Raw genomic sequence first — 144179 nt, 5'->3', positions numbered from 1 at the left:
AGTGCATCATTGTGGACGTTCTGCCTCTTTTCCTATGCTTTCAATGTAATTCCAGTCTACCTCTTGAAATCGGTTTACTGCATTTCTGCCCCACTTTCAAGTCCTCTTGGCAGCCTTACTTCAGTATATTTTTGGACGATAGCTGTCATTTATAACTCTGCAGGTTTGTGAATTACAGTGCCCCTGAGCTCCTTTCTTCAACTCGCTTTCTTTTGAGCTGGCCGCAACACCGCAGGATGGCTTCAGGCCATAATCTGGTTCCGGCACAGCACACTGAGCCTTTGGTTAATTCCTCTTCCTGGTGGGAAATGAGAGTTAAATTTGCCCGTCCAGCCACCTCCAGCTCGTCTCTCATTGGTTCTCCCTATTCCTGTTCATCTTCCGCAGAAATTGCAAACTGGGCCAAACAGGAGGTTAAAGGCGCTGACTCTCCAAGTCGGGAGAGTGTTAGTAAAGCGTCTGGAATGTTGCACCCGAGTACCAGGGTACGAAAACTGAGACATATTTGAACACGTCTCCCGATCACATGGTTGATCATACTCTAGGTTCCACATGCATGTTTTAGCTGAAGGAAGAATACCTTAAACCTGGGTACTTGAAACCCATGGAATGGGTACCATGCAATATGACTTCAAAGGGTCTTCATTTGCTCACCAAACCTCTCCAATCCTATCACTGCTGCGTTTATGCCCCTGTACACATGCTTGATTCTCTTTTGGAGACATAGCAATCCATAGGTTTTAAGATACTTACTAGTCAGGTACATTCTTAGGCGTTTAATATGCGGTGTTGAGTCCATTTCGTTGAGCAAGGAGTAGCTCTTTTCTATTCCATATTTGGCTTAAGAAACTTTATCTGTGCTCATTTCAATGTCTGGTTTTATGCAGCACCCCAACTCACCTTTCCCCTTAAGCAAGCATAAGTTGCTTTTCTAAATTTGAGACCCTGTTCTGTTCTGTAATTCAGTTCCTGTGTAGCCAAGTTTACATTCCGTGTATTACTGATATCTTATGATGTTTCTTTTTCTGTGTGACTTATTTCAGTTAGAATCATCATAACCTGAATCCACTCATTGTGCTGCTAAGGGCCTGATGACATAGATTTCATTGCTGAGGGATATTGCTTTGTAAGTAAATACCACAACTTCTTTATCCATTTTTCACTTTCTGCGATGTTGAACTTTTACTGTAAATGAGGTTCTTGTAAACAGAGGTGTCCCAAACTTTGGGGTGGCTGTGTCTTTTTGATTTTAATTTCCCTAATCTATAGGACCATAAGTGGAAGTGCCCTAGGTTCTGTTGCTTTGTTTTTTAGATGTTTCAGGAAACACCATACACTTCTCCCGAGTGTCTGTTGGCAATTTACATCCCGCCCATCAGCATAACAAGGCTCCCAGTTCTCCATGGCCTGTCCTGCCTTTCTGGATTTTACACTTTTTTCAGATGGTCCTTTTGACCGGGGGGAAGTGAGTCTTCATTGTAGTGCAGATTTCCTTTGCAAGCTTGCTTGGTTGGCCAAAAAGGGCGTATGCGTTTTTTCCTGAATATATTCAGGAAAAAACGCATACGCCCTTTTTGGCCAAGTGCATCATTGTGGACGTTCTGCCTCTTTTCCTATGCTTTCAATGCAATTCCAGTCTACCTCTTGAAATCGTTTTCCTGCAATTCTGCCCCACTTTCAAGTCCTCTTGGCAGCCTTACTTCAGTATATTTTTGGACGATAGCTGTCATTTATAACTCTGCAGGTTTGTGAATTACAGTGCCCCTGAGCTCCTTTCTTCAACTCGCTTTCTTTTGAGCTGGCCGCAACACCGCAGGATGGCTTCAGGCCATAATCTGGTTCCGGCACGACACACTGAGCCTTTGGTTATTTCCTCTTCCTGGTGGGAAATGAGAGTTAAATTTGCCCGTCCAGACACCTCCAGCTAGTCTCTCATTGGTTCTCGCTATTCCTGTTCATCTTCCGCAGAAATTGCAAACTGGGCCAAACAGGAGGTTAAAGGGACTGACTCTCCAAGTGGGGAGAGTGTTAGTAAAGCATCTGGAATGTTGCACCCGAGTACCAGGGTACGAAAACTGAGACATATTTGAACACGTCTCCCGTTCACACGGTTGATCATACTCTGGGTTCCACATGCATGTTTTAGCTGAAGGAAGAATTCCTTAAACCTGGAGAGTTGAGACCCGTGTAATGGGTACCATGCAATATGACTTCAAAGGGTCTTCATTTGCTCACCGAACCTCTCCAATCCTATCACTGCTGCGTTTATGCCCCTGTACACACGCTTGATTCTCTTTTGGAGACATAGCAATCCATAGGTTTTAAGATACTTACTAGTCAGGTACATTCTTAGGCGTTTAATATGGGGTGTTGAGTCCATTTCGTTGAGCAAGGAGTAGCTCTTGTCTATTCCATATTTGGCTTAAGGAACTTTATCTGTGCTCATTTCAATGTCTGGTTTTATGCAGCACCCCAAATCACCTTTCCCCTTAAGCAAGCATAAGTTGGTTTTCTAAATTTGAGACCCTGTTCTGTTTTGGAATTGAGTTCCTGTGTAGCCAAGTTTACATTCCGTGTATTACTGATATCTGATGATGTTTCTTTTTCGGTGTGACTTATTTCAGTTAGAATCATCGTACCTGAATCCACTCATTATGCTGCTACGGGCCTGATGACATACATTTCATTGTTGAGTGATACTGCATTGTACGTAAGTACCACAAGTTCTTTATCCATTTTTCACTTTCTGTGATATTGAACTTGTACGGTAAACGAGGTTCTTGTAAACAGAGGCGTCCCAAACTTTGGGGTGGCTGTGTCTTTTTGATTTTAATTTCCCTAAGCTATAGGACCATAAGTGGAAGTGCCCTAGGCTCTGTTGCTTTGTTTTTTAGATGTTTCAGGAAACACCATACACTTCTCCTGAGTGTCTGTTGGCAATTTACATCCCGCCCATCAGCATAACAAGGCTCCAAGTTCTCCATGGCCTGTCCTGCCTTTCTGGATTTTACACTTTTTACAGATGGCCCATTTGACCAGGGGGAAGTGAGTCTTCATTGTAGTGCAGATTTCCTTTGCAAGCTTGCTTGGTTGGCCAAAAAGGGCGTATGCGTTTTTTCCTGAATATATTCAGGAAAAAACGCATACGCCCTTTTTGGCCAAGTGCATCATTGTGGACGTTCTGCCTCTTTTCCTATGCTTTCAATGCAATTCCAGTCTACCTCCTGAAATCGGTTTCCTGCAATTCTGCCCCGCTTTCAAGTCCTCTTGGCAGCCTTACTTCAGTATATTTTTGGACGATAGCTGTCATTTATAACTCTGCAGGTTTGTGAATTACAGTGCCCCTGAGCTCCTTTCTTCAACTCGCTTTCTTGTGAGCTGGCCGCAACACCACAGGATGTCTTCAGGCCCTAATCTTGGTCCGGCATGGCACGCTGAACCTTTGGTTAATTCCTCTTCCTGGTGGGAAATGAGAGTTAAATTTGCCCGTCCAGACACCTTCCAGCTCGTCTCTCATTGGTTCTCCCTATTCCTGTTCATCTTCCGCAGAAATTGCAAACTGGGCCAAACAGCAGGTTAAAGGCGCTGACTCTCCAAGTCGGGAGAGTTTTAGTAAAGCGTCTGGAATGTTGAACCCGAGTACCAGGGTACGAAAACTGAGACATATTTGAACACGTCTCCTGATCACATGGTTGATCATACTCTAGGTTCCACATGCATGTTTTAGCTGAAGGAAGAATACCTTAAACCTGGGTACTTGAGACCCATGGAATGGGTACCATGCAATATGACTTCAAAGGGTCTTCATTTGCTCACCGAACCTCTCCAATCCTATCACTGCTGCGTTTATGCCCCTGTACACACGCTTGATTCTCTTTTGGAGACATAGCAATCCATAGGTTTTAAGATACTTACTAGTCAGGTGCATTCTTAGGTGTTTAATATGGGGTGTTGAGTCCATTTCGTTGAGCAAGGAGTAGCTCTTGTCTATTACATATTTGGCTTAAGGAATTTTATCTGTGCTCATTTCAATGTCTGGTTTTATGCAGCACCCCAAATCACCTTTCCCCTTAAGCAAGCATAAGTTGGTTTTCTAAATTTGAGACCCTCTTCTGTTTTGGAATTGAGTTCCTGTGTAGCCAAGTTTACATTCCGTGTATTAGTGATATCTTATGATGTTTCTTTTTCTGTGTGACTTATTTCAGTTAGAATCATCGTACCTGAATCCACTCATTATGCTGCTACGGGCCTGATGACATAGATTTCATTGCTGAGTGATACTGCATTGTACGTAAGTACCACAAGTTCTGTATCCATTTTTCACTTTCTGTGATATTGAACTTGTACGGTAAACGAGGTTCTTGTAAACAGAGGCGTCCCAAACTTTGGGGTGGCTGTGTCTTTTTTATTTTAATTTCCCTAAGCTATAGGACCATAAGTGGAAGTGCCCTAGGCTCTGTTGCTTTGTTTTTTAGGTGTTTCAGGAAACACCATACACTTCTCCCGAGTGTCTGTTGGCAATTTACATCCCGCCCATCAGCATAACAAGGCTCCCAGTTCTCCATGGCCTGTCCTGCCTTTCTGGATTTTACACTTTTTTCAGATGGCCCTTTTGACCGGGGGGAAGTGAGACTTCATTGTAGTGCAGATTTCCTTTGCAAGCTTGCTTGGTTGGCCAAAAAGGGCGTATGCGTTTTTTCCTGAATATATTCAGGAAAAAACGCATACGCCCTTTTTGGCCAAGTGCATCATTGTGGACGTTCTGCCTCTTTTCCTATGCTTTCAATGCAATTCCAGTCTACCTCTTGAAATCGGTTTACTGCATTTCTGCCCCACTTTCAAGTCCTCTTGGCAGCCTTACTTCAGTATATTTTTGGACGATAGCTGTCATTTATAAGTCTGCAGGTTTGTGAATTACAGTGCCCCTGAGCTCCTTTCTTCAACTTGCTTTCTTTTGAGCTGGCCGCAACACCGCAGGATGGCTTCAGGCCATAATCTGGTTCCGGCACAGCACACTGAGCCTTTGGTTAATTCCTCTTCCTGGTGGGAAATGAGAGTTAAATTTGCCCGTCCAGACACCTCCAGCTCGTCTCTCATTGGTTCTCCCTATTCCTGTTCATCTTCCGCAGAAATTGCAAACTGGGCCAAACAGGAGGTTAAAGGCGCTGACTCTCCAAGTCGGGAGAGTTTTAGTAAAGTGTCTGGAATGTTGCACCCGAGTATCAGGGTACGAAAACTGAGACATATTTGAACACGTCTCCCGATCACATGGTTGATCATAATCTAGGTTCCACATGCATGTTTTAGCTGAAGGAAGAATACCTTAAACCTGGGTACTTGAAACCCATGGAATGGGTACCATGCAATATGACTTCAAAGGGTCTTCATTTGCTCACCGAACCTCTCCAATCCTATCACTGCTGCGTTTATGCCCCTGTACACATGCTTGATTCTCTTTCAGAGACATAGCAATCCATAGGTTTTAAGATACTTACTAGTCAGGTACATTCTTAGGCATTTAATACGCGGTGTTGAGTCCATTTCGTTGAGCAAGGAGTAGCTCTTTTCTATTCCATATTTGGCTTAAGGAACTTTATCTGTGCTCATTTCAATGTCTGGTTTTATGCAGCACCCCAACTCACCTTTCCCCTTAAGCAAGCATAAGTTGCTTTTCTAAATTTGAGACCCTGTTCTGTTCTGTAATTCAGTTCCTGTGTAGCCAAGTTTACATTCCGTGTATTACTGATATCTTATGATGTTTCTTTTTCTGTGTGACTTATTTCAGTTAGAATCATCATACCTGAATCCACTCATTGTGCTGCTAAGGGCCTGATGACATAGATTTCATTGCTGTGGGATATTGCTTTGTAAGTAAATACCACATCTTCTTTATCCATTTTTCACTTTCTGCGATGTTGAACTTGTACTGTAAACGAGGTTCTTGTAAACAGAGGCGTTCCAAACTTTGGGGTGGCTGTGTCTTTTTGATTTTAATTTCCCTAATCTATAGGACCATAAGTGGAAGTGCCCTAGGCTCTGTTGCTTTGTTTTTTAGATGTTTCAGGAAACACCATACACTTCTCCCGAGTGTCTGTTGGCAATTTACACCCCGCCCATCAGCATAACAAGGCTCCCAGTTCTCCATGGCCTGTCCTGCCTTTCTGGATTTTACACTTTTTTCAGATGGCCCTTTTGACCGGGGGGAAGTGAGACTTCATTGTAGTGCAGATTTCCTTTGCAAGCTTGCTTGGTTGGCCAAAAAGGGCGTATGCGTTTTTTCCTGAATATATTCAGGAAAAAACGCATACGCCCTTTTTGGCCAAGTGCATCATTGTGGACGTTCTGCCTCTTTTCCTATGCTTTCAATGCAATTCCAGTCTACCTCTTGAAATCGGTTTCCTGCAATTCTGCCCCACTTTCAAGTCCTCTTGGCAGCCTTACTTCAGTATATTTTTGGACAATAGCTGTCATTTATAACTCTGCAGGTTTGTGAATTACAGTGCCCCTGAGCTCCTTTCTTCAACTCGCTTTCTTTTGAGCTGGCCGCAACACCGCAGGATGGCTTCAGGCCCTAATCTGGTTCCGGCACGACACACTGAGCCTTTGGTTATTTCCTCTTCCTGGTGGGAAATGAGAGTTAAATTTGCCCGTCCAGACACCTCCAGCTAGTCTCTCATTGGTTCTCGCTATTCCTGTTCATCTTCCGCAGAAATTGCAAACTGGGCCAAACAGGAGGTTAAAGGGACTGACTCTCCAAGTGGGGAGAGTGTTAGTAAAGCATCTGGAATGTTGCACCCGAGTACCAGGGTACGAAAACTGAGACATATTTGAACACGTCTCCCGTTCACATGGTTGATCATACTCTGGGTTCCACATGCATGTTTTAGCTGAAGGAAGAATTCCTTAAACCTGGAGAGTTGAGACCCGTGTAATGGGTACCATGCAATATGACTTCAAAGGGTCTTCATTTGCTCACCGAACCTCTCCAATCCTATCACTGCTGCGTTTATGCCCCTGTACACACGCTTGATTCTCTTTTGGAGACATAGCAATCCATAGGTTTTAAGATACTTACTAGTCAGGTGCATTCTTAGGTGTTTAATATGGGGTGTTGAGTCCATTTCGTTGAGCAAGGAGTAGCTCTTGTCTATTCCATATTTGGCTTAAGGAATTTTATCTGTGCTCATTTCAATGTCTGGTTTTATGCAGCACCCCAAATCACCTTTCCCCTTAAGCAAGCATAAGTTGGTTTTCTAAATTTGAGACCCTGTTCTGTTTTGGAATTGAGTTCCTGTGTAGCCAAGTTTACATTCCGTGTATTAGTGATATCTTATGATGTTTCTTTTTCTGTGTGACTTATTTCAGTTAGAATCATCGTACCTGAATCCACTCATTATGCTGCTACGGGCCTGATGACATAGATTTCATTGCTGAGTGATACTGCATTGTACGTAATTACCACAAGTTCTGTATCCATTTTTCACTTTCTGTGATATTGAACTTGTACGGTAAACGAGGTTCTTGTAAACAGAGGCGTCCCAAACTTTGGGGTGGCTGTGTCTTTTTGATTTTAATTTCCCTAAGCTATAGGACCATAAGTGGAAGTGCCCTAGGCTCTGTTGCTTTGTTTTTTAGGTGTTTCAGGAAACACCATACACTTCTCCCGAGTGTCTGTTGGCAATTTACATCCCGCCCATCAGCATAACAAGGCTCCCAGTTCTCCATGGCCTGTCCTGCCTTTCTGGATTTTACACTTTTTTCAGATGGCCCTTTTGACCGGGGGGAAGTGAGTCTTCATTGTAGTGCAGATTTCCTTTGCAAGCTTGCTTGGTTGGCCAAAAAGGGCGTATGCGTTTTTTCCTGAATATATTCAGGAAGAAACACATACGCCCTTTTTGGCCAAGTGCATCATTGTGGACGTTCTGCCTCTTTTCCTATGCTTTCAATGCAATTCCAGTCTACCTCTTGAAATCGGTTTACTGCATTTCTGCCCCACTTTCAAGTCCTCTTGGCAGCCTTACTTCAGTATATTTTTGGACGATAGCTGTCATTTATAACTCTGCAGGTTTGTGAATTACAGTGCCCCTGAGCTCCTTTCTTCAACTCGCTTTCTTTTGAGCTGGCCGCAACACCGCAGGATGGCTTCAGGCCATAATCTGGTTCCGGCACAGCACACTGAGCCTTTGGTTAATTCCTCTTCCTGGTGGGAAATGAGAGTTAAATTTGCCCGTCCAGCCACCTCCAGCTCGTCTCTCATTGGTTCTCCCTATTCCTGTTCATCTTCCGCAGAAATTGCAAACTGGGCCAAACAGGAGGTTAAAGGCGCTGACTCTCCAAGTCGGGAGAGTGTTAGTAAAGCGTCTGGAATGTTGCACCCGAGTACCAGGGTACGAAAACTGAGACATATTTGAACACGTCTCCCGATCACATGGTTGATCATACTCTAGGTTCCACATGCATGTTTTAGCTGAAGGAAGAATACCTTAAACCTGGGTACTTGAAACCCATGGAATGGGTACCATGCAATATGACTTCAAAGGGTCTTCATTTGCTCACCAAACCTCTCCAATCCTATCACTGCTGCGTTTATGCCCCTGTACACATGCTTGATTCTCTTTCGGAGACATAGCAATCCATAGGTTTTAAGATACTTACTAGTCAGGTACATTCTTAGGCGTTTAATATGCGGTGTTGAGTCCATTTCGTTGAGCAAGGAGTAGCTCTTTTCTATTCCATATTTGGCTTAAGAAACTTTATCTGTGCTCATTTCAATGTCTGGTTTTATGCAGCACCCCAACTCACCTTTCCCCTTAAGCAAGCATAAGTTGCTTTTCTAAATTTGAGACCCTGTTCTGTTCTGTAATTCAGTTCCTGTGTAGCCAAGTTTACATTCCGTGTATTACTGATATCTTATGATGTTTCTTTTTCTGTGTGACTTATTTCAGTTAGAATCATCATAACCTGAATCCAGTCATTGTGCTGCTAAGGGCCTGATGACATAGATTTCATTGCTGAGGGATATTGCTTTGTAAGTAAATACCACAACTTCTTTATCCATTTTTCACTTTCTGCGATGTTGAACTTTTACTGTAAATGAGGTTCTTGTAAACAGTGGCGTCCCAAACTTTGGGGTGGCTGTGTCTTTTTGATTTTAATTTCCCTAATCTATAGGACCATAAGTGGAAGTGCCCTAGGTTCTGTTGCTTTGTTTTTTAGATGTTTCAGGAAACACCATACACTTCTCCCGAGTGTCTGTTGGCAATTTACATCCCGCCCATCAGCATAACAAGGCTCCCAGTTCTCCATGGCCTGTCCTGCCTTTCTGGATTTTACACTTTTTTCAGATGGTCCTTTTGACCGGGGGCAAGTGAGTCTTCATTGTAGTGCAGATTTCCTTTGCAAGCTTGCTTGGTTGGCCAAAAAGGGCGTATGCGTTTTTTCCTGAATATATTCAGGAAAAAACGCATACGCCCTTTTTGGCCAAGTGCATCATTGTGGACGTTCTGCCTCTTTTCCTATGCTTTCAATGCAATTCCAGTCTACCTCTTGAAATCGGTTTCCTGCAATTCTGCCCCACTTTCAAGTCCTCTTGGCAGCCTTACTTCAGTATATTTTTGGACGATAGCTGTCATTTATAACTCTGCAGGTTTGTGAATTACAGTGCCCCTGAGCTCCTTTCTTCAACTCGCTTTCTTTTGAGCTGGCCGCAACACCGCAGGATGGCTTCAGGCCATAATCTGGTTCCGGCACGACACACTGAGCCTTTGGTTATTTCCTCTTCCTGGTGGGAAATGAGAGTTAAATTTGCCCGTCCAGACACCTCCAGCTAGTCTCTCATTGGTTCTCGCTATTCCTGTTCATCTTCCGCAGAAATTGCAAACTGGGCCAAACAGGAGGTTAAAGGGACTGACTCTCCAAGTGGGGAGAGTGTTAGTAAAGCATCTGGAATGTTGCACCCGAGTACCAGGGTACAAAAACTGAGACATATTTGAACACGTCTCCCGTTCACACGGTTGATCATACTCTGGGTTCCACATGCATGTTTTAGCTGAAGGAAGAATTCCTTAAACCTGGAGAGTTGAGACCCGTGTAATGGGTACCATGCAATATGACTTCAAAGGGTCTTCATTTGCTCACCGAACCTCTCCAATCCTATCACTGCTGCGTTTATGCCCCTGTACACACGCTTGATTCTCTTTTGGAGACATAGCAATCCATAGGTTTTAAGATACTTACTAGTCAGGTACATTCTTAGGCGTTTAATATGGGGTGTTGAGTCCATTTCGTTGAGCAAGGAGTAGCTCTTGTCTATTCCATATTTGGCTTAAGGAACTTTATCTGTGCTCATTTCAATGTCTGGTTTTATGCAGCACCCCAAATCACCTTTCCCCTTAAGCAAGCATAAGTTGGTTTTCTAAATTTGAGACCCTGTTCTGTTTTGGAATTGAGTTCCTGTGTAGCCAAGTTTACATTCCGTGTATTACTGATATCTGATGATGTTTCTTTTTCGGTGTGACTTATTTCAGTTAGAATCATCGTACCTGAATCCACTCATTATGCTGCTACGGGCCTGATGACATAGATTTCATTGTTGAGTGATACTGCATTGTACGTAAGTACCACAAGTTCTTTATCCATTTTTCACTTTCTGTGATATTGAACTTGTACGGTAAACGAGGTTCTTGTAAACAGAGGCGTCCCAAACTTTGGGGTGGCTGTGTCTTTTTGATTTTAATTTCCCTAAGCTATAGGACCATAAGTGGAAGTGCCCTAGGCTCTGTTGCTTTGTTTTTTAGATGTTTCAGGAAACACCATACACTTCTCCTGAGTGTCTGTTGGCAATTTACATCCCGCCCATCAGCATAACAAGGCTCCAAGTTCTCCATGGCCTGTCCTGCCTTTCTGGATTTTACACTTTTTACAGATGGCCCATTTGACCAGGGGGAAGTGAGTCTTCATTGTAGTGCAGATTTCCTTTGCAAGCTTGCTTGGTTGGCCAAAAAGGGCGTATGCGTTTTTTCCTGAATATATTCAGGAAAAAACGCATACGCCCTTTTTGGCCAAGTGCATCATTGTGGACGTTCTGCCTCTTTTCCTATGCTTTCAATGCAATTCCAGTCTACCTCCTGAAATCGGTTTCCTGCAATTCTGCCCCGCTTTCAAGTCCTCTTGGCAGCCTTACTTCAGTATATTTTTGGACGATAGCTGTCATTTATAACTCTGCAGGTTTGTGAATTACAGTGCCCCTGAGCTCCTTTCTTCAACTCGCTTTCTTGTGAGCTGGCCGCAACACCACAGGATGTCTTCAGGCCCTAATCTTGGTCCGGCACGGCACGCTGAACCTTTGGTTAATTCCTCTTCCTGGTGGGAAATGAGAGTTAAATTTGCCCGTCCAGACACCTTCCAGCTCGTCTCTCATTGGTTCTCCCTATTCCTGTTCATCTTCCGCAGAAATTGCAAACTGGGCCAAACAGCAGGTTAAAGGCGCTGACTCTCCAAGTCGGGAGAGTTTTAGTAAAGCGTCTGGAATGTTGAACCCGAGTACCAGGGTACGAAAACTGAGACATATTTGAACACGTCTCCTGATCACATGGTTGATCATACTCTATGTTCCACATGCATGTTTTAGCTGAAGGAAGAATACCTTAAACCTGGGTACTTGAGACCCATGGAATGGGTACCATGCAATATGACTTCAAAGGGTCTTCATTTGCTCACCGAACCTCTCCAATCCTATCACTGCTGCGTTTATGCCCCTGTACACACGCTTGATTCTCTTTTGGAGACATAGCAATCCATAGGTTTTAAGATACTTACTAGTCAGGTGCATTCTTAGGTGTTTAATATGGGGTGTTGAGTCCATTTCGTTGAGCAAGGAGTAGCTCTTGTCTATTACATATTTGGCTTAAGGAATTTTATCTGTGCTCATTTCAATGTCTGGTTTTATGCAGCACCCCAAATCACCTTTCCCCTTAAGCAAGCATAAGTTGGTTTTCTAAATTTGAGACCCTGTTCTGTTTTGGAATTGAGTTCCTGTGTAGCCAAGTTTACATTCCGTGTATTAGTGATATCTTATGATGTTTCTTTTTCTGTGTGACTTATTTCAGTTAGAATCATCGTACCTGAATCCACTCATTATGCTGCTACGGGCCTGATGACATAGATTTCATTGCTGAGTGATACTGCATTGTACGTAAGTACCACAAGTTCTGTATCCATTTTTCACTTTCTGTGATATTGAACTTGTACGGTAAACGAGGTTCTTGTAAACAGAGGCGTCCCAAACTTTGGGGTGGCTGTGTCTTTTTGATTTTAATTTCCCTAAGCTATAGGACCATAAGTGGAAGTGCCCTAGGCTCTGTTGCTTTGTTTTTTAGGTGTTTCAGGAAACACCATACACTTCTCCCGAGTGTCTGTTGGCAATTTACATCCCGCCCATCAGCATAACAAGGCTCCCAGTTCTCCATGGCCTGTCCTGCCTTTCTGGATTTTACACTTTTTTCAGATGGCCCTTTTGACCGGGGGGAAGTGAGACTTCATTGTAGTGCAGATTTCCTTTGCAAGCTTGCTTGGTTGGCCAAAAAGGGCGTATGCGTTTTTTCCTGAATATATTCAGGAAAAAACACATACGCCCTTTTTGGCCAAGTGCATCATTGTGGACGTTCTGCCTCTTTTCCTATGCTTTCAATGCAATTCCAGTCTACCTCTTGAAATCGGTTTACTGCATTTCTGCCCCACTTTCAAGTCCTCTTGGCAGCCTTACTTCAGTATATTTTTGGACGATAGCTGTCATTTATAAGTCTGCAGGTTTGTGAATTACAGTGCCCCTGAGCTCCTTTCTTCAACTTGCTTTCTTTTGAGCTGGCCGCAACACCGCAGGATGGCTTCAGGCCATAATCTGGTTCCGGCACAGCACACTGAGCCTTTGGTTAATTCCTCTTCCTGGTGGGAAATGAGAGTTAAATTTGCCCGTCCAGACACCTCCAGCTCGTCTCTCATTGGTTCTCCCTATTCCTGTTCATCTTCCGCAGAAATTGCAAACTGGGCCAAACAGGAGGTTAAAGGCGCTGACTCTCCAAGTCGGGAGAGTTTTAGTAAAGTGTCTGGAATGTTGCACCCGAGTACCAGGGTACGAAAACTGAGACATATTTGAACACGTCTCCCGATCACATGGTTGATCATACTCTAGGTTCCACATGCATGTTTTAGCTGAAGGAAGAATACCTTAAACCTGGGTACTTGAAACCCATGGAATGGGTACCATGCAATATGACTTCAAAGGGTCTTCATTTGCTCACCGAACCTCTCCAATCCTATCACTGCTGCGTTTATGCCCCTGTACACATGCTTGATTCTCTTTCAGAGACATAGCAATCCATAGGTTTTAAGATACTTACTAGTCAGGTACATTCTTAGGCATTTAATACGCGGTGTTGAGTCCATTTCGTTGAGCAAGGAGTAGCTCTTTTCTATTCCACATTTGGCTTAAGGAACTTTATCTGTGCTCATTTCAATGTCTGGTTTTATGCAGCACCCCAACTCACCTTTCCCCTTAAGCAAGCATAAGTTGCTTTTCTAAATTTGAGACCCTGTTCTGTTCTGTAATTCAGTTCCTGTGTAGCCAAGTTTACATTCCGTGTATTACTGATATCTTATGATGTTTCTTTTTCTGTGTGACTTATTTCAGTTAGAATCATCATACCTGAATCCACTCATTGTGCTGCTAAGGGCCTGATGACATAGATTTCATTGCTGTGGGATATTGCTTTGTAAGTAAATACCACATCTTCTTTATCCATTTTTCACTTTCTGCGATGTTGAACTTTTACTGTAAATGAGGTTCTTGTAAACAGAGGCGTCCCAAACTTTGGGGTGGCTGTGTCTTTTTGATTTTAATTTCCCTAATCTATAGGACCATAAGTGGAAGTGCCCTAGGCTCTGTTGCTTTGTTTTTTAGATGTTTCAGGAAACACCATACACTTCTCCCGAGTGTCTGTTGGCAATTTACATCCCGCCCATCAGCATAACAAGGCTCCCAGTTCTCCATGGCCTGTCCTGCCTTTCTGGATTTTACACTTTTTTCAGATGGCCCTTTTGACCGGGGGGAAGTGAGACTTCATTGTAGTGCAGATTTCCTTTGCAAGCTTGCTTGGTTGGCCAAAAAGGGCGTATGCGTTTTTTCCTGAATATATTCAGGAAAAAACGCATACGCCCTTTTTGGCCAAGTGCATCATTGTGGACGTTCTGCCTCTTTTCCTATGCTTTCAATGCAATTCCAGTCTACCTCTTGAAATCGGTTTCCTGCAATTCTGCCCCACTTTCAAGTCCTCTTGGCAGCCTTACTTCAGTATATTTTTGGACGATAGCTGTCATTTATAACTCTGCAGGTTTGTGAATTACAGTGCCCCTGAGCTCCTTTCTTCAACTCGCTTTCTTTTGAGCTGGCCGCAACACCGCAGGATGGCTTCAGGCCCTAATCTGGTTCCGGCACGACACACTGAGCCTTTGGTTATTTCCTCTTCCTGGTGGGAAATGAGAGTTAAATTTGCCCGTCCAGACACCTCCAGCTAGTCTCTCATTGGTTCTCGCTATTCCTGTTCATCTTCCACAGAAATTGCAAACTGGGCCAAACAGGAGGTTAAATTGACTGACTCTCCAAGTGGGGAGAGTGTTAGTAAAGCATCTGGAATGTTGCACCCGAGTACCAGGGTACGAAAACTGAGACATATTTGAACACGTCTCCCATTCACATGGTTGATAATACTCTGGGTTCCACATGCATGTTTTAGCTGAAGGAAGAATTCCTTAAACCTGGAGAGTTGAGACCCGTGTAATGGGTACCATGCAATATGACTTCAAAGGGTCTTCATTTGCTCACCGAACCTCTCCAATCCTATCACTGCTGCGTTTATGCCCCTGTACACACGCTTGATTCTCTTTTGGAGACATAGCAATCCATAGGTTTTAAGATACTTACTAGTCAGGTGCATTCTTAGGTGTTTAATATGGGGTGTTGAGTCCATTTCGTTGAGCAAGGAGTAGCTCTTGTCTATTCCGTATTTGGCTTAAGGAATTTTATCTGTGCTCATTTCAATGTCTGGTTTTATGCAGCACCCCAAATCACCTTTCCCCTTAAGCAAGCATAAGTTGGTTTTCTAAATTTGAGACCCTGTTCTGTTTTGGAATTGAGTTCCTGTGTAGCCAAGTTTACATTCCGTGTATTAGTGATATCTTATGATGTTTCTTTTTCTGTGTGACTTATTTCAGTTAGAATCATCGTACCTGAATCCACTCATTATGCTGCTACGGGCCTGATGACATAGATTTCATTGCTGAGTGATACTGCATTGTACGTAATTACCACAAGTTCTGTATCCATTTTTCACTTTCTGTGATATTGAACTTGTACGGTAAACGAGGTTCTTGTAAACAGAGGCGTCCCAAACTTTGGGGTGGCTGTGTCTTTTTGATTTTAATTTCCCTAAGCTATAGGACCATAAGTGGAAGTGCCCTAGGCTCTGTTGCTTTGTTTTTTAGGTGTTTCAGGAAACACCATACACTTCTCCCGAGTGTCTGTTGGCAATTTACATCCCGCCCATCAGCATAACAAGGCTCCCAGTTCTCCATGGCCTGTCCTGCCTTTCTGGATTTTACACTTTTTTCAGATGGCCCTTTTGACCGGGGGGAAGTGAGTCTTCATTGTAGTGCAGATTTCCTTTGCAAGCTTGCTTGGTTGGCCAAAAAGGGCGTATGCGTTTTTTCCTGAATATATTCAGGAAAAAACACATACGCCCTTTTTGGCCAAGTGCATCATTGTGGACGTTCTGCCTCTTTTCCTATGCTTTCAATGCAATTCCAGTCTACCTCTTGAAATCGGTTTACTGCATTTCTGTCCCACTTTCAAGTCCTCTTGGCAGCCTTACTTCAGTATATTTTTGGACGATAGCTGTCATTTATAACTCTGCAGGTTTGTGAATTACAGTGCCCCTGAGCTCCTTTCTTCAACTCGCTTTCTTTTGAGCTGGCCGCAACACCGCAGGATGGCTTCAGGCCATAATCTGGTTCCGGCACAGCACACTGAGCCTTTGGTTAATTCCTCTTCCTGGTGGGAAATGAGAGTTAAATTTGCCCGTCCAGACACCTCCAGCTCGTCTCTCATTGGTTCTCGCTATTCCTGTTCATCTTCCGCAGAAATTGCAAACTGGGCCAAACAGCAGGTTAAAGGCGCTGACTCTCCAAGTCGGGAGAGTGTTAGTAAAGCGTCTGGAATGTTGCACCCGAGTACCAGGGTACGAAAACTGAGACATATTTGAACACGTCTCCCGATCACATGGTTGATCATACTCTAGGTTCCACATGCATGTTTTAGCTGAAGGAAGAATACCTTAAACCTGGGTACTTGAAACCCATGGAATGGGTACAATGCAATATGATTTCAAAGGGTCTTCATTTGCTCACCGAACCTCTCCAATCCTATCACTGCTGCGTTTATGCCCCTGTACACATGCTTGATTCTCTTTCGGAGACATAGCAATCCATAGGTTTTAAGATACTTACTAGTCAGGTACATTCTTAGGCGTTTAATATGCGGTGTTGAGTCCATTTCGTTGAGCAAGGAGTAGCTCTTTTCTATTCCATATTTGGCTTAAGAAACTTTATCTGTGCTCATTTCAATGTCTGGTTTTATGCAGCACCCCAACTCACCTTTCCCCTTAAGCAAGCATAAGTTGCTTTTCTAAATTTGAGACCCTGTTCTGTTCTGTAATTCAGTTCCTGTGTAGCCAAGTTTACATTCCGTGTATTACTGATATCTTATGATGTTTCTTTTTCTGTGTGACTTATTTCAGTTAGAATCATCATAACCTGAATCCACTCATTGTGCTGCTAAGGGCCTGATGACATAGATTTCATTGCTGAGGGATATTGCTTTGTAAGTAAATACCACAACTTCTTTATCAATTTTTCACTTTCTGCGATGTTGAACTTTTACTGTAAATGAGGTTCTTGTAAACAGTGGCGTCCCAAACATTGGGGTGGCTGTGTCTTTTTGATTTTAATTTCCCTAAGCTATAGGACCATAAGTGGAAGTGCCCTAGGCTCTGTTGCTTTGTTTTTTAGATGTTTCAGGAAACACCATACACTTCTCCCGAGTGTCTGTTGGCAATTTACATCCCGCCCATCAGCATAACAAGGCTCCCAGTTCTCCATGGCCTGTCCTGCCTTTCTGGATTTTACACTTTTTTCAGATGGCCCTTTTGACCGGGGGGAAGTGAGACTTCATTGTAGTGCAGATTTCCTTTGCAAGCTTGCTTGGTTGGCCAAAAAGGGCGTATGCGTTTTTTCCTGAATATATTCAGGAAAAAACGCATACGCCCTTTTTGGCCAAGTGCATCATTGTGGACGTTCTGCCTCTTTTCCTATGCTTTCAATGCAATTCCAGTCTACCTCCTGAAATCGGTTTCCTGCAATTCTGCCCCGCTTTCAAGTCCTCTTGGCAGCCTTACTTCAGTATATTTTTGGACGATAGCTGTCATTTATAACTCTGCAGGTTTGTGAATTACAGTGCCCCTGAGCTCCTTTCTTCAACTCGCTTTCTTTTGAGCTGGCCGCAACACCGCAGGATGGCTTCAGGCCCTAATCTGGTTCCGGCACGGCATGCTGAGCCTTTGGTTATTTCCTCTTCCTGGTGGGAAATGAGAGTTAAATTTGCCCGTCCAGACACCTCCAGCTCATCTCTCATTGGTTCTCCCTATTTCTGTTCATCTTCCGCAGAAATTGCAAACTGGGCCAAACAGGAGGTTAAAGGCGTTGACTCTCCAAGTGGGGAGAGTGTTAGTAAAGCTTCTGGAATGTTGCACCCGAGTACCAGGGGAGGAAAACTGAGACATATTTGAACACGTCTCCCGTTCACACGGATGATCATACTCTGGGTTCCACATGCATGTTTTAGCTGAAGGAAGAATACCTTAAACCTGGAGAGTTGAGACCCGTGTAATGGGTACCATGCAATATGACTTCAAAGGGTCTTCATTTGCTCACCGAACCTCTCCAATCCTATCACTGCTACGTTTATGCCCCTGTACACACGCTTCATTCTCTTTTGGAGACATAGCAATCGATAGGTTTTAAGATACTTACTAGTCAGGTACATTCTTAGGCGTTTAATATGCGGTGTTGAGTCCATTTCGTTGAGCAAGGAGTAGCTCTTGTCTATTCCATATTTGGCTTAAGGAACTTTATCTGTGCTCATTTCAATCTCTGGTTTTATGCAGCACCCCAACTCACCTTTACCCTTAAGCAAGCATAAGTTGGTTTTCTAAATTTGAGACCCTGTTCTGTTCTGTAATTCAGTTCCTGTGTAGCCAAGTTTACATTCCGTGTATTACTGATATCTTATGATGTTTCTTTTTCTCTGTGACTTATTTCAGTTAGAATCATCATACCTGAATCCACTCATTGTGCTGCTAAGGGCCTGATGACATAGATTTCATTGCTGAGTGATATTGCTTTGTAAGTAAATACCACAACTTCTTTATCCATTTTTCACTTTCTGCGATGTTGAACTTGTACTGTAAACGAGGTTCTTGTAAACAGAGGCGTCCCAAACTTTGGGGTGGCTGTGTCTTTTTGATTTTAATTTCCCTAAGCTATAGGACCATAAGTGGAAGTGCCCTAGGCTCTGTTGCTTTGTTTTTTAGATGTTTCAGGAAACACCATACACTTCTCCCGAGTGTCTGTTGGCAATTTACATCCCGCCCATCAGCATAACAAGGCTCCCAGTTCTCCATGGCCTGTCCTGCCTTTCTGGATTTTACACGTTTTTCAGATGGCCCTTTTGACCGGGGGGAAGTGAGACTTCATTGTAGTGCAGATTTCATTTGCAAGTTTGCTTGGTTGGCCAAAAAGGGCGTATGCGTTTTTTCCTGAATGTATTCAGGAAAAAACGCATACGCCCTTTTTGGCGAAGTGCATCATTGTGGACGTTCTGCCTCTTTTCCTATGCTTTCAATGCAATTCCAGTCTACCTCCTGAAATCAGTTTCCTGCAATTCTGCCCCGCTTTCAAGTCCTCTTGGCAGCCTTACTTCAGTATATTTTTGGACGATAGCTGTCATTTATAACTCTGCAGGTTTGTGAATTACAGTGCCGCTGAGCTCCTTTCTTCAACTCGCTTTCTTGTGACCTGGCCGCAACAACGCAGGATGGCTTCAGGCCCTAATCTAGTTCCGGCACGGCACACTGAGCCTTTGGTTAATTCCTCTCCCTGGTGGGAAATGAGAGTTAAATTTGCCCGTCCAGACACCTCCAGCTAGTCTCTCATTGGTTCTCGCTATTCCTGTTCATCTTCCGCAGAAATTGCAAACTGGGCCAAACAGGAGTTTAAAGGCGCTGACTCTCCAAGTCGGGAGGGTGTTAGTAAAGCGTCTGGAATGTTGCACCCGAGTACCAGGGTACGAAAACTGAGACATATTTGAACACGTCTCCCGATCACATGGTTGATCATACTCTAGGTTCCACATGCATGTTTTAGCTGAAGGAAGAATACCTTAAACCTGGGTAGTTGAAACCCGTGGAATGGGTACCATGCAATATGACTTCAAAGGGTCTTCATTTGCTCACCGAACCTCTCCAATACTATCACTGCTGCGTTTATGCCCCTGTACATATGCTTGATTCTCTTTCGGAGACATAGCAATCCATAGGTTTTAAGATACTTACTAGTCAGGTACATTCTTAGGCATTTAATATGGGGTGTTGAGTCCATTTCGTTGAGCAAGGAGTAGCTCTTGTCTATTCCATATTTGGCTTAAGGAACTTTATCTGTGCTCATTTCAATCTCTGGTTTTATGCAGCACCCCAACTCACCTTTACCCTTAAGCAAGCATAAGTTGGTTTTCTAAATTTGAGACCCTGTTCTGTTCTGTAATTCAGTTCCTGTGTAGCCAAGTTTACATTCCGTGTATTACTGATATCTTATGATGTTTCTTTTTCTGTGTGACTTATTTCAGTTAGAATCATCATACCTGAATCCACTCATTGTGCTGCTAAGTGCTGATGACATAGATTTCATTGCTGAGTGATATTGCTTTGTAAGTAAATACCACAACTTCTTTATCCATTTTTCACTTTCTGCGATGTTGAACTTGTACTGTAAACGAGGTTCTTGTAAACAGAGGCGTCCCAAACTTTGGGGTGGCTGTGTCTTTTTGATTTTAATTTCCCTAAGCTATAGGACCATAAGTGGAAGTGCCCTAGGCTCTGTTGCTTTGTTTTTTAGATGTTTCAGGAAACACCATACACTTCTCCCGAGTGTCTGTTGGCAATTTACATCCCGCCCATCAGCATAACAAGGCTCCCAGTTCTCCATGGCCTGTCCTGCCTTTCTGGATTTTACACTTTTTTCAGATGGCCCTTTTGACCGGGGGGAAGTGAGACTTCATTGTAGTGCAGATTTCCTTTGCAAGCTTGCTTGGTTGGCCAAAAAGGGCGTATGCGTTTTTTCCTGAATATATTCAGGAAAAAACGCATACGCACTTTTTGGCCAAGTGCATCATTGTGGACGTTCTGCCTCTTTTCCTATGCTTTCAATGCAATTCCAGTCTGCCTCCTGAAATCGGTTTCCTGCAATTCGGCCCTGCTTTCAAGTCCTCTTGGCAGCCTTACTTCAGTATATTTTTGGACGATAGCTGTCATTTATAACTCTGCAGGTTTGTGAATTACAGTGCCCCTGAGCTCCTTTCTTCAACTCGCTTTCTTTTGAGCTGGCCGCAACACCGCAGGATGGCTTCAGGCCCTAATCTGGTTCCGGCACGGCACGCTGAGCCTTTGGTTAATTCCTCTTCCTGGTGGGAAATGAGAGTTAAATTTGCCCGTCCAGACACCTCCAGCTAGTCTCTCATTGGTTCTCGCTATTCCTGTTCATCTTCTGCAGAAATTGCAAACTGAGCCTTTGGTTAATTCCTCTTCCTGGTGGGAAATGAGAGTTAAATTTGCCCGTCCAGACACCTCCAGCTAGTCTCTCATTGGTTCTCGCTATTCCTGTTCATCTTCTGCAGAAATTGCAAACTGGGCCAAACAGGAGGTTAAAGGGACTGACTCTCCAAGTCGGGGGGTGTTAGTAAAGCGTCTGGAATGTTGCACCCGAGTACCAGGGTACGAAAACTGAGACATATTTGAACACGTCTCCCGATCACATGGTTGATCATACTCTAGGTTCCACATGCATGTTTTAGCTGAAGGAAGAATACCTTAAACCTGGGTAGTTGAAACCCGTGGAATGGGTACCATGCAATATGACTTCAAAGGGTCTTCATTTGCTCACTGAACCTCTCCAATCCTATCACTGCTGCGTTTATGCCCCTGTACACATGCTTGATTCTCTTTCGGAGACATAGCAATCCATAGGTTTTAAGATACTTACTAGTCAGGTACATTCTTAGGCATTTAATATGCGGTGTTGAGTCCATTTCGTTGAGCAAGGAGTAGCTCTTGTCTATTCCATATTTGGCTTAAGGAACTTTATCTGTGCTCATTTCAATCTCTGGTTTTATGCAGCACCCCAACTCACCTTTCCCCTTAAGCAAGCATAAGTTGGTTTTCTAAATTTGAGACCCTGTTCTGTTCTGTAATTCAGTTCCTGTGTAGCCAAGTTTACATTCCGTGTATTACTGATATCTTATGATGTTTCTTTTTCTGTGTGACTTATTTCAGTTAGAATCATCATACCTGAATCCACTCATTGTGCTGCTAAGGGCCTGATGACATAGATTTCATTGCTGAGTGATATTGCTTTGTAAGTAAATACCACAACTTCTTTATCCATTTTTCACTTTCTGCGATGTTGAACTTGTACTGTAAACGAGGTTCTTGTAAACAGAGGCGTCCCAAACTTTGGGGTGGCTGTGTCTTTTTGATTTTAATTTCCCTAAGCTATAGGACCATAAGTGGAAGTGCCCTAGGCTCTGTTGCTTTGTTTTTTAGATGTTTCAGGAAACACCATACACTTCTCCCGAGTGTCTGTTGGCAATTTACATCCCGCCCATCAGCATAACAAGGCTCCCAGTTCTCCATGGCCTGTCCTGCCTTTCTGGATTTTACACTTTTTTCAGATGGCCCTTTTGACCGGGGGGAAGTGAGACTTCATTGTAGTGCAGATTTCCTTTGCAAGCTTGCTTGGTTGGCCAAAAAGGGCGTATGCGTTTTTTCCTGAATATATTCAGGAAAAAACGCATACGCCCTTTTTGGCCAAGTGCATCATTGTGGACGTTCTGCCTCTTTTCCTATGCTTTCACTGCAATTCCAGTCTACCTCCTGAAATCGGTTTCCTGCAATTCTGCCCCGCTTTCAAGTCCTCTTGGCAGCCTTACTTCAGTATATTTTTGGACGATAGCTGTCATTTATAACTCTGCAGGTTTGTGAATTACAGTGCCCCTGAGCTCCTTTCTTCAACTCGCTTTCTTTTGAGCTGGCCGCAACACCGCAGGATGGCTTCAGGCCCTAATCTGGTTCCGGCACGGCACGCTGAGCCTTTGGTTAATTCCTCTTCCTGGTGGGAAATGAGAGTTAAATTTGCCCGTCCAGACACCTCCAGCTAGTCTCTCATTGGTTCTCGCTATTCCTGTTCATCTTCCGCAGAAATTGCAAACTGGGCCAAACAGGAGGTTAAAGGGACTGACTCTCCAAGTCGGGAGGGTGTTAGTAAAGCGTCTGGAATGTTGCACCCGAGTACCAGGGTACGAAAACTGAGACATATTTGAACACGTCTCCCGATCACATGGTTGATCATACTCTAGGTTCCACATGCATGTTTTAGCTGAAGGAAGAATACCTTAAACCTGGGTAGTTGAAACCCGTGGAATGGGTACCATGCAATATGACTTCAAAGGGTCTTCATTTGCTCACCGAACCTCTCCAATCCTATCACTGCTGCGTTTATGCCCCTGTACACATGCTTGATTCTCTTTCGGAGACATAGCAATCCATAGGTTTTAAGATACTTACTAGTCAGGTACATTCTTAGGCATTTAATATGCGGTGTTGAGTCCATTTCGTTGAGCAAGGAGTAGCTCTTGTCTATTCCATATTTGGCTTAAGGAACTTTATCTGTGCTCATTTCAATCTCTGGTTTTATGCAGCACCCAAACTCACCTTTCCCCTTAAGCAAGCATAAGTTGGTTTTCTAAATTTGAGACCCTGTTCTGTTCTGTAATTCAGTTCCTGTGTAGCCAAGTTTACATTCCGTGTATTACTGATATCTTATGATGTTTCTTTTTCTGTGTGTCTTATTTCAGTTAGAATCATCGTACCTGTATCCACTCATTATGCTGCTGCGGGCCTGATGACATAGATTTCATTGCTGAGTGATACTGCATTGTACGTAAGTACCACAAGTTCTTTATCCATTTTTCACTTTCTGTGATATTGAAGTTGTACGGTTAACGAGGTTCTTGTAAACAGAGGCGTCCCAAATTTTGGGGTGGCTGTGTCTTTTTGATTTTAATTTCCCTAAGCTATAGGACCATAAGTGGAAGTGCCCTAGGCTCTGTTGCTTTGTTTTTTAGATGTTTCAGGAAACACCATACACATCCCGCCCATCAGCATAACAAGGCTCCCAGTTCTCCATGGCCTGTCCTGCCTTTCTGGATTTTACACTTTTTTCAGATGGCCCTTTTGACCGGGGAGAAGTGAGACTTCATTGTAGTGCAGATTTCCTTTGCAAGCTTGCTTGGTTGGCCAAAAAGGGCGTATGCCTTTTTTCCTGAATAAATTCAGGAAAAAAGGCATACGCCCTTTTTGGCCAAGTGCATCATTGTGGACGTTCTGCCTCTTTTCCTATGCTTTAAATGCAATTCCAGTCTACCTCCTGAAATCGTTTTCCTGCAATTCTGCCTTGCTTTCAGTGCCTCTTCATAGCCTTACCTCAATATATTTTTTGAAAATAGTTGGCCTTTATAACTCTGCAGGTTTTTGAATTGCAGTGGCCCTTAGCTCCATTTTTCAGCTCTTATTTTTGTGATCTTGCCTCATAACCACAGGATTCCTTCAGGCCCTATTCTTCTTCTGGGGCACCTTGCTGTGCCTTTGGTTTATTCTTCTTACTGATGTGAATTTAGAGTGACATGTGCCCATTGAAACCGCTACAGCTAGTTTCTCACTGGTTCCCCCTATTCCCATTCATCCTCCGCACTAACTGCAGACTGTGCGATACCAGAACTTAAAGGCATTGACTCTCCATGTGGGGATATTTTTGGTAAAGCGGCTGGAATGTCGATCCGGAGCCCCAGGAGAGGAAAAATGAGGTGCGTTTTAGAAACCTTTCCCGATCATATGGTATACCAGTCGCTGGGTTTCCCAAGCATGGTTTAGCTGTAGGAAGATTCCCTTCAACCTGGAGTGTTGGGACCCTTGGAATGAGTAGCATGAAGTATTGCATTAAACTTTTGGCAGTTGCTCACCAAAGCTCATCAATCCTCTCAGCCCCAAGTGTCCAGCCTTATGTCTTATCCAGCTGTGGGTTTATATGTGGTCAATCCAGGTTGCATCACAGCCCCTGAGCGAATTTTGTAAGATTTTTTCTCTCTTTCATTGTTTCTGCGTTTTGTTTTTAAAATTTATTTCTATAATGGGGTTTAGCTCATTTTCACTGCTGTGTTTGTGCCACTCTGCACACACTTGATTCCCTTATGGAGATATATCAATACATGGGTTTTAAGATTCTTATTACTCAGATATATTTCTCTGCGGTGTATAGGGTGTGTTGAGGCCAGTTCATTGAGCAAGGTGTAGATCTTGTCTAATATCTATTTGGTTTATTGAACGGTATCTGTGCTAATTTCAAACTCTGGTTTTATGCATCACCCCACCTCTCCTTTCCCCTTAAGCTGAAATAAGTGTGTTTTCTAAATGTGAGACACTGTTCTGTTCTGTAATTCATTTCTTGTGCAGCCATATTTACCCTCCCTCTATAAGTGATATCTTATGATATGTTTCTTTTTCTGTTTGACTTATTTCAAGTAGTATTATCGGACCTAAATCCACTCTTTATCCTTCTACTAGCCTTATTACATTGATTTCATGGTGAAGAGATATTCCATTGTACATAAGTACCACATCTTCTTTATCCATTGTTCTCTTTCCTGGGATATTTAAGGTATACTGAAGTTGAGGTTCTTGTAAACAGAGTAGCCCTAAACTGTGGTGTGCTTGTGTCTTGTTAATTTTTAGATTTCCCTAGATATACTCCCATGATTGGAAGTGTCCTATGCTCTGTAGCTCTGTTTTTTAGATGATTTAGGAACCACCATACACTTCTCCAGAGTGGCTCTCGGCAGTTCACACACTGCCCATCAGCGTATAAAGGCTCCCTGTTCTCCATGGCCTGTCCTGCATTTCTGGTTTTTACAATTTTTTAGGATGGCCCTTTTGACCAGTGGGAAATGAGACTTCTTTGTTGTGCACATTTGCATTGCTTGCTTGCTTCGTTGCCCATAAAGTGCGTATGCGTTTTTTCCTGGATATAATCAGGAAAAAACGCATACGCCCTTTTGGGCCAACTGCATCATTGTCGAAATTCTGCCGCTTTTCATGTGCTTTAAAGACGAGTCCAATCTATCTCTTGAAATCTGTTTCTTGCAATTCTGTCTTGCATTCAGATCCTCTTCTTTGCCTTACCTCAACATATTTTTGGACGTTAGTTTTCATTTATAACTCTGCAGGTTTGTGAATTGCAGTGACCCTGAGCTCCATTTTTTAAGTTGCTCTTTTGTGAGCTGGCCTCAAACCCGCAGGATTGCTTCAGGCCCTATTTTGGCTCGGGCGAGGCGGGCTGAGCCTTTTTTCAATTCTTATTCTTAATGGGAAATTAGAGTGATATGTGCCCGTCCAAACCCCTACAACTATTCTCTCATTGGTTCCCCGTTCATCCTCCTCACAATTTGCAAAATGTGTGAAACAGAAGTTGAAATGTGCTGATTCTCCAAGTGGGGAGATTCTAAGTAACGTGGCTGGAATGGTGAACAGGAGCACCAGGAGAGGATAAATGAGCTGCATTTTAGACACATCTCCTGATCACATGGTGTACAGTCCTCTGGGTTTTCCATGCATGTTTTAGCTGTAGGAAGATCCCTTGAACCTGCATATTTGGGACCCATTGAATGGGTACCAGGTAGTATTACTTTAAAGGGTGTGCATTTCCTCACCCAACCTCACATTTCTCTTAGCGCAAACAGTTTCCAGCCTTATGTCTCATCCTGCTGTGGGTCTAGATGTGTTCAATCCATGTTGCATCACCGGCCCTGAGGAAAAGTTGTAAGAGGTTTTCTCTGTCTCTCTGTCGTTTATTTTTTTCAATTTATTACTATATTGGTTACAGCTGATTTTCAAAGCTCTGTTTCTTGCTGCTGTACATCCACTTGATTCACGTACAGAGAGACATCAGTAAATTCTTTTTCAGATTCTTACCAGTCGTATATATTCTTTTCCGGTGACTTGAGTGTGCTGAGTGCAGTTCTTTTAGCTACCGTGTAGGCCTTGTTGATTATCAGTTTGGTATTTGGAATGGTATCTTTGCTAATTTCAACCTCCTGGGTGATGCCTCACCCCTCCCCACCTTTCCCGTTTAGCAGCCTTATGCGTGTTTTCTACATATTTGACTATGTTTTTGTTTTGTAATTTATTTCATGTGTAGCCATTTTAGATTCCACCTTTAAGTGATATCTTATGATATGTGTCTTTTTCTTTTTGAATTCTGTCACTTAGAAAGATCATACATAACTCCTCCGGAGTTGTTACAACTGGCCATATTTCATTGATTTCCAGGCTGAATAATATTCCACTCTACCTAAGTACCACATCTCTACCCATTTTTTCCCTCCAGAGACATTTAAGTTATATCCTAGTTGAGGATCTTTTAAACAGAGAGGGGGTAAACATTGGGGTGCCTGTGTCCTCTCGATTTTTGTTTTTCTCAAGATATACGCCCATGAGTGCAAGTGCCCTATGCTCTGTAGCTCATTTTTTAGATGCTTTAGTAAACACAATACACTTCTCCAGAATGGCCGTTGGCAATATACATTTCCACTATAAGTCTCACAGGGCTCCCTCTTCTCCTTGCCCTGTCCTGCATTTCTGTTGTTTACGCTTTATGAGGATGGCTCTTCTGACTGATGCGAAGTGATACCTTTTGTAGTATTGACTTCCAGTGCCCACCTGTTTGGTTGGCTAAAAAAGTGTATGCCCTTTTCTTGAATATATACAGAAAAAAACGCATACACCCTTTTTGGCCAACTGCAATGTTGGCAATGTTCAGCTCCTTTTCTTGTGCTTAATGGCGAGTCCTTTCTACCTCCTCAAATCCCTTTCCTGCCATTCTCCCTTGCTTACAAGTCCTTTTCTCTGACTTTCCTCAAGACATTTTTCAGTGATGGATATTTTCAACTCTGCAGTTTTGTGAATTTTACTGCCCCTGAGTTCCATTGTTCAACTTGTGTTTATGGGAACTGGCCACAAAGCAGCGGGATTTCCTCAAGCCCTATACTGTTTCCATGGGCAACCCTAGCCTTTGGTCAATTCGTCTTCCTGATTGGAAATTAGAGTGACATGTGCCTGTCTGAACACCTAGGACTTGTCTCTCATTGTTCCTCATCCTTCCGCTTCATCCTCTGGACAAATTCCAAACTGTACGCAACAGGATGTTGACAGTGCTGACATCTCCAAGTGGGGAGACTGTTAGTAAAGACGCTGGAGGGGTGAACCCGAGCACCAGGAGATGAGGAGATGAGATGCCTTTTCCAAACTCTTCCCGATCAGACGGTATACCATCCTCTGGGTGTGACAGACATGCTTTAGCAGTAGGAAGAGTCCCATTCATGTAAGGAGAACACCAGGGCTTTTTCAAAATCAGTGTCTCCCCGAAACCCAAACTGGGGAATTTTTTAAGCTACGGCTACACATATGTTCATTAAGGGCCTTGGGAAGTAGGCAGAGTCCAAACTTTAGATGATTGAAGTCTTCAGGGTCAGAAGCACTCACCACCAGCTTCCCTTAGGTTACACTTTAACTGTCATTGATAGATGATGTCAATAAAAATATCTATTCTTTTTCAGATTATTTCCCCTTATAGGTTATTGCAAAATGTTGAGTGTAGTTCCCTGTGCTATACAGTAGTTCCTTGTTGATGATCTATTTTATACATAGCAGTGTGTATGTGTTAATCCCAAACTGTTAATTTATCCCTCCTCCCACCTTTCCCCTTTGGTAATAATAAATTATAAGATTTTATACTTCTCAGAAATGGGGGAGCTGAAAGAGAGGTATCATTTTCAATGGAAAAGCATTTAAAACAAGATTGAAGCTTTAACCAAGATTATTAGATGTACATCCTTGGAAAGAAATCACTTCGTTTCTCTAATATTGACCTGACAAATAAGACAAACCTTTTCACTGAACTTGCTTATAATAAAGTGATGGAAATATCAAATGGAAGTGTTAGAAACATCTTATTTTACCCGAGCCTTATACACTGTTCTATGTTAACTACAGTTTGGCTCACACATCTGTTCATTGAGGTTACAATAGTCTCAATTTCTGTTACTGATCCTCCAGAGTGGACCCCAACAAGTGTCCCCCTGCCCAGTGTCATTGGGGCCAACAGATCGAGACTGAGTTTGGTTCACAAGCAAAGGAAACTTTATATTTTGATCAGAGAATGGAGAGGTGAGAGCATGCACTACCCCGTGGGCTGTGGGCTGGGCTGCTGTGTAGAGATCCTGTCAGAGTCAGTGGGAGGGAGGGGGCGGAGCTCTCGAGGGCCAGGTTGGCTGCAGCTCAGGCTCTATATCGCGGAGTCTGCACTGGGCCCCAGGAGCTGAGGTGTCGACCCAGCCATTCTGCACTAGGAAATCTGGTCTGAAGTGCCGGGTGTGGAACCTCTGCATGCGGGACCCTAGGAGCACGTGAAATTAGACAAAGCACAAAGGATAAAAAAGGTTAGACTTGACTTTATTGCCCAGATTCTATTTTTATCTCCCAGGGATTTTTAATGGGCTTTGCTGGGGACAAACCCCTCCTCTGCCTTTTGTCCCGTTCCTCATTCTTGGAGTGCTGAGGGTGCAGACACTTCTTCTGTAACTGCTGAGTGCTGAGTTGGGAGCCCTAATACCCGGGGGCGAGGGTCAGAGCTTCTCCCCAGCAGCCTCCAGGTGACGTTGATTGTCCCCAGGCCCCCTGCCTCCCTGCTCGTCCACCTGAGCACCAGCATTGGAAGTGTTATAGATTCTAATGACCTTTAAGGGTCCAGGAAAGAGATGTGCAGAGACGCTGTGGGGGCCGGTTTCACCCCGCCCCACATTTGTTCGGCCACCTTAGGCTGACCGTTTCTGCCAGCCTAGATGCTCTGACCAGTAGTCTGCGCTTTCTTCAATTAGGCCCCTGAATTAACGTACAAACAGCACCAGGTGTCAGAGCCCTGCCCGCTCAACTCCCAGACAGTCCAGGGTCAGTGGTGATCAAGGACCATGATGACCACTGAGTCAACAGCCTTTTGAAGTAAACAGGAGTCCAGCCGGTCTTATTGGCCACCATCATCACGGTGTCTGTAGGCTTTTCTATGGTGACAGTGTGATATACGGTTCCCCCGCCAAGATTATTAGCTCCCCTCTGGGTGCAGTAAGTCCTGCAAGCAGTAGTCTACTCTTTTGGGACACACTCTTATTGTTTTATGAGAGAAACTCCAGGTCAAGTGATGTTCACACGAGTCGTCATGGTGCCCTGTTGCCCCCGGTTATCTCTCTGGATGTTGGAGTTGGAGGGCCTCCTCACTCGAGGTCGGTGTGCCCACGGAGCGAACCCTGCAACTTCAGGGCATCGTTGGTGGTTAGGATCACCACGTGGGGTCCTTTTCCCTTAGGAAGGAGGTGGCCTTTTGGGCTGCTGATTTCCAGGTTTTTAGATACCGCCAGTATCTTGGCCAGATGCGGCAGTGGGCCAAGCCCCTTGGTGACCGTAGTTTATCCTACCTGGATGGCATTCTTGCATTGTTCCATTTCAAGTGGTCCCAGTTTTTGCACTAATTCTCCAATGGCGATTCACCTTTCACCGGGAATGTAAAGGTCAAAGGGTTTAGCTAAATTAGGGAGTTCCAGGGCAAGGGTCTGAATTGACTGCTCTTTCCATTCTTGAAAGGCCACTTCTGGATTCTATTCAAAAGGATCATCATCTTTTCCTTTCAGTGTTTCATATAGAGGCCCAGCTAGTAGACTGTAGTTAGGGATCCAGAAGCAGCAAACCCTGGCCTCCCCAGGAACCCCTAAGCTGTCTTCTAGTTTTAGAAAGGGGTAAGGCTGCAAATGGTTTCTTCCCTTTCCTGGGATGGGCTTCTCCGACCTTCTGTGAGAATGAAGCCCAGGCAGGTCACCGCAGTCTGTGATATTTGAGCTTTTTCTTGGACAACTTCTATCCTTTATTGGCTTGGTAGTTCAGAGGCCTCCTTAGTAGGGCTGGCGATCAGAATGTCGTCTGCGTACTGAAGGAGGGTTTCCTTTTCCAGAGGTAGAACTTTTAGGTCTTTAGCTAAGCTTTCCCCAAAGATGGTGTGGGAATTTTTGCACCCTTGGGGCAAGACGGCCCGGAAGTATTGTTTTAGTTGTATGTTGAGTCCTGCCACTCACAAGCCAAAATTTCTTGTGACTCTGGGACTAATGGAATACAAAAGAAGGCATCATTGAAGACTAATACAGAATACCATGTCCTGGTGGTTGGTAGAATGACCAGCAGGGTGTAGGAATTAGGAGCAACTGGAGGTATATCCTCGGTGGCTTCACTGACTGTCCTGACATCCTTTACCAGGTCCCCAGCAGCCCATGGGGCTCTCGTGGTCAGACCAATCCCAGAATATGGAGCTCACCTGGGCAGGTACCCCACCCCCACCCCAGCCCACGGGGCTCTCGTGGTCAGGCCCTTCCCAGGATACAGAGCTACCCTTGCAGGTACCATGGCAGGGCTGGGCACACAGGAACCGTGCACATAGCCCTCATTGCAGAGCACCCCCAGCTCACCTGTCGCTCAGAGCTGGCACAGAGCACCTCAGAGCAGGACTTGAACTAACAAACAGCAGCTGCGACAGGTCTGTGACCCTGGGCATCACTCTGTGCGGCCTCCCTCCACCTGGTCTTCCAGAGACTTCCACTGCACCCGGGGCACCAGGCCTCTGTCTCCAACCACCACCCACCCCTCCTCTCCCTGACTCCTGGGTTCCTCTCATAAGGAGAGGGTTTTCTTGAAGTTGTCTCCCACTCATGGGCCAGATAAAATGATTAGAAAACAAGCCAAAGCTGCAGCCCCTTGTCTATCCTGACTCTCAGGAGCCCACACCTGTTCCTTGGACCTGGCCGGTTCAGCAAGTTCCATTTTCTGCAACTGTGAGCCCCTGAGGGGTGATGATTGGCTGACCTGGGCAGCCTTACCGTGCGGGCCAGCCCTCCCCAGGTGTGCCTGGGTTGAGATCAATATAAATACCACTCCAGGCAGCAAGAGCCCCTGCAGCCGTGCCTGACGCCATTTTCTCTGCCCTGTCAGCAGTCTCGGGGCTGGGCTGGTGGGAGGGAGTGAGAGGCCACGGCTTTGTGGGTGGCCCAGTGTGAGTGGGGCTCTGCTGGACTTTCTGCAGCAGTTGCCAGGCTGCCACCTGCTAAAGAAGAGGATGTGTCACCCATACCTGCTGCTGGAATTTCTCCCTGGGCAGAGGTGAGGAAGGAAAAAAGCAGTGGGGGCAGGGACAGGACGGGTATCTCAGTCAGGGAAATGGAAATCTTCCAGAAGAGCACCCAGGGCCAGGACCATCCTGGCTGGCCTGCAGGCACCAAGTCGGCCGGCATGCTGTCACTCGTGTGGCTCTATGGCCCTTCCTCTAGGCTTTCAAGTCCTTGTATATATTCAGGTGTTTTACCTGGGACGGGTGGGAATAGTTCAGCAGCAACTGGCCTGGGGCTCAGCTCACGTTTACTCACAGATGCCTCGGCACGGTGCCCCAGCTTTGCAATGAGGACGCTTGTTGCGTGGGGGCTGCTGGCTGAATGGGAGACGATTCCCCATCACTGGCCAACTTCAGAATTGTTTACAACTGGAGCAAGTGCCCTGATACGGTTTTCCTCTGTGGAACTGGTGGGTTCTGTGTTTTTTTTCTCTTTTTCGTTTTTGGTTCAAGGTAGATTTTATTCCTCTTTTTTGTATTTACAGATATAAGCATGGAAATAATTTATTCATATAAATACATGTATGTGAAGGGAATAATTGTTTTTTCTGTTTTATTTTTTAAATTTTATTTCTTTTTAATTTTGAATTTTATTTTATATTTTTATACAGCAGGTTCTTATTGGTTATCTATTTTATACATATAAATGTATACATGCCAATCCCAGTCTCTCAACTCCTCCCACCACCACCCCCCCAACAGCTTTCCCCCCTTGTTGTCCATACATTTGTTGTCTACATCTGTTGCTCTATTTATGCCTTGCAAAATGGTTAATCTGTACAGTTTTTCTAGGTTCCACATATATGCATGAATATACAAGATTTGTTTTTCTCTTTCTGACTTACTTCACTCTGTATGACAGTCTCTAGATCCATCGACGTCTCTACAAATGACCCAATTTCATTCCTTTTCATGGCTTAGTAATATTCCATTTTATATATGTACCACAGCTTTATGCATTCGTCTGTCTGTGGGCATTTAGGTTGCTTCCATTACCTCGATATTGTAAATAGTGATGCAATGAACATTGCGGTGAATGTCTCGTTTTGATTTATGGTTTTGTCTGGGTATATGTCCAGTACTGGGATTGCTGTATCATATGGTAATTCTATTGTTAGTTTCTTAAGAAACTCCATATTGTTCTCCGTAGTGACTGTATCAATTTATATTCCCAACAATAGTGGAAGAGGGTTCCTTTACTCCACACCCTTTCCAGCATTTTTGTTGGTAGATTTTCTCATGATGCCCATTCTATCAGGTGTGAGGTGATACCTCATTGTTGAGTCCATTTTGTTGAGCAAGGGGTAGGTCTTGTCTATTACATATTTGGCTTATTGAATGGTATCTGTGCTAATTTCAAACTCTGGTTTTATGCAGCACCCCAACTCACTTTCCCCCTTAAGGAAGCATAAGTTGGTTTTCTAAACTTGAGACCCTGTTCTGTTTTGTAATTCAGTTCATGTGTAGCCAAGTTCACATTCCGTGTATTAGTGATATCTTATGATGTTTCTTTTTCTGTGTGACATATTTCAGTTAGAATCATCATACCTGAATCCACTCATTATGCTGCTACGGGCCTGATGACATAGATTTCATGGCTCAGTGATTTTGCATTGTACATAAGTACCACAACTTCTTTATCCATTTTTCACTTTCTGCGATATTAAACTTATACCGTAAATGAGGTTCTTGTAAACAGAGCTGTCCCAAACTGTGGGGTGGCTGTGTCTTTTTGATTTTAATTTCCCTAAGCTATAGGACCATAAGTGGAAGTGCCCTAGGCTCTGTTGCTTTGTTTTTTAGATGTTTCAGGAAACACCATAAACTTCTCCCGAGTGGCTGTTGGCAATTTACATCCCGCCCATCAGCATAACAAGGCTCCAAGTTCTCCATGGCCTGTCCTGCCTTTCTGGATTTTACACTTTTCTCAGATGGCCCTTTTGACCGGGGGGAAGTGAGACTTCATTGTAGTGCAAATTTCCTTTGCAAGCTTGCTTGGTTGGCCAAAAAGGGCGTATGTCAGGAAAAAACGCATACGCCCTTTTTGGTGAAGTGCATCATTGTGGACGTTCTCCCTGTTTTCCTATGCTTTCAATGCAATTCCAGTCTACCTCCTGAAATCGGTTTCCTGCAATTCTTCCCCGCTTTCAAGTCCTCTTGGCAGCCTTACTTCAGTATATTTTTGGACGATAGCTGTCATTTATAACTCTGCAGGTTTGTGAATTACAGTGCCCCTGAGCTCCTTTCTTCAACTCGCTTTCTTGTGAGCTGGCCACAACACCGCAGGATGGCTTCAGGCCCTAATCTGGTCCCGGCACGACATGCTGAGCCTTTGGTTAATTCCTCTTCCTGGTGGGAAATGAGAGTTAAATTTGCCCGTCCAGACACCTCCAGCTAGTCTCTCATTGGTTCTCCCTATTCCTGTTCATCTTCCGCAGAAATTGCAAACTGGGCCAAACAGGAGGTTAAAGGCACTGACTCTCCAAGTCGGGAGAGTGTTAGTAAAGCGTCTGGAATGTTGCACCCGAGTACCAGGGGACGAGAACTGAGACATTTTGGAACAAGTCTCCCGATCACATGGTTGATCATACTCTGGGTTCCACATGCATGTTTTAGCTGAAGGAAGAATCCCTGAAACCTGGAGAGTTGAGACCCGTGGAATGGGTACCATGCAATATGACTTCAAAGTGTCTTCATTTGCTTACCGAACCTCTCCAATCCTATCACTGCTGCGTTTATGCCCCTGTACACAGGCTTGATTCCCTTTCGGAGACATAGCAATCCATAGGTTTTAAGATACTTACTAGTCAGGTACATTCTTAGGCATTTAATATGGGGTGTTGAGTCCATTTCGTTGAGCAAGGAGTAGCTCTTGTCTATTCCATATTTGACTTAAGGAACTTTATCTGTGCTCATTTCAATCTCTGGTTTTATGCAGCACACCAACTCACCTTTCCCCTTAAGCAAGCATAAGTTGGTTTTCTAAATTTGAGACCCTGTTCTGTTCTGTAATTCAGTTCCTGTGTAGCCAAGTTTACATTCCGTGTATTACTGATATCTTATGATGTTTCTTTTTCTGTGTGACTTATTTCAGTTAGAATCATCATACCTGAATCCACTCATTATGCTGCTACGGGCCTGATGACATACATTTCATTGCTGAGTGATATTGCATTGTACGTAAGTACCACAACTTCTTTATCCATTTTTCACTTTGTGCGATATTGAACTTGTACCGTAAACGAGGTTCTTGTAAACAGATGCGTCCCAAACTTTGGGGTGGCTGTGTCTTTTTGATTTTAATTTCCCTAAGCTATAGGACCATAAGTGGAAGTGCCCTAGGCTCTGTTGCTTTGTTTTTTAGATGTTTCAGGAAACACCATACACTTCTCCCGAGTGTCTGTTGGCAAATTACACCCCGCCCATCAGCATAACAAGGCTCCCAGTTCTCCATGGCCTGTCCTGCCTTTCTGGATTTTACACTTTTTTCAGATGGCCCTTTTGACCGGGTTGAAGTGAGACTTCATTGTAGTGCAGATTTCCTTTGCAAGTTTGCTTGGTTGGCCAAAAAGGGCGTATGCGTTTTTTCCTGAATATATTCAGGAAAAAACGCATACGCCCATTTTGGCCAAGTGCATCATTGTGGACGTTCTGCCTCTTTTCCTATGCTTTCAATGCAATTCCAGTCTACCTCCTGAAATCGGTTTCCTGCAATTCTGCCCCGCTTTCAAGTCCTCTTGGCAGCCTTACTTCAGTATATTTTTGGACGATAGCTGTCATTTATAACTCTGCAGGTTTGTGAATTACAGTGCCCCTGAGCTCCTTTCTTCAACTCGCTTTCTTTTGAGCTGGCCGCAACACCGCAGGATGGCTTCAGGCCCTAATCTGGTTCCGTCATGGCACGCTGAGCCTTTGGTTAATTCCTCTTCCTCGTGGGAAATGAGAGTTAAATTTGCCCGTCCAGACACCTCCAGCTAGTCTCTCATTGGTTCTCGCTATTCCTGTTCATCTTCCGCAGAAATTGCAAACTGGGCCAAACAGGAGGTTAAAGGGACTGACTCTCCAAGTCGGGAGAGTGTTAGTAAAGTGTCTGGAATGTTGCACCCGTGTACCAGGGTATGAAAACTGAGACATATTTGAACACGTCTCCCGATCACATGGTTGATCATACTCTAGGTTCCACATGCATGTTTTAGCAGAAGGAAGAATACCTTAAACCTGGGTAGTTGAAACACGTGGAATGGGTACGATGCAATATGACTTCAAAGGGTCTTCATTTGCTCACCGAACCTCTCCAATCCTATCACTGCTGCGTTTATGCCCTTGTACACACGCTTCATTCTCTTTTGGAGACATAGCAATCCATAGGTTTTAAGATACTTACTAGTCAGGTACATTCTTAGGCGTGTAATATGGGTTGTTGAGTCCATTTCGTTGAGCAAGGAATAGCTCTTGTCTATTACATATTTCGCTTAAGGAATTTTATCTGTGCTCATTTCAATCGCTGGTTTTATGCAGCACCCCAACTCACCTTTCCCCTTAAGCAAGCATAAGTTGGTTTTCTAAATTTGAGACCCTGTTCTGTTTTGTAATTCAGTTCCTGTGTAGCCAAGTTTACATTCCGTGTATTAGTGATATCTTATGATGTTTCTTTTTCTGTGTGACTTATTTCAGTTAGAATCATCATACCTGAATCCACTCATAATGCTGCTACGGGCCTGATGACATAGATTTCATTGCTGAGTGATATTGCATTGTACGTAAGTACCACAACTTCTTTATCCATTTTTCACTTTCTGCGATATTGAACTTGTACCGTAAACGAGGTTTTTGTAAACAGAGGCGTCTCAAACTTTGGGGTGGCTGTGTCTTTTTGATTTTAATTTCCCTAAGCTATAGGACCATAAGTGGAAGTGCCCTAGGCTCTGTTGCTTTGTTTTTTAGATGTTTCAGGAAACACCATACACTTCTCCCGAGTGTCTGTTGGCAATTTACATCCCGCCCATCAGCATAACAAGGCTCCCAGTTCTCCATGGCCTGTCCTGCCTTTCTGGAATTTACACTTTTTTCAGATGGCCCTTTTGACCGGGTTGAAGTGAGACTTCATTGTAGTGCAGATTTCCTTTGCAAGTTTCCTTGGTTGGCCAAAAAGGGCGTATGCGTTTTTTCCTGAATATATTCAGGAAAAAACGCATACGCCCTTTTTGGCCAAGTGCATCATTGTGGACGTTCTGCCTCTTTTCCTATGCTTTCAATGCAATTCCAGTCTACCTCCTGAAATCGGTTTCCTGCAATTCTGCCCCGCTTTCAAGTCCTCTTGGCAGCCTTACTTCAGTATATTTTTGGACGATAGCTGTCATTTATAAGTCTGCAGGTTTGTGAATTACAGTGCCCCTGAGCTCCTTTCTTCAACTCGCTTTCTTTTGAGCTGGCCGCAACACCGCAGGATGGCTTCAGGCCCTAATCTGGTTCCGGCACGGCACGCTGAGCCTTTGGTTAATTCCTCTTCCTGGTGGGAAATGAGAGTTAAATTTGCCCGTCCAGACACCTCCAGCTAGTCTCTCATTGGTTCTCGCTATTCCTGTTCATCTTCCGCAGAAATTGCAAACTGGGCCAAACAGGAGGTTAAAGGGACTGACTCTCCAAGTCGGGAGGGTGTTAGTAAAGCGTCTGGAATGTTGCACCCGAGTACCAGGGTACGAGAACTGAGACATATTTGAACACGTCTCCCGATCACATGGTTGATCATACTCTAGGTTCCACATGCATGTTTTAGCTGAAGGAAGAATACCTTAAACCTGGGTAGTTGAAACCCGTGGAATGGGTACCATGCAATATGACTTCAGAGGGTCTTCATTTGCTCACCGAACCTCTCCAATCCTATCACTGCTGCATTTATGCCCCTGGACACACGCTTGATTCTCTTTTGGAGATATAGCAATCCATAGGTTTTAAGATACTTACTAGTCAGGTACATTCTTAGGCGCTTAATATGGGGTGTTGAGTCCATTTCGTTGAGCAAGGAGTAGCTCTTGTCTATTCCATATTTGGCTTAAGGAACTTTATCTGTGCTCATTTCAATCTCTGGTTTTATGCAGCACCCCAACTCACCTTTACCCTTAAGCAAGCATAAGTTGGTTTTCTAAATTTGAGACCCTGTTCTGTTCTGTAATTCAGTTCCTGTGTAGCCAAGTTTACATTCCGTGTATTACTGATATCTTATGATGTTTCTTTTTCTGTGTGACTTATTTCAGTTAGAATCATCATACCTGAATCCACTCATTGTGCTGCTAAGGGCCTGATGACATAGATTTCATTGCTGAGTGATATTGCATTGTACGTAAGTACCACAACTTCTTTATCCATTTTTCACTTTCTGCGATATTGAACTTGTACCGTAAACGAGGTTTTTGTAAACAGAGGCGTCCCAAACTTTGGGGTGGCTGTGTCTTTTTGATTTTAATTTCCCTAAGCTATAGGACCATAAGTGGAAGTGCCCTAGGCTCTGTTGCTTTGTTTTTTAGATGTTTCAGGAAACACCATACACTTCTCCCGAGTGTCTGTTGGCAATTTACATCCCGCCCATCAGCATAACAAGGCTCCCAGTTCTCCATGGCCTGTCCTGCCTTTCTGGAATTTACACTTTTTTCAGATGGCCCTTTTGACCGGGTTGAAGTGAGACTTCATTGTAGTGCAGATTTCTTTGCAAGTTTCCTTGGTTGGCCAAAAAGGGCGTATGCGTTTTTTCCTGAATATATTCAGGAAAAAACGCATACGCCCTTTTTGGCCAAGTGCATCATTGTGGACGTTCTGCCTCTTTTCCTATGCTTTCAATGCAATTCCAGTCTACCTCCTGAAATCGGTTTCCTGCAATTCTGCCCCGCTTTCAAGTCCTCTTGGCAGCCTTACTTCAGTATATTTTTGGACGATAGCTGTCATTTATAAGTCTGCAGGTTTGTGAATTACAGTGCCCCTGAGCTCCTTTCTTCAACTCGCTTTCTTTTGAGCTGGCCGCAACACCGCAGGATGGCTTCAGGCCCTAATCTGGTTCCGGCACGGCACGCTGAGCCTTTGGTTAATTCCTCTTCCTGGTGGGAAATGAGAGTTAAATTTGCCCGTCCAGACACCTCCAGCTAGTCTCTCATTGGTTCTCGCTATTCCTGTTCATCTTCCGCAGAAATTGCAAACTGGGCCAAACAGGAGGTTAAAGGGACTGACTCTCCAAGTCGGGAGGGTGTTAGTAAAGCGTCTGGAATGTTGCACCCGAGTACCAGGGTACGAGAACTGAGACATATTTGAACACGTCTCCCGATCACATGGTTGATCATACTCTAGGTTCCACATGCATGTTTTAGCTGAAGGAAGAATACCTTAAACCTGGGTAGTTGAAACCCGTGGAATGGGTACCATGCAATATGACTTCAAAGGGTCTTCATTTGCTCACCGAACCTCTCCAATCCTATCACTGCTGCATTTATGCCCCTGGACACACGCTTGATTCTCTTTTGGAGATATAGCAATCCATAGGTTTTAAGATACTTACTAGTCAGGTACATTCTTAGGCGCTTAATATGGGGTGTTGAGTCCATTTCGTTGAGCAAGGAGTAGCTCTTGTCTATTCCATATTTGGCTTAAGGAACTTTATCTGTGCTCATTTCAATCTCTGGTTTTATGCAGCACCCCAACTCACCTTTACCCTTAAGCAAGCATAAGTTGGTTTTCTAAATTTGAGACCGTGTTCTGTTCTGTAATTCAGTTCCTGTGTAGCCAAGTTTACATTCCGTGTATTACTGATATCTTATGATGTTTCTTTTTCTGTGTGACTTATTTCAGTTAGAATCATCATACCTGAATCCACTCATTGTGCTGCTAAGGGCCTGATGACATAGATTTCATTGCTGAGTGATATTGCTTTGTAAGTAAATACCACAACTTCTTTATCCATTTTTCACTTTCTGCGATGTTGAACTTGTACTGTAAACGAGGTTCTTGTAAACAGAGGCGTCCCAATGTTTGGGGTGGCTGTGTCTTTTTGATTTTAATTTCCCTAAGCTATAGGACCATAAGTGGAAGTGCCCTAGGCTCTGTTGCTTTGTTTTTTAGATGTTTCAGGAAACACCATACACTTCTCCCGAGTGTCTGCTGGCAATTTACATCCCGCCCATCAGCATAACAAGGCTCCCAGTTCTCCATGGCCTGTCCTGCCTTTCTGGATTTTACACTTTTTTCAGATGGCCCTTTTGACTGGGGGGATGTGAGACTTCATTGTAGTGCAGATTTCCTTTGCAAGCTTGCTTGGTTGGCCAAAAAGGGCGTATGCGTTTTTTCCTGAATATATTCAGGAAAAAACGCATACGCCCTTTTTGGCCAAGTGCATCATTGTGGACGTTCTGCCTCTTTTCCTATGCTTTCAATGCAATTCCAGTCTACCTCCTGAAATCGGTTTCCTGCAATTCTGCCCCGCTTTCAAGTCCTCTTGGCAGCCTTACTTCAGTATATTTTTGGACGATAGCTGTCATTTATAAGTCTGCAGGTTTGTGAATTACAGTGCCCCTGAGCTCCTTTCTTCAACTCGCTTTCTTTTGAGCTGGCCGCAACACCGCAGGATGGCTTCAGGCCCTAATCTGGTTCCGGCACGGCACGCTGAGCCTTTGGTTAATTCCTCTTCCTGGTGGGAAATGAGAGTTAAATTTGCCCGTCCAGACACCTCCAGCTAGTCTCTCATTGGTTCTCGCTATTCCTGTTCATCTTCCGCAGAAATTGCAAACTGGGCCAAACAGGAGGTTAAAGGGACTGACTCTCCAAGTCGGGAGGGTGTTAGTAAAGCGTCTGGAATGTTGCACCCAAGTACCAGGGTACGAGAACTGAGACATATTTGAACACGTTTCCCGATCACATGGTTGATCATACTCTAGGTTCCACATGCATGTTTTAGCTGAAGGAAGAATCCCTGAAACCTGGAGAGTTGAGACCCGTGGAATGGGTACCATGCAATATGACTTCAAAGGGTCTTTGTTTGCTCACCGAACCTCTCCAATCCTATCAATGCTGCATTTATGCCCCGGGACACACGCTTGATTCTCTTTCGGAGACATAGCAATCCATAGGTTTTAAGATACTTACTAGTCAGGTACATTCTTAGGCGTTTAATATGCGGTGTTGAGTCCATTTCGTTGAGCAAGGAGTAGCTCTTGTCTATTCCATATTTGGCTTAAGGAACTTTATCTGTGCTCATTTCAATCTCTGGTTTTATGCAGCACCCCAACTCACCTTTACCCTTAAGCAAGCATAAGTTGGTTTTCTAAATTTGAGACCCTTTTCTGTTCTGTAATTCAGTTCCTGTGTAGCCAAGTTTACATTCCGTGTATTACTGATATCTTATGATGTTTCTTTTTCTGTGTGACTTATTTCAGTTAGAATCATCATACCTGAATCCACTCATTGTGCTGCTAAGGGCCTGATGACATAGATTTCATTGCTGAGTGATATTGCTTTGTAAGTAAATACCACAACTTCTTTATCCATTTTTCACTTTCTGCGATGTTGAACTTGTACTGTAAACGAGGTTCTTGTAAACAGATGCGTCCCAAACTTTGGGGTGGCTGTGTCTTTTTGATTTTAATTTCCCTAAGCTATAGGACCATAAGTGGAAGTGCCCTAGGCTCTGTTGCTTTGTTTTTTAGATGTTTCAGGAAACACCATACACTTCTCCCGAGTGTCTGTTGGCAATTTACATCCCGCCCATCAGCATAACAAGGCTCCCAGTTCTCCATGGCCTGTCCTGCCTTTCTGGATTTTACACTTTTTTCAGATGGCCCTTTTGACCGGGGGGAAGTGAGACTTCATTGTAGTGCAGATTTCCTTTGCAAGCTTGCTTGGTTGGCCAAAAAGGGCATATGCGTTTTTTCCTGAATATATTCAGGAAAAAACGCATATGCCCTTTTTGGCCAAGTGCATCATTGTGGACGTTCTGCCTCTTTTCCTATGCTTTCAATGCAATTCCAGTCTACCTCCTGAAATCAGTTTCCTGCAATTCTGCCCCGCTTTCAAGTCCTCTTGGCAGCCTTACTTCAGTATATTTTTGGACGATAGCTGTCATTTATAAGTCTGCAGGTTTGTGAATTACAGTGCCCCTGAGCTCCTTTCTTCAACTCGCTTTCTTTTGAGCTGGCCGCAACACCGCAGGATGGCTTCAGGCCCTAATCTGTTTCCGGCACGGCACGCTGAGCCTTTGGTTAATTCCTCTTCCTGGTGGGAAATGAGAGTTAAATTTGCCCGTCCAGACACCTCCAGCTAGTCTCTCATTGGTTCTCGCTATTCCTGTTCATCTTCCGCAGAAATTGCAAACTGGGCCAAACAGGAGGTTAAAGGGACTGACTCTCCAAGTCGGGAGGGTGTTAGTAAAGCGTCTGGAATGTTGCACCCGAGTACCAGGGTACGAGAACTGAGACATATTTGAACACGTCTCCCGATCACATGGTTGATCATACTCTAGGTTCCACATGCATGTTTTAGCTGAAGGAAGAATCCCTGAAACCTGGAGAGTTGAGACCCGTGGAATGGGTACCATGCAATATGACTTCAAAGGGTCTTTGTTTGCTCACCGAACCTCTCCAATCCTATCACTGCTGCATTTATGCCCCTGGACACACGCTTGATTCTCTTTTGGAGATATAGCAATCCATAGGTTTTAAGATACTTACTAGTCAGGTACATTCTTAGGCGCTTAATATGGGGTGTTGAGTCCATTTCGTTGAGCAAGGAGTAGCTCTTGTCTATTCCATATTTGGCTTAAGGAACTTTATCTGTGCTCATTTCAATCTCTGGTTTTATGCAGCACCCCAACTCACCTTTCCCCTTAAGCAAGCATAAGTTGGTTTTCTAAATTTGAGACCCTGTTCTGTTCTGTAATTCAGTTCCTGTGTAGCCAAGTTTACATTCCGTGTATTACTGATATCTTATGATGTTTCTTTTTCTGTGTGACTTATTTCAGTTAGAATCATCATACCTGAATCCACTCATTGTGCTGCTAAGGGCCTGATGACATAGATTTCATTGCTGAGTGATATTGCTTTGTAAGTAAATACCACAACTTCTTTATCCATTTTTCACTTTCTGCGATGTTGAACTTGTACTGTAAACGAGGTTCTTGTAAACAGAGGCGTTCCAAACTTTGGGGTGGCTGTGTCTTTTTGATTTTAATTTCCCTAAGCTATAGGACCATAAGTGGAAGTGCCCTAGGCTCTGTTGCTTTGTTTTTTAGATGTTTCAGGAAACACCATACACTTCTCCCGAGTGTCTGTTGGCTATTTACATCCCGCCCGTCAGCATAACAAGGCTCCCAGTTCTCCATGGCCTGTCCTGCCTTTCTGGATTTTACACTTTTTTCAGATGGCCCTTTTGACCGGGGGGAAGTGAGACTTCATTGTAGTGCAGATTTCCTTTGCAAGCTTGCTTGGTTGGCCAAAAAGGGCGTATGCGTTTTTCCCAGAATATATTCAGGAAAAAACACATACGCCCTTTTTGGTCAAGTGCATCATTGTGGACGTTCTGCCTCTTTTCCTATGCTTTCAATGCAATTCCAGTCTACCTCCTGAAATCGGTTTCCTGCAATTCTGCCCCGCTTTCAAGTCCTCTTGGCAGCCTTACTTCAGTATATTTTTGGACGATAGCTGTCATTTATAACTCTGCAGTTTTGTGAATTACAGTGCCCCTGAGCTCCTTTCTTCAACTCGCTTTCTTGTGACCTGGCCGCAACACCGCAGGATGGCTTCAGGCCCTAATCTGGTTCCGGCAGGGCACGCTGAGCCTTTGGTTAATTCCTCTTCCTGGTGGGAAATGAGAGTTAAATTTGCCCGTCCAGACACCTCCAGCTAGTCTCTCATTGGTTCTCGCTATTCCTGTTCATCTTCCGCAGAAATTGCAAACTGGGCCAAACAGGAGGTTAAAGGGACTGACTCTCCAAGTCGGGAGGGTGTTAGTAAAGCGTCTGGAATGTTGCACCCGAGTACCAGGGTACGAAAACTGAGACATATTTGAACACGTTTCCCGATCACATGGTTGATCATACTCTAGGTTCCACATGCATGTTTTAGCTGAAGGAAGAATACCTTAAACCTGGGTAGTTGAAACCCGTGGAATGGGTACCATGCAATATGACTTCAGAGGGTCTTCATTTGCTCACCGAACCTCTCCAATCCTATCACTGCTGCGTTTATGCCCCTGTACACGTGCTTGATTCTCTTTCGGAGACATAGTAATCCATAGGTTTTAAGATACTTACTAGTCAGGTACATTCTTAGGCATTTAATATGCGGTGTTGAGTCCATTTCGTTGAGCAAGGAGTAGCTCTTGTCTATTCCATATTTGGCTTAAGGAACTTTATCTGTGCTCATTTCAATCTCTGGTTTTATGCAGCACCCCAACTCACCTTTACCCTTAAGCAAGCATAAGTTGGTTTTCTAAATTTGAGACCGTGTTCTGTTCTGTAATTCAGTTCCTGTGTAGCCAAGTTTACATTCCGTGTATTACTGATATCTTATGATGTTTCTTTTTCTGTGTGACTTATTTCAGTTAGAATCATCATACCTGAATCCACTCATTGTGCTGCTAAGGGCCTGATGACATAGATTTCATTGCTGAGTGATATTGCTTTGTAAGTAAATACCACAACTTCTTTATCCATTTTTCACTTTCTGCGATGTTGAACTTGTACTGTAAACGAGGTTCTTGTAAACAGAGGCGTCCCAAACTTTGGGGTGGCTGTGTCTTTTTGATTTTAATTTCCCTAAGCTATAGGACCATAAGTGGAAGTGCCCTAGGCTCTGTTGCTTTGTTTTTTAGATGTTTCAGGAAACACCATACACTTCTCCCAAGTGTCTGTTGGCAATTTACATCCCGCCCATCAGCATAACAAGGCTCCCAGTTCTCCATGGGCTGTCCCGCCTTTCTGGATTTTACACTTTTTTCAGATGGCCCTTTTGACCGGGGGGAAGTGAGACTTCATTGTAGTGCAGATTTCCTTTGCAAGCTTGCTTGGTTGGCCAAAAAGGGCGTATGCGTTTTTTCCTGAATATATTCAGGAAAAAACGCATACGCCCTTTTTGGCCAAGTGCATCATTGTGGACGTTCTGCCTCTTTTCCTATGCTTTCAATGCAATTCCAGTCTACCTCCTGAAATCGGTTTCCTGCAATTCTGCCCCGCTTTCAAGTCCTCTTGGCAGCCTTACTTCAGTATATTTTTGGACGATAGCTGTCATTTATAAGTCTGCAGGTTTGTGAATTACAGTGCCCCTGAGCTCCTTTCTTCAACTCGCTTTCTTGTGACCTGGCCGCAACACCGCAGGATGGCTTCAGGCCCTAATCTAGTTCCGGCACGGCACGCTGAGCCTTTGGTTAATTCCTCTTCCTGGTGGGAAATGAGAGTTAAATTTGCCCGTCCAGACACCTCCAGCTAGTCTCTCATTGGTTCTCGCTATTCCTGTTCATCTTCCGCAGAAATTGCAAACTGGGCCAAACAGGAGGTTAAAGGGACTGACTCTCCAAGTCGGGAGAGTGTTAGTAAAGCGTCTGGAATGTTGCACCCGAGTACCAGGGTACGAAAACTGAGACATATTTGAACACGTCTCCCGATCACATGGTTGATCATACTCTAGGTTCCACATGCATGTTTTAGCTGAAGGAAGAATACCTTAAACCTGGGTAGTTGAAACCCGTGGAATGGGTACCATGCAATGTGACTTCTAAGGGTATTTGTTTGCTCACCGAACCTCTCCAATCCTATCACTGCTGCGTTTATGCCCCTGTACACATGCTTGATTCTCTTTCGGAGACATAGCAATCCATAGGTTTTAAGATACTTACTAGTCAGGTACATTCTTAGGCTTTTAATATGCGGTGTTGAGTCCATTTCGTTGAGCAAGGAGTAGCTCTTGTCTATTCCATATTTGGCTTAAGGAACTTTATCTGTGCTCATTTCAATCTCTGGTTTTATGCAGCACCCCAACTCACCTTTCCCCTTAAGCAAGCATAAGTTGGTTTTCTAAATTTGAGACCCTGTTCTGTTCTGTAATTCAGTTCCTGTGTAGCCAAGTTTACATTCCGTGTATTACTGATATCTTATGATGTTTCTTTTTCTGTGTGACTTATTTCAGTTAGAATCATCATACCTGAATCCACTCATTGTGCTGCTAAGGGCCTGATGACATAGATTTCATTGCTGAGTGATATTGCTTTGTAAGTAAATACCACAACTTCTTTATCCATTTTTCACTTTCTGTGATGTTGAACTTGTACTGTAAACGAGGTTCTTGTAAACAGAGGCGTTCCAAACTTTGGGGTGGCTGTGTCTTTTTGATTTTAATTTCCCTAAGCTATAGGACCATAAGTGGAAGTGCCCTAGGCTCTGTTGTTTTGTTTTTTAGATGTTTCAGGAAACACCATACACTTCTCCCGAGTGTCTGTTGGCAATTTACATCCCGCCCGTCAGCATAACAAGGCTCCCAGTTCTCCATGGCCTGTCCCGCCTTTCTGGATTTTACACTTTTTTCAGATGGCCCTTTTGACCGGGGGGAAGTGAGACTTCATTGTAGTGCAGATTTCCTTTGCAAGCTTGCTTGGTTGGCCAAAAAGGGCGTATGCGTTTTTCCCAGAATATATTCAGGAAAAAACACATACGCCCTTTTTGGCCAAGTGCATCATTGTGGACGTTCTGCCTCTTTTCCTATGCTTTCAATGCAATTCCAGTCTACCTCCTGAAATCGGTTTCCTGCAATTCTGCCCCGCTTTCAAGTCCTCTTGGCAGCCTTACTTCAGTATATTTTTGGACGATAGCTGTCATTTATAACTCTGCAGTTTTGTGAATTACAGTGCCCCTGAGCTCCTTTCTTCAACTCGCTTTCTTTTGAGCTGGCCGCAACACCGCAGGATGGCTTCAGGCCCTAATCTGGTTCCGGCACGGCACGCTGAGCCTTTGGTTAATTCCTCTTCCTGGTGGGAAATGAGAGTTAAATTTGCCCGTCCAGACACCTCCAGCTAGTCTCTCATTGGTTCTCGCTATTCCTGTTCATCTTCCGCAGAAATTGCAAACTGGGCCAAACAGGAGGTTAAAGGGACTGACTCTCCAAGTCGGGAGGGTGTTAGTAAAGCGTCTGGAATGTTGCACCCGAGTACCAGGGTACGAAAACTGAGACATATTTGAACACGTTTCCCGATCACATGGTTGATCATACTCTAGGTTCCACATGCATGTTTTAGCTGAAGGAAGAATACCTTAAACCTGGGTAGTTGAAACCCGTGGAATGGGTACCATGCAATATGACTTCAGAGGGTCTTCATTTGCTCACCGAACCTCTCCAATCCTATCACTGCTGCGTTTATGCCCCTGTACACGTGCTTGATTCTCTTTTGGAGACATAGTAATCCATAGGTTTTAAGATACTTACTAGTCAGGTACATTCTTAGGCGTTTAATATGCGGTGTTGAGTCCATTTCGTTGAGCAAGGAGTAGCTCTTGTCTATTCCATATTTGGCTTAAGGAACTTTATCTGTGCTCATTTCAATCTCTGGTTTTATGCAGCACCCCAACTCACCTTTACCCTTAAGCAAGCATAAGTTGGTTTTCTAAATTTGAGACCGTGTTCTGTTCTGTAATTCAGTTCCTGTGTAGCCAAGTTTACATTCCGTGTATTACTGATATCTTATGATGTTTCTTTTTCTGTGTGACTTATTTCAGTTAGAATCATCATACCTGAATCCACTCATTGTGCTGCTAAGGGCCTGATGACATAGATTTCATTGCTGAGTGATATTGCTTTGTAAGTAAATACCACAACTTCTTTATCCATTTTTCACTTTCTGCGATGTTGAACTTGTACTGTAAACGAGGTTCTTGTAAACAGAGGCGTCCCAAACTTTGGGGTGGCTGTGTCTTTTTGATTTTAATTTCCCTAAGCTATAGGACCATAAGTGGAAGTGCCCTAGGCTCTGTTGCTTTGTTTTTTAGATGTTTCAGGAAACACCATACACTTCTCCCAAGTGTCTGTTGGCAATTTACATCCCGCCCATCAGCATAACAAGGCTCCCAGTTCTCCATGGGCTGTCCCGCCTTTCTGGATTTTACACTTTTTTCAGATGGCCCTTTTGACCGGGGGGAAGTGAGACTTCATTGTAGTGCAGATTTCCTTTGCAAGCTTGCTTGGTTGGCCAAAAAGGGCGTATGCGTTTTTTCCTGAATATATTCAGGAAAAAACGCATACGCCCTTTTTGGCCAAGTGCATCATTGTGGACGTTCTGCCTCTTTTCCTATGCTTTCAATGCAATTCCAGTCTACCTCCTGAAATCGGTTTCCTGCAATTCTGCCCCGCTTTCAAGTCCTCTTGGCAGCCTTACTTCAGTATATTTTTGGACGATAGCTGTCATTTATAAGTCTGCAGGTTTGTGAATTACAGTGCCCCTGAGCTCCTTTCTTCAACTCGCTTTCTTGTGACCTGGCCGCAACACCGCAGGATGGCTTCAGGCCCTAATCTAGTTCCGGCACGGCACGCTGAGCCTTTGGTTAATTCCTCTTCCTGGTGGGAAATGAGAGTTAAATTTGCCCGTCCAGACACCTCCAGCTAGTCTCTCATTGGTTCTCGCTATTCCTGTTCATCTTCCGCAGAAATTGCAAACTGGGCCAAACAGGAGGTTAAAGGGACTGACTCTCCAAGTCGGGAGAGTGTTAGTAAAGCGTCTGGAATGTTGCACCCGAGTACCAGGGTACGAAAACTGAGACATATTTGAACACGTCTCCCGATCACATGGTTGATCATACTCTAGGTTCCACATGCATGTTTTAGCTGAAGGAAGAATACCTTAAACCTGGGTAGTTGAAACCCGTGGAATGGGTACCATGCAATATGACTTCTAAGGGTATTTGTTTGCTCACCGAACCTCTCCAATCCTATCACTGCTGCGTTTATGCCCCTGTACACATGCTTGATTCTCTTTCGGAGACATAGCAATCCATAGGTTTTAAGATACTTACTAGTCAGGTACATTCTTAGGCTTTTAATATGCGGTGTTGAGTCCATTTCGTTGAGCAAGGAGTAGCTCTTGTCTATTCCATATTTGGCTTAAGGAACTTTATCTGTGCTCATTTCAATCTATGGTTTTATGCAGCACCCCAACTCACCTTTCCCCTTAAGCAAGCATAAGTTGGTTTTCTAAATTTGAGACCCTGTTCTGTTCTGTAATTCAGTTCCTGTGTAGCCAAGTTTACATTCCGTGTATTACTGATATCTTATGATGTTTCTTTTTCTGTGTGACTTATTTCAGTTAGAATCATCATACCTGAATCCACTCATTGTGCTGCTAAGGGCCTGATGACATAGATTTCATTGCTGAGTGATATTGCTTTGTAAGTAAATACCACAACTTCTTTATCCATTTTTCACTTTCTGTGATGTTGAACTTGTACTGTAAACGAGGTTCTTGTAAACAGAGGCGTTCCAAACTTTGGGGTGGCTGTGTCTTTTTGATTTTAATTTCCCTAAGCTATAGGACCATAAGTGGAAGTGCCCTAGGCTCTGTTGTTTTGTTTTTTAGATGTTTCAGGAAACACCATACACTTCTCCCGAGTGTCTGTTGGCAATTTACATCCCGCCCGTCAGCATAACAAGGCTCCCAGTTCTCCATGGCCTGTCCCGCCTTTCTGGATTTTACACTTTTTTCAGATGGCCCTTTTGACCGGGGGCAAGTGAGACTTCATTGTAGTGCAGATTTCCTTTGCAAGCTTGCTTGGTTGGCCAAAAAGGGCGTATGCGTTTTTCCCAGAATATATTCAGGAAAAAACACATACGCCCTTTTTGGCCAAGTGCATCATTGTGGACGTTCTGCCTCTTTTCCTATGCTTTCAATGCAATTCCAGTCTACCTCCTGAAATCGGTTTCCTGCAATTCTGCCCCGCTTTCAAGTCCTCTTGGCAGCCTTACTTCAGTATATTTTTGGACGATAGCTGTCATTTATAACTCTGCAGTTTTGTGAATTACAGTGCCCCTGAGCTCCTTTCTTCAACTCGCTTTCTTGTGACCTGGCCGCAACACCGCAGGATGGCTTCAGGCCCTAATCTGGTTCCGGCAGGGCACGCTGAGCCTTTGGTTAATTCCTCTTCCTGGTGGGAAATGAGAGTTAAATTTGCCCGTCCAGACACCTCCAGCTAGTCTCTCATTGGTTCTCGCTATTCCTGTTCATCTTCCGCAGAAATTGCAAACTGGGCCAAACAGGAGGTTAAAGGGACTGACTCTCCAAGTCGGGAGGGTGTTAGTAAAGCGTCTGGAATGTTGCACCCGAGTACCAGGGTACGAAAACTGAGACATATTTGAACACGTTTCCCGATCACATGGTTGATCATACTCTAGGTTCCACATGCATGTTTTAGCTGAAGGAAGAATCCCTGAAACCTGGAGAGTTGAGACCCGTGGAATGGGTACCATGCAATATGACTTCAAAGGGTCTTTGTTTGCTCATCGAACCTCTCCAATACTATCACTGCTGCATTTATGCCCCTGGACACACGCTTGATTCTCTTTTGGAGATATAGCAATCCATAGGTTTTAAGATACTTACTAGTCAGGTACATTCTTAGGCGCTTAATATGGGGTGTTGAGTCCATTTCGTTGAGCAAGGAGTAGCTCTTGTCTATTCCATATTTGGCTTAAGGAACTTTATCTGTGCTCATTTCAATCTCTGGTTTTATGCAGCACCCCAACTCACCTTTACCCTTAAGCAAGCATAAGTTGGTTTTCTAAATTTGAGACCGTGTTCTGTTCTGTAATTCAGTTCCTGTGTAGCCAAGTTTACATTCCGTGTATTACTGATATCTTATGATGTTTCTTTTTCTGTGTGACTTATTTCAGTTAGAATCATCATACCTGAATCCACTCATTGTGCTGCTAAGGGCCTGATGACATAGATTTCATTGCTGAGTGATATTGCTTTGTAAGTAAATACCACAACTTCTTTATCCATTTTTCACTTTCTGCGATGTTGAACTTGTACTGTAAACGATGTTCTTGTAAACAGAGGCGTCCCAAACTTTGGGGTGGCTGTGTCTTTTTGATTTTAATTTCCCTAAGCTATAGGACCATAAGTGGAAGTGCCCTAGGCTCTGTTGCTTTGTTTTTTAGATGTTTCAGGAAACACCATACACTTCTCCCGAGTGTCTGTTGGCAATTTACATCCCGCCCGTCAGCATAACAAGGCTCCCAGTTCTCCATGGGCTGTCCCGCCTTTCTGGATTTTACACTTTTTTCAGATGGCCCTTTTGACCGGGGGGAAGTGAGACTTCATTGTAGTGCAGATTTCCTTTGCAAGCTTGCTTGGTTGGCCAAAAAGGGCGTATGCGTTTTTTCCTGAATATATTCAGGAAAAAACGCATACGCCCTTTTTGGCCAAGTGCATCATTGTGGACGTTCTGCCTCTTTTCCTATGCTTTCAATGCAATTCCAGTCTACCTCCTGAAATCGGTTTCCTGCAATTCTGCCCCGCTTTCAAGTCCTCTTGGCAGCCTTACTTCAGTATATTTTTGGACGATAGCTGTCATTTATAACTCTGCAGGTTTGTGAATTACAGTGCCCCTGAGCTCCTTTCTTCAACTCGCTTTCTTTTGAGCTGGCCGCAACACCGCAGGATGTCTTCAGGCCCTAATCTGGTTCCGGCAGGGCACGCTGAGCCTTTGGTTAATTCCTCTTCCTGGTGGGAAATGAGAGTTAAATTTGCCCGTCCAGACACCTCCAGCTAGTCTCTCATTGGTTCTCGCTATTCCTGTTCATCTTCCGCAGAAATTGCAAACTGGGCCAAACAGGAGGTTAAAGGGACTGACTCTCCAAGTCGGGAGGGTGTTAGTAAAGCGTCTGGAATGTTGCACCCGAGTACCAGGGTACGAAAACTGAGACATATTTGAACACGTCTCCCGATCACATGGTTGATCATACTCTAGGTTCCACATGCATGTTTTAGCTGAAGGAAGAATACCTTAAACCTGGGTAGTTGAAACCCGTGGAATGGGTACCATGCAATATGACTTCTAAGGGTATTTGTTTGCTCACCGAACCTCTCCAATCCTATCACTGCTGCGTTTATGCCCCTGTACACATGCTTGATTCTCTTTCGGAGACATAGCAATCCATAGGTTTTAAGATACTTACTAGTCAGGTACATTCTTAGGCTTTTAATATGCGGTGTTGAGTCCATTTCGTTGAGCAAGGAGTAGCTCTTGTCTATTCCATATTTGGCTTAAGGAACTTTATCTGTGCTCATTTCAATCTATGGTTTTATGCAGCACCCCAACTCACCTTTCCCCTTAAGCAAGCATAAGTTGGTTTTCTAAATTTGAGACCCTGTTCTGTTCTGTAATTCAGTTCCTGTGTAGCCAAGTTTACATTCCGTGTATTACTGATATCTTATGATGTTTCTTTTTCTGTGTGACTTATTTCAGTTAGAATCATCATACCTGAATCCACTCATTGTGCTGCTAAGGGCCTGATGACATAGATTTCATTGCTGAGTGATATTGCTTTGTAAGTAAATACCACAACTTCTTTATCCATTTTTCACTTTCTGTGATGTTGAACTTGTACTGTAAACGAGGTTCTTGTAAACAGAGGCGTTCCAAACTTTGGGGTGGCTGTGTCTTTTTGATTTTAATTTCCCTAAGCTATAGGACCATAAGTGGAAGTGCCCTAGGCTCTGTTGTTTTGTTTTTTAGATGTTTCAGGAAACACCATACACTTCTCCCGAGTGTCTGTTGGCAATTTACATCCCGCCCGTCAGCATAACAAGGCTCCCAGTTCTCCATGGCCTGTCCCGCCTTTCTGGATTTTACACTTTTTTCAGATGGCCCTTTTGACCGGGGGCAAGTGAGACTTCATTGTAGTGCAGATTTCCTTTGCAAGCTTGCTTGGTTGGCCAAAAAGGGCGTATGCGTTTTTCCCAGAATATATTCAGGAAAAAACACATACGCCCTTTTTGGCCAAGTGCATCATTGTGGACGTTCTGCCTCTTTTCCTATGCTTTCAATGCAATTCCAGTCTACCTCCTGAAATCGGTTTCCTGCAATTCTGCCCCGCTTTCAAGTCCTCTTGGCAGCCTTACTTCAGTATATTTTTGGACGATAGCTGTCATTTATAACTCTGCAGTTTTGTGAATTACAGTGCCCCTGAGCTCCTTTCTTCAACTCGCTTTCTTGTGACCTGGCCGCAACACCGCAGGATGGCTTCAGGCCCTAATCTGGTTCCGGCAGGGCACGCTGAGCCTTTGGTTAATTCCTCTTCCTGGTGGGAAATGAGAGTTAAATTTGCCCGTCCAGACACCTCCAGCTAGTCTCTCATTGGTTCTCGCTATTCCTGTTCATCTTCCGCAGAAATTGCAAACTGGGCCAAACAGGAGGTTAAAGGGACTGACTCTCCAAGTCGGGAGGGTGTTAGTAAAGCGTCTGGAATGTTGCACCCGAGTACCAGGGTACGAAAACTGAGACATATTTGAACACGTTTCCCGATCACATGGTTGATCATACTCTAGGTTCCACATGCATGTTTTAGCTGAAGGAAGAATCCCTGAAACCTGGAGAGTTGAGACCCGTGGAATGGGTACCATGCAATATGACTTCAAAGGGTCTTTGTTTGCTCATCGAACCTCTCCAATACTATCACTGCTGCATTTATGCCCCTGGACACACGCTTGATTCTCTTTTGGAGATATAGCAATCCATAGGTTTTAAGATACTTACTAGTCAGGTACATTCTTAGGCGCTTAATATGGGGTGTTGAGTCCATTTCGTTGAGCAAGGAGTAGCTCTTGTCTATTCCATATTTGGCTTAAGGAACTTTATCTGTGCTCATTTCAATCTCTGGTTTTATGCAGCACCCCAACTCACCTTTACCCTTAAGCAAGCATAAGTTGGTTTTCTAAATTTGAGACCGTGTTCTGTTCTGTAATTCAGTTCCTGTGTAGCCAAGTTTACATTCCGTGTATTACTGATATCTTATGATGTTTCTTTTTCTGTGTGACTTATTTCAGTTAGAATCATCATACCTGAATCCACTCATTGTGCTGCTAAGGGCCTGATGACATAGATTTCATTGCTGAGTGATATTGCTTTGTAAGTAAATACCACAACTTCTTTATCCATTTTTCACTTTCTGCGATGTTGAACTTGTACTGTAAACGATGTTCTTGTAAACAGAGGCGTCCCAAACTTTGGGGTGGCTGTGTCTTTTTGATTTTAATTTCCCTAAGCTATAGGACCATAAGTGGAAGTGCCCTAGGCTCTGTTGCTTTGTTTTTTAGATGTTTCAGGAAACACCATACACTTCTCCCGAGTGTCTGTTGGCAATTTACATCCCGCCCGTCAGCATAACAAGGCTCCCAGTTCTCCATGGGCTGTCCCGCCTTTCTGGATTTTACACTTTTTTCAGATGGCCCTTTTGACCGGGGGGAAGTGAGACTTCATTGTAGTGCAGATTTCCTTTGCAAGCTTGCTTGGTTGGCCAAAAAGGGCGTATGCGTTTTTTCCTGAATATATTCAGGAAAAAACGCATACGCCCTTTTTGGCCAAGTGCATCATTGTGGACGTTCTGCCTCTTTTCCTATGCTTTCAATGCAATTCCAGTCTACCTCCTGAAATCGGTTTCCTGCAATTCTGCCCCGCTTTCAAGTCCTCTTGGCAGCCTTACTTCAGTATATTTTTGGACGATAGCTGTCATTTATAACTCTGCAGGTTTGTGAATTACAGTGCCCCTGAGCTCCTTTCTTCAACTCGCTTTCTTTTGAGCTGGCCGCAACACCGCAGGATGTCTTCAGGCCCTAATCTGGTTCCGGCAGGGCACGCTGAGCCTTTGGTTAATTCCTCTTCCTGGTGGGAAATGAGAGTTAAATTTGCCCGTCCAGACACCTCCAGCTAGTCTCTCATTGGTTCTCGCTATTCCTGTTCATCTTCCGCAGAAATTGCAAACTGGGCCAAACAGGAGGTTAAAGGGACTGACTCTCCAAGTCGGGAGGGTGTTAGTAAAGCGTCTGGAATGTTGCACCCGAGTACCAGGGTACGAAAACTGAGACATATTTGAACACGTTTCCCGATCACATGGTTGATCATACTCTAGGTTCCACATGCATGTTTTAGCTGAAGGAAGAATACCTTAAACCTGGGTAGTTGAAACCCGTGGAATGGGTACCATGCAATATGACTTCAGAGGGTCTTCATTTGCTCACCGAACCTCTCCAATCCTATCACTGCTGCGTTTATGCCCCTGGACACATGCTTGATTCTCTTTTGGAGACATAGTAATCCATAGGTTTTAAGATACTTACTAGTCAGGTACATTCTTAGGCGCTTAATATGGGGTGTTGAGTCCATTTCGTTGAGCAAGGAGTAGCTCTTGTCTATTCCATATTTGGCTTAAGGAACTTTATCTGTGCTCATTTCAATCTCTGGTTTTATGCAGCACCCCAACTCACCTTTCCCCTTAAGCAAGCATAAGTTGGTTTTCTAAATTTGAGACCCTGTTCTGTTCTGTAATTCAGTTCCTGTGTAGCCAAGTTTACATTCCGTGTATTACTGATATCTTATGATGTTTCTTTTTCTGTGTGACTTATTTCAGTTAGAATCATCATACCTGAATCCACTCATTGTGCTGCTAAGGGCCTGATGACATAGATTTCATTGCTGAGTGATATTGCTTTGTAAGTAAATACCACAACTTCTTTATCCATTTTTCACTTTCTGCGATGTTGAACTTGTACTGTAAACGAGGTTCTTGTAAACAGAGGCGTCCCAATGTTTGGGGTGGCTGTGTCTTTTTGATTTTAATTTCCCTAAGCTATAGGACCATAAGTGGAAGTGCCCTAGGCTCTGTTGCTTTGTTTTTTAGATGTTTCAGGAAACACCATACACTTCTCCCGAGTGTCTGCTGGCAATTTTCATCCCGCCCATCAGCATAACAAGGCTCCCAGTTCTCCATGGCCTGTCCTGCCTTTCTGGATTTTACACTTTTTTCAGATGGCCCTTTTGACCGGGGGGAAGTGAGTCTTCATTGTAGTGCAGATTTCCTTTGCAAGCTTGCTTGGTTGGCCAAAAAGGGCGTATGCGTTTTTTCCTGAATATATTCAGGAAAAAACGCATACGCCCTTTTTGGCCAAGTGCATCATTGTGGACGTTCTGCCTCTTTTCCTATGCTTTCAATGCAATTCCAGTCTACCTCCTGAAATCGGTTTCCTGCAATTCTGCCCCGCTTTCAAGTCCTCTTGGCAGCCTTACTTCAGTATATTTTTGGACGATAGCTGTCATTTATAAGTCTGCAGGTTTGTGAATTACAGTGCCCCTGAGCTCCTTTCTTCAACTTGCTTTCTTGTGACCTGGCCGCAACAACGCAGGATGGCTTCAGGCCCTAATCTGGTTCCGGCACGGCACGCTGAGCCTTTGGTTAATTCCTCTTCCTGGTGGGAAATGAGAGTTAAATTTGCCCGTCCAGACACCTCCAGCTAGTCTCTCATTGGTTCTCCCTATTCCTGTTCATCTTCCGCAGAAATTGCAAACTGGGCCAAACAGGAGGTTAAAGGGACTGACTCTCCAAGTCGGGAGGTTGTTAGTAAAGCGTCTGGAATGTTGCACCCGAGTACCAGGTTACGAGAACTGAGACATATTTGAACACGTTTCCCGATCACATGGTTGATCATACTCTAGGTTCCACATGCATGTTTTAGCTGAAGGAAGAATACCTTAAACCTGGGTAGTTGAGACCCGTGGAATGGGTACCATGCAATATGACTTCAAAGGGTCTTTGTTTGCTCACCGAACCTCTCCAATCCTATCACCGCTGCATTTATGCCCCTGGACACACGCTTGATTCTCTTTTGGAGATATAGCAATCCGTAGGTTTTAAGATACTTACTAGTCAGGTACATTCTTAGGCGCTTAATATGGGGTGTTGAGTCCATTTCGTTGAGCAAGGAGTAGCTCTTGTCTATTCCATATTTGGCTTAAGGAACTTTATCTGTGCTCATTTCAATCTCTGGTTTTATGCAGCACCCCAACTCACCTTTCCCCTTAAGCAAGCATAAGTTGGTTTTCTAAATTTGAGACCCTGTTCTGTTCTGTAATTCAGTTCCTGTGTAGCCAAGTTTACATTCCGTGTATTACTGATATCTTATGATGTTTCTTTTTCTGTGTGACTTATTTCAGTTAGAATCATCATACCTGAATCCACTCATTGTGCTGCTAAGGGCCTGATGACATAGATTTCATTGCTGAGTGATATTGCTTTGTAAGTAAATACCACAACTTCTTTATCCATTTTTCACTTTCTGCGATGTTGAACTTGTACTGTAAACGAGGTTCTTGTAAACAGAGGCGTTCCAAACTTTGGGGTGGCTGTGTCTTTTTGATTTTAATTTCCCTAAGCTATAGGACCATAAGTGGAAGTGCCCTAGGCTCTGTTGCTTTGTTTTTTAGATGTTTCAGGAAACACCATACACTTCTCCCGAGTGTCTGTTGGCAATTTACATCCCGCCCGTCAGCATAACAAGGCTCCCAGTTCTCCATGGCCTATCCCGCCTTTCTGGATTTTACACTTTTTTCAGATGGCCCTTTTGACCGGGGGGAAGTGAGACTTCATTGTAGTGCAGATTTCCTTTGCAAGCTTGCTTGGTTGGCCAAAAAGGGCGTATGCGTTTTTCCCAGAATATATTCAGGAAATAACACATACGCCCTTTTTGGCCAAGTGCATCATTGTGGACGTTCTGCCTCTTTTCCTATGCTTTCAATGCAATTCCAGTCTACCTCCTGAAATCGGTTTCCTGCAATTCTGCCCCGCTTTCAAGTCCTCTTGGCAGCCTTACTTCAGTATATTTTTGGACGATAGCTGTCATTTATAACTCTGCAGTTTTGTGAATTACAGTGCCCCTGAGCTCCTTTCTTCAACTCGCTTTCTTGTGACCTGGCCGCAACACCGCAGGATGGCTTCAGGCCCTAATCTGGTTCCGGCAGGGCACGCTGAGCCTTTGGTTAATTCCTCTTCCTGGTGGGAAATGAGAGTTAAATTTGCCCGTCCAGACACCTCCAGCTAGTCTCTCATTGGTTCTCGCTATTCCTGTTCATCTTCCGCAGAAATTGCAAACTGGGCCAAACAGGAGGTTAAAGGGACTGACTCTCCAAGTCGGGAGGGTGTTAGTAAAGCGTCTGGAATGTTGCACCCGAGTACCAGGGTACGAAAACTGAGACATATTTGAACACGTTTCCCGATCACATGGTTGATCATACTCTAGGTTCCACATGCATGTTTTAGCTGAAGGAAGAATCCCTGAAACCTGGAGAGTTGAGACCCGTGGAATGGGTATCATGCAATATGACTTCAAAGGGTCTTTGTTTGCTCACCGAACCTCTCCAATCCTATCACTGCTGCATTTATGCCCCTGGACACACGCTTGATTCTCTTTTGGAGATATAGCAATCCATAGGTTTTAAGATACTTACTAGTCAGGTACATTCTTAGGCGCTTAATATGGGGTGTTGAGTCCATTTCGTTGAGCAAGGAGTAGCTCTTGTCTATTCCATATTTGGCTTAAGGAACTTTATCTGTGCTCATTTCAATCTCTGGTTTTATGCAGCACCCCAACTCACCTTTACCCTTAAGCAAGCATAAGTTGGTTTTCTAAATTTGAGACCGTGTTCTGTTCTGTAATTCAGTTCCTGTGTAGCCAAGTTTACATTCCGTGTATTACTGATATCTTATGATGTTTCTTTTTCTGTGTGACTTATTTCAGTTAGAATCATCATACCTGAATCCACTCATTGTGCTGCTAAGGGCCTGATGACATAGATTTCATTGCTGAGTGATATTGCTTTGTAAGTAAATACCACAACTTCTTTATCCATTTTTCACTTTCTGCGATGTTGAACTTGTACTGTAAACGAGGTTCTTGTAAACAGAGGCGTTCCAAACTTTGGGGTGGCTGTGTCTTTTTGATTTTAATTTCCCTAAGCTATAGGACCATAAGTGGAAGTGCCCTAGGCTCTGTTGCTTTGTTTTTTAGATGTTTCAGGAAACACCATACACTTCTCCCGAGTGTCTGTTGGCAATTTACATCCCGCCCATCAGCATAACAAGGCTCCCAGTTCTCCATGGGCTGTCCCGCCTTTCTGGATTTTACACTTTTTTCAGATGGCCCTTTTGACCGGGGGGAAGTGAGACTTCATTGTAGTGCAGATTTCCTTTGCAAGCTTGCTTGGTTGGCCAAAAAGGGCGTATGCGTTTTTTCCTGAATATATTCAGGAAAAAACGCATACGCCCTTTTTGGCCAAGTGCATCATTGTGGACGTTCTGCCTCTTTTCCTATGCTTTCAATGCAATTCCAGTCTACCTCCTGAAATCGGTTTCCTGCAATTCTGCCCCGCTTTCAAGTCCTCTTGGCAGCCTTACTTCAGTATATTTTTGGACGATAGCTGTCATTTATAACTCTGCAGGTTTGTGAATTACAGTGCCCCTGAGCTCCTTTCTTCAACTCGCTTTCTTGTGACCTGGCCGCAACACCGCAGGATGGCTTCAGGCCCTAATCTGGTTCCGGCACGGCACGCTGAGCCTTTGGTTAATTCCTCTTCCTGGTGGGAAATGAGAGTTAAATTTGCCCGTCCAGACACCTCCAGCTAGTCTCTCATTTGTTCTCGCTATTCCTGTTCATCTTCCGCAGAAATTGCAAACTGGGCCAAACAGGAGGTTAAAGGGACTGACTCTCCAAGTCGGGAGAGTGTTAGTAAAGCGTCTGGAATGTTGCACCCGAGTACCAGGGTACGAAAACTGAGACATATTTGAACACGTCTCCCGATCACATGGTTGATCATACTCTAGGTTCCACATGCATGTTTTAGCTGAAGGAAGAATACCTTAAACCTGGGTAGTTGAAACCCGTGGAATGGGTACCATGCAATATGACTTCTAAGGGTATTTGTTTGCTCACCGAACCTCTCCAATGCTATCACTGCTGCGTTTATGCCCCTGTACACATGCTTGATTCTCTTTCGGAGACATAACAATCCATAGGTTTTAAGATACTTACTAGTCAGGTACATTCTTAGGCTTTTAATATGCGGTGTTGAGTCCATTTCGTTGAGCAAGGAGTAGCTCTTGTCTATTCCATATTTGGCTTAAGGAACTTTATCTGTGCTCATTTCAATCTATGGTTTTATGCAGCACCCCAACTCACCTTTCCCCTTAAGCAAGCATAAGTTGGTTTTCTAAATTTGAGACCCTGTTCTGTTCTGTAATTCAGTTCCTGTGTAGCCAAGTTTACATTCCGTGTATTACTGATATCTTATGATGTTTCTTTTTCTGTGTGACTTATTTCAGTTAGAATCATCATACCTCAATCCACTCATTGTGCTGCTAAGGGCCTGATGACATAGATTTCATTGCTGAGTGTTATTGCTTTGTAAGTAAATACCACAACTTCTTTATCCATTTTTCACTTTCTGTGATATTGAACTTGTACGGTAAACGAGGTTCTTGTAAACAGAGGCATCCCAAACTTTGGGGTGGCTGTGTCTTTTTGATTTTAATTTCCCTAAGCTATAGGACCATAAGTGGAAGTGCCCTAGGCTCTGTTGCTTTGTTTTTTAGATGTTTCAGGAAACACCATACACTTCTCCCGAGTGTCTGTTGGCAATTTACATCCCGCCCATCAGCATAACAAGGCTCCCAGTTCTCCATGGCCTGTCCTGCCTTTCTGGATTTTACACTTTTTTCAGATGGCCCTTTTGACCGGGGGGAAGTGAGACTTCATTGTAGTGCAGATTTCCTTTGCAAGCTTGCTTGGTTGGCCAAAAGGGGCGTATGCGTTTTTTCCTGAATATATTCAGGAAAAAACGCATACGCCCTTTTTGGCCAAGTGCATCATTGTGGACGTTCTGCCTCTTTTCCTATGCTTTCAATGCAATTCCAGTCTACCTCCTGAAATCGGTTTCCTGCAATTCTGCCCCGCTTTCAAGTCCTCTTGGCAGCCTTACTTCAGTATATTTTTGGACGATAGCTGTCATTTATAACTCTGCAGGTTTGTGAATTACAGTGCCCCTGAGCTCCTTTCTTCAACTCGCTTTCTTGTGACCTGGCCGCAACACCGCAAGATGGCTTCAGGCCCTAATCTGGTTCCGGCACGGCACGCTGAGCCTTTGGTTAATTCCTCTTCCTGGTGGGAAATGAGAGTTAAATTTGCCCGTCCAGACACCTCCAGCTAGTCTCTCATTGGTTCTCGCTATTCCTGTTCATCTTCCGCAGAAATTGCAAACTGGGCCAAACAGGAGGTTAAAGGGACTGACTCTCCAAGTCGGGAGGGTGTTAGTAAAGCGTCTGGAATGTTGCACCCGAGTACCAGGGTACGAAAACTGAGACATATTTGAACACGTTTCCCGATCACATGGTTGATCATACTCTAGGTTCCACATGCATGTTTTAGCTGAAGGAAGAATCCCTGAAACCTGGAGAGTTGAGACCCGTGGAATGGGTACCATGCAATATGACTTCAAAGGGTCTTTGTTTGCTCACCAAACCTCTCCAATCCTATCACTGCTGCATTTATGCCCCTGGACACACGCTTGATTCTCTTTTGGAGATATAGCAATCCATAGGTTTTAAGATACTTACTAGTCAGGTACATTCTTAGGCGCTTAATATGGGGTGTTGAGTCCATTTCGTTGAGCAAGGAGTAGCTCTTGTCTATTCCATATTTGCCTTAAGGAACTTTATCTGTGCTCATTTCAATCTCTGGTTTTATGCAGCACCCCAACTCACCTTTACCCTTAAGCAAGCATAAGTTGGTTTTCTAAATATGAGACCCTGTTCTGTTCTGTAATTCAGTTCCTGTGTAGCCAAGTTTACATTCCGTGTATTACTGATATCTTATGATGTTTCTTTTTCTGTGTGACTTATTTCAGTTAGAATCGTCATACCTGAATCCACTCATTGTGCTGCTAAGGGCCTGATGACATAGATTTCATTGCTGAGTGATATTGCTTTGTAACTAAATACCACAAATTCTTTATCCATTTTTCACTTTCTGCGATGTTGAACTTGTACTGTAAACGAGGTTCTTGTAAACAGAGGCGTTCCAAACTTTGGGGTGGCTGTGTCTTTTTGATTTTAATTTCCCTAAGCTATAGGACCATAAGTGGAAGTGCCCTAGGCTCTGTTGCTTTGTTTTTTAGATGTTTCAGGAAACACCATACACTTCTCCCGAGTGTCTGTTGGCTATTTACATCCCGCCCATCAGCATAACAAGGCTCCCAGTTCTCCATGGCCTGTCCTGCCTTTCTGGATTTTACACTTTTTTCAGATGGCCCTTTTGACCGGGGGGAAGTGAGACTTCATTGTAGTGCAGATTTCCTTTGCAAGCTTGCTTGGTTGGCCAAAAAGGGCGTATGCGTTTTACCCAGAATATATTCAGGAAAAAACACATACGCCCTTTTTGGCCAAGTGCATCATTGTGGACGTTCTGCCTCTTTTCCTATGCTTTCAATGCAATTCCAGTCTACCTCCTGAAATCGGTTTCCTGCAATTCTGCCCCGCTTTCAAGTCCTCTTGGCAGCCTTACTTCAGTATATTTTTGGACGATAGCTGTCATTTATAACTCTGCAGTTTTGTGAATTACAGTGCCCCTGAGCTCCTTTCTTCAACTCGCTTTCTTTTGAGCTGGCCGCAACACCGCAGGATGTCTTCAGGCCCTAATCTGGTTCCGGCAGGGCATGCTGAGCCTTTGGTTAATTCCTCTTCCTGGTGGGAAATGAGAGTTAAATTTGCCCGTCCAGACACCTCCAGCTAGTCTCTCATTGGTTCTCGCTATTCCTGTTCATCTTCCGCAGAAATTGCAAACTGGGCCAAACAGGAGGTTAAAGGGACTGACTCTCCAAGTCGGGAGGGTGTTAGTAAAGCGTCTGGAATGTTGCACCCGAGTACCAGGGTAGGAAAACTGAGACATATTTGAACACGTTTCCCGATCACATGGTTGATCATACTCTAGGTTCCACATGCATGTTTTAGCTGAAGGAAGAATACCTTAAACCTGGGTAGTTGAAACCCGTGGAATGGGTACCATGCAATATGACTTCAGAGGGTCTTCATTTGCTCACCGAACCTCTCCAATCCTATCACTGCTGCGTTTATGCCCCTGTACACATGCTTGATTCTCTTTCGGAGACATAGTAATCCATAGGTTTTAAGATACTTACTAGTCAGGTACATTCTTAGGCGTTTAATATGGGGTGTTGAGTCCATTTCGTTGAGCAAGGAGTAGCTCTTGTCTATTCCATATTTGGCTTAAGGAACTTTATCTGTGCTCATTTCAATCTCTGGTTTTATGCAGCACCCCAACTCACCTTTCCCCTTAAGCAAGCATAAGTTGGTTTTCTAAATTTGAGACCCTGTTCTGTTCTGTAATTCAGTTCCTGTGTAGCCAAGTTTACATTCCGTGTATTACTGATATCTTATGATGTTTCTTTTTCTGTGTGACTTATTTCAGTTAGAATCATCATACCTGAATCCACTCATTGTGCTGCTAAGGGCCTGATGACATAGATTTCATTGCTGAGTGATATTGCTTTGTAAGTAAATACCACAACTTCTTTATCCATTTTTCACTTTCTGCAATGTTGAACTTGTACTGTAAACGAGGTTCTTGTAAACAGAGGCGTCCCAATGTTTGGGGTGGCTGTGTCTTTTTGATTTTAATTTCCCTAAGCTATAGGACCATAAGTGGAAGTGCCCTAGGCTCTGTTGCTTTGTTTTTTAGATGTTTCAGGAAACACCATACACTTCTCCCGAGTGTCTGCTGGCAATTTTCATCCCGCCCATCAGCATAACAAGGCTCCCAGTTCTCCATGGCCTGTCCTGCCTTTCTGGATTTTACACTTTTTTCAGATGGCCCTTTTGACCGGGGGGAAGTGAGACTTCATTGTAGTGCAGATTTCCTTTGCAAGCTTGCTTGGTTGGCCAAAAAGGGCGTATGCGTTTTTTCCTGAATATATTCAGGAAAAAACGCATACGCACTTTTTGGCCAAGTGCATCATTGTGGACGTTCTGCCTCTTTTCCTATGCTTTCAATGCAATTCCAGTCTACCTCCTGAAATCGGTTTCCTGCAATTCTGCCCCGCTTTCAAGTCCTCTTGGCAGCCTTACTTCAGTATATTTTTGGACGATAGCTGTCATTTATAAGTCTGCAGGTTTGTGAATTACAGTGCCCCTGAGCTCCTTTCTTCAACTTGCTTTCTTGTGACCTGGCCGCAACAACGCAGGATGGCTTCAGGCCCTAATCTGGTTCCGGCACGGCACGCTGAGCCTTTGGTTAATTCCTCTTCCTGGTGGGAAATGAGAGTTAAATTTGCCCGTCCAGACACCTCCAGCTAGTCTCTCATTGGTTCTCGCTATTCCTGTTCATCTTCCGCAGAAATTGCAAACTGGGCCAAACAGGAGGTTAAAGGGACTGACTCTCCAAGTCGGGAGGGTGTTAGTAAAGCGTCTGGAATGTTGCACCCGAGTACCAGGGTACGAAAACTGAGACATATTTGAACACGTTTCCCGATCACATGGTTGATCATACTCTAGGTTCCACATGCATGTTTTAGCTGAAGGAAGAATCCCTGAAACCTGGAGAGTTGAGACCCGTGGAATGGGTACCATGCAATATGACTTCAAAGGGTCTTTGTTTGCTCACCGAACCTCTCCAATCCTATCACTGCTGCATTTATGCCCCTGGACACACGCTTGATTCTCTTTTGGAGATATAGCAATCCATAGGTTTTAAGATACTTACTAGTCAGGTACATTCTTAGGCGCTTAATATGGGGTGTTGAGTCCATTTCGTTGAGCAAGGAGTAGCTCTTGTCTATTCCATATTTGGCTTAAGGAACTTTATCTGTGCTCATTTCAATCTCTGGTTTTATGCAGCACCCCAACTCACCTTTACCCTTAAGCAAGCATAAGTTGGTTTTCTAAATATGAGACCCTGTTCTGTTCTGTAATTCAGTTCCTGTGTAGCCAAGTTTACATTCCGTGTATTACTGATATCTTATGATGTTTCTTTTTCTGTGTGACTTATTTCAGTTAGAATCGTCATACCTGAATCCACTCATTGTGCTGCTAAGGGCCTGATGACATAGATTTCATTGCTGAGTGATATTGCTTTGTAACTAAATACCACAAATTCTTTATCCATTTTTCACTTTCTGCGATGTTGAACTTGTACTGTAAACGAGGTTCTTGTAAACAGAGGCGTTCCAAACTTTGGGGTGGCTGTGTCTTTTTGATTTTAATTTCCCTAAGCTATAGGACCATAAGTGGAAGTGCCCTAGGCTCTGTTGCTTTGTTTTTTAGATGTTTCAGGAAACACCATACACTTCTCCCGAGTGTCTGTTGGCTATTTACATCCCGCCCGTCAGCATAACAAGGCTCCCAGTTCTCCATGGCCTGTCCTGCCTTTCTGGATTTTACACTTTTTTCAGATGGCCCTTTTGACCGGGGGGAAGTGAGACTTCATTGTAGTGCAGATTTCCTTTGCAAGCTTGCTTGGTTGGCCAAAAAGGGCGTATGCGTTTTACCCAGAATATATTCAGGAAAAAACACATACGCCCTTTTTGGCCAAGTGCATCATTGTGGACGTTCTGCCTCTTTTCCTATGCTTTCAATGCAATTCCAGTCTACCTCCTGAAATCGGTTTCCTGCAATTCTGCCCCGCTTTCAAGTCCTCTTGGCAGCCTTACTTCAGTATATTTTTGGACGATAGCTGTCATTTATAACTCTGCAGTTTTGTGAATTACAGTGCCCCTGAGCTCCTTTCTTCAACTCGCTTTCTTTTGAGCTGGCCGCAACACCGCAGGATGGCTTCAGGCCCTAATCTGGTTCCGGCAGGGCACGCTGAGCCTTTGGTTAATTCCTCTTCCTGGTGGGAAATGAGAGTTAAATTTGCCCGTCCAGACACCTCCAGCTAGTCTCTCATTGGTTCTCACTATTCCTGTTCATCTTCCGCAGAAATTGCAAACTGGGCCAAACAGGAGGTTAAAGGGACTGACTCTCCAAGTCGGGAGGGTGTTAGTAAAGCGTCTGGAATGTTGCACCCGAGTACCAGGGTATGAAAACTGAGACATATTTGAACACGTTTCCCGATCACATGGTTGATCATACTCTAGGTTCCACATGCATGTTTTAGCTGAAGGAAGAATACCTTAAACCTGGGTAGTTGAAACCCGTGGAATGGGTACCATGCAATATGACTTCTAAGGGTATTTGTTTGCTCACCGAACCTCTCCAATCCTATCACTGCTGCGTTTATGCCCCTGTACACATGCTTGATTCTCTTTCGGAGACATAGCAATCCATAGGTTTTAAGATACTTACTAGTCAGGTACATTCTTAGGCTTTTAATATGCGGTGTTGAGTCCATTTCGTTGAGCAAGGAGTAGCTCTTGTCTATTCCATATTTGGCTTAAGGAACTTTATCTGTGCTCATTTCAATCTATGGTTTTATGCAGCACCCCAACTCACCTTTCCCCTTAAGCAAGCATAAGTTGGTTTTCTAAATTTGAGACCCTGTTCTGTTCTGTAATTCAGTTCCTGTGTAGCCAAGTTTACATTCCGTGTATTACTGATATCTTATGATGTTTCTTTTTCTGTGTGACTTATTTCAGTTAGAATCATCATACCTGAATCCACTCATTGTGCTGCTAAGGGCCTGATGACATAGATTTCATTGCTGAGTGATATTGCTTTGTAAGTAAATACCACAACTTCTTTATCCATTTTTCACTTTCTGCGATGTTGAACTTGTACTGTAAACGAGGTTCTTGTAAACAGAGGCGTCCCAAACTTTGGGGTGGCTGTGTCTTTTTGATTTTAATTTCCCTAAGCTATAGGACCATAAGTGGAAGTGCCCTAGGCTCTGTTGCTTTGTTTTTTAGATGTTTCAGGAAACACCATACACTTCTCCCGAGTGTCTGTTGGCAATTTACATCCCGCCCGTCAGCATAACAAGGCTCCCAGTTCTCCATGGGCTGTCCCGCCTTTCTGGATTTTACACTTTTTTCAGATGGCCCTTTTGACCGGGGGGAAGTGAGACTTCATTGTAGTGCAGATTTCCTTTGCAAGCTTGCTTGGTTGGCCAAAAAGGGCGTATGCGTTTTTTCCTGAATATATTCAGGAAAAAACGCATACGCCCTTTTTGGCCAAGTGCATCATTGTGGACGTTCTGCCTCTTTTCCTATGCTTTCAATGCAATTCCAGTCTACCTCCTGAAATCGGTTTCCTGCAATTCTGCCCCGCTTTCAAGTCCTCTTGGCAGCCTTACTTCAGTATATTTTTGGACGATAGCTGTCATTTATAACTCTGCAGGTTTGTGAATTACAGTGCCCCTGAGCTCCTTTCTTCAACTCGCTTTCTTTTGAGCTGGCCGCAACACCGCAGGATGTCTTCAGGCCCTAATCTGGTTCCGGCAGGGCACGCTGAGCCTTTGGTTAATTCCTCTTCCTGGTGGGAAATGAGAGTTAAATTTGCCCGTCCAGACACCTCCAGCTAGTCTCTCATTGGTTCTCGCTATTCCTGTTCATCTTCCGCAGAAATTGCAAACTGGGCCAAACAGGAGGTTAAAGGGACTGACTCTCCAAGTCGGGAGGGTGTTAGTAAAGCGTCTGGAATGTTGCACCCGAGTACCAGGGTACGAAAACTGAGACATATTTGAACACGTTTCCCGATCACATGGTTGATCATACTCTAGGTTCCACATGCATGTTTTAGCTGAAGGAAGAATACCTTAAACCTGGGTAGTTGAAACCCGTGGAATGGGTACCATGCAATATGACTTCAGAGGGTCTTCATTTGCTCACCGAACCTCTCCAATCCTATCACTGCTGCGTTTATGCCCCTGGACACATGCTTGATTCTCTTTTGGAGACATAGTAATCCATAGGTTTTAAGATACTTACTAGTCAGGTACATTCTTAGGCGCTTAATATGGGGTGTTGAGTCCATTTCGTTGAGCAAGGAGTAGCTCTTGTCTATTCCATATTTGGCTTAAGGAACTTTATCTGTGCTCATTTCAATCTCTGGTTTTATGCAGCACCCCAACTCACCTTTCCCCTTAAGCAAGCATAAGTTGGTTTTCTAAATTTGAGACCCTGTTCTGTTCTGTAATTCAGTTCCTGTGTAGCCAAGTTTACATTCCGTGTATTACTGATATCTTATGATGTTTCTTTTTCTGTGTGACTTATTTCAGTTAGAATCATCATACCTGAATCCACTCATTGTGCTGCTAAGGGCCTGATGACATAGATTTCATTGCTGAGTGATATTGCTTTGTAAGTAAATACCACAACTTCTTTATCCATTTTTCACTTTCTGCGATGTTGAACTTGTACTGTAAACGAGGTTCTTGTAAACAGAGGCGTCCCAATGTTTGGGGTGGCTGTGTCTTTTTGATTTTAATTTCCCTAAGCTATAGGACCATAAGTGGAAGTGCCCTAGGCTCTGTTGCTTTGTTTTTTAGATGTTTCAGGAAACACCATACACTTCTCCCGAGTGTCTGCTGGCAATTTTCATCCCGCCCATCAGCATAACAAGGCTCCCAGTTCTCCATGGCCTGTCCTGCCTTTCTGGATTTTACACTTTTTTCAGATGGCCCTTTTGACCGGGGGGAAGTGAGACTTCATTGTAGTGCAGATTTCCTTTGCAAGCTTGCTTGGTTGGCCAAAAAGGGCGTATGCGTTTTTTCCTGAATATATTCAGGAAAAAACGCATACGCCCTTTTTGGCCAAGTGCATCATTGTGGACGTTCTGCCTCTTTTCCTATGCTTTCAATGCAATTCCAGTCTACCTCCTGAAATCGGTTTCCTGCAATTCTGCCCCGCTTTCAAGTCCTCTTGGCAGCCTTACTTCAGTATATTTTTGGACGATAGCTGTCATTTATAAGTCTGCAGGTTTGTGAATTACAGTGCCCCTGAGCTCCTTTCTTCAACTTGCTTTCTTGTGACCTGGCCGCAACAACGCAGGATGGCTTCAGGCCCTAATCTGGTTCCGGCACGGCACGCTGAGCCTTTGGTTAATTCCTCTTCCTGGTGGGAAATGAGAGTTAAATTTGCCCGTCCAGACACCTCCAGCTAGTCTCTCATTGGTTCTCCCTATTCCTGTTCATCTTCCGCAGAAATTGCAAACTGGGCCAAACAGGAGGTTAAAGGGACTGACTCTCCAAGTCGGGAGGGTGTTAGTAAAGCGTCTGGAATGTTGCACCCGAGTACCAGGTTACGAGAACTGAGACATATTTGAACACGTTTCCCGATCACATGGTTGATCATACTCTAGGTTCCACATGCATGTTTTAGCTGAAGGAAGAATACCTTAAACCTGGGTAGTTGAGACCCGTGGAATGGGTACCATGCAATATGACTTCAAAGGGTCTTTGTTTGCTCACCGAACCTCTCCAATCCTATCACCGCTGCATTTATGCCCCTGGACACACGCTTGATTCTCTTTTGGAGATATAGCAATCCGTAGGTTTTAAGATACTTACTAGTCAGGTACATTCTTAGGCGCTTAATATGGGGTGTTGAGTCCATTTCGTTGAGCAAGGAGTAGCTCTTGTCTATTCCATATTTGGCTTAAGGAACTTTATCTGTGCTCATTTCAATCTCTGGTTTTATGCAGCACCCCAACTCACCTTTCCCCTTAAGCAAGCATAAGTTGGTTTTCTAAATTTGAGACCCTGTTCTGTTCTGTAATTCAGTTCCTGTGTAGCCAAGTTTACATTCCGTGTATTACTGATATCTTATGATGTTTCTTTTTCTGTGTGACTTATTTCAGTTAGAATCATCATACCTGAATCCACTCATTGTGCTGCTAAGGGCCTGATGACATAGATTTCATTGCTGAGTGATATTGCTTTGTAAGTAAATACCACAACTTCTTTATCCATTTTTCACTTTCTGTGATGTTGAACTTGTACTGTAAACGAGGTTCTTGTAAACAGAGGCATTCCAAACTTTGGGGTGGCTGTGTCTTTTTGATTTTAATTTCCCTAAGCTATAGGACCATAAGTGGAAGTGCCCTAGGCTCTGTTGCTTTGTTTTTTAGATGTTTCAGGAAACACCATACACTTCTCCCGAGTGTCTGTTGGCAATTTACATCCCGCCCGTCAGCATAACAAGGCTCCCAGTTCTCCATGGCCTATCCCGCCTTTCTGGATTTTACACTTTTTTCAGATGGCCCTTTTGACCGGGGGGAAGTGAGACTTCATTGTAGTGCAGATTTCCTTTGCAAGCTTGCTTGGTTGGCCAAAAAGGGCGTATGCGTTTTTCCCAGAATATATTCAGGAAATAACACATACGCCCTTTTTGGCCAAGTGCATCATTGTGGACGTTCTGCCTCTTTTCCTATGCTTTCAATGCAATTCCAGTCTACCTCCTGAAATCGGTTTCCTGCAATTCTGCCCCGCTTTCAAGTCCTCTTGGCAGCCTTACTTCAGTATATTTTTGGACGATAGCTGTCATTTATAACTCTGCAGTTTTGTGAATTACAGTGCCCCTGAGCTCCTTTCTTCAACTCGCTTTCTTGTGACCTGGCCGCAACACCGCAGGATGGCTTCAGGCCCTAATCTGGTTCCGGCAGGGCACGCTGAGCCTTTGGTTAATTCCTCTTCCTGGTGGGAAATGAGAGTTAAATTTGCCCGTCCAGACACCTCCAGCTAGTCTCTCATTGGTTCTCGCTATTCCTGTTCATCTTCCGCAGAAATTGCAAACTGGGCCAAACAGGAGGTTAAAGGGACTGACTCTCCAAGTCGGGAGGGTGTTAGTAAAGCGTCTGGAATGTTGCACCCGAGTACCAGGGTACGAAAACTGAGACATATTTGAACACGTTTCCCGATCACATGGTTGATCATACTCTAGGTTCCACATGCATGTTTTAGCTGAAGGAAGAATCCCTGAAACCTGGAGAGTTGAGACCCGTGGAATGGGTACCATGCAATATGACTTCAAAGGGTCTTTGTTTGCTCACCGAACCTCTCCAATCCTATCACTGCTGCGTTTATGCCCCTGTACACATGCTTGATTCTCTTTCGGAGACATAACAATCCATAGGTTTTAAGATACTTACTAGTCAGGTACATTCTTAGGCTTTTAATATGCGGTGTTGAGTCCATTTCGTTGAGCAAGGAGTAGCTCTTGTCTATTCCATATTTGGCTTAAGGAACTTTATCTGTGCTCATTTCAATCTATGGTTTTATGCAGCACCCCAACTCACCTTTCCCCTTAAGCAAGCATAAGTTGGTTTTCTAAATTTGAGACCCTGTTCTGTTCTGTAATTCAGTTCCTGTGTAGCCAAGTTTACATTCCGTGTATTACTGATATCTTATGATGTTTCTTTTTCTGTGTGACTTATTTCAGTTAGAATCATCATACCTGAATCCACTCATTGTGCTGCTAAGGGCCTGATGACATAGATTTCATTGCTGAGTGTTATTGCTTTGTAAGTAAATACCACAACTTCTTTATCCATTTTTCACTTTCTGTGATATTGAACTTGTACAGTAAACGAGGTTCTTGTAAACAGAGGCATCCCAAACTTTGGGGTGGCTGTGTCTTTTTGATTTTAATTTCCCTAAGCTATAGGACCATAAGTGGAAGTGCCCTAGGCTCTGTTGCTTTGTTTTTTAGATGTTTCAGGAAACACCATACACTTCTCCCGAGTGTCTGTTGGCAATTTACATCCCGCCCATCAGCATAACAAGGCTCCCAGTTCTCCATGGCCTGTCCTGCCTTTCTGGATTTTACACTTTTTTCAGATGGCCCTTTTGACCGGGGGGAAGTGAGACTTCATTGTAGTGCAGATTTCCTTTGCAAGCTTGCTTGGTTGGCCAAAAAGGGCGTATGCGTTTTTTCCTGAATATATTCAGGAAAAAACGCATACGCCCTTTTTGGCCAAGTGCATCATTGTGGACGTTCTGCCTCTTTTCCTATGCTTTCAATGCAATTCCAGTCTACCTCCTGAAATCGGTTTCCTGCAATTCTGCCCCGCTTTCAAGTCCTCTTGGCAGCCTTACTTCAGTATATTTTTGGACGATAGCTGTCATTTATAACTCTGCAGTTTTGTGAATTACAGTGCCCCTGAGCTCCTTTCTTCAACTCGCTTTCTTGTGACCTGGCCGCAACACCGCAGGATGGCTTCAGGCCCTAATCTGGTTCCGGCAGGGCACGCTGAGCCTTTGGTTAATTCCTCTTCCTGGTGGGAAATGAGAGTTAAATTTGCCCGTCCAGACACCTCCAGCTAGTCTCTCATTGGTTCTCGCTATTCCTGTTCATCTTCCGCAGAAATTGCAAACTGGGCCAAACAGGAGGTTAAAGGGACTGACTCTCCAAGTCGGGAGGGTGTTAGTAAAGCGTCTGGAATGTTGCACCCGAGTACCAGGGTACGAAAACTGAGACATATTTGAACACGTTTCCCGATCACATGGTTGATCATACTCTAGGTTCCACATGCATGTTTTAGCTGAAGGAAGAATCCCTGAAACCTGGAGAGTTGAGACCCGTGGAATGGGTACCATGCAATATGACTTCAAAGGGTCTTTGTTTGCTCACCGAACCTCTCCAATCCTATCACTGCTGCGTTTATGCCCCTGTACACATGCTTGATTCTCTTTCGGAGACATAACAATCCATAGGTTTTAAGATACTTACTAGTCAGGTACATTCTTAGGCTTTTAATATGCGGTGTTGAGTCCATTTCGTTGAGCAAGGAGTAGCTCTTGTCTATTCCATATTTGGCTTAAGGAACTTTATCTGTGCTCATTTCAATCTATGGTTTTATGCAGCACCCCAACTCACCTTTCCCCTTAAGCAAGCATAAGTTGGTTTTCTAAATTTGAGACCCTGTTCTGTTCTGTAATTCAGTTCCTGTGTAGCCAAGTTTACATTCCGTGTATTACTGATATCTTATGATGTTTCTTTTTCTGTGTGACTTATTTCAGTTAGAATCATCATACCTGAATCCACTCATTGTGCTGCTAAGGGCCTGATGACATAGATTTCATTGCTGAGTGTTATTGCTTTGTAAGTAAATACCACAACTTCTTTATCCATTTTTCACTTTCTGTGATATTGAACTTGTACAGTAAACGAGGTTCTTGTAAACAGAGGCATCCCAAACTTTGGGGTGGCTGTGTCTTTTTGATTTTAATTTCCCTAAGCTATAGGACCATAAGTGGAAGTGCCCTAGGCTCTGTTGCTTTGTTTTTTAGATGTTTCAGGAAACACCATACACTTCTCCCGAGTGTCTGTTGGCAATTTACATCCCGCCCATCAGCATAACAAGGCTCCCAGTTCTCCATGGCCTGTCCTGCCTTTCTGGATTTTACACTTTTTTCAGATGGCCCTTTTGACCGGGGGGAAGTGAGACTTCATTGTAGTGCAGATTTCCTTTGCAAGCTTGCTTGGTTGGCCAAAAAGGGCGTATGCGTTTTTTCCTGAATATATTCAGGAAAAAACGCATACGCCCTTTTTGGCCAAGTGCATCATTGTGGACGTTCTGCCTCTTTTCCTATGCTTTCAATGCAATTCCAGTCTACCTCCTGAAATCGGTTTCCTGCAATTCTGCCCCGCTTTCAAGTCCTCTTGGCAGCCTTACTTCAGTATATTTTTGGACGATAGCTGTCATTTATAACTCTGCAGGTTTGTGAATTACAGTGCCCCTGAGCTCCTTTCTTCAACTCGCTTTCTTGTGACCTGGCCGCAACACCGCAAGATGGCTTCAGGCCCTAATCTGGTTCCGGCACGGCACGCTGAGCCTTTGGTTAATTCCTCTTCCTGGTGGGAAATGAGAGTTAAATTTGCCCGTCCAGACACCTCCAGCTAGTCTCTCATTGGTTCTCGCTATTCCTGTTCATCTTCCGCAGAAATTGCAAACTGGGCCAAACAGGAGGTTAAAGGGACTGACTCTCCAAGTCGGGAGGGTGTTAGTAAAGCGTCTGGAATGTTGCACCCGAGTACCAGGGTACGAAAACTGAGACATATTTGAACACGTTTCCCGATCACATGGTTGATCATACTCTAGGTTCCACATGCATGTTTTAGCTGAAGGAAGAATCCCTGAAACCTGGAGAGTTGAGACCCGTGGAATGGGTACCATGCAATATGACTTCAAAGGGTCTTTGTTTGCTCACCGAACCTCTCCAATCCTATCACTGCTGCATTTATGCCCCTGGACACACGCTTGATTCTCTTTTGGAGATATAGCAATCCATAGGTTTTAAGATACTTACTAGTCAGGTACATTCTTAGGCGCTTAATATGGGGTGTTGAGTCCATTTCGTTGAGCAAGGAGTAGCTCTTGTCTATTCCATATTTGCCTTAAGGAACTTTATCTGTGCTCATTTCAATCTCTGGTTTTATGCAGCACCCCAACTCACCTTTACCCTTAAGCAAGCATAAGTTGGTTTTCTAAATATGAGACCCTGTTCTGTTCTGTAATTCAGTTCCTGTGTAGCCAAGTTTACATTCCGTGTATTACTGATATCTTATGATGTTTCTTTTTCTGTGTGACTTATTTCAGTTAGAATCGTCATACCTGAATCCACTCATTGTGCTGCTAAGGGCCTGATGACATAGATTTCATTGCTGAGTGATATTGCTTTGTAACTAAATACCACAAATTCTTTATCCATTTTTCACTTTCTGCGATGTTGAACTTGTACTGTAAACGAGGTTCTTGTAAACAGAGGCGTTCCAAACTTTGGGGTGGCTGTGTCTTTTTGATTTTAATTTCCCTAAGCTATAGGACCATAAGTGGAAGTGCCCTAGGCTCTGTTGCTTTGTTTTTTAGATGTTTCAGGAAACACCATACACTTCTCCCGAGTGTCTGTTGGCTATTTACATCCCGCCCGTCAGCATAACAAGGCTCCCAGTTCTCCATGGCCTGTCCTGCCTTTCTGGATTTTACACTTTTTTCAGATGGCCCTTTTGACCGGGGGGAAGTGAGACTTCATTGTAGTGCAGATTTCCTTTGCAAGCTTGCTTGGTTGGCCAAAAAGGGCGTATGCGTTTTACCCAGAATATATTCAGGAAAAAACACATACGCCCTTTTTGGCCAAGTGCATCATTGTGGACGTTCTCCCTCTTTTCCTATGCTTTCAATGCAATTCCAGTCTACCTCCTGAAATCGGTTTCCTGCAATTCTGCCCCGCTTTCAAGTCCTCTTGGCAGCCTTACTTCAGTATATTTTTGGACGATAGCTGTCATTTATAACTCTGCAGTTTTGTGAATTACAGTGCCCCTGAGCTCCTTTCTTCAACTCGCTTTCTTTTGAGCTGGCCGCAACACCGCAGGATGTCTTCAGGCCCTAATCTGGTTCCGGCAGGGCATGCTGAGCCTTTGGTTAATTCCTCTTCCTGGTGGGAAATGAGAGTTAAATTTGCCCGTCCAGACACCTCCAGCTAGTCTCTCATTGGTTCTCGCTATTCCTGTTCATCTTCCGCAGAAATTGCAAACTGGGCCAAACAGGAGGTTAAAGGGACTGACTCTCCAAGTCGGGAGGGTGTTAGTAAAGCGTCTGGAATGTTGCACCCGAGTACCAGGGTAGGAAAACTGAGACATATTTGAACACGTTTCCCGATCACATGGTTGATCATACTCTAGGTTCCACATGCATGTTTTAGCTGAAGGAAGAATACCTTAAACCTGGGTAGTTGAAACCCGTGGAATGGGTACCATGCAATATGACTTCAGAGGGTCTTCATTTGCTCACCGAACCTCTCCAATCCTATCACTGCTGCGTTTATGCCCCTGTACACATGCTTGATTCTCTTTCGGAGACATAGTAATCCATAGGTTTTAAGATACTTACTAGTCAGGTACATTCTTAGGCGTTTAATATGCGGTGTTGAGTCCATTTCGTTGAGCAAGGAGTAGCTCTTGTCTATTCCATATTTGGCTTAAGGAACTTTATCTGTGCTCATTTCAATCTCTGGTTTTATGCAGCACCCCAACTCACCTTTCCCCTTAAGCAAGCATAAGTTGGTTTTCTAAATTTGAGACCCTGTTCTGTTCTGTAATTCAGTTCCTGTGTAGCCAAGTTTACATTCCGTGTATTACTGATATCTTATGATGTTTCTTTTTCTGTGTGACTTATTTCAGTTAGAATCATCATACCTGAATCCACTCATTGTGCTGCTAAGGGCCTGATGACATAGATTTCATTGCTGAGTGATATTGCTTTGTAAGTAAATACCACAACTTCTTTATCCATTTTTCACTTTCTGCGATGTTGAACTTGTACTGTAAACGAGGTTCTTGTAAACAGAGGCGTCCCAATGTTTGGGGTGGCTGTGTCTTTTTGATTTTAATTTCCCTAAGCTATAGGACCATAAGTGGAAGTGCCCTAGGCTCTGTTGCTTTGTTTTTTAGATGTTTCAGGAAACACCATACACTTCTCCCGAGTGTCTGCTGGCAATTTTCATCCCGCCCATCAGCATAACAAGGCTCCCAGTTCTCCATGGCCTGTCCTGCCTTTCTGGATTTTACACTTTTTTCAGATGGCCCTTTTGACCGGGGGGAAGTGAGACTTCATTGTAGTGCAGATTTCCTTTGCAAGCTTGCTTGGTTGGCCAAAAAGGGCGTATGCGTTTTTTCCTGAATATATTCAGGAAAAAACGCATACGCACTTTTTGGCCAAGTGCATCATTGTGGACGTTCTGCCTCTTTTCCTATGCTTTCAATGCAATTCCAGTCTACCTCCTGAAATCGGTTTCCTGCAATTCTGCCCCGCTTTCAAGTCCTCTTGGCAGCCTTACTTCAGTATATTTTTGGACGATAGCTGTCATTTATAAGTCTGCAGGTTTGTGAATTACAGTGCCCCTGAGCTCCTTTCTTCAACTCGCTTTCTTGTGACCTGGCCGCAACAACGCAGGATGGCTTCAGGCCCTAATCTGGTTCCGGCACGGCACGCTGAGCCTTTGGTTAATTCCTCTTCCTGGTGGGAAATGAGAGTTAAATTTGCCCGTCCAGACACCTCCAGCTAGTCTCTCATTGGTTCTCGCTATTCCTGTTCATCTTCCGCAGAAATTGCAAACTGGGCCAAACAGGAGGTTAAAGGGACTGACTCTCCAAGTCGGGAGGGTGTTAGTAAAGCGTCTGGAATGTTGCACCCGAGTACCAGGGTAGGAAAACTGAGACATATTTGAACACGTTTCCCGATCACATGGTTGATCATACTCTAGGTTCCACATGCATGTTTTAGCTGAAGGAAGAATACCTTAAACCTGGGTAGTTGAAACCCGTGGAATGGGTACCATGCAATATGACTTCAGAGGGTCTTCATTTGCTCACCGAACCTCTCCAATCCTATCACTGCTGCGTTTATGCCCCTGTACACATGCTTGATTCTCTTTCGGAGACATAGTAATCCATAGGTTTTAAGATACTTACTAGTCAGGTACATTCTTAGGCGTTTAATATGCGGTGTTGAGTCCATTTCGTTGAGCAAGGAGTAGCTCTTGTCTATTCCATATTTGGCTTAAGGAACTTTATCTGTGCTCATTTCAATCTCTGGTTTTATGCAGCACCCCAACTCACCTTTCCCCTTAAGCAAGCATAAGTTGGTTTTCTAAATTTGAGACCCTGTTCTGTTCTGTAATTCAGTTCCTGTGTAGCCAAGTTTACATTCCGTGTATTACTGATATCTTATGATGTTTCTTTTTCTGTGTGACTTATTTCAGTTAGAATCATCATACCTGAATCCACTCATTGTGCTGCTAAGGGCCTGATGACATAGATTTCATTGCTGAGTGATATTGCTTTGTAAGTAAATACCACAACTTCTTTATCCATTTTTCACTTTCTGCGATGTTGAACTTGTACTGTAAACGAGGTTCTTGTAAACAGAGGCGTCCCAATGTTTGGGGTGGCTGTGTCTTTTTGATTTTAATTTCCCTAAGCTATAGGACCATAAGTGGAAGTGCCCTAGGCTCTGTTGCTTTGTTTTTTAGATGTTTCAGGAAACACCATACACTTCTCCCGAGTGTCTGCTGGCAATTTTCATCCCGCCCATCAGCATAACAAGGCTCCCAGTTCTCCATGGCCTGTCCTGCCTTTCTGGATTTTACACTTTTTTCAGATGGCCCTTTTGACCGGGGGGAAGTGAGACTTCATTGTAGTGCAGATTTCCTTTGCAAGCTTGCTTGGTTGGCCAAAAAGGGCGTATGCGTTTTTTCCTGAATATATTCAGGAAAAAACGCATACGCACTTTTTGGCCAAGTGCATCATTGTGGACGTTCTGCCTCTTTTCCTATGCTTTCAATGCAATTCCAGTCTACCTCCTGAAATCGGTTTCCTGCAATTCTGCCCCGCTTTCAAGTCCTCTTGGCAGCCTTACTTCAGTATATTTTTGGACGATAGCTGTCATTTATAAGTCTGCAGGTTTGTGAATTACAGTGCCCCTGAGCTCCTTTCTTCAACTTGCTTTCTTGTGACCTGGCCGCAACAACGCAGGATGGCTTCAGGCCCTAATCTGGTTCCGGCACGGCACGCTGAGCCTTTGGTTAATTCCTCTTCCTGGTGGGAAATGAGAGTTAAATTTGCCCGTCCAGACACCTCCAGCTAGTCTCTCATTGGTTCTCGCTATTCCTGTTCATCTTCCGCAGAAATTGCAAACTGGGCCAAACAGGAGGTTAAAGGGACTGACTCTCCAAGTCGGGAGGGTGTTAGTAAAGCGTCTGGAATGTTGCACCCGAGTACCAGGGTACGAAAACTGAGACATATTTGAACACGTTTCCCGATCACATGGTTGATCATACTCTAGGTTCCACATGCATGTTTTAGCTGAAGGAAGAATCCCTGAAACCTGGAGAGTTGAGACCCGTGGAATGGGTACCATGCAATATGACTTCAAAGGGTCTTTGTTTGCTAACCGAACCTCTCCAATCCTATCACTGCTGCATTTATGCCCCTGGACACACGCTTGATTCTCTTTTGGAGATATAGCAATCCATAGGTTTTAAGATACTTACTAGTCAGGTACATTCTTAGGCGCTTAATATGGGGTGTTGAGTCCATTTCGTTGAGCAAGGAGTAGCTCTTGTCTATTCCATATTTGGCTTAAGGAACTTTATCTGTGCTCATTTCAATCTCTGGTTTTATGCAGCACCCCAACTCACCTTTACCCTTAAGCAAGCATAAGTTGGTTTTCTAAATATGAGACCCTGTTCTGTTCTGTAATTCAGTTCCTGTGTAGCCAAGTTTACATTCCGTGTATTACTGATATCTTATGATGTTTCTTTTTCTGTGTGACTTATTTCAGTTAGAATCGTCATACCTGAATCCACTCATTGTGCTGCTAAGGGCCTGATGACATAGATTTCATTGCTGAGTGATATTGCTTTGTAACTAAATAACACAAATTCTTTATCCATTTTTCACTTTCTGCGATGTTGAACTTGTACTGTAAACGAGGTTCTTGTAAACAGAGGCGTTCCAAACTTTGGGGTGGCTGTGTCTTTTTGATTTTAATTTCCCTAAGCTATAGGACCATAAGTGGAAGTGCCCTAGGCTCTGTTGCTTTGTTTTTTAGATGTTTCAGGAAACACCATACACTTCTCCCGAGTGTCTGTTGGCTATTTACATCCCGCCCGTCAGCATAACAAGGCTCCCAGTTCTCCATGGCCTGTCCTGCCTTTCTGGATTTTACACTTTTTTCAGATGGCCCTTTTGACCGGGGGGAAGTGAGACTTCATTGTAGTGCAGATTTCCTTTGCAAGCTTGCTTGGTTGGCCAAAAAGGGCGTATGCGTTTTACCCAGAATATATTCAGGAAAAAACACATACGCCCTTTTTGGTCAAGTGCATCATTGTGGACGTTCTGCCTCTTTTCCTATGCTTTCAATGCAATTCCAGTCTACCTCCTGAAATCGGTTTCCTGCAATTCTGCCCCGCTTTCAAGTCCTCTTGGCAGCCTTACTTCAGTATATTTTTGGACGATAGCTGTCATTTATAACTCTGCAGTTTTGTGAATTACAGTGCCCCTGAGCTCCTTTCTTCAACTCGCTTTCTTTTGAGCTGGCCGCAACACCGCAGGATGTCTTCAGGCCCTAATCTGGTTCCGGCAGGGCACGCTGAGCCTTTGGTTAATTCCTCTTCCTGGTGGGAAATGAGAGTTAAATTTGCCCGTCCAGACACCTCCAGCTAGTCTCTCATTGGTTCTCGCTATTCCTGTTCATCTTCCGCAGAAATTGCAAACTGGGCCAAACAGGAGGTTAAAGGGACTGACTCTCCAAGTCGGGAGGGTGTTAGTAAAGCGTCTGGAATGTTGCACCCGAGTACCAGGGTATGAAAACTGAGACATATTTGAACACGTTTCCCGATCACATGGTTGATCATACTCTAGGTTCCACATGCATGTTTTAGCTGAAGGAAGAATACCTTAAACCTGGGTAGTTGAAACCCGTGGAATGGGTACCATGCAATATGACTTCAGAGGGTCTTCATTTGCTCACCGAACCTCTCCAATCCTATCACTGCTGCGTTTATGCCCCTGTACACATGCTTGATTCTCTTTCGGAGACATAGTAATCCATAGGTTTTAAGATACTTACTAGTCAGGTACATTCTTAGGCGTTTAATATGCGGTGTTGAGTCCATTTCGTTGAGCAAGGAGTAGCTCTTGTCTATTCCATATTTGGCTTAAGGAACTTTATCTGTGCTCATTTCAATCTCTGGTTTTATGCAGCACCTCAACTCACCTTTCCCCTTAAGCAAGCATAAGTTGGTTTTCTAAATTTGAGACCCTGTTCTGTTCTGTAATTCAGTTCCTGTGTAGCCAAGTTTACATTCCGTGTATTACTGATATCTTATGATGTTTCTTTTTCTGTGTGACTTATTTCAGTTAGAATCATCATACCTGAATCCACTCATTGTGCTGCTAAGGGCCTGATGACATAGATTTCATTGCTGAGTGATATTGCTTTGTAAGTAAATACCACAACTTCTTTATCCATTTTTCACTTTCTGCGATGTTGAACTTGTACTGTAAACGAGGTTCTTGTAAACAGAGGCGTCCCAATGTTTGGGGTGGCTGTGTCTTTTTGATTTTAATTTCCCTAAGCTATAGGACCATAAGTGGAAGTGCCCTAGGCTCTGTTGCTTTGTTTTTTAGATGTTTCAGGAAACACCATACACTTCTCCCGAGTGTCTGCTGGCAATTTTCATCCCGCCCATCAGCATAACAAGGCTCCCAGTTCTCCATGGCCTGTCCCGCCTTTCTGGATTTTACACTTTTTTCAGATGGCCCTTTTGACCGGGGGGAAGTGAGACTTCATTGTAGTGCAGATTTCCTTTGCAAGCTTGCTTGGTTGGCCAAAAAGGGCGTATGCGTTTTTTCCTGAATATATTCAGGAAAAAACGCATACGCCCTTTTTGGCCAAGTGCATCATTGTGGACGTTCTGCCTCTTTTCCTATGATTTCAATGCAATTCCAGTCTACCTCCTGAAATCGGTTTCCTGCAATTCTGCCCCGCTTTCAAGTCCTCTTGGCAGCCTTACTTCAGTATATTTTTGGACGATAGCTGTCATTTATAACTCTGCAGGTTTGTGAATTACAGTGCCCCTGAGCTCCTTTCTTCAACTCGCTTTCTTTTGAGCTGGCCGCAACACCGCAGGATGGCTTCAGGCCCTAATCTGGTTCCGGCAGGGCACGCTGAGCCTTTGGTTAATTCCTCTTCCTGGTGGGAAATGAGAGTTAAATTTGCCCGTCCAGACACCTCCAGCTAGTCTCTCATTGGTTCTCGCTATTCCTGTTCATCTTCCGCAGAAATTGCAAACTGGGCCAAACAGGAGGTTAAAGGGACTGACTCTCCAAGTCGGGAGGGTGTTAGTAAAGCGTCTGGAATGTTGCACCCGAGTACCAGGGTACGAAAACTGAGACATATTTGAACACGTTTCCCGATCACATGGTTGATCATACTCTAGGTTCCACATGCATGTTTTAGCTGAAGGAAGAATCCCTGAAACCTGGAGAGTTGAGACCCGTGGAATGGGTACCATGCAATATGACTTCAAAGGGTCTTTGTTTGCTCACCGAACCTCTCCAATCCTATCACTGCTGCATTTATGCCCCTGGACACACGCTTGATTCTCTTTTGGAGATATAGCAATCCATAGGTTTTAAGATACTTACTAGTCAGGTACATTCTTAGGCGCTTAATATGGGGTGTTGAGTCCATTTCGTTGAGCAAGGAGTAGCTCTTGTCTATTCCATATTTGGCTTAAGGAACTTTATCTGTGCTCATTTCAATCTCTGGTTTTATGCAGCACCCCAACTCACCTTTCCCCTTAAGCAAGCATAAGTTGGTTTTCTAAATTTGAGACCCTGTTCTGTTCTGTAATTCAGTTCCTGTGGAGCCAAGTTTACATTCCGTGTATTACTGATATCTTATGATGTTTCTTTTTCTGTGTGACTTATTTCAGTTAGAATCATCATACCTCAATCCACTCATTGTGCTGCTAAGGGCCTGATGACATAGATTTCATTGCTGAGTGTTATTGCTTTGTAAGTAAATACCACAACTTCTTTATCCATTTTTCACTTTCTGTGATATTGAACTTGTACGGTAAACGAGGTTCTTGTAAACAGAGGCGTCCCAAACTTTGGGGTGGCTGTGTCTTTTTGATTTTAATTTCCCTAAGCTATAGGACCATAAGTGGAAGTGCCCTAGGCTCTGTTGCTTTGTTTTTTAGATGTTTCAGGAAACACCATACACTTCTCCCGAGTGTCTGTTGGCAATTTACATCCCGCCCATCAGCATAACAAGGCTCCCAGTTCTCCATGGCCTGTCCTGCCTTTCTGGATTTTACACTTTTTTCAGATGGCCCTTTTGACCGGGGGGAAGTGAGACTTCATTGTAGTGCAGATTTCCTTTGCAAGCTTGCTTGGTTGGCCAAAAAGGGCGTATGCGTTTTTTCCTGAATATATTCAGGAAAAAACGCATACGCCCTTTTTGGCCAAGTGCATCATTGTGGACGTTCTGCCTCTTTTCCTATGCTTTCAATGCAATTCCAGTCTACCTCCTGAAATCGGTTTCCTGCAATTCTGCCCCGCTTTCAAGTCCTCTTGGCAGCCTTACTTCAGTATATTTTTGGACGATAGCTGTCATTTATAACTCTGCAGGTTTGTGAATTACAGTGCCCCTGAGCTCCTTTCTTCAACTCGCTTTCTTGTGACCTGGCCGCAACACCGCAGGATGGCTTCAGGCCCTATTCTGGTTCCGGCACGGCACGCTGAGCCTTTGGTTAATTCCTCTTCCTGGTGGGAAATGAGAGTTAAATTTGCCCGTCCAGACACCTCCAGCTAGTCTCTCATTGGTTCTCGCTATTCCTGTTCATCTTCCGCAGAAATTGCAAACTGGGCCAAACAGGAGGTTAAAGGCACTGACTCTCCAAGTCGGGAGGGTGTTAGTAAAGCGTCTGGAATGTTGCACCCGAGTACCAGGTTACGAAAACTGAGACATATTTGAACACGTCTCCCGATCACATGGTTGATCATACTCTAGGTTCCACATGCATGTTTTAGCTGAAGGAAGAATACCTTAAACCTGGGTAGTTGAAACCCGTGGAATGGGTACCATGCAATATGACTTCAAAGGGTCTTCATTTGCTCACCGAACCTCTCCAATCCTATCACTGCTGCGTTTATGCCCCTGTACACATGCTTGATTCTCTTTCGGAGACATAGCAATCCATAGGTTTTAAGATACTTACTAGTCAGGTACATTCTTAGGCATTTAATATGCGGTGTTGAGTCCATTTCGTTGAGCAAGGAGTAGCTCTTGTCTATTCCATATTTGGCTTAAGGAACTTTATCTGTGCTCATTTCAATCTCTGGTTTTATGCAGCACCCCAACTCACCTTTCCCCTTAAGCAAGCATAAGTTGGTTTTCTAAATTTGAGACCCTGTTCTGTTCTGTAATTCAGTTCCTGTGTAGCCAAGTTTACATTCCGTGTATTACTGATATCTTATGATGTTTCTTTTTCTGTGTGTCTTATTTCAGTTAGAATCATCGTACCTGTATCCACTCATTATGCTGCTGCGGGCCTGATGACATAGATTTCATTGCTGAGTGATACTGCATTGTACGTAAGTACCACAAGTTCTTTATCCATTTTTCACTTTCTGTGATATTGAAGTTGTATGGTTAACGAGGTTCTTGTAAACAGAGGCGTCCCAAATTTTGGGGTGGCTGTGTCTTTTTGATTTTAATTTCCCTAAGCTATAGGACCATAAGTGGAAGTGCCCTAGGCTCTGTTGCTTTGTTTTTTAGATGTTTCAGGAAACACCATACACATCCCGCCCATCAGCATAACAAGGCTCCCAGTTCTCCATGGCCTGTCCTGCCTTTCTGGATTTTACACTTTTTTCAGATGGCCCTTTTGACCGGGGAGAAGTGAGACTTCATTGTAGTGCAGATTTCCTTTGCAAGCTTGCTTGGTTGGCCAAAAAGGGCGTATGCCTTTTTTCCTGAATAAATTCAGGAAAAAAGGCATACGCCCTTTTTGGCCAAGTGCATCATTGTGGACGTTCTGCCTCTTTTCCTATGCTTTAAATGCAATTCCAGTCTACCTCCTGAAATCGTTTTCCTGCAATTCTGCCTTGCTTTCAGTGCCTCTTCATAGCCTTACCTCAATATATTTTTTGAAAATAGTTGGCCTTTATAACTCTGCAGGTTTTTGAATTGCAGTGGCCCTTAGCTCCATTTTTCAGCTCTTATTTTTGTGATCTTGCCTCATAACCACAGGATTCCTTCAGGCCCTATTCTTCTTCTGGGGCACCTTGCTGTGCCTTTGGTTTATTCTTCTTACTGATGTGAATTTAGAGTGACATGTGCCCATTGAAACCGCTACAGCTAGTTTCTCACTGGTTCCCCCTATTCCCATTCATCCTCCGCACTAACTGCAGACTGTGCGATACCAGAACTTAAAGGCATTGACTCTCCATGTGGGGATATTTTTGGTAAAGCGGCTGGAATGTCGATCCGGAGCCCCAGGAGAGGAAAAATGAGGTGCGTTTTAGAAACCTTTCCCGATCATATGGTATACCAGTCGCTGGGTTTCCCAAGCATGGTTTAGCTGTAGGAAGATTCCCTTCAACCTGGAGTGTTGGGACCCTTGGAATGAGTAGCATGAAGTATTGCATTAAACTTTTGGCAGTTGCTCACCAAAGCTCATCAATCCTCTCAGCCCCAAGTGTCCAGCCTTATGTCTTATCCAGCTGTGGGTTTATATGTGGTCAATCCAGGTTGCATCACAGCCCCTGAGCGAATTTTGTAAGATTTTTTCTCTCTTTCATTGTTTCTGCGTTTTGTTTTTAAAATTTATTTCTATAATGGGGTTTAGCTCATTTTCACTGCTGTGTTTGTGCCACTCTGCACACACTTGATTCCCTTATGGAGATATATCAATACATGGGTTTTAAGATTCTTATTACTCAGATATATTTCTCTGCGGTGTATAGGGTGTGTTGAGGCCAGTTCATTGAGCAAGGTGTAGATCTTGTCTAATATCTATTTGGTTTATTGAACGGTATCTGTGCTAATTTCAAACTCTGGTTTTATGCATCACCCCACCTCTCCTTTCCCCTTAAGCTGAAATAAGTGTGTTTTCTAAATGTGAGACACTGTTCTGTTCTGTAATTCATTTCTTGTGCAGCCATATTTACCCTCCCTCTATAAGTGATATCTTATGATATGTTTCTTTTTCTGTTTGACTTATTTCAAGTAGTATTATCGGACCTAAATCCACTCTTTATCCTTCTACTAGCCTTATTACATTGATTTCATGGTGAAGAGATATTCCATTGTACATAAGTACCACATCTTCTTTATCCATTGTTCTCTTTCCTGGGATATTTAAGGTATACTGAAGTTGAGGTTCTTGTAAACAGAGTAGCCCTAAACTGTGGTGTGCTTGTGTCTTGTTAATTTTTAGATTTCCCTAGATATACTCCCATGATTGGAAGTGTCCTATGCTCTGTAGCTCTGTTTTTTAGATGATTTAGGAACCACCATACACTTCTCCAGAGTGGCTCTCGGCAGTTCACACACTGCCCATCAGCGTATAAAGGCTCCCTGTTCTCCATGGCCTGTCCTGCATTTCTGGTTTTTACAATTTTTTAGGATGGCCCTTTTGACCAGTGGGAAATGAGACTTCTTTGTTGTGCACATTTGCATTGCTTGCTTGCTTCGTTGCCCATAAAGTGCGTATGCGTTTTTTCCTGGATATAATCAGGAAAAAACGCATACGCCCTTTTGGGCCAACTGCATCATTGTCGAAATTCTGCCGCTTTTCATGTGCTTTAAAGACGAGTCCAATCTATCTCTTGAAATCTGTTTCTTGCAATTCTGTCTTGCATTCAGATCCTCTTCTTTGCCTTACCTCAACATATTTTTGGACGTTAGTTTTCATTTATAACTCTGCAGGTTTGTGAATTGCAGTGACCCTGAGCTCCATTTTTTAAGTTGCTCTTTTGTGAGCTGGCCTCAAACCCGCAGGATTGCTTCAGGCCCTATTTTGGCTCGGGCGAGGCGGGCTGAGCCTTTTTTCAATTCTTATTCTTAATGGGAAATTAGAGTGATATGTGCCCGTCCAAACCCCTACAACTATTCTCTCATTGGTTCCCCGTTCATCCTCCTCACAATTTGCAAAATGTGTGAAACAGAAGTTGAAATGTGCTGATTCTCCAAGTGGGGAGATTCTAAGTAACGTGGCTGGAATGGTGAACAGGAGCACCAGGAGAGGATAAATGAGCTGCATTTTAGACACATCTCCTGATCACATGGTGTACAGTCCTCTGGGTTTTCCATGCATGTTTTAGCTGTAGGAAGATCCCTTGAACCTGCATATTTGGGACCCATTGAATGGGTACCAGGTAGTATTACTTTAAAGGGTGTGCATTTCCTCACCCAACCTCACATTTCTCTTAGCGCAAACAGTTTCCAGCCTTATGTCTCATCCTGCTGTGGGTCTAGATGTGTTCAATCCATGTTGCATCACCGGCCCTGAGGAAAAGTTGTAAGAGGTTTTCTCTGTCTCTCTGTCGTTTATTTTTTTCAATTTATTACTATATTGGTTACAGCTGATTTTCAAAGCTCTGTTTCTTGCTGCTGTACATCCACTTGATTCACGTACAGAGAGACATCAGTAAATTCTTTTTCAGATTCTTACCAGTCGTATATATTCTTTTCCGGTGACTTGAGTGTGCTGAGTGCAGTTCTTTTAGCTACCGTGTAGGCCTTGTTGATTATCAGTTTGGTATTTGGAATGGTATCTTTGCTAGTTTCAACCTCCTGGGTGATGCCTCACCCCTCCCCACCTTTCCCGTTTAGCAGCCTTATGCGTGTTTTCTACATATTTGACTATGTTTTTGTTTTGTAATTTATTTCATGTGTAGCCATTTTAGATTCCACCTTTAAGTGATATCTTATGATATGTGTCTTTTTCTTTTTGAATTCTGTCACTTAGAAAGATCATACATAACTCCTCCGGAGTTGTTACAACTGGCCATATTTCATTGATTTCCAGGCTGAATAATATTCCACTCTACCTAAGTACCACATCTCTACCCATTTTTTCCCTCCAGAGACATTTAAGTTATATCCTAGTTGAGGATCTTTTAAACAGAGAGGGGGTAAACATTGGGGTGCCTGTGTCCTCTCGATTTTTGTTTTTCTCAAGATATACGCCCATGAGTGCAAGTGCCCTATGCTCTGTAGCTCATTTTTTAGATGCTTTAGTAAACACAATACACTTCTCCAGAATGGCCGTTGGCAATATACATTTCCACTATAAGTCTCACAGGGCTCCCTCTTCTCCTTGCCCTGTCCTGCATTTCTGTTGTTTACGCTTTATGAGGATGGCTCTTCTGACTGATGCGAAGTGATATCTTTTGTAGTATTGACTTCCAGTGCCCACCTGTTTGGTTGGCTAAAAAAGTGTATGCCCTTTTCTTGAATATATACAGAAAAAAACGCATACACCCTTTTTGGCCAACTGCAATGTTGGCAATGTTCAGCTCCTTTTCTTGTGCTTAATGGCGAGTCCTTTCTACCTCCTCAAATCCCTTTCCTGCCATTCTCCCTTGCTTACAAGTCCTTTTCTCTGACTTTCCTCAAGACATTTTTCAGTGATGGATATTTTCAACTCTGCAGTTTTGTGAATTTTACTGCCCCTGAGTTCCATTGTTCAACTTGTGTTTATGGGAACTGGCCACAAAGCAGCGGGATTTCCTCAAGCCCTATACTGTTTCCATGGGCAACCCTAGCCTTTGGTCAATTCGTCTTCCTGATTGGAAATTAGAGTGACATGTGCCTGTCTGAACACCTAGGACTTGTCTCTCATTGTTCCTCATCCTTCCGCTTCATCCTCTGGACAAATTCCAAACTGTACGCAACAGGATGTTGACAGTGCTGACATCTCCAAGTGGGGAGACTGTTAGTAAAGACGCTGGAGGGGTGAACCCGAGCACCAGGAGATGAGGAGATGAGATGCCTTTTCCAAACTCTTCCCGATCAGACGGTATACCATCCTCTGGGTGTGACAGACATGTTTTAGCAGTAGGAAGAGTCCCATTCATGTAAGGAGAACACCAGGGCTTTTTCAAAATCAGTGTCTCCCCGAAACCCAAACTGGGGAATTTTTTAAGCTACGGCTACACATATGTTCATTAAGGGCCTTGGGAAGTAGGCAGAGTCCAAACTTTAGATGATTGAAGTCTTCAGGGTCAGAAGCACTCACCACCAGCTTCCCTTAGGTTACACTTTAACTGTCATTGATAGATGATGTCAATAAAAATATCTATTCTTTTTCAGATTATTTCCCCTTATAGGTTATTGCAAAATGTTGAGTGTAGTTCCCTGTGCTATACAGTAGTTCCTTGTTGATGATCTATTTTATACATAGCAGTGTGTATGTGTTAATCCCAAACTGTTAATTTATCCCTCCTCCCACCTTTCCCCTTTGGTAATAATAAATTATAAGATTTTATACTTCTCAGAAATGGGGGAGCTGAAAGAGAGGTATCATTTTCAATGGAAAAGCATTTAAAACAAGATTGAAGCTTTAACCAAGATTATTAGATGTACATCCTTGGAAAGAAATCACTTCGTTTCTCTAATATTGACCTGACAAATAAGACAAACCTTTTCACTGAACTTGCTTATAATAAAGTGATGGAAATATCAAATGGAAGTGTTAGAAACATCTTATTTTACCCGAGCCTTATACACTGTTCTATGTTAACTACAGTTTGGCTCACACATCTGTTCATTGAGGTTACAATAGTCTCAATTTCTGTTACTGATCCTCCAGAGTGGACCCCAACAAGTGTCCCCCTGCCCAGTGTCATTGGGGCCAACAGATCGAGACTGAGTTTGGTTCACAAGCAAAGGAAACTTTATATTTTGATCAGAGAATGGAGAGGTGAGAGCATGCACTACCCCGTGGGCTGTGGGCTGGGCTGCTGTGTAGAGATCCTGTCAGAGTCAGTGGGAGGGAGGGGGCGGAGCTCTCGAGGGCCAGGTTGGCTGCAGCTCAGGCTCTATATCGCGGAGTCTGCACTGGGCCCCAGGAGCTGAGGTGTCGACCCAGCCATTCTGCACTAGGAAATCTGGTCTGAAGTGCCGGGTGTGGAACCTCTGCATGCGGGACCCTAGGAGCACGTGAAATTAGACAAAGCACAAAGGATAAAAAAGGTTAGACTTGACTTTATTGCCCAGATTCTATTTTTATCTCCCAGGGATTTTTAATGGGCTTTGCTGGGGACAAACCCCTCCTCTGCCTTTTGTCCCGTTCCTCATTCTTGGAGTGCTGAGGGTGCAGACACTTCTTCTGTAACTGCTGAGTGCTGAGTTGGGAGCCCTAATACCCGGGGGCGAGGGTCAGAGCTTCTCCCCAGCAGCCTCCAGGTGACGTTGATTGTCCCCAGGCCCCCTGCCTCCCTGCTCGTCCACCTGAGCACCAGCATTGGAAGTGTTATAGATTCTAATGACCTTTAAGGGTCCAGGAAAGAGATGTGCAGAGACGCTGTGGGGGCCGGTTTCACCCCGCCCCACATTTGTTCGGCCACCTTAGGCTGACCGTTTCTGCCAGCCTAGATGCTCTGACCAGTAGTCTGCGCTTTCTTCAATTAGGCCCCTGAATTAACGTACAAACAGCACCAGGTGTCAGAGCCCTGCCCGCTCAACTCCCAGACAGTCCAGGGTCAGTGGTGATCAAGGACCATGATGACCACTGAGTCAACAGCCTTTTGAAGTAAACAGGAGTCCAGCCGGTCTTATTGGCCACCATCATCACGGTGTCTGTAGGCTTTTCTATGGTGACAGTGTGATATACGGTTCCCCCGCCAAGATTATTAGCTCCCCTCTGGGTGCAGTAAGTCCTGCAAGCAGTAGTCTACTCTTTTGGGACACACTCTTATTGTTTTATGAGAGAAACTCCAGGTCAAGTGATGTTCACACGAGTCGTCATGGTGCCCTGTTGCCCCCGGTTATCTCTCTGGATGTTGGAGTTGGAGGGCCTCCTCACTCGAGGTCGGTGTGCCCACGGAGCGAACCCTGCAACTTCAGGGCATCGTTGGTGGTTAGGATCACCACGTGGGGTCCTTTTCCCTTAGGAAGGAGGTGGCCTTTTGGGCTGCTGATTTCCAGGTTTTTAGATACCGCCAGTATCTTGGCCAGATGCGGCAGTGGGCCAAGCCCCTTGGTGACCGTAGTTTATCCTACTTGGATGGCATTCTTGCATTGTTCCATTTCAAGTGGTCCCAGTTTTTGCACTAATTCTCCAATGGCGATTCACCTTTCACCGGGAATGTAAAGGTCAAAGGGTTTAGCTAAATTAGGGAGTTCCAGGGCAAGGGTCTGAATTGACTGCTCTTTCCATTCTTGAAAGGCCACTTCTGGATTCTATTCAAAAGGATCATCATCTTTTCCTTTCAGTGTTTCATATAGAGGCCCAGCTAGTAGACTGTAGTTAGGGATCCAGAAGCAGCAAACCCTGGCCTCCCCAGGAACCCCTAAGCTGTCTTCTAGTTTTAGAAAGGGGTAAGGCTGCAAATGGTTTCTTCCCTTTCCTGGGATGGGCTTCTCCGACCTTCTGTGAGAATGAAGCCCAGGCAGGTCACCGCAGTCTGTGATATTTGAGCTTTTTCTTGGACAACTTCTATCCTTTATTGGCTTGGTAGTTCAGAGGCCTCCTTAGTAGGGCTGGCGATCAGAATGTCGTCTGCGTACTGAAGGAGGGTTTCCTTTTCCAGAGGTAGAACTTTTAGGTCTTTAGCTAAGCTTTCCCCAAAGATGGTGTGGGAATTTTTGCACCCTTGGGGCAAGACGGCCCGGAAGTATTGTTTTAGTTGTATGTTGAGTCCTGCCACTCACAAGCCAAAATTTCTTGTGACTCTGGGACTAATGGAATACAAAAGAAGGCATCATTGAAGACTAATACAGAATACCATGTCCTGGTGGTTGGTAGAATGACCAGCAGGGTGTAGGAATTAGGAGCAACTGGAGGTATATCCTCGGTGGCTTCACTGACTGTCCTGACATCCTTTACCAGGTCCCCAGCAGCCCATGGGGCTCTCGTGGTCAGACCAATCCCAGAATATGGAGCTCACCTGGGCAGGTACCCCACCCCCACCCCAGCCCACGGGGCTCTCGTGGTCAGGCCCTTCCCAGGATACAGAGCTACCCTTGCAGGTACCATGGCAGGGCTGGGCACACAGGAACCGTGCACATAGCCCTCATTGCAGAGCACCCCCAGCTCACCTGTCGCTCAGAGCTGGCACAGAGCACCTCAGAGCAGGACTTGAACTAACAAACAGCAGCTGCGACAGGTCTGTGACCCTGGGCATCACTCTGTGCGGCCTCCCTCCACCTGGTCTTCCAGAGACTTCCACTGCACCCGGGGCACCAGGCCTCTGTCTCCAACCACCACCCACCCCTCCTCTCCCTGACTCCTGGGTTCCTCTCATAAGGAGAGGGTTTTCTTGAAGTTGTCTCCCACTCATGGGCCAGATAAAATGATTAGAAAACAAGCCAAAGCTGCAGCCCCTTGTCTATCCTGACTCTCAGGAGCCCACACCTGTTCCTTGGACCTGGCCGGTTCAGCAAGTTCCATTTTCTGCAACTGTGAGCCCCTGAGGGGTGATGATTGGCTGACCTGGGCAGCCTTACCGTGCGGGCCAGCCCTCCCCAGGTGTGCCTGGGTTGAGATCAATATAAATACCACTCCAGGCAGCAAGAGCCCCTGCAGCCGTGCCTGACGCCATTTTCTCTGCCCTGTCAGCAGTCTCGGGGCTGGGCTGGTGGGAGGGAGTGAGAGGCCACGGCTTTGTGGGTGGCCCAGTGTGAGTGGGGCTCTGCTGGACTTTCTGCAGCAGTTGCCAGGCTGCCACCTGCTAAAGAAGAGGATGTGTCACCCATACCTGCTGCTGGAATTTCTCCCTGGGCAGAGGTGAGGAAGGAAAAAAGCAGTGGGGGCAGGGACAGGACGGGTATCTCAGTCAGGGAAATGGAAATCTTCCAGAAGAGCACCCAGGGCCAGGACCATCCTGGCTGGCCTGCAGGCACCAAGTCGGCCGGCATGCTGTCACTCGTGTGGCTCTATGGCCCTTCCTCTAGGCTTTCAAGTCCTTGTATATATTCAGGTGTTTTACCTGGGACGGGTGGGAATAGTTCAGCAGCAACTGGCCTGGGGCTCAGCTCACGTTTACTCACAGATGCCTTGGCACGGTGCCCCAGCTTTGCAATGAGGACGCTTGTTGCGTGGGGGCTGCTGGCTGAATGGGAGACGATTCCCCACCACTGGCCAACTTCAGAATTGTTTACAACTGGAGCAAGTGCCCTGATACGGTTTTCCTCTGTGGAACTGGTGGGTTCTGTGTTTTTTTTCTCTTTTTCGTTTTTGGTTCAAGGTAGATTTTATTCCTCTTTTTTGTATTTACAGATATAAGCATGGAAATAATTTATTCATATAAATACATGTATGTGAAGGGAATAATTGTTTTTTCTGTTTTATTTTTTAAATTTTATTTCTTTTTAATTTTGAATTTTATTTTATATTTTTATACAGCAGGTTCTTATTGGTTATCTATTTTATACATATAAATGTATACATGCCAATCCCAGTCTCTCAACTCCTCCCACCACCACCCCCCCAACAGCTTTCCCCCCTTGTTGTCCATACATTTGTTGTCTACATCTGTTGCTCTATTTATGCCTTGCAAAATGGTTAATCTGTACAGTTTTTCTAGGTTCCACATATATGCATGAATATACAAGATTTGTTTTTCTCTTTCTGACTTACTTCACTCTGTATGACAGTCTCTAGATCCATCGACGTCTCTACAAATGACCCAATTTCATTCCTTTTCATGGCTTAGTAATATTCCATTTTATATATGTACCACAGCTTTATGCATTCGTCTGTCTGTGGGCATTTAGGTTGCTTCCATTACCTCGATATTGTAAATAGTGATGCAATGAACATTGCGGTGAATGTCTCGTTTTGATTTATGGTTTTGTCTGGGTATATGTCCAGTACTGGGATTGCTGTATCATATGGTAATTCTATTGTTAGTTTCTTAAGAAACTCCATATTGTTCTCCGTAGTGACTGTATCAATTTATATTCCCAACAATAGTGGAAGAGGGTTCCTTTACTCCACACCCTTTCCAGCATTTTTGTTTGTAGATTTTCTCATGATGCCCATTCTATCAGGTGTGAGGTGATACCTCATTGTTGAGTCCATTTTGTTGAGCAAGGGGTAGGTCTTGTCTATTACATATTTGGCTTATTGAATGGTATCTGTGCTAATTTCAAACTCTGGTTTTATGCAGCACCCCAACTCACTTTCCCCCTTAAGGAAGCATAAGTTGGTTTTCTAAACTTGAGACCCTGTTCTGTTTTGTAATTCAGTTCATGTGTAGCCAAGTTCACATTCCGTGTATTAGTGATATCTTATGATGTTTCTTTTTCTGTGTGACATATTTCAGTTAGAATCATCATACCTGAATCCACTCATTATGCTGCTATGGGCCTGATGACGTAGATTTCATGGCTGAGTGATTTTGCATTGTACATAAGTACCACAACTTCTTTATCCATTTTTCACTTTCTGCGATATTAAACTTATACCGTAAATGAGGTTCTTGTAAACAGAGCTGTCCCAAACTGTGGGGTGGCTGTGTCTTTTTGATTTTAATTTCCCTAAGCTATAGGACCATAAGTGGAAGTGCCCTAGGCTCTGTTGCTTTGTTTTTTAGATGTTTCAGGAAACACCATAAACTTCTCCCGAGTGGCTGTTGGCAATTTACATCCCGCCCATCAGCATAACAAGGCTCCAAGTTCTCCATGGCCTGTCCTGCCTTTCTGGATTTTACACTTTTCTCAGATGGCCCTTTTGACCGGGGGGAAGTGAGACTTCATTGTAGTGCAAATTTCCTTTGCAAGCTTGCTTGGTTGGCCAAAAAGGGCGTATGTCAGGAAAAAACGCATACGCCCTTTTTGGCGAAGTGCATCATTGTGGACGTTCTCCCTGTTTTCCTATGCTTTCAATGCAATTCCAGTCTACCTCCTGAAATCGGTTTCCTGCAATTCTTCCCCGCTTTCAAGTCCTCTTGGCAACCTTACTTCAGTATATTTTTGGACGATAGCTGTCATTTATAAGTCTGCAGGTTTGTGAATTACAGTGCCCCTGAGCTCCTTTCTTCAACTCGCTTTCTTGTGAGCTGGCCACAACACCGCAGGATGGCTTCAGGCCCTAATCTGGTCCCGGCACGACATGCTGAGCCTTTGGTTAATTCCTCTTCCTGGTGGGAAATGAGAGTTAAATTTGCCCGTCCAGACACCTCCAGCTAGTCTCTCATTGGTTCTCCCTATTCCTGTTCATCTTCCGCAGAAATTGCAAACTGGGCCAAACAGGAGGTTAAAGGCACTGACTCTCCAAGTCGGGAGAGTGTTAGTAAAGCGTCTGGAATGTTGCACCCGAGTACCAGGGGATGAGAACTGAGACATTTTGGAACAAGTCTCCCGATCACATGGTTGATCATACTCTGGGTTCCACATGCATGTTTTAGCTGAAGGAAGAATCCCTGAAACCTGGAGAGTTGAGACCCGTGGAATGGGTACCATGCAATATGACTTCAAAGTGTCTTCATTTGCTTACCGAACCTCTCCAATCCTATCACTGCTGCGTTTATGCCCCTGTACACAGGCTTGATTCCCTTTCGGAGACATAGCAATCCATAGGTTTTAAGATACTTACTAGTCAGGTACATTCTTAGGCATTTAATATGGGGTGTTGAGTCCATTTCGTTGAGCAAGGAGTAGCTCTTGTCTATTCCATATTTGACTTAAGGAACTTTATCTGTGCTCATTTCAATCTCTGGTTTTATGCAGCACACCAACTCACCTTTCCCCTTAAGCAAGCATAAGTTGGTTTTCTAAATTTGAGACCCTGTTCTGTTCTGTAATTCAGTTCCTGTGTAGCCAAGTTTACATTCCGTGTATTACTGATATCTTATGATGTTTCTTTTTCTGTGTGACTTATTTCAGTTAGAATCATCATACCTGAATCCACTCATTATGCTGCTACGGGCCTGATGACATACATTTCATTGCTGAGTGATATTGCATTGTACGTAAGTACCACAACTTCTTTATCCATTTTTCACTTTGTGCGATATTGAACTTGTACCGTAAACGAGGTTCTTGTAAACAGAGCCGTCCCAAACTTTGGGGTGGCTGTGTCTTTTTGATTTTAATTTCCCTAAGCTATAGGACCATAAGTGGAAGTGCCCTAGGCTCTGTTGCTTTGTTTTTTAGATGTTTCAGGAAACACCATACACTTCTCCCGAGTGTCTGTTGGCAATTTACACCCCGCCCATCAGCATAACAAGTCTCCCAGTTCTCCATGGCCTGTCCTGCCTTTCTGGATTTTACACTTTTTTCAGATGGCCCTTTTGACCGGGTTGAAGTGAGACTTCATTGTAGTGCAGATTTCCTTTGCAAGTTTGCTTGGTTGGCCAAAAAGGGCGTATGCGTTTTTTCCTGAATATATTCAAGAAAAAACGCATACGCCCTTTTTGGCCAAGTGCATCATTGTGGACGTTCTGCCTCTTTTCCTATGCTTTCAATGCAATTCCAGTCTACCTCCTGAAATCGGTTTCCTGCAATTCTGCCCCGCTTTCAAGTCCTCTTGGCAACCTTACTTCAGTATATTTTTGGACGATAGCTGTCATTTATAACTCTGCAGGTTTGTGAATTACAGTGCCCCTGAGCTCCTTTCTTCAACTCGCTTTCTTTTGAGCTGGCCGCAACACCGCAGGATGGCTTCAGGCCCTAATCTGGTTCCGTCATGGCACGCTGAGCCTTTGGTTAATTCCTCTTCCTCGTGGGAAATGAGAGTTAAATTTGCCCGTCCAGACACCTCCAGCTAGTCTCTCATTGGTTCTCGCTATTCCTGTTCATCTTCCGCAGAAATTGCAAACTGGGCCAAACAGGAGGTTAAAGGGACTGACTCTCCAAGTCGGGAGAGAGTTAGTAAAGTGTCTGGAATGTTGCACCCGAGTACCAGCGTATGAAAACTGAGACATATTTGAACACGTCTCCCGATCACATGGTTGATCATACTCTAGGTTCCACATGCATGTTTTAGCAGAAGGAAGAATACCTTAAACCTGGGTAGTTGAAACCCGTGGAATGGGTACGATGCAATATGACTTCAAAGGGTCTTCATTTGCTCACCGAACCTCTCCAATCCTATCACTGCTGCGTTTATGCCCTTGTACACACGCTTCATTCTCTTTTGGAGACATAGCAATCCATAGGTTTTAAGATACTTACTAGTCAGGTACATTCTTAGGCGTGTAATATGGGTTGTTGAGTCCATTTCGTTGAGCAAGGAATAGCTCTTGTCTATTACATATTTCGCTTAAGGAACTTTATCTGTGCTCATTTCAATCGCTGGTTTTATGCAGCACCCCAACTCACCTTTCCCCTTAAGCAAGCATAAGTTGGTTTTCTAAATTTGAGACCCTGTTCTGTTTTGTAATTCAGTTTCTGTGTAGCCAAGTTTACATTCCGTGTATTAGTGATATCTTATGATGTTTCTTTTTCTGTGTGACTTATTTCAGTTAGAATCATCATACCTGAATCCACTCATAATGCTGCTACGGGCCTGATGACATAGATTTCATTGCTGAGTGATATTGCATTGTACGTTAGTACCACAACTTCTTTATCCATTTTTCACTTTCTGCGATATTGAACTTGTACCGTAAACGAGGTTCTTGTAAACAGAGCCGTCCCAAACTTTGGGGTGGCTGTGTCTTTTTGATTTTAATTTCCCTAAGCTATAGGACCATAAGTGGAAGTGCCCTAGGCTCTGTTGCTTTGTTTTTTAGATGTTTCAGGAAACACCATACACTTCTCCCGAGTGTCTGTTGGCAATTTACATCCCACCCATCAGCATAACAAGGCTCCCAGTTCTCCATGGCCTGTCCTGCCTTTCTGGAATTTACACTTTTTTCAGATGGCCCTTTTGACCGGGTTGAAGTGAGACTTCATTGTAGTGCAGATTTCCTTTGCAAGTTTCCTTGGTTGGCCAAAAAGGGCGTATGCGGTTTTTCCTGAATATATTCAGGAAAAAACGCATACGCCCTTTTTGGCCAAGTGCATCATTGTGGACGTTCTGCCTCTTTTCCTATGCTTTCAATGCAATTCCAGTCTACCTCCTGAAATCGGTTTCCTGCAATTCTGCCCCGCTTTCAAGTCCTCTTGGCAGCCTTACTTCAGTATATTTTTGGACGATAGCTGTCATTTATAACTCTGCAGGTTTGTGAATTACAGTGCCCCTGAGCTCCTTTCTTCAACTCGCTTTCTTTTGAGCTGGCCGCAACACCGCAGGATGGCTTCAGGCCCTAATCTGGTTCCGGCACGGCACGCTGAGCCTTTGGTTAATTCCTCTTCCTCGTGGGAAATGAGAGTTAAATTTGCCCGTCCAGACACCTCCAGCTAGTCTCTCATTGGTTCTCGCTATTCCTGTTCATCTTCCGCAGAAATTGCAAACTGGGCCAAACAGGAGGTTAAAGGGACTGACTCTCCAAGTCGGGAGAGTGTTAGTAAAGCGTCTGGACTATTGCACCCAAGTACCAGGGTACGAAAACTGAGACATATTTGAACACGTCTCCCGATCACATGGTTGATCATACTCTAGGTTCCACATGCATGTTTTAGCAGAAGGAAGAATACCTTAAAACTGGGTAGTTGAAACCCGTGGAATGGGTACCATGCAATATGACTTCAAAGGGTCTTCATTTGCTCACCGAACCTCTCCAATCCTATCACTGCTGCGTTTATGCCCCTGTACACATGCTTGATTCTCTTTCGGAGACATAGCAATCCATAGGTTTTAAGATACTTACTAGTCAGGTACATTCTTAGGCGTTTAATATGCGGTGTTGAGTCCATTTCGTTGAGCAAGGAGTAGCTCTTGTCTATTCCATATTTGGCTTAAGGAACTTTATCTGTGCTCATTTCAATCTCTGGTTTTATGCAGCACCCCAACTCACCTTTACCCTTAAGCAAGCATAAGTTGGTTTTCTAAATTTGAGACCCTGTTCTGTTCTGTAATTCAGTTCCTGTGTAGCCAAGTTTACATTCCGTGTATTACTGATATCTTATGATGTTTCTTTTTCTGTGTGACTTATTTCAGTTAGAATCATCATACCTGAATCCACTCATTGTGCTGCTAAGGGCCTGATGACATAGATTTCATTGCTGAGTGATATTGCTTTGTAAGTAAATACCACAACTTCTTTATCCATTTTTCACTTTCTGCGATGTTGAACTTGTACTGTAAACGAGGTTCTTGTAAACAGAGGCGTCCCAAACTTTGGGGTGGCTGTGTCTTTTTGATTTTAATTTCCCTAAGCTATAGGACCATAAGTGGAAGTGCCCTAGGCTCTGTTGCTTTGTTTTTTAGATGTTTCAGGAAACACCATACACTTCTCCCGAGTGTCTGTTGGCAATTTACATCCCGCCCATCAGCATAACAAGGCTCCCAGTTCTCCATGGCCTGTCCTGCCTTTCTGGATTTTACACTTTTTTCAGATGGCCCTTTTGACCGGGGGGAAGTGAGACTTCATTGTAGTGCAGATTTCCTTTGCAAGCTTGCTTGGTTGGCCAAAAAGGGCGTATGCGTTTTTTCCTGAATATATTCAGGAAAAAACGCATACGCCCTTTTTGGCCAAGTGCATCATTGTGGACGTTCTGCCTCTTTTCCTATGCTTTCAATGCAATTCCAGTCTACCTCCTGAAATCGGTTTCCTGCAATTCTGCCCCGCTTTCAAGTCCTCTTGGCAGCCTTACTTCAGTATATTTTTGGACGATAGCTGTCATTTATAACTCTGCAGGTTTGTGAATTACAGTGCCCCTGAGCTCCTTTCTTCAACTCGCTTTCTTTTGAGCTGGCCGCAACACCGCAGGATGGCTTCAGGCCCTAATCTGGTTCCGGCACGGCACGCTGAGCCTTTGGTTAATTCCTCTTCCTGGTGGGAAATGAGAGTTAAATTTGCCCGTCCAGACACCTCCAGCTAGTCTCTCATTGGTTCTCGCTATTCCTGTTCATCTTCCGCAGAAATTGCAAACTGGGCCAAACAGGAGGTTAAAGGGACTGACTCTCCAAGTCGGGAGGGTGTTAGTAAAGCGTCTGGAATGTTGCACCCGAGTACCAGGGTACGAAAACTGAGACATATTTGAACACGTCTCCCGATCACATGGTTGATCATACTCTAGGTTCCACATGCAAGTTTTAGCTGAAGGAAGAATACCTTAAACCTGGGTAGTTGAAACCCGTGGAATGGGTACCATGCAATATGACTTCAAAGGGTCTTCATTTGCTCACCGAACCTCTCCAATCCTATCACTGCTGCGTTTATGCCCCTGTACACATGCTTGATTCTCTTTCGGAGACATAGCAATCCATAGGTTTTAAGATACTTACTAGTCAGGTACATTCTTAGGCATTTAATATGCGGTGTTGAGTCCATTTCGTTGAGCAAGGAGTAGCTCTTGTCTATTCCATATTTGGCTTAAGGAACTTTATCTGTGCTCATTTCAATCTCTGGTTTTATGCAGCACCCCAACTCACCTTTCCCCTTAAGCAAGCATAAGTTGGTTTTCTAAATTTGAGACCCTGTTCTGTTCTGTAATTCAGTTCCTGTGTAGCCAAGTTTACATTCCGTGTATTACTGATATCTTATGATGTTTCTTTTTCTGTGTGTCTTATTTCAGTTAGAATCATCGTACCTGTATCCACTCATTATGCTGCTGTGGGCCTGATGACATAGATTTCATTGCTGAGTGATACTGCATTGTACGTAAGTACCACAAGTTCTTTATCCATTTTTCACTTTCTGTGATATTGAAGTTGTACGGTTAACGAGGTTCTTGTAAACAGAGGCGTCCCAAATTTTGGGGTGGCTGTGTCTTTTTGATTTTAATTTCCCTAAGCTATAGGACCATAAGTGGAAGTGCCCTAGGCTCTGTTGCTTTGTTTTTTAGATGTTTCAGGAAACACCATACACATCCCGCCCATCAGCATAACAAGGCTCCCAGTTCTCCATGGCCTGTCCTGCCTTTCTGGATTTTACACTTTTTTCAGATGGCCCTTTTGACCGGGGAGAAGTGAGACTTCATTGTAGTGCAGATTTCCTTTGCAAGCTTGCTTGGTTGGCCAAAAAGGGCGTATGCCTTTTTTCCTGAATAAATTCAGGAAAAAAGGCATACGCCCTTTTTGGCCAAGTGCATCATTGTGGACGTTCTGCCTCTTTTCCTATGCTTTAAATGCAATTCCAGTCTACCTCCTGAAATCGTTTTCCTGCAATTCTGCCTTGCTTTCAGTGCCTCTTCATAGCCTTACCTCAATATATTTTTTGAAAATAGTTGGCCTTTATAACTCTGCAGGTTTTTGAATTGCAGTGGCCCTTAGCTCCATTTTTCAGCTCTTATTTTTGTGATCTTGCCTCATAACCACAGGATTCCTTCAGGCCCTATTCTTCTTCTGGGGCACCTTGCTGTGCCTTTGGTTTATTCTTCTTACTGATGTGAATTTAGAGTGACATGTGCCCATTGAAACCGCTACAGCTAGTTTCTCACTGGTTCCCCCTATTCCCATTCATCCTCCGCACTAACTGCAGACTGTGCGATACCAGAACTTAAAGGCATTGACTCTCCATGTGGGGATATTTTTGGTAAAGCGGCTGGAATGTCGATCCGGAGCCCCAGGAGAGGAAAAATGAGGTGCGTTTTAGAAACCTTTCCCGATCATATGGTATACCAGTCGCTGGGTTTCCCAAGCATGGTTTAGCTGTAGGAAGATTCCCTTCAACCTGGAGTGTTGGGACCCTTGGAATGAGTAGCATGAAGTATTGCATTAAACTTTTGGCAGTTGCTCACCAAAGCTCATCAATCCTCTCAGCCCCAAGTGTCCAGCCTTATGTCTTATCCAGCTGTGGGTTTATATGTGGTCAATCCAGGTTGCATCACAGCCCCTGAGCGAATTTTGTAAGATTTTTTCTCTCTTTCATTGTTTCTGCGTTTTGTTTTTAAAATTTATTTCTATAATGGGGTTTAGCTCATTTTCACTGCTGTGTTTGTGCCACTCTGCACACACTTGATTCCCTTATGGAGATATATCAATACATGGGTTTTAAGATTCTTATTACTCAGATATATTTCTCTGCGGTGTATAGGGTGTGTTGAGGCCAGTTCATTGAGCAAGGTGTAGATCTTGTCTAATATCTATTTGGTTTATTGAACGGTATCTGTGCTAATTTCAAACTCTGGTTTTATGCATCACCCCACCTCTCCTTTCCCCTTAAGCTGAAATAAGTGTGTTTTCTAAATGTGAGACACTGTTCTGTTCTGTAATTCATTTCTTGTGCAGCCATATTTACCCTCCCTCTATAAGTGATATCTTATGATATGTTTCTTTTTCTGTTTGACTTATTTCAAGTAGTATTATCGGACCTAAATCCACTCTTTATCCTTCTACTAGCCTTATTACATTGATTTCATGGTGAAGAGATATTCCATTGTACATAAGTACCACATCTTCTTTATCCATTGTTCTCTTTCCTGGGATATTTAAGGTATACTGAAGTTGAGGTTCTTGTAAACAGAGTAGCCCTAAACTGTGGTGTGCTTGTGTCTTGTTAATTTTTAGATTTCCCTAGATATACTCCCATGATTGGAAGTGTCCTATGCTCTGTAGCTCTGTTTTTTAGATGATTTAGGAACCACCATACACTTCTCCAGAGTGGCTCTCGGCAGTTCACACACTGCCCATCAGCGTATAAAGGCTCCCTGTTCTCCATGGCCTGTCCTGCATTTCTGGTTTTTACAATTTTTTAGGATGGCCCTTTTGACCAGTGGGAAATGAGACTTCTTTGTTGTGCACATTTGCATTGCTTGCTTGCTTCGTTGCCCATAAAGTGCGTATGCGTTTTTTCCTGGATATAATCAGGAAAAAACGCATACGCCCTTTTGGGCCAACTGCATCATTGTCGAAATTCTGCCGCTTTTCATGTGCTTTAAAGACGAGTCCAATCTATCTCTTGAAATCTGTTTCTTGCAATTCTGTCTTGCATTCAGATCCTCTTCTTTGCCTTACCTCAACATATTTTTGGACGTTAGTTTTCATTTATAACTCTGCAGGTTTGTGAATTGCAGTGACCCTGAGCTCCATTTTTTAAGTTGCTCTTTTGTGAGCTGGCCTCAAACCCGCAGGATTGCTTCAGGCCCTATTTTGGCTCGGGCGAGGCGGGCTGAGCCTTTTTTCAATTCTTATTCTTAATGGGAAATTAGAGTGATATGTGCCCGTCCAAACCCCTACAACTATTCTCTCATTGGTTCCCCGTTCATCCTCCTCACAATTTGCAAAATGTGTGAAACAGAAGTTGAAATGTGCTGATTCTCCAAGTGGGGAGATTCTAAGTAACGTGGCTGGAATGGTGAACAGGAGCACCAGGAGAGGATAAATGAGCTGCATTTTAGACACATCTCCTGATCACATGGTGTACAGTCCTCTGGGTTTTCCATGCATGTTTTAGCTGTAGGAAGATCCCTTGAACCTGCATATTTGGGACCCATTGAATGGGTACCAGGTAGTATTACTTTAAAGGGTGTGCATTTCCTCACCCAACCTCACATTTCTCTTAGCGCAAACAGTTTCCAGCCTTATGTCTCATCCTGCTGTGGGTCTAGATGTGTTCAATCCATGTTGCATCACCGGCCCTGAGGAAAAGTTGTAAGAGGTTTTCTCTGTCTCTCTGTCGTTTATTTTTTTCAATTTATTACTATATTGGTTACAGCTGATTTTCAAAGCTCTGTTTCTTGCTGCTGTACATCCACTTGATTCACGTACAGAGAGACATCAGTAAATTCTTTTTCAGATTCTTACCAGTCGTATATATTCTTTTCCGGTGACTTGAGTGTGCTGAGTGCAGTTCTTTTAGCTACCGTGTAGGCCTTGTTGATTATCAGTTTGGTATTTGGAATGGTATCTTTGCTAATTTCAACCTCCTGGGTGATGCCTCACCCCTCCCCACCTTTCCCGTTTAGCAGCCTTATGCGTGTTTTCTACATATTTGACTATGTTTTTGTTTTGTAATTTATTTCATGTGTAGCCATTTTAGATTCCACCTTTAAGTGATATCTTATGATATGTGTCTTTTTCTTTTTGAATTCTGTCACTTAGAAAGATCATACATAACTCCTCCGGAGTTGTTACAACTGGCCATATTTCATTGATTTCCAGGCTGAATAATATTCCACTCTACCTAAGTACCACATCTCTACCCATTTTTTCCCTCCAGAGACATTTAAGTTATATCCTAGTTGAGGATCTTTTAAACAGAGAGGGGGTAAACATTGGGGTGCCTGTGTCCTCTCGATTTTTGTTTTTCTCAAGATATACGCCCATGAGTGCAAGTGCCCTATGCTCTGTAGCTCATTTTTTAGATGCTTTAGTAAACACAATACACTTCTCCAGAATGGCCGTTGGCAATATACATTTCCACTATAAGTCTCACAGGGCTCCCTCTTCTCCTTGCCCTGTCCTGCATTTCTGTTGTTTACGCTTTATGAGGATGGCTCTTCTGACTGATGCGAAGTGATATCTTTTGTAGTATTGACTTCCAGTGCCCACCTGTTTGGTTGGCTAAAAAAGTGTATGCCCTTTTCTTGAATATATACAGAAAAAAACGCATACACCCTTTTTGGCCAACTGCAATGTTGGCAATGTTCAGCTCCTTTTCTTGTGCTTAATGGCGAGTCCTTTCTACCTCCTCAAATCCCTTTCCTGCCATTCTCCCTTGTTTACAAGTCCTTTTCTCTGACTTTCCTCAAGACATTTTTCAGTGATGGATATTTTCAACTCTGCAGTTTTGTGAATTTTACTGCCCCTGAGTTCCATTGTTCAACTTGTGTTTATGGGAACTGGCCACAAAGCAGCGGGATTTCCTCAAGCCCTATACTGTTTCCATGGGCAACCCTAGCCTTTGGTCAATTCGTCTTCCTGATTGGAAATTAGAGTGACATGTGCCTGTCTGAACACCTAGGACTTGTCTCTCATTGTTCCTCATCCTTCCGCTTCATCCTCTGGACAAATTCCAAACTGTACGCAACAGGATGTTGACAGTGCTGACATCTCCAAGTGGGGAGACTGTTAGTAAAGACGCTGGAGGGGTGAACCCGAGCACCAGGAGATGAGGAGATGAGATGCCTTTTCCAAACTCTTCCCGATCAGACGGTATACCATCCTCTGGGTGTGACAGACATGTTTTAGCAGTAGGAAGAGTCCCATTCATGTAAGGAGAACACCAGGGCTTTTTCAAAATCAGTGTCTCCCCGAAACCCAAACTGGGGAATTTTTTAAGCTACGGCTACACATATGTTCATTAAGGGCCTTGGGAAGTAGGCAGAGTCCAAACTTTAGATGATTGAAGTCTTCAGGGTCAGAAGCACTCACCACCAGCTTCCCTTAGGTTACACTTTAACTGTCATTGATAGATGATGTCAATAAAAATATCTATTCTTTTTCAGATTATTTCCCCTTATAGGTTATTGCAAAATGTTGAGTGTAGTTCCCTGTGCTATACAGTAGTTCCTTGTTGATGATCTATTTTATACATAGCAGTGTGTATGTGTTAATCCCAAACTGTTAATTTATCCCTCCTCCCACCTTTCCCCTTTGGTAATAATAAATTATAAGATTTTATACTTCTCAGAAATGGGGGAGCTGAAAGAGAGGTATCATTTTCAATGGAAAAGCATTTAAAACAAGATTGAAGCTTTAACCAAGATTATTAGATGTACATCCTTGGAAAGAAATCACTTCGTTTCTCTAATATTGACCTGACAAATAAGACAAACCTTTTCACTGAACTTGCTTATAATAAAGTGATGGAAATATCAAATGGAAGTGTTAGAAACATCTTATTTTACCCGAGCCTTATACACTGTTCTATGTTAACTACAGTTTGGCTCACACATCTGTTCATTGAGGTTACAATAGTCTCAATTTCTGTTACTGATCCTCCAGAGTGGACCCCAACAAGTGTCCCCCTGCCCAGTGTCATTGGGGCCAACAGATCGAGACTGAGTTTGGTTCACAAGCAAAGGAAACTTTATATTTTGATCAGAGAATGGAGAGGTGAGAGCATGCACTACCCCGTGGGCTGTGGGCTGGGCTGCTGTGTAGAGATCCTGTCAGAGTCAGTGGGAGGGAGGGGGCGGAGCTCTCGAGGGCCAGGTTGGCTGCAGCTCAGGCTCTATATCGCGGAGTCTGCACTGGGCCCCAGGAGCTGAGGTGTCGACCCAGCCATTCTGCACTAGGAAATCTGGTCTGAAGTGCCGGGTGTGGAACCTCTGCATGCGGGACCCTAGGAGCACGTGAAATTAGACAAAGCACAAAGGATAAAAAAGGTTAGACTTGACTTTATTGCCCAGATTCTATTTTTATCTCCCAGGGATTTTTAATGGGCTTTGCTGGGGACAAACCCCTCCTCTGCCTTTTGTCCCGTTCCTCATTCTTGGAGTGCTGAGGGTGCAGACACTTCTTCTGTAACTGCTGAGTGCTGAGTTGGGAGCCCTAATACCCGGGGGCGAGGGTCAGAGCTTCTCCCCAGCAGCCTCCAGGTGACGTTGATTGTCCCCAGGCCCCCTGCCTCCCTGCTCGTCCACCTGAGCACCAGCATTGGAAGTGTTATAGATTCTAATGACCTTTAAGGGTCCAGGAAAGAGATGTGCAGAGACGCTGTGGGGGCCGGTTTCACCCCGCCCCACATTTGTTCGGCCACCTTAGGCTGACCGTTTCTGCCAGCCTAGATGCTCTGACCAGTAGTCTGCGCTTTCTTCAATTAGGCCCCTGAATTAACGTACAAACAGCACCAGGTGTCAGAGCCCTGCCCGCTCAACTCCCAGACAGTCCAGGGTCAGTGGTGATCAAGGACCATGATGACCACTGAGTCAACAGCCTTTTGAAGTAAACAGGAGTCCAGCCGGTCTTATTGGCCACCATCATCACGGTGTCTGTAGGCTTTTCTATGGTGACAGTGTGATATACGGTTCCCCCGCCAAGATTATTAGCTCCCCTCTGGGTGCAGTAAGTCCTGCAAGCAGTAGTCTACTCTTTTGGGACACACTCTTATTGTTTTATGAGAGAAACTCCAGGTCAAGTGATGTTCACACGAGTCGTCATGGTGCCCTGTTGCCCCCGGTTATCTCTCTGGATGTTGGAGTTGGAGGGCCTCCTCACTCGAGGTCGGTGTGCCCACGGAGCGAACCCTGCAACTTCAGGGCATCGTTGGTGGTTAGGATCACCACGTGGGGTCCTTTTCCCTTAGGAAGGAGGTGGCCTTTTGGGCTGCTGATTTCCAGGTTTTTAGATACCGCCAGTATCTTGGCCAGATGCGGCAGTGGGCCAAGCCCCTTGGTGACCGTAGTTTATCCTACTTGGATGGCATTCTTGCATTGTTCCATTTCAAGTGGTCCCAGTTTTTGCACTAATTCTCCAATGGCGATTCACCTTTCACCGGGAATGTAAAGGTCAAAGGGTTTAGCTAAATTAGGGAGTTCCAGGGCAAGGGTCTGAATTGACTGCTCTTTCCATTCTTGAAAGGCCACTTCTGGATTCTATTCAAAAGGATCATCATCTTTTCCTTTCAGTGTTTCATATAGAGGCCCAGCTAGTAGACTGTAGTTAGGGATCCAGAAGCAGCAAACCCTGGCCTCCCCAGGAACCCCTAAGCTGTCTTCTAGTTTTAGAAAGGGGTAAGGCTGCAAATGGTTTCTTCCCTTTCCTGGGATGGGCTTCTCCGACCTTCTGTGAGAATGAAGCCCAGGCAGGTCACCGCAGTCTGTGATATTTGAGCTTTTTCTTGGACAACTTCTATCCTTTATTGGCTTGGTAGTTCAGAGGCCTCCTTAGTAGGGCTGGCGATCAGAATGTCGTCTGCGTACTGAAGGAGGGTTTCCTTTTCCAGAGGTAGAACTTTTAGGTCTTTAGCTAAGCTTTCCCCAAAGATGGTGTGGGAATTTTTGCACCCTTGGGGCAAGACGGCCCGGAAGTATTGTTTTAGTTGTATGTTGAGTCCTGCCACTCACAAGCCAAAATTTCTTGTGACTCTGGGACTAATGGAATACAAAAGAAGGCATCATTGAAGACTAATACAGAATACCATGTCCTGGTGGTTGGTAGAATGACCAGCAGGGTGTAGGAATTAGGAGCAACTGGAGGTATATCCTCGGTGGCTTCACTGACTGTCCTGACATCCTTTACCAGGTCCCCAGCAGCCCATGGGGCTCTCGTGGTCAGACCAATCCCAGAATATGGAGCTCACCTGGGCAGGTACCCCACCCCCACCCCAGCCCACGGGGCTCTCGTGGTCAGGCCCTTCCCAGGATACAGAGCTACCCTTGCAGGTACCATGGCAGGGCTGGGCACACAGGAACCGTGCACATAGCCCTCATTGCAGAGCACCCCCAGCTCACCTGTCGCTCAGAGCTGGCACAGAGCACCTCAGAGCAGGACTTGAACTAACAAACAGCAGCTGCGACAGGTCTGTGACCCTGGGCATCACTCTGTGCGGCCTCCCTCCACCTGGTCTTCCAGAGACTTCCACTGCACCCGGGGCACCAGGCCTCTGTCTCCAACCACCACCCACCCCTCCTCTCCCTGACTCCTGGGTTCCTCTCATAAGGAGAGGGTTTTCTTGAAGTTGTCTCCCACTCATGGGCCAGATAAAATGATTAGAAAACAAGCCAAAGCTGCAGCCCCTTGTCTATCCTGACTCTCAGGAGCCCACACCTGTTCCTTGGACCTGGCCGGTTCAGCAAGTTCCATTTTCTGCAACTGTGAGCCCCTGAGGGGTGATGATTGGCTGACCTGGGCAGCCTTACCGTGCGGGCCAGCCCTCCCCAGGTGTGCCTGGGTTGAGATCAATATAAATACCACTCCAGGCAGCAAGAGCCCCTGCAGCCGTGCCTGACGCCATTTTCTCTGCCCTGTCAGCAGTCTCGGGGCTGGGCTGGTGGGAGGGAGTGAGAGGCCACGGCTTTGTGGGTGGCCCAGTGTGAGTGGGGCTCTGCTGGACTTTCTGCAGCAGTTGCCAGGCTGCCACCTGCTAAAGAAGAGGATGTGTCACCCATACCTGCTGCTGGAATTTCTCCCTGGGCAGAGGTGAGGAAGGAAAAAAGCAGTGGGGGCAGGGACAGGACGGGTATCTCAGTCAGGGAAATGGAAATCTTCCAGAAGAGCACCCAGGGCCAGGACCATCCTGGCTGGCCTGCAGGCACCAAGTCGGCCGGCATGCTGTCACTCGTGTGGCTCTATGGCCCTTCCTCTAGGCTTTCAAGTCCTTGTATATATTCAGGTGTTTTACCTGGGACGGGTGGGAATAGTTCAGCAGCAACTGGCCTGGGGCTCAGCTCACGTTTACTCACAGATGCCTCGGCACGGTGCCCCAGCTTTGCAATGAGGACGCTTGTTGCGTGGGGGCTGCTGGCTGAATGGGAGACGATTCCCCATCACTGGCCAACTTCAGAATTGTTTACAACTGGAGCAAGTGCCCTGATACGGTTTTCCTCTGTGGAACTGGTGGGTTCTGTGTTTTTTTTCTCTTTTTCGTTTTTGGTTCAAGGTAGATTTTATTCCTCTTTTTTGTATTTACAGATATAAGCATGGAAATAATTTATTCATATAAATACATGTATGTGAAGGGAATAATTGTTTTTTCTGTTTTATTTTTTAAATTTTATTTCTTTTTAATTTTGAATTTTATTTTATATTTTTATACAGCAGGTTCTTATTGGTTATCTATTTTATACATATAAATGTATACATGCCAATCCCAGTCTCTCAACTCCTCCCACCACCACCCCCCCAACAGCTTTCCCCCCTTGTTGTCCATACATTTGTTGTCTACATCTGTTGCTCTATTTATGCCTTGCAAAATGGTTAATCTGTACAGTTTTTCTAGGTTCCACATATATGCATGAATATACAAGATTTGTTTTTCTCTTTCTGACTTACTTCACTCTGTATGACAGTCTCTAGATCCATCGACGTCTCTACAAATGACCCAATTTCATTCCTTTTCATGGCTTAGTAATATTCCATTTTATATATGTACCACAGCTTTATGCATTCGTCTGTCTGTGGGCATTTAGGTTGCTTCCATTACCTCGATATTGTAAATAGTGATGCAATGAACATTGCGGTGAATGTCTCGTTTTGATTTATGGTTTTGTCTGGGTATATGTCCAGTACTGGGATTGCTGTATCATATGGTAATTCTATTGTTAGTTTCTTAAGAAACTCCATATTGTTCTCCGTAGTGACTGTATCAATTTATATTCCCAACAATAGTGGAAGAGGGTTCCTTCTCTCCACACCCTTTCCAGCATTTTTGTTTGTAGATTTTCTCATGATGCCCATTCTATCAGGTGTGAGGTGATACCTCATTGTTGAGTCCATTTTGTTGAGCAAGGGGTAGGTCTTGTCTATTACATATTTGGCTTATTGAATGGTATCTGTGCTAATTTCAAACTCTGGTTTTATGCAGCACCCCAACTCACTTTCCCCCTTAAGGAAGCATAAGTTGGTTTTCTAAACTTGAGACCCTGTTCTGTTTTGTAATTCAGTTCATGTGTAGCCAAGTTCACATTCCATGTATTAGTGATATCTTATGATGTTTCTTTTTCTGTGTGACATATTTCAGTTAGAATCATCATACCTGAATCCACTCATTATGCTGCTACGGGCCTGATGACATAGATTTCATGGCTCAGTGATTTTGCATTGTACATAAGTACCACAACTTCTTTATCCATTTTTCACTTTCTGCGATATTAAACTTATACCGTAAATGAGGTTCTTGTAAACAGAGCTGTCCCAAACTGTGGGGTGGCTGTGTCTTTTTGATTTTAATTTCCCTAAGCTATAGGACCATAAGTGGAAGTGCCCTAGGCTCTGTTGCTTTGTTTTTTAGATGTTTCAGGAAACACCATAAACTTCTCCCGAGTGGCTGTTGGCAATTTACATCCCGCCCATCAGCATAACAAGGCTCCAAGTTCTCCATGGCCTGTCCTGCCTTTCTGGATTTTACACTTTTCTCAGATGGCCCTTTTGACCGGGGGGAAGTGAGACTTCATTGTAGTGCAAATTTCCTTTGCAAGCTTGCTTGGTTGGCCAAAAAGGGCATATGTCAGGAAAAAACGCATACGCCCTTTTTGGCGAAGTGCATCATTGTGGACGTTCTCCCTGTTTTCCTATGCTTTCAATGCAATTCCAGTCTACCTCCTGAAATCGGTTTCCTGCAATTCTTCCCCGCTTTCAAGTCCTCTTGGCAGCCTTACTTCAGTATATTTTTGGACGATAGCTGTCATTTATAACTCTGCAGGTTTGTGAATTACAGTGCCCCTGAGCTCCTTTCTTCAACTCGCTTTCTTGTGAGCTGGCCACAACACCGCAGGATGGCTTCAGGCCCTAATCTGGTCCCGGCACGACATGCTGAGCCTTTGGTTAATTCCTCTTCCTGGTGGGAAATGAGAGTTAAATTTGCCCGTCCAGACACCTCCAGCTAGTCTCTCATTGGTTCTCCCTATTCCTGTTCATCTTCCGCAGAAATTGCAAACTGGGCCAAACAGGAGGTTAAAGGCACTGACTCTCCAAGTCGGGAGAGTGTTAGTAAAGCGTCTGGAATGTTGCACCCGAGTACCAGGGGACGAGAACTGAGACATTTTGGAACAAGTCTCCCGATCACATGGTTGATCATACTCTGGGTTCCACATGCATGTTTTAGCTGAAGGAAGAATCCCTGAAACCTGGAGAGTTGAGACCCGTGGAATGGGTACCATGCAATATGACTTCAAAGTGTCTTCATTTGCTTACCGAACCTCTCCAATCCTATCACTGCTGCGTTTATGCCCCTGTACACAGGCTTGATTCCCTTTCGGAGACATAGCAATCCATAGGTTTTAAGATACTTACTAGTCAGGTACATTCTTAGGCATTTAATATGGGGTGTTGAGTCCATTTCGTTGAGCAAGGAGTAGCTCTTGTCTATTCCATATTTGGCTTAAGGAACTTTATCTGTGCTCATTTCAATCTCTGGTTTTATGCAGCACCCCAACTCACCTTTCCCCTTAAGCAAGCATAAGTTGGTTTTCTAAATTTGAGACCCTGTTCTGTTCTGTAATTCAGTTCCTGTGTAGCCAAGTTTACATTCCGTGTATTACTGATATCTTATGATGTTTCTTTTTCTGTGTGACTTATTTCAGTTAGAATCATCATACCTGAATCCACTCATTGTGCTGCTAAGGGCCTGATGACATAGATTTCATTGCTGAGTGATATTGCTTTGTAAGTAAATACCACAACTTCTTTATCCATTTTTCACTTTCTGCGATGTTGAACTTGTACTGTAAACGAGGTTCTTGTAAACAGAGGCGTTCCAAACTTTGGGGTGGCTGTGTCTTTTTGATTTTAATTTCCCTAAGCTATAGGACCATAAGTGGAAGTGCCCTAGGCTCTGTTGCTTTGTTTTTTAGATGTTTCAGGAAACACCATACACTTCTCCCGAGTGTCTGTTGGCTATTTACATCCCGCCCGTCAGCATAACAAGGCTCCCAGTTCTCCATGGCCTGTCCTGCCTTTCTGGATTTTACACTTTTTTCAGATGGCCCTTTTGACCGGGGGGAAGTGAGACTTCATTGTAGTGCAGATTTCCTTTGCAAGCTTGCTTGGTTGGCCAAAAAGGGCGTATGCGTTTTTCCCAGAATATATTCAGGAAAAAACACATACGCCCTTTTTGGCCAAGTGCATCATTGTGGACGTTCTGCCTCTTTTCCTATGCTTTCAATGCAATTCCAGTCTACCTCCTGAAATCGGTTTCCTGCAATTCTGCCCCGTTTTCAAGTCCTCTTGGCAGCCTTACTTCAGTATATTTTTGGACGATAGCTGTCATTTATAACTCTGCAGTTTTGTGAATTACAGTGCCCCTGAGCTCCTTTCTTCAACTCGCTTTCTTTTGAGCTGGCCGCAACACCGCAGGATGGCTTCAGGCCCTAATCTGGTTCCGGCACGGCACGCTGAGCCTTTGGTTAATTCCTCTTCCTGGTGGGAAATGAGAGTTAAATTTGCCCGTCCAGACACCTCCAGCTAGTCTCTCATTGGTTCTCGCTATTCCTGTTCATCTTCCGCAGAAATTGCAAACTGGGCCAAACAGGAGGTTAAAGGGACTGACTCTCCAAGTCGGGAGGGTGTTAGTAAAGCGTCTGGAATGTTGCACCCGAGTACCAGGTACGAAAACTGAGACATATTTGAACACGTTTCCCGATCACATGGTTGATCATACTCTAGGTTCCACATGCATGTTTTAGCTGAAGGAAGAATACCTTAAACCTGGGTAGTTGAAACCCGTGGAATGGGTACCATGCAATATGACTTCAGAGGGTCTTCATTTGCTCACCGAACCTCTCCAATCCTATCACTGCTTCGTTTATTCCCCTGTACACGTGCTTGATTCTCTTTCGGAGACATAGTAATCCATAGGTTTTAAGATACTTACTAGTCAGGTACATTCTTAGGCGTTTAATATGCGGTGTTGAGTCCATTTCGTTGAGCAAGGAGTAGCTCTTGTCTATTCCATATTTGGCTTAAGGAACTTTATCTGTGCTCATTTCAATCTCTGGTTTTATGCAGCACCCCAACTCACCTTTACCCTTAAGCAAGCATAAGTTGGTTTTCTAAATTTGAGACCGTGTTCTGTTCTGTAATTCAGTTCCTGTGTAGCCAAGTTTACATTCCGTGTATTACTGATATCTTATGATGTTTCTTTTTCTGTGTGACTTATTTCAGTTAGAATCATCATACCTGAATCCACTCATTGTGCTGCTAAGGGCCTGATGACATAGATTTCATTGCTGAGTGATATTGCTTTGTAAGTAAATACCACAACTTCTTTATCCATTTTTCACTTTCTGCGATGTTGAACTTGTACTGTAAACGAGGTTCTTGTAAACAGAGGCGTCCCAAACTTTGGGGTGGCTGTGTCTTTTTGATTTTAATTTCCCTAAGCTATAGGACCATAAGTGGAAGTGCCCTAGGCTCTGTTGCTTTGTTTTTTAGATGTTTCAGGAAACACCATACACTTCTCCCAAGTGTCTGTTGGCAATTTACATCCCGCCCATCAGCATAACAAGGCTCCCAGTTCTCCATGGGCTGTCCCGCCTTTCTGGATTTTACACTTTTTTCAGATGGCCCTTTTGACCGGGGGGAAGTGAGACTTCATTGTAGTGCAGATTTCCTTTGCAAGCTTGCTTGGTTGGCCAAAAAGGGCGTATGCGTTTTTTCCTGAATATATTCAGGAAAAAACGCATACGCCCTTTTTGGCCAAGTGCATCATTGTGGACGTTCTGCCTCTTTTCCTATGCTTTCAATGCAATTCCAGTCTACCTCCTGAAATCGGTTTCCTGCAATTCTGCCCCGCTTTCAAGTCCTCTTGGCAGCCTTACTTCAGTATATTTTTGGACGATAGCTGTCATTTATAAGTCTGCAGGTTTGTGAATTACAGTGCCCCTGAGCTCCTTTCTTCAACTCGCTTTCTTGTGACCTGGCCGCAACACCGCAGGATGGCTTCAGGCCCTAATCTAGTTCCGGCACGGCACGCTGAGCCTTTGGTTAATTCCTCTTCCTGGTGGGAAATGAGAGTTAAATTTGCCCGTCCAGACACCTCCAGCTAGTCTCTCATTGGTTCTCGCTATTCCTGTTCATCTTCCGCAGAAATTGCAAACTGGGCCAAACAGGAGGTTAAAGGGACTGACTCTCCAAGTCGGGAGAGTGTTAGTAAAGCGTCTGGAATGTTGCACCCGAGTACCAGGGTACGAAAACTGAGACATATTTGAACACGTCTCCCGATCACATGGTTGATCATACTCTAGGTTCCACATGCATGTTTTAGCTGAAGGAAGAATACCTTAAACCTGGGTAGTTGAAACCCGTGGAATGGGTACCATGCAATATGACTTCTAAGGGTATTTGTTTGCTCACCGAACCTCTCCAATCCTATCACTGCTGCATTTATGCCCCTGTACACATGCTTGATTCTCTTTCGGAGACATAGCAATCCATAGGTTTTAAGATACTTACTAGTCAGGTACATTCTTAGGCTTTTAATATGCGGTGTTGAGTCCATTTCGTTGAGCAAGGAGTAGCTCTTGTCTATTCCATATTTGGCTTAAGGAACTTTATCTGTGCTCATTTCAATCTCTGGTTTTATGCAGCACCCCAACTCACCTTTCCCCTTAAGCAAGCATAAGTTGGTTTTCTAAATTTGAGACCCTGTTCTGTTCTGTAATTCAGTTCCTGTGTAGCCAAGTTTACATTCCGTGTATTACTGATATCTTATGATGTTTCTTTTTCTGTGTGACTTATTTCAGTTAGAATCATCATACCTGAATCCACTCATTGTGCTGCTAAGGGCCTGATGACATAGATTTCATTGCTGAGTGATATTGCTTTGTAAGTAAATACCACAACTTCTTTATCCATTTTTCACTTTCTGTGATGTTGAACTTGTACTGTAAACGAGGTTCTTGTAAACAGAGGCGTTCCAAACTTTGGGGTGGCTGTGTCTTTTTGATTTTAATTTCCCTAAGCTATAGGACCATAAGTGGAAGTGCCCTAGGCTCTGTTGTTTTGTTTTTTAGATGTTTCAGGAAACACCATACACTTCTCCCGAGTGTCTGTTGGCAATTTACATCCCGCCCGTCAGCATAACAAGGCTCCCAGTTCTCCATGGCCTGTCCCGCCTTTCTGGATTTTACACTTTTTTCAGATGGCCCTTTTGACCGGGGGGAAGTGAGACTTCATTGTAGTGCAGATTTCCTTTGCAAGCTTGCTTGGTTGGCCAAAAAGGGCGTATGCGTTTTTCCCAGAATATATTCAGGAAAAAACACATACGCCCTTTTTGGCCAAGTGCATCATTGTGGACGTTCTGCCTCTTTTCCTATGCTTTCAATGCAATTCCAGTCTACCTCCTGAAATCGGTTTCCTGCAATTCTGCCCCGCTTTCAAGTCCTCTTGGCAGCCTTACTTCAGTATATTTTTGGACGATAGCTGTCATTTATAACTCTGCAGTTTTGTGAATTACAGTGCCCCTGAGCTCCTTTCTTCAACTCGCTTTCTTGTGACCTGGCCGCAACACCGCAGGATGGCTTCAGGCCCTAATCTGGTTCCGGCACGGCACGCTGAGCCTTTGGTTAATTCCTCTTCCTGGTGGGAAATGAGAGTTAAATTTGCCCGTCCAGACACCTCCAGCTAGTCTCTCATTGGTTCTCGCTATTCCTGTTCATCTTCCGCAGAAATTGCAAACTGGGCCAAACAGGAGGTTAAAGGGACTGACTCTCCAAGTCGGGAGGGTGTTAGTAAAGCGTCTGGAATGTTGCACCCGAGTACCAGGGTACGAAAACTGAGACATATTTGAACACGTTTCCCGATCACATGGTTGATCATACTCTAGGTTCCACATGCATGTTTTAGCTGAAGGAAGAATACCTTAAACCTGGGTAGTTGAAACCCGTGGAATGGGTACCATGCAATATGACTTCAGAGGGTCTTCATTTGCTCACCGAACCTCTCCAATCCTATCACTGCTGCGTTTATGCCCCTGTACACCTGCTTGATTCTCTTTCGGAGACATAGTAATCCATAGGTTTTAAGATACTTACTAGTCAGGTACATTCTTAGGCGTTTAATATGCGGTGTTGAGTCCATTTCGTTGAGCAAGGAGTAGCTCTTGTCTATTCCATATTTGGCTTAAGGAACTTTATCTGTGCTCATTTCAATCTCTGGTTTTATGCAGCACCCCAACTCACCTTTACCCTTAAGCAAGCATAAGTTGGTTTTCTAAATTTGAGACCGTGTTCTGTTCTGTAATTCAGTTCCTGTGTAGCCAAGTTTACATTCCGTGTATTACTGATATCTTATGATGTTTCTTTTTCTGTGTGACTTATTTCAGTTAGAATCATCATACCTGAATCCACTCATTGTGCTGCTAAGGGCCTGATGACATAGATTTCATTGCTGAGTGATATTGCTTTGTAAGTAAATACCACAACTTCTTTATCCATTTTTCACTTTCTGCGATGTTGAACTTGTACTGTAAACGAGGTTCTTGTAAACAGAGGCGTCCCAAACTTTGGGGTGGCTGTGTCTTTTTGATTTTAATTTCCCTAAGCTATAGGACCATAAGTGGAAGTGCCCTAGGCTCTGTTGCTTTGTTTTTTAGATGTTTCAGGAAACACCATACACTTCTCCCAAGTGTCTGTTGGCAATTTACATCCCGCCCATCAGCATAACAAGGCTCCCAGTTCTCCATGGCCTGTCCCGCCTTTCTGGATTTTACACTTATTTCAGATGGCCCTTTTGACCGGGGTGAAGTGAGACTTCATTGTAGTGCAGATTTCCTTTGCAAGCTTGCTTGGTTGGCCAAAAAGGGCGTATGCGTTTTTTCCTGAATATATTCAGGAAAAAACGCATACGCCCTTTTTGGCCAAGTGCATCATTGTGGACGTTCTGCCTCTTTTCCTATGCTTTCAATGCAATTCCAGTCTACCTCCTGAAATCGGTTTCCTGCAATTCTGCCCCGCTTTCAAGTCCTCTTGGCAGCCTTACTTCAGTATATTTTTGGACGATAGCTGTCATTTATAACTCTGCAGGTTTGTGAATTACAGTGCCCCTGAGCTCCTTTCTTCAACTCGCTTTCTTGTGACCTGGCCGCAACACCGCAGGATGGCTTCAGGCCCTAATCTAGTTCCGGCACGGCACGCTGAGCCTTTGGTTAATTCCTCTTCCTGGTGGGAAATGAGAGTTAAATTTGCCCGTCCAGACACCTCCAGCTAGTCTCTCATTGGTTCTCGCTATTCCTGTTCATCTTCCGCAGAAATTGCAAACTGGGCCAAACAGGAGGTTAAAGGGACTGACTCTCCAAGTCGGGAGAGTGTTAGTAAAGAGTCTGGAATGTTGCACCCGAGTACCAGGGTACGAAAACTGAGACATATTTGAACACGTCTCCCGATCACATGGTTGATCATACTCTAGGTTCCACATGCATGTTTTAGCTGAAGGAAGAATACCTTAAACCTGGGTAGTTGAAACCCGTGGAATGGGTACCATGCAATATGACTTCTAAGGGTATTTGTTTGCTCACCGAACCTCTCCAATCCTATCACTGCTGCGTTTATGCCCCTGTACACATGCTTGATTCTCTTTCGGAGACATAGCAATCCATAGGTTTTAAGATACTTACTAGTCAGGTACATTCTTAGGCTTTTAATATGCGGTGTTGAGTCCATTTCGTTGAGCAAGGAGTAGCTCTTGTCTATTCCATATTTGGCTTAAGGAACTTTATCTGTGCTCATTTCAATCTATGGTTTTATGCAGCACCCCAACTCACCTTTCCCCTTAAGCAAGCATAAGTTGGTTTTCTAAATTTGAGACCCTGTTCTGTTCTGTAATTCAGTTCCTGTGTAGCCAAGTTTACATTCCGTGTATTACTGATATCTTATGATGTTTCTTTTTCTGTGTGACTTATTTCAGTTAGAATCATCATACCTGAATCCACTCATTGTGCTGCTAAGGGCCTGATGACATAGATTTCATTGCTGAGTGATATTGCTTTGTAAGTAAATACCACAACTTCTTTATCCATTTTTCACTTTCTGTGATGTTGAACTTGTACTGTAAACGAGGTTCTTGTAAACAGAGGCGTTCCAAACTTTGGGGTGGCTGTGTCTTTTTGATTTTAATTTCCCTAAGCTATAGGACCATAAGTGGAAGTGCCCTAGGCTCTGTTGTTTTGTTTTTTAGATGTTTCAGGAAACACCATACACTTCTCCCGAGTGTCTGTTGGCAATTTACATCCCGCCCGTCAGCATAACAAGGCTCCCAGTTCTCCATGGCCTGTCCCGCCTTTCTGGATTTTACACTTTTTTCAGATGGCCCTTTTGACCGGGGGCAAGTGAGACTTCATTGTAGTGCAGATTTCCTTTGCAAGCTTGCTTGGTTGGCCAAAAAGGGCGTATGCGTTTTTCCCAGAATATATTCAGGAAAAAACACATACGCCCTTTTTGGCCAAGTGCATCATTGTGGACGTTCTGCCTCTTTTCCTATGCTTTCAATGCAATTCCAGTCTACCTCCTGAAATCGGTTTCCTGCAATTCTGCCCCGCTTTCAAGTCCTCTTGGCAGCCTTACTTCAGTATATTTTTGGATGATAGCTGTCATTTATAACTCTGCAGTTTTGTGAATTACAGTGCCCCTGAGCTCCTTTCTTCAACTCGCTTTCTTGTGACCTGGCCGCAACACCGCAGGATGGCTTCAGGCCCTAATCTGGTTCCGGCAGGGCACGCTGAGCCTTTGGTTAATTCCTCTTCCTGGTGGGAAATGAGAGTTAAATTTGCCCGTCCAGACACCTCCAGCTAGTCTCTCATTGGTTCTCGCTATTCCTGTTCATCTTCCGCAGAAATTGCAAACTGGGCCAAACAGGAGGTTAAAGGGACTGACTCTCCAAGTCGGGAGGGTGTTAGTAAAGCGTCTGGAATGTTGCACCCGAGTACCAGGGTACGAAAACTGAGACATATTTGAACACGTTTCCCGATCACATGGTTGATCATACTCTAGGTTCCACATGCATGTTTTAGCTGAAGGAAGAATCCCTGAAACCTGGAGAGTTGAGACCCGTGGAATGGGTACCATGCAATATGACTTCAAAGGGTCTTTGTTTGCTCACCGAACCTCTCCAATCCTATCACTGCTGCATTTATGCCCCTGGACACACGCTTGATTCTCTTTTGGAGATATAGCAATCCATAGGTTTTAAGATACTTACTAGTCAGGTACATTCTTAGGCGCTTAATATGGGGTGTTGAGTCCATTTCGTTGAGCAAGGAGTAGCTCTTGTCTATTCCATATTTGGCTTAAGGAACTTTATCTGTGCTCATTTCAATCTCTGGTTTTATGCAGCACCCCAACTCACCTTTACCCTTAAGCAAGCATAAGTTGGTTTTCTAAATTTGAGACCCTGTTCTGTTCTGTAATTCAGTTCCTGTGTAGCCAAGTTTACATTCCGTGTATTACTGATATCTTATGATGTTTCTTTTTCTGTGTGACTTATTTCAGTTAGAATCATCATACCTGAATCCACTCATTGTGCTGCTAAGGGCCTGATGACATAGATTTCATTGCTGAGTGATATTGCTTTGTAAGTAAATACCACAACTTCTTTATCCATTTTTCACTTTCTGCGATGTTGAACTTGTACTGTAAACGAGGTTCTTGTAAACAGAGGCGTCCCAAACTTTGGGGTGGCTGTGTCTTTTTGATTTTAATTTCCCTAAGCTATAGGACCATAAGTGGAAGTGCCCTAGGCTCTGTTGCTTTGTTTTTTAGATGTTTCAGGAAACACCATACACTTCTCCCGAGTGTCTGTTGGCAATTTACATCCCGCCCGTCAGCATAACAAGGCTCCCAGTTCTCCATGGGCTGTCCCGCCTTTCTGGATTTTACACTTTTTTCAGATGGCCCTTTTGATCGGGGGGAAGTGAGACTTCATTGTAGTGCAGATTTCCTTTGCAAGCTTGCTTGGTTGGCCAAAAAGGGCGTATGCGTTTTTTCCTGAATATATTCAGGAAAAAACGCATACGCCCTTTTTGGCCAAGTGCATCATTGTGGACGTTCTGCCTCTTTTCCTATGCTTTCAATGCAATTCCAGTCTACCTCCTGAAATCGGTTTCCTGCAATTCTGCCCCGCTTTCAAGTCCTCTTGGCAGCCTTACTTCAGTATATTTTTGGACGATAGCTGTCATTTATAACTCTGCAGGTTTGTGAATTACAGTGCCCCTGAGCTCCTTTCTTCAACTCGCTTTCTTTTGAGCTGGCCGCAACACCGCAGGATGTCTTCAGGCCCTAATCTGGTTCCGGCAGGGCACGCTGAGCCTTTGGTTAATTCCTCTTCCTGGTGGGAAATGAGAGTTAAATTTGCCCGTCCAGACACCTCCAGCTAGTCTCTCATTGGTTCTCGCTATTCCTGTTCATCTTCCGCAGAAATTGCAAACTGGGCCAAACAGGAGGTTAAAGGGACTGACTCTCCAAGTCGGGAGGGTGTTAGTAAAGCGTCTGGAATGTTGCACCCGAGTACCAGGGTACGAAAACTGAGACATATTTGAACACGTTTCCCGATCACATGGTTGATCATACTCTAGGTTCCACATGCATGTTTTAGCTGAAGGAAGAATACCTTAAACCTGGGTAGTTGAAACCCGTGGAATGGGTACCATGCAATATGACTTCAGAGGGTCTTCATTTGCTCACCGAACCTCTCCAATCCTATCACTGCTGCGTTTATGCCCCTGGACACATGCTTGATTCTCTTTTGGAGACATAGTAATCCATAGGTTTTAAGATACTTACTAGTCAGGTACATTCTTAGGCGCTTAATATGGGGTGTTGAGTCCATTTCGTTGAGCAAGGAGTAGCTCTTGTCTATTCCATATTTGGCTTAAGGAACTTTATCTGTGCTCATTTCAATCTATGGTTTTATGCAGCACCCCAACTCACCTTTCCCCTTAAGCAAGCATAAGTTGGTTTTCTAAATTTGAGACCCTGTTCTGTTCTGTAATTCAGTTCCTGTGTAGCCAAGTTTACATTCCGTGTATTACTGATATCTTATGATGTTTCTTTTTCTGTGTGACTTATTTCAGTTAGAATCATCATACCTGAATCCACTCATTGTGCTGCTAAGGGCCTGATGACATAGATTTCATTGCTGAGTGATATTGCTTTGTAAGTAAATACCACAACTTCTTTATCCATTTTTCACTTTCTGCGATGTTGAACTTGTACTGTAAACGAGGTTCTTGTAAACAGAGGCGTCCCAATGTTTGGGGTGGCTGTGTCTTTTTGATTTTAATTTCCCTAAGCTATAGGACCATAAGTGGAAGTGCCCTAGGCTCTGTTGCTTTGTTTTTTAGATGTTTCAGGAAACACCATACACTTCTCCCGAGTGTCTGCTGGCAATTTTCATCCCGCCCATCAGCATAACAAGGCTCCCAGTTCTCCATGGCCTGTCCTGCCTTTCTGGATTTTACACTTTTTTCAGATGGCCCTTTTGACCGGGGGGAAGTGAGACTTCATTGTAGTGCAGATTTCCTTTGCAAGCTTGCTTGGTTGGCCAAAAAGGGCGTATGCGTTTTTTCCTGAATATATTCAGGAAAAAACGCATACGCCCTTTTTGGCCAAGTGCATCATTGTGGACGTTCTGCCTCTTTTCCTATGCTTTCAATGCAATTCCAGTCTACCTCCTGAAATCGGTTTCCTGCAATTCTGCCCCGCTTTCAAGTCCTCTTGGCAGCCTTACTTCAGTATATTTTTGGACGATAGCTGTCATTTATAAGTCTGCAGGTTTGTGAATTACAGTGCCCCTGAGCTCCTTTCTTCAACTTGCTTTCTTGTGACCTGGCCGCAACAACGCAGGATGGCTTCAGGCCCTAATCTGGTTCCGGCACGGCACGCTGAGCCTTTGGTTAATTCCTCTTCCTGGTGGGAAATGAGAGTTAAATTTGCCCGTCCAGACACCTCCAGCTAGTCTCTCATTGGTTCTCGCTATTCCTGTTCATCTTCCGCAGAAATTGCAAACTGGGCCAAACAGGAGGTTAAAGGGACTGACTCTCCAAGTCGGGAGGGTGTTAGTAAAGCGTCTGGAATGTTGCACCCGAGTACCAGGTTACGAGAACTGAGACATATTTGAACACGTTTCCCGATCACATGGTTGATCATACTCTAGGTTCCACATGCATGTTTTAGCTGAAGGAAGAATACCTTAAACCTGGGTAGTTGAAACCCGTGGAATGGGTACCATGCAATATGACTTCAAAGGGTCTTTGTTTGCTCACCGAACCTCTCCAATCCTATCACCGCTGCATTTATGCCCCTGGACACACGCTTGATTCTCTTTTGGAGATATAGCAATCCATAGGTTTTAAGATACTTACTAGTCAGGTACATTCTTAGGCGCTTAATATGGGGTGTTGAGTCCATTTCATTGAGCAAGGAGTAGCTCTTGTCTATTCCATATTTGGCTTAAGGAACTTTATCTGTGCTCATTTCAATCTCTGGTTTTATGCAGCACCCCAACTCACCTTTCCCCTTAAGCAAGCATAAGTTGGTTTTCTAAATTTGAGACCCTGTTCTGTTCTGTAATTCAGTTCCTGTGTAGCCAAGTTTACATTCCGTGTATTACTGATATCTTATGATGTTTCTTTTTCTGTGTGACTTATTTCAGTTAGAATCATCATACCTGAATCCACTCATTGTGCTGCTAAGGGCCTGATGACATAGATTTCATTGCTGAGTGATATTGCTTTGTAAGTAAATACCACAACTTCTTTATCCATTTTTCACTTTCTGCGATGTTGAACTTGTACTGTAAACGAGGTTCTTGTAAACAGAGGCGTTCCAAACTTTGGGGTGGCTGTGTCTTTTTGATTTTAATTTCCCTAAGCTATAGGACCATAAGTGGAAGTGCCCTAGGCTCTGTTGCTTTGTTTTTTAGATGTTTCAGGAAACACCATACACTTCTCCCGAGTGTCTGTTGGCAATTTACATCCCGCCCGTCAGCATAACAAGGCTCCCAGTTCTCCATGGCCTATCCCGCCTTTCTGGATTTTACACTTTTTTCAGATGGCCCTTTTGACCGGGGGGAAGTGAGACTTCATTGTAGTGCAGATTTCCTTTGCAAGCTTGCTTGGTTGGCCAAAAAGGGCGTGTGCGTTTTTCCCGGAATATATTCAGGAAATAACACATACGCCCTTTTTGGCCAAGTGCATCATTGTGGACGTTCTGCCTCTTTTCCTATGCTTTCAATGCAATTCCAGTCTACCTCCTGAAATCGGTTTCCTGCAATTCTGCCCCGCTTTCAAGTCCTCTTGGCAGCCTTACTTCAGTATATTTTTGGACGATAGCTGTCATTTATAACTCTGCAGTTTTGTGAATTACAGTGCCCCTGAGCTCCTTTCTTCAACTCGCTTTCTTGTGACCTGGCCGCAACACCGCAGGATGGCTTCAGGCCCTAATCTGGTTCCGGCAGGGCACGCTGAGCCTTTGGTTAATTCCTCTTCCTGGTGGGAAATGAGAGTTAAATTTGCCCGTCCAGACACCTCCAGCTAGTCTCTCATTGGTTCTCGCTATTCCTGTTCATCTTCCGCAGAAATTGCAAACTGGGCCAAACAGGAGGTTAAAGGGACTGACTCTCCAAGTCGGGAGGGTGTTAGTAAAGCGTCTGGAATGTTGCACCCGAGTACCAGGGTACGAAAACTGAGACATATTTGAACACGTTTCCCGATCACATGGTTGATCATACTCTAGGTTCCACATGCATGTTTTAGCTGAAGGAAGAATCCCTGAAACCTGGAGATTTGAGACCCGTGGAATGGGTACCATGCAATATGACTTCAAAGGTTCTTTGTTTGCTCACCGAACCTCTCCAATCCTATCACTGCTGCATTTATGCCCCTGGACACACGCTTGATTCTCTTTTGGAGATATAGCAATCCATAGGTTTTAAGATACTTACTAGTCAGGTACATTCTTAGGCGCTTAATATGGGGTGTTGAGTCCATTTCGTTGAGCAAGGAGTAGCTCTTGTCTATTCCATATTTGGCTTAAGGAACTTTATCTGTGCTCATTTCAATCTCTGGTTTTATGCAGCACCCCAACTCACCTTTACCCTTAAGCAAGCATAAGTTGGTTTTCTAAATTTGAGACCGTGTTCTGTTCTGTAATTCAGTTCCTGTGTAGCCAAGTTTACATTCCGTGTATTACTGATATCTTATGATGTTTCTTTTTCTGTGTGACTTATTTCAGTTAGAATCATCATACCTGAATCCACTCATTGTGCTGCTAAGGGCCTGATGACATAGATTTCATTGCTGAGTGATATTGCTTTGTAAGTAAATACCACAACTTCTTTATCCATTTTTCACTTTCTGCGATGTTGAACTTGTACTGTAAACGAGGTTCTTGTAAACAGAGGCGTTCCAAACTTTGGGGTGGCTGTGTCTTTTTGATTTTAATTTCCCTAAGCTATAGGACCATAAGTGGAAGTGCCCTAGGCTCTGTTGCTTTGTTTTTTAGATGTTTCAGGAAACACCATACACTTCTCCCGAGTGTCTGTTGGCAATTTACATCCCGCCCGTCAGCATAACAAGGCTCCCAGTTCTCCATGGGCTGTCCCGCCTTTCTGGATTTTACACTTTTTTCAGATGGCCCTTTTGACCGGGGGGAAGTGAGACTTCATTGTAGTGCAGATTTCCTTTGCAAGCTTGCTTGGTTGGCCAAAAAGGGCGTATGCGTTTTTTCCTGAATATATTCAGGAAAAAACGCATACGCCCTTTTTGGCCAAGTGCATCATTGTGGACGTTCTGCCTCTTTTCCTATGCTTTCAATGCAATTCCAGTCTACCTCCTGAAATCGGTTTCCTGCAATTCTGCCCCGCTTTCAAGTCCTCTTGGCAGCCTTACTTCAGTATATTTTTGGACGATAGCTGTCATTTATAACTCTGCAGGTTTGTGAATTACAGTGCCCCTGAGCTCCTTTCTTCAACTCGCTTTCTTTTGAGCTGGCCGCAACACCGCAGGATGTCTTCAGGCCCTAATCTGGTTCCGGCAGGGCACGCTGAGCCTTTGGTTAATTCCTCTTCCTGGTGGGAAATGAGAGTTAAATTTGCCCGTCCAGACACCTCCAGCTAGTCTCTCATTTGTTCTCGCTATTCCTGTTCATCTTCCGCAGAAATTGCAAACTGGGCCAAACAGGAGGTTAAAGGCACTGACTCTCCAAGTCGGGAGAGTGTTAGTAAAGCGTCTGGAATGTTGCACCCGAGTACCAGGGTACGAAAACTGAGACATATTTGAACACGTCTCCCGATCACATGGTTGATCATACTCTAGGTTCCACATGCATGTTTTAGCTGAAGGAAGAATACCTTAAACCTGGGTAGTTGAAACCCGTGGAATGGGTACCATGCAATATGACTTCTAAGGGTATTTGTTTGCTCACCGAACCTCTCCAATCCTATCACTGCTGCGTTTATGCCCCTGTACACATGCTTGATTCTCTTTCGGAGACATAACAATCCATAGGTTTTAAGATACTTACTAGTCAGGTACATTCTTAGGCTTTTAATATGCGGTGTTGAGTCCATTTCGTTGAGCAAGGAGTAGCTCTTGTCTATTCCATATTTGGCTTAAGGAACTTTATCTGTGCTCATTTCAATCTATGGTTTTATGCAGCACCCCAACTCACCTTTACCCTTAAGCAAGCATAAGTTGGTTTTCTAAATTTGAGACCCTGTTCTGTTCTGTAATTCAGTTCCTGTGTAGCCAAGTTTACATTCCTTGTATTACTGATATCTTATGATGTTTCTTTTTCTGTGTGACTTATTTCAGTTAGAATCATCATACCTCAATCCACTCATTGTGCTGCTAAGGGCCTGATGACATAGATTTCATTGCTGAGTGTTATTGCTTTGTAAGTAAATACCACAACTTCTTTATCCATTTTTCACTTTCTGTGATATTGAACTTGTACGGTAAACGAGGTTCTTGTAAACAGAGGCATCCCAAACTTTGGGGTGGCTGTGTCTTTTTGATTTTAATTTCCCTAAGCTATAGGACCATAAGTGGAAGTGCCCTAGGCTCTGTTGCTTTGTTTTTTAGATGTTTCAGGAAACACCATACACTTCTCCCGAGTGTCTGTTGGCAATTTACATCCCGCCCATCAGCATAACAAGGCTCCCAGTTCTCCATGGCCTGTCCTGCCTTTCTGGATTTTACACTTTTTTCAGATGGCCCTTTTGACCGGGGGGAAGTGAGACTTCATTGTAGTGCAGATTTCCTTTGCAAGCTTGCTTGGTTGGCCAAAAAGGGCGTATGCGTTTTTTCCTGAATATATTCAGGAAAAAACGCATACGCCCTTTTTGGCCAAGTGCATCATTGTGGACGTTCTGCCTCTTTTCCTATGCTTTCAATGCAATTCCAGTCTACCTCCTGAAATCGGTTTCCTGCAATTCTGCCCCGCTTTCAAGTCCTCTTGGCAGCCTTACTTCAGTATATTTTTGGACGATAGCTGTCATTTATAACTCTGCAGGTTTGTGAATTACAGTGCCCCTGAGCTCCTTTCTTCAACTCGCTTTCTTGTGACCTGGCCGCAACACCGCAAGATGGCTTCAGGCCCTAATCTGGTTCCGGCACGGCACGCTGAGCCTTTGGTTAATTCCTCTTCCTGGTGGGAAATGAGAGTTAAATTTGCCCGTCCAGACACCTCCAGCTAGTCTCTCATTGGTTCTCGCTATTCCTGTTCATCTTCCGCAGAAATTGCAAACTGGGCCAAACAGGAGGTTAAAGGGACTGACTCTCCAAGTCGGGAGGGTGTTAGTAAAGCGTCTGGAATGTTGCACCCGAGTACCAGGTTACGAGAACTGAGACATATTTGAACACGTTTCCCGATCACATGGTTGATCATACTCTAGGTTCCACATGCATGTTTTAGCTGAAGGAAGAATACCTTAAACCTGGGTAGTTGAAACCCGTGGAATGGGTACCATGCAATATGACTTCAAAGGGTCTTTGTTTGCTCACCGAACCTCTCCAATCCTATCACCGCTGCATTTATGCCCCTGGACACACGCTTGATTCTCTTTTGGAGATATAGCAATCCATAGGTTTTAAGATACTTACTAGTCAGGTACATTCTTAGGCGCTTAATATGGGGTGTTGAGTCCATTTCGTTGAGCAAGGAGTAGCTCTTGTCTATTCCATATTTGGCTTAAGGAACTTTATCTGTGCTCATTTCAATCTCTGGTTTTATGCAGCACCCCAACTCACCTTTCCCCTTAAGCAAGCATAAGTTGGTTTTCTAAATTTGAGACCCTGTTCTGTTCTGTAATTCAGTTCCTGTGTAGCCAAGTTTACATTCCGTGTATTACTGATATCTTATGATGTTTCTTTTTCTGTGTGACTTATTTCAGTTAGAATCATCATACCTGAATCCACTCATTGTGCTGCTAAGGGCCTGATGACATAGATTTCATTGCTGAGTGATATTGCTTTGTAAGTAAATACCACAACTTCTTTATCCATTTTTCACTTTCTGCGATGTTGAACTTGTACTGTAAACGAGGTTCTTGTAAACAGAGGCGTTCCAAACTTTGGGGTGGCTGTGTCTTTTTGATTTTAATTTCCCTAAGCTATAGGACCATAAGTGGAAGTGCCCTAGGCTCTGTTGCTTTGTTTTTTAGATGTTTCAGGAAACACCATACACTTCTCCCGAGTGTCTGTTGGCAATTTACATCCCGCCCGTCAGCATAACAAGGCTCCCAGTTCTCCATGGCCTATCCCGCCTTTCTGGATTTTACACTTTTTTCAGATGGCCCTTTTGACCGGGGGGAAGTGAGACTTCATTGTAGTGCAGATTTCCTTTGCAAGCTTGCTTGGTTGGCCAAAAAGGGCGTGTGCGTTTTTCCCGGAATATATTCAGGAAATAACACATACGCCCTTTTTGGCCAAGTGCATCATTGTGGACGTTCTGCCTCTTTTCCTATGCTTTCAATGCAATTCCAGTCTACCTCCTGAAATCGGTTTCCTGCAATTCTGCCCCGCTTTCAAGTCCTCTTGGCAGCCTTACTTCAGTATATTTTTGGACGATAGCTGTCATTTATAACTCTGCAGTTTTGTGAATTACAGTGCCCCTGAGCTCCTTTCTTCAACTCGCTTTCTTGTGACCTGGCCGCAACACCGCAGGATGGCTTCAGGCCCTAATCTGGTTCCGGCAGGGCACGCTGAGCCTTTGGTTAATTCCTCTTCCTGGTGGGAAATGAGAGTTAAATTTGCCCGTCCAGACACCTCCAGCTAGTCTCTCATTGGTTCTCGCTATTCCTGTTCATCTTCCGCAGAAATTGCAAACTGGGCCAAACAGGAGGTTAAAGGGACTGACTCTCCAAGTCGGGAGGGTGTTAGTAAAGCGTCTGGAATGTTGCACCCGAGTACCAGGGTACGAAAACTGAGACATATTTGAACACGTTTCCCGATCACATGGTTGATCATACTCTAGGTTCCACATGCATGTTTTAGCTGAAGGAAGAATCCCTGAAACCTGGAGATTTGAGACCCGTGGAATGGGTACCATGCAATATGACTTCAAAGGTTCTTTGTTTGCTCACCGAACCTCTCCAATCCTATCACTGCTGCATTTATGCCCCTGGACACACGCTTGATTCTCTTTTGGAGATATAGCAATCCATAGGTTTTAAGATACTTACTAGTCAGGTACATTCTTAGGCGCTTAATATGGGGTGTTGAGTCCATTTCGTTGAGCAAGGAGTAGCTCTTGTCTATTCCATATTTGGCTTAAGGAACTTTATCTGTGCTCATTTCAATCTCTGGTTTTATGCAGCACCCCAACTCACCTTTACCCTTAAGCAAGCATAAGTTGGTTTTCTAAATTTGAGACCGTGTTCTGTTCTGTAATTCAGTTCCTGTGTAGCCAAGTTTACATTCCGTGTATTACTGATATCTTATGATGTTTCTTTTTCTGTGTGACTTATTTCAGTTAGAATCATCATACCTGAATCCACTCATTGTGCTGCTAAGGGCCTGATGACATAGATTTCATTGCTGAGTGATATTGCTTTGTAAGTAAATACCACAACTTCTTTATCCATTTTTCACTTTCTGCGATGTTGAACTTGTACTGTAAATGAGGTTCTTGTAAACAGAGGCGTTCCAAACTTTGGGGTGGCTGTGTCTTTTTGATTTTAATTTCCCTAAGCTATAGGACCATAAGTGGAAGTGCCCTAGGCTCTGTTGCTTTGTTTTTTAGATGTTTCAGGAAACACCATACACTTCTCCCGAGTGTCTGTTGGCAATTTACATCCCGCCCGTCAGCATAACAAGGCTCCCAGTTCTCCATGGCCTATCCCGCCTTTCTGGATTTTACACTTTTTTCAGATGGCCCTTTTGACCGGGGGGAAGTGAGACTTCATTGTAGTGCAGATTTCCTTTGCAAGCTTGCTTGGTTGGCCAAAAAGGGCGTATGCGTTTTTTCCTGAATATATTCAGGAAAAAACGCATACGCCCTTTTTGGCCAAGTGCATCATTGTGGACGTTCTGCCTCTTTTCCTATGCTTTCAATGCAATTCCAGTCTACCTCCTGAAATCGGTTTCCTGCAATTCTGCCCCGCTTTCAAGTCCTCTTGGCAGCCTTACTTCAGTATATTTTTGGACGATAGCTGTCATTTATAACTCTGCAGGTTTGTGAATTACAGTGCCCCTGAGCTCCTTTCTTCAACTCGCTTTCTTTTGAGCTGGCCGCAACACCGCAGGATGTCTTCAGGCCCTAATCTGGTTCCGGCAGGGCACGCTGAGCCTTTGGTTAATTCCTCTTCCTGGTGGGAAATGAGAGTTAAATTTGCCCGTCCAGACACCTCCAGCTAGTCTCTCATTTGTTCTCGCTATTCCTGTTCATCTTCCGCAGAAATTGCAAACTGGGCCAAACAGGAGGTTAAAGGCACTGACTCTCCAAGTCGGGAGAGTGTTAGTAAAGCGTCTGGAATGTTGCACCCGAGTACCAGGGTACGAAAACTGAGACATATTTGAACACGTCTCCCGATCACATGGTTGATCATACTCTAGGTTCCACATGCATGTTTTAGCTGAAGGAAGAATACCTTAAACCTGGGTAGTTGAAACCCGTGGAATGGGTACCATGCAATATGACTTCTAAGGGTATTTGTTTGCTCACCGAACCTCTCCAATCCTATCACTGCTGCGTTTATGCCCCTGTACACATGCTTGATTCTCTTTCGGAGACATAACAATCCATAGGTTTTAAGATACTTACTAGTCAGGTACATTCTTAGGCTTTTAATATGCGGTGTTGAGTCCATTTCGTTGAGCAAGGAGTAGCTCTTGTCTATTCCATATTTGGCTTAAGGAACTTTATCTGTGCTCATTTCAATCTATGGTTTTATGCAGCACCCCAACTCACCTTTACCCTTAAGCAAGCATAAGTTGGTTTTCTAAATTTGAGACCCTGTTCTGTTCTGTAATTCAGTTCCTGTGTAGCCAAGTTTACATTCCTTGTATTACTGATATCTTATGATGTTTCTTTTTCTGTGTGACTTATTTCAGTTAGAATCATCATACCTCAATCCACTCATTGTGCTGCTAAGGGCCTGATGACATAGATTTCATTGCTGAGTGTTATTGCTTTGTAAGTAAATACCACAACTTCTTTATCCATTTTTCACTTTCTGTGATATTGAACTTGTACGGTAAACGAGGTTCTTGTAAACAGAGGCATCCCAAACTTTGGGGTGGCTGTGTCTTTTTGATTTTAATTTCCCTAAGCTATAGGACCATAAGTGGAAGTGCCCTAGGCTCTGTTGCTTTGTTTTTTAGATGTTTCAGGAAACACCATACACTTCTCCCGAGTGTCTGTTGGCAATTTACATCCCGCCCATCAGCATAACAAGGCTCCCAGTTCTCCATGGCCTGTCCTGCCTTTCTGGATTTTACACTTTTTTCAGATGGCCCTTTTGACCGGGGGGAAGTGAGACTTCATTGTAGTGCAGATTTCCTTTGCAAGCTTGCTTGGTTGGCCAAAAAGGGCGTATGCGTTTTTTCCTGAATATATTCAGGAAAAAACGCATACGCCCTTTTTGGCCAAGTGCATCATTGTGGACGTTCTGCCTCTTTTCCTATGCTTTCAATGCAATTCCAGTCTACCTCCTGAAATCGGTTTCCTGCAATTCTGCCCCGCTTTCAAGTCCTCTTGGCAGCCTTACTTCAGTATATTTTTGGACGATAGCTGTCATTTATAACTCTGCAGGTTTGTGAATTACAGTGCCCCTGAGCTCCTTTCTTCAACTCGCTTTCTTGTGACCTGGCCGCAACACCGCAAGATGGCTTCAGGCCCTAATCTGGTTCCGGCACGGCACGCTGAGCCTTTGGTTAATTCCTCTTCCTGGTGGGAAATGAGAGTTAAATTTGCCCGTCCAGACACCTCCAGCTAGTCTCTCATTGGTTCTCGCTATTCCTGTTCATCTTCCGCAGAAATTGCAAACTGGGCCAAACAGGAGGTTAAAGGGACTGACTCTCCAAGTCGGGAGGGTGTTAGTAAAGCGTCTGGAATGTTGCACCCGAGTACCAGGGTACGAAAACTGAGACATATTTGAACACGTTTCCCGATCACATGGTTGATCATACTCTAGGTTCCACATGCATGTTTTAGCTGAAGGAAGAATCCCTGAAACCTGGAGAGTTGAGACCCGTGGAATGGGTACCATGCAATATGACTTCAAAGGGTCTTTGTTTGCTCACCGAACCTCTCCAATCCTATCACTGCTGCATTTATGCCCCTGGACACACGCTTGATTCTCTTTTGGAGATATAGCAATCCATAGGTTTTAAGATACTTACTAGTCAGGTACATTCTTAGGCGCTTAATATGGGGTGTTGAGTCCATTTCGTTGAGCAAGGAGTAGCTCTTGTCTATTCCATATTTGCCTTAAGGAACTTTATCTGTGCTCATTTCAATCTCTGGTTTTATGCAGCACCCCAACTCACCTTTACCCTTAAGCAAGCATAAGTTGGTTTTCTAAATATGAGACCCTGTTCTGTTCTGTAATTCAGTTCCTGTGTAGCCAAGTTTACATTCCGTGTATTACTGATATCTTATGATGTTTCTTTTTCTGTGTGACTTATTTCAGTTAGAATCGTCATACCTGAATCCACTCATTGTGCTGCTAAGGGCCTGATGACATAGATTTCATTGCTGAGTGATATTGCTTTGTAACTAAATACCACAAATTCTTTATCCATTTTTCACTTTCTGCGATGTTGAACTTGTACTGTAAACGAGGTTCTTGTAAACAGAGGCGTTCCAAACTTTGGGGTGGCTGTGTCTTTTTGATTTTAATTTCCCTAAGCTATAGGACCATAAGTGGAAGTGCCCTAGGCTCTGTTGCTTTGTTTTTTAGATGTTTCAGGAAACACCATACACTTCTCCCGAGTGTCTGTTGGCTATTTACATCCCGCCCGTCAGCATAACAAGGCTCCCAGTTCTCCATGGCCTGTCCTGCCTTTCTGGATTTTACACTTTTTTCAGATGGCCCTTTTGACCGGGGGGAAGTGAGACTTCATTGTAGTGCAGATTTCCTTTGCAAGCTTGCTTGGTTGGCCAAAAAGGGCGTATGCGTTTTACCCAGAATATATTCAGGAAAAAACACATACGCCCTTTTTGGCCAAGTGCATCATTGTGGACGTTCTGCCTCTTTTCCTATGCTTTCAATGCAATTCCAGTCTACCTCCTGAAATCGGTTTCCTGCAATTCTGCCCCGCTTTCAAGTCCTCTTGGCAGCCTTACTTCAGTATATTTTTGGACGATCGCTGTCATTTATAACTCTGCAGTTTTGTGAATTACAGTGCCCCTGAGCTCCTTTCTTCAACTCGCTTTCTTTTGAGCTGGCCGCAACACCGCAGGATGTCTTCAGGCCCTAATCTGGTTCCGGCAGGGCATGCTGAGCCTTTGGTTAATTCCTCTTCCTGGTGGGAAATGAGAGTTAAATTTGCCCGTCCAGACACCTCCAGCTAGTCTCTCATTGGTTCTCGCTATTCCTGTTCATCTTCCGCAGAAATTGCAAACTGGGCCAAACAGGAGGTTAAAGGGACTGACTCTCCAAGTCGGGAGGGTGTTAGTAAAGCGTCTGGAATGTTGCACCCGAGTACCAGGGTAGGAAAACTGAGACATATTTGAACACGTTTCCCGATCACATGGTTGATCATACTCTAGGTTCCACATGCATGTTTTAGCTGAAGGAAGAATACCTTAAACCTGGGTAGTTGAAACCCGTGGAATGGGTACCATGCAATATGACTTCAAAGGGTCTTCATTTGCTCACCGAACCTCTCCAATCCTATCACTGCTGCGTTTATGCCCCTGTACACATGCTTGATTCTCTTTCGGAGACATAGTAATCCATAGGTTTTAAGATACTTACTAGTCAGGTACATTCTTAGGCGTTTAATATGCGGTGTTGAGTCCATTTCGTTGAGCAAGGAGTAGCTCTTGTCTATTCCATATTTGGCTTAAGGAACTTTATCTGTGCTCATTTCAATCTCTGGTTTTATGCAGCACCCCAACTCACCTTTCCCCTTAAGCAAGCATAAGTTGGTTTTCTAAATTTGAGACCCTGTTCTGTTCTGTAATTCAGTTCCTGTGTAGCCAAGTTTACATTCCGTGTATTACTGATATCTTATGATGTTTCTTTTTCTGTGTGACTTATTTCAGTTAGAATCATCATACCTGAATCCACTCATTGTGCTGCTAAGGACCTGATGACATAGATTTCATTGCTGAGTGATATTGCTTTGTAAGTAAATACCACAACTTCTTTATCCATTTTTCACTTTCTGCGATGTTGAACTTGTACTGTAAACGAGGTTCTTGTAAACAGAGGCGTCCCAATGTTTGGGGTGGCTGTGTCTTTTTGATTTTAATTTCCCTAAGCTATAGGACCATAAGTGGAAGTGCCCTAGGCTCTGTTGCTTTGTTTTTTAGATGTTTCAGGAAACACCATACACTTCTCCCGAGTGTCTGCTGGCAATTTTCATCCCGCCCATCAGCATAACAAGGCTCCCAGTTCTCCATGGCCTGTCCTGCCTTTCTGGATTTTACACTTTTTTCAGATGGCCCTTTTGACCGGGGGGAAGTGAGACTTCATTGTAGTGCAGATTTCCTTTGCAAGCTTGCTTGGTTGGCCAAAAAGGGCGTATGCGTTTTTTCCTGAATATATTCAGGAAAAAACGCATACGCCCTTTTTGGCCAAGTGCATCATTGTGGACGTTCTGCCTCTTTTCCTATGCTTTCAATGCAATTCCAGTCTACCTCCTGAAATCGGTTTCCTGCAATTCTGCCCCGCTTTCAAGTCCTCTTGGCAGCCTTACTTCAGTATATTTTTGGACGATAGCTGTCATTTATAAGTCTGCAGGTTTGTGAATTACAGTGCCCCTGAGCTCCTTTCTTCAACTTGCTTTCTTGTGACCTGGCCGCAACAACGCAGGATGGCTTCAGGCCCTAATCTGGTTCCGGCACGGCACGCTGAGCCTTTGGTTAATTCCTCTTCCTGGTGGGAAATGAGAGTTAAATTTGCCCGTCCAGACACCTCCAGCTAGTCTCTCATTGGTTCTCGCTATTCCTGTTCATCTTCCGCAGAAATTGCAAACTGGGCCAAACAGGAGGTTAAAGGGACTGACTCTCCAAGTCGGGAGGGTGTTAGTAAAGCGTCTGGAATGTTGCACCCGAGTACCAGGGTACGAAAACTGAGACATATTTGAACACGTTTCCCGATCACATGGTTGATCATACTCTAGGTTCCACATGCATGTTTTAGCTGAAGGAAGAATCCCTGAAACCTGGAGAGTTGAGACCCGTGGAATGGGTACCATGCAATATGACTTCAAAGGGTCTTTGTTTGCTCACCGAACCTCTCCAATCCTATCACTGCTGCATTTATGCCCCTGGACACACGCTTGATTCTCTTTTGGAGATATAGCAATCCATAGGTTTTAAGATACTTACTAGTCAGGTACATTCTTAGGCGCTTAATATGGGGTGTTGAGTCCATTTCGTTGAGCAAGGAGTAGCTCTTGTCTATTCCATATTTGCCTTAAGGAACTTTATCTGTGCTCATTTCAATCTCTGGTTTTATGCAGCACCCCAACTCACCTTTACCCTTAAGCAAGCATAAGTTGGTTTTCTAAATATGAGACCCTGTTCTGTTCTGTAATTCAGTTCCTGTGTAGCCAAGTTTACATTCCGTGTATTACTGATATCTTATGATGTTTCTTTTTCTGTGTGACTTATTTCAGTTAGAATCGTCATACCTGAATCCACTCATTGTGCTGCTAAGGGCCTGATGACATAGATTTCATTGCTGAGTGATATTGCTTTGTAACTAAATACCACAAATTCTTTATCCATTTTTCACTTTCTGCGATGTTGAACTTGTACTGTAAACGAGGTTCTTGTAAACAGAGGCGTTCCAAACTTTGGGGTGGCTGTGTCTTTTTGATTTTAATTTCCCTAAGCTATAGGACCATAAGTGGAAGTGCCCTAGGCTCTGTTGCTTTGTTTTTTAGATGTTTCAGGAAACACCATACACTTCTCCCGAGTGTCTGTTGGCTATTTACATCCCGCCCGTCAGCATAACAAGGCTCCCAGTTCTCCATGGCCTGTCCTGCCTTTCTGGATTTTACACTTTTTTCAGATGGCCCTTTTGACCGGGGGGAAGTGAGACTTCATTGTAGTGCAGATTTCCTTTGCAAGCTTGCTTGGTTGGCCAAAAAGGGCGTATGCGTTTTACCCAGAATATATTCAGGAAAAAACACATACGCCCTTTTTGGCCAAGTGCATCATTGTGGACGTTCTGCCTCTTTTCCTATGCTTTCAATGCAATTCCAGTCTACCTCCTGAAATCGGTTTCCTGCAATTCTGCCCCGCTTTCAAGTCCTCTTGGCAGCCTTACTTCAGTATATTTTTGGACGATCGCTGTCATTTATAACTCTGCAGTTTTGTGAATTACAGTGCCCCTGAGCTCCTTTCTTCAACTCGCTTTCTTTTGAGCTGGCCGCAACACCGCAGGATGTCTTCAGGCCCTAATCTGGTTCCGGCAGGGCATGCTGAGCCTTTGGTTAATTCCTCTTCCTGGTGGGAAATGAGAGTTAAATTTGCCCGTCCAGACACCTCCAGCTAGTCTCTCATTGGTTCTCGCTATTCCTGTTCATCTTCCGCAGAAATTGCAAACTGGGCCAAACAGGAGGTTAAAGGGACTGACTCTCCAAGTCGGGAGGGTGTTAGTAAAGCGTCTGGAATGTTGCACCCGAGTACCAGGGTAGGAAAACTGAGACATATTTGAACACGTTTCCCGATCACATGGTTGATCATACTCTAGGTTCCACATGCATGTTTTAGCTGAAGGAAGAATACCTTAAACCTGGGTAGTTGAAACCCGTGGAATGGGTACCATGCAATATGACTTCAGAGGGTCTTCATTTGCTCACCGAACCTCTCCAATCCTATCACTGCTGCGTTTATGCCCCTGTACACATGCTTGATTCTCTTTCGGAGACATAGTAATCCATAGGTTTTAAGATACTTACTAGTCAGGTACATTCTTAGGCGTTTAATATGCGGTGTTGAGTCCATTTCGTTGAGCAAGGAGTAGCTCTTGTCTATTCCATATTTGGCTTAAGGAACTTTATCTGTGCTCATTTCAATCTCTGGTTTTATGCAGCACCCCAACTCACCTTTCCCCTTAAGCAAGCATAAGTTGGTTTTCTAAATTTGAGACCCTGTTCTGTTCTGTAATTCAGTTCCTGTGTAGCCAAGTTTACATTCCGTGTATTACTGATATCTTATGATGTTTCTTTTTCTGTGTGACTTATTTCAGTTAGAATCATCATACCTGAATCCACTCATTGTGCTGCTAAGGACCTGATGACATAGATTTCATTGCTGAGTGATATTGCTTTGTAAGTAAATACCACAACTTCTTTATCCATTTTTCACTTTCTGCGATGTTGAACTTGTACTGTAAACGAGGTTCTTGTAAACAGAGGCGTCCCAATGTTTGGGGTGGCTGTGTCTTTTTGATTTTAATTTCCCTAAGCTATAGGACCATAAGTGGAAGTGCCCTAGGCTCTGTTGCTTTGTTTTTTAGATGTTTCAGGAAACACCATACACTTCTCCCGAGTGTCTGCTGGCAATTTTCATCCCGCCCATCAGCATAACAAGGCTCCCAGTTCTCCATGGCCTGTCCTGCCTTTCTGGATTTTACACTTTTTTCAGATGGCCCTTTTGACCGGGGGGAAGTGAGACTTCATTGTAGTGCAGATTTCCTTTGCAAGCTTGCTTGGTTGGCCAAAAAGGGCGTATGCGTTTTTTCCTGAATATATTCAGGAAAAAACGCATACGCCCTTTTTGGCCAAGTGCATCATTGTGGACGTTCTGCCTCTTTTCCTATGCTTTCAATGCAATTCCAGTCTACCTCCTGAAATCGGTTTTCTGCAATTCTGCCCCGCTTTCAAGTCCTCTTGGCAGCCTTACTTCAGTATATTTTTGGACGATAGCTGTCATTTATAAGTCTGCAGGTTTGTGAATTACAGTGCCCCTGAGCTCCTTTCTTCAACTTGCTTTCTTGTGACCTGGCCGCAACAACGCAGGATGGCTTCAGGCCCTAATCTGGTTCCGGCACGGCACGCTGAGCCTTTGGTTAATTCCTCTTCCTGGTGGGAAATGAGAGTTAAATTTGCCCGTCCAGACACCTCCAGCTAGTCTCTCATTGGTTCTCGCTATTCCTGTTCATCTTCCGCAGAAATTGCAAACTGGGCCAAACAGGAGGTTAAAGGGACTGACTCTCCAAGTCGGGAGGGTGTTAGTAAAGCGTCTGGAATGTTGCACCCGAGTACCAGGGTACGAAAACTGAGACATATTTGAACACGTTTCCCGATCACATGGTTGATCATACTCTAGGTTCCACATGCATGTTTTAGCTGAAGGAAGAATCCCTGAAACCTGGAGAGTTGAGACCCGTGGAATGGGTACCATGCAATATGACTTCAAAGGGTCTTTGTTTGCTCACCGAACCTCTCCAATCCTATCACTGCTGCATTTATGCCCCTGGACACACGCTTGATTCTCTTTTGGAGATATAGCAATCCATAGGTTTTAAGATACTTACTAGTCAGGTACATTCTTAGGCGCTTAATATGGGGTGTTGAGTCCATTTCGTTGAGCAAGGAGTAGCTCTTGTCTATTCCATATTTGCCTTAAGGAACTTTATCTGTGCTCATTTCAATCTCTGGTTTTATGCAGCACCCCAACTCACCTTTACCCTTAAGCAAGCATAAGTTGGTTTTCTAAATATGAGACCCTGTTCTGTTCTGTAATTCAGTTCCTGTGTAGCCAAGTTTACATTCCGTGTATTACTGATATCTTATGATGTTTCTTTTTCTGTGTGACTTATTTCAGTTAGAATCGTCATACCTGAATCCACTCATTGTGCTGCTAAGGGCCTGATGACATAGATTTCATTGCTGAGTGATATTGCTTTGTAACTAAATACCACAAATTCTTTATCCATTTTTCACTTTCTGCGATGTTGAACTTGTACTGTAAACGAGGTTCTTGTAAACAGAGGCGTTCCAAATTTTGGGGTGGCTGTGTCTTTTTGATTTTAATTTCCCTAAGCTATAGGACCATAAGTGGAAGTGCCCTAGGCTCTGTTGCTTTGTTTTTTAGATGTTTCAGGAAACACCATACACTTCTCCCGAGTGTCTGTTGGCTATTTACATCCCGCCCGTCAGCATAACAAGGCTCCCAGTTCTCCATGGCCTGTCCTGCCTTTCTGGATTTTACACTTTTTTCAGATGGCCCTTTTGACCGGGGGGAAGTGAGACTTCATTGTAGTGCAGATTTCCTTTGCAAGCTTGCTTGGTTGGCCAAAAAGGGCGTATGCGTTTTACCCAGAATATATTCAGGAAAAAACACATACGCCCTTTTTGGCCAAGTGCATCATTGTGGACGTTCTGCCTCTTTTCCTATGCTTTCAATGCAATTCCAGTCTACCTCCTGAAATCGGTTTCCTGCAATTCTGCCCCGCTTTCAAGTCCTCTTGGCAGCCTTACTTCAGTATATTTTTGGACGATCGCTGTCATTTATAACTCTGCAGTTTTGTGAATTACAGTGCCCCTGAGCTCCTTTCTTCAACTCGCTTTCTTTTGAGCTGGCCGCAACACCGCAGGATGTCTTCAGGCCCTAATCTGGTTCCGGCAGGGCATGCTGAGCCTTTGGTTAATTCCTCTTCCTGGTGGGAAATGAGAGTTAAATTTGCCCGTCCAGACACCTCCAGCTAGTCTCTCATTGGTTCTCGCTATTCCTGTTCATCTTCCGCAGAAATTGCAAACTGGGCCAAACAGGAGGTTAAAGGGACTGACTCTCCAAGTCGGGAGGGTGTTAGTAAAGCGTCTGGAATGTTGCACCCGAGTACCAGGGTAGGAAAACTGAGACATATTTGAACACGTTTCCCGATCACATGGTTGATCATACTCTAGGTTCCACATGCATGTTTTAGCTGAAGGAAGAATACCTTAAACCTGGGTAGTTGAAACCCGTGGAATGGGTACCATGCAATATGACTTCAGAGGGTCTTCATTTGCTCACCGAACCTCTCCAATCCTATCACTGCTGCGTTTATGCCCCTGTACACATGCTTGATTCTCTTTCGGAGACATAGTAATCCATAGGTTTTAAGATACTTACTAGTCAGGTACATTCTTAGGCGTTTAATATGCGGTGTTGAGTCCATTTCGTTGAGCAAGGAGTAGCTCTTGTCTATTCCATATTTGGCTTAAGGAACTTTATCTGTGCTCATTTCAATCTCTGGTTTTATGCAGCACCCCAACTCACCTTTCCCCTTAAGCAAGCATAAGTTGGTTTTCTAAATTTGAGACCCTGTTCTGTTCTGTAATTCAGTTCCTGTGTAGCCAAGTTTACATTCCGTGTATTACTGATATCTTATGATGTTTCTTTTTCTGTGTGACTTATTTCAGTTAGAATCATCATACCTGAATCCACTCATTGTGCTGCTAAGGGCCTGATGACATAGATTTCATTGCTGAGTGATATTGCTTTGTAAGTAAATACCACAACTTCTTTATCCATTTTTCACTTTCTGCGATGTTGAACTTGTACTGTAAACGAGGTTCTTGTAAACAGAGGCGTCCCAATGTTTGGGGTGGCTGTGTCTTTTTGATTTTAATTTCCCTAAGCTATAGGACCATAAGTGGAAGTGCCCTAGGCTCTGTTGCTTTGTTTTTTAGATGTTTCAGGAAACACCATACACTTCTCCCGAGTGTCTGCTGGCAATTTTCATCCCGCCCATCAGCATAACAAGGCTCCCAGTTCTCCATGGCCTGTCCTGCCTTTCTGGATTTTACACTTTTTTCAGATGGCCCTTTTGACCGGGGGGAAGTGAGACTTCATTGTAGTGCAGATTTCCTTTGCAAGCTTGCTTGGTTGGCCAAAAAGGGCGTATGCGTTTTTTCCTGAATATATTCAGGAAAAAACGCATACGCCCTTTTTGGCCAAGTGCATCATTGTGGACGTTCTGCCTCTTTTCCTATGCTTTCAATGCAATTCCAGTCTACCTCCTGAAATCGGTTTCCTGCAATTCTGCCCCGCTTTCAAGTCCTCTTGGCAGCCTTACTTCAGTATATTTTTGGACGATAGCTGTCATTTATAAGTCTGCAGGTTTGTGAATTACAGTGCCCCTGAGCTCCTTTCTTCAACTTGCTTTCTTGTGACCTGGCCGCAACAACGCAGGATGGCTTCAGGCCCTAATCTGGTTCCGGCACGGCACGCTGAGCCTTTGGTTAATTCCTCTTCCTGGTGGGAAATGAGAGTTAAATTTGCCCGTCCAGACACCTCCAGCTAGTCTCTCATTGGTTCTCGCTATTCCTGTTCATCTTCCGCAGAAATTGCAAACTGGGCCAAACAGGAGGTTAAAGGGACTGACTCTCCAAGTCGGGAGGGTGTTAGTAAAGCGTCTGGAATGTTGCACCCGAGTACCAGGGTACGAAAACTGAGACATATTTGAACACGTTTCCCGATCACATGGTTGATCATACTCTAGGTTCCACATGCATGTTTTAGCTGAAGGAAGAATCCCTGAAACCTGGAGAGTTGAGACCCGTGGAATGGGTACCATGCAATATGACTTCAAAGGGTCTTTGTTTGCTCACCGAACCTCTCCAATCCTATCACTGCTGCATTTATGCCCCTGGACACACGCTTGATTCTCTTTTGGAGATATAGCAATCCATAGGTTTTAAGATACTTACTAGTCAGGTACATTCTTAGGCGCTTAATATGGGGTGTTGAGTCCATTTCGTTGGGCAAGGAGTAGCTCTTGTCTATTCCATATTTGCCTTAAGGAACTTTATCTGTGCTCATTTCAATCTCTGGTTTTATGCAGCACCCCAACTCACCTTTACCCTTAAGCAAGCATAAGTTGGTTTTCTAAATATGAGACCCTGTTCTGTTCTGTAATTCAGTTCCTGTGTAGCCAAGTTTACATTCCGTGTATTACTGATATCTTATGATGTTTCTTTTTCTGTGTGACTTATTTCAGTTAGAATCGTCATACCTGAATCCACTCATTGTGCTGCTAAGGGCCTGATGACATAGATTTCATTGCTGAGTGATATTGCTTTGTAACTAAATACCACAAATTCTTTATCCATTTTTCACTTTCTGCGATGTTGAACTTGTACTGTAAACGAGGTTCTTGTAAACAGAGGCGTTCCAAACTTTGGGGTGGCTGTGTCTTTTTGATTTTAATTTCCCTAAGCTATAGGACCATAAGTGGAAGTGCCCTAGGCTCTGTTGCTTTGTTTTTTAGATGTTTCAGGAAACACCATACACTTCTCCCGAGTGTCTGTTGGCTATTTACATCCCGCCCGTCAGCATAACAAGGCTCCCAGTTCTCCATGGCCTGTCCTGCCTTTCTGGATTTTACACTTTTTTCAGATGGCCCTTTTGACCGGGGGGAAGTGAGACTTCATTGTAGTGCAGATTTCCTTTGCAAGCTTGCTTGGTTGGCCAAAAAGGGCGTATGCGTTTTACCCAGAATATATTCAGGAAAAAACACATACGCCCTTTTTGGCCAAGTGCATCATTGTGGACGTTCTGCCTCTTTTCCTATGCTTTCAATGCAATTCCAGTCTACCTCCTGAAATCGGTTTCCTGCAATTCTGCCCCGCTTTCAAGTCCTCTTGGCAGCCTTACTTCAGTATATTTTTGGACGATCGCTGTCATTTATAACTCTGCAGTTTTGTGAATTACAGTGCCCCTGAGCTCCTTTCTTCAACTCGCTTTCTTTTGAGCTGGCCGCAACACCGCAGGATGTCTTCAGGCCCTAATCTGGTTCCGGCAGGGCATGCTGAGCCTTTGGTTAATTCCTCTTCCTGGTGGGAAATGAGAGTTAAATTTGCCCGTCCAGACACCTCCAGCTAGTCTCTCATTGGTTCTCGCTATTCCTGTTCATCTTCCGCAGAAATTGCAAACTGGGCCAAACAGGAGGTTAAAGGGACTGACTCTCCAAGTCGGGAGGGTGTTAGTAAAGCGTCTGGAATGTTGCACCCGAGTACCAGGGTAGGAAAACTGAGACATATTTGAACACGTTTCCCGATCACATGGTTGATCATACTCTAGGTTCCACATGCATGTTTTAGCTGAAGGAAGAATACCTTAAACCTGGGTAGTTGAAACCCGTGGAATGGGTACCATGCAATATGACTTCAGAGGGTCTTCATTTGCTCACCGAACCTCTCCAATCCTATCACTGCTGCGTTTATGCCCCTGTACACATGCATGATTCTCTTTCGGAGACATAGTAATCCATAGGTTTTAAGATACTTACTAGTCAGGTACATTCTTAGGCGTTTAATATGCGGTGTTGAGTCCATTTCGTTGAGCAAGGAGTAGCTCTTGTCTATTCCATATTTGGCTTAAGGAACTTTATCTGTGCTCATTTCAATCTCTGGTTTTATGCAGCACCCCAACTCACCTTTCCCCTTAAGCAAGCATAAGTTGGTTTTCTAAATTTGAGACCCTGTTCTGTTCTGTAATTCAGTTCCTGTGTAGCCAAGTTTACATTCCGTGTATTACTGATATCTTATGATGTTTCTTTTTCTGTGTGACTTATTTCAGTTAGAATCATCATACCTGAATCCACTCATTGTGCTGCTAAGGGCCTGATGACATAGATTTCATTGCTGAGTGATATTGCTTTGTAAGTAAATACCACAACTTCTTTATCCATTTTTCACTTTCTGCGATGTTGAACTTGTACTGTAAACGAGGTTCTTGTAAACAGAGGCGTCCCAATGTTTGGGGTGGCTGTGTCTTTTTGATTTTAATTTCCCTAAGCTATAGGACCATAAGTGGAAGTGCCCTAGGCTCTGTTGCTTTGTTTTTTAGATGTTTCAGGAAACACCATACACTTCTCCCGAGTGTCTGCTGGCAATTTTCATCCCGCCCATCAGCATAACAAGGCTCCCAGTTCTCCATGGCCTGTCCTGCCTTTCTGGATTTTACACTTTTTTCAGATGGCCCTTTTGACCGGGGGGAAGTGAGACTTCATTGTAGTGCAGATTTCCTTTGCAAGCTTGCTTGGTTGGCCAAAAAGGGCGTATGCGTTTTTTCCTGAATATATTCAGGAAAAAACGCATACGCCCTTTTTGGCCAAGTGCATCATTGTGGACGTTCTGCCTCTTTTCCTATGCTTTCAATGCAATTCCAGTCTACCTCCTGAAATCGGTTTCCTGCAATTCTGCCCCGCTTTCAAGTCCTCTTGGCAGCCTTACTTCAGTATATTTTTGGACGATAGCTGTCATTTATAAGTCTGCAGGTTTGTGAATTACAGTGCCCCTGAGCTCCTTTCTTCAACTTGCTTTCTTGTGACCTGGCCGCAACAACGCAGGATGGCTTCAGGCCCTAATCTGGTTCCGGCACGGCACGCTGAGCCTTTGGTTAATTCCTCTTCCTGGTGGGAAATGAGAGTTAAATTTGCCCGTCCAGACACCTCCAGCTAGTCTCTCATTGGTTCTCGCTATTCCTGTTCATCTTCCG

The sequence above is a fragment of the Pseudorca crassidens genome, unplaced genomic scaffold (genome assembly GCF_039906515.1).
Source record: "Pseudorca crassidens isolate mPseCra1 unplaced genomic scaffold, mPseCra1.hap1 Scaffold_48, whole genome shotgun sequence".
Lineage (NCBI taxonomy): Eukaryota > Metazoa > Chordata > Mammalia > Artiodactyla > Delphinidae > Pseudorca > Pseudorca crassidens.
Note: the sequence above shows the minus strand (reverse complement) of the source record.